Source organism: Candoia aspera, chromosome 2 (assembly GCF_035149785.1).
Source record: "Candoia aspera isolate rCanAsp1 chromosome 2, rCanAsp1.hap2, whole genome shotgun sequence".
NCBI lineage: Eukaryota > Metazoa > Chordata > Lepidosauria > Squamata > Boidae > Candoia > Candoia aspera.
The window spans coordinates 252739283-252861178 of NC_086154.1; the positions used below are offsets into that span (position 1 = coordinate 252739283).

The 121896-nt window shown below is 41.1% G+C and overlaps 2 protein-coding genes and 1 pseudogene across 3 annotated transcripts; all 3 read right to left on the reverse strand.

The window, feature by feature from the left end:
• Positions 1 to 20531: 20531 nt before the first annotated feature.
• On the reverse strand, positions 20532 to 20671 carry LOC134492623 (U1 spliceosomal RNA; annotated as a pseudogene).
• A 44546-nt stretch (positions 20672 to 65217) lies between these two features.
• LOC134490263 (uncharacterized) lies at positions 65218 to 84728 on the reverse strand. Its single transcript, XM_063293178.1, has 9 exons — positions 84670 to 84728; positions 79876 to 80179; positions 77954 to 78160; positions 76428 to 76661; positions 75917 to 76070; positions 73062 to 73171; positions 72577 to 72690; positions 70350 to 70499; positions 65218 to 65465 (listed from the first exon to the last, which is right to left on the reverse strand). Exons 1-9 carry the CDS (start codon positions 84726 to 84728, stop codon positions 65331 to 65333), a joined length of 1467 nt encoding a protein of 488 aa, XP_063149248.1. The 3' UTR covers positions 65218 to 65330.
• Positions 84729 to 89660: 4932 nt separating this feature from the next.
• On the reverse strand, positions 89661 to 118409 carry C2H18orf54 (chromosome 2 C18orf54 homolog). 2 transcript variants are annotated; one of them, XM_063295814.1, is made up of 8 exons: positions 118271 to 118409; positions 116080 to 116414; positions 108656 to 109372; positions 105034 to 105181; positions 100276 to 100381; positions 98945 to 99076; positions 93650 to 93720; positions 89661 to 91040 (listed from the first exon to the last, which is right to left on the reverse strand). In XM_063295814.1, exons 2-8 carry the CDS (start codon positions 116363 to 116365, stop codon positions 90977 to 90979), a joined length of 1524 nt encoding a protein of 507 aa, XP_063151884.1. In that variant the 5' UTR covers positions 116366 to 116414; positions 118271 to 118409; the 3' UTR covers positions 89661 to 90976. The 2 variants fall into 2 exon arrangements, with proteins under 2 accessions (XP_063151884.1, XP_063151885.1); XM_063295815.1 differs by lacking the exon at positions 108656 to 109372.
• Between the last annotated feature and the right edge of the window lie 3487 nt (positions 118410 to 121896).

Below are 121896 nucleotides of genomic sequence, written 5' to 3' on the forward strand. Positions count from 1 at the left end.
TTCAGTCTAATTGGAGTGCCTGTTGTGCAGAAAGGGCATCCAAGGAAAAAGCCTGCTCCTAACCATGAACAAAGAAGTTACGGCTTCTTTTGAATGTTGCCTGGATTTCAGTATAACTAAGAAGCAAGTCCACGAGCTCAAAGGCTGGCTAATAGGGAACAAGTTCTATCTATCATCAACTTTTACTTAACCTACATGAAATGCTAAACATAGAACATATAGAAATTCCCAGCCTAGGAGCAGAAACTGAGCTTAGTAATGCTTTGGTTATGCAAGTATCCCTCAGTCTAGACTTTCTAGGGAGACCTGTAATTTTTAAAATAATGTAATATGCAATTGATTGCAGTCCTTCACAAAAAGTGGGGGAAAAGAGCTTGCCCTCCCCACAAATTGAGAGATTGGCTATCTCAGCATTCTCAAATTTAAAAATACCAAGGAGGGGAGAAAAAGATCTATGGGAAAAATATGATGGATTGACACAGCAGAAAACTAAGAAGGTACTGGAGAGGGGGAAGGAGGAGAAGGAATCAGTTGTGAAATCAACCTGAAAATTCTGAGAAGGGAGAGATGATAGATGGATGGATGGATGGATGGACGGATGGATGGATAGATATGCACGCTACAATGTACTGTGCTTTAGCAAACACTTCTCTCTACCTTTCTGATGGAGTGTTTTGCAGTATCCTGGGGATACTTTCTTATAGTACTTTCTTATAGGAAGAGTATATTTTTAATGCCACAAGATTTTTAATCAGTTGACTCAACATATTAATTGGCTAACACTGTAGTTGATCACCGTGTTAGAAGCAAGCTTTAATGGATGGAGGCAAATAATAATTGATACTAAAGAGAAAAATAATCGTAGTGCTGCTGTGCAAAATAGAATCTATTATAAGGGCAGTGTTTCTTCCCTTATTAATAAGCAGCTTTGGTTGATTACAATGAAGTTTTCAAACACATTTTTCTGTCCTCTAATAACGAACACCTACAATGAGATTTTGGCACATACAAGTTCATTGAGTCAATTAACTGGCAACAACCTACAGGAAAGCTTAATTGTTGCAGAGTAATAGTGATTCAATTATATGCATTGTTTATACTATATTAAGATATTATCATCTATAATTAAATAATATATTAATTACTATACATTATATAAACATTGGAATGGCCCATACTCATTACTACCAAGAAAATGAAGGAAATTGTGGCAGCGTTCACACAAACACCGTTAATCGTGTTATTGAACTGTCCCGTTTTCCGGATCACCAACAAAGCAGAGAGTCATAAATGAAACAAGTTGCATTGATTCACACAACATGCCAAGCTGCAAAAATACAGAGGAGTTAACATAAACCAGATGCAGCTGCTAGTTCTTTAAGAGTATTGTGTGAACACACCTGCTTTGTTGACCTTTGTCCTGTGAGTTCCCATTACCCACCTACTCACGAGAAAACATAAAATTGAGAAACCAAGATCAGGCCTTCCAAGTGCTTATGGACACTCCTAAGGGACATCATGAATTTATCACACATTAGATCTGGTGATAGGAGGACTAACTGATTCAAGAGAGTTACTTAATCAGCCAGGAGACCACCACCTCTGACCTTACTAATAGTAAATTCAATTCTCTGAGTCTTTCCCCATTTCTATTTAACCATAGTGCAAATATACACTGGCAGCATCTTTTTCTGCCATGTCCCTGTGATGCTGCCTTCATCTCATCTCTCACCAGCGATTGAGATAGGCGTATGTAATCTTCAACCATATCGGTGTTAAAGTAATTTTTTAAAAAATGTCTAAGGCATTCAAAGATAATCTCAAGGTGGGTAAAACCTGTTGGGATGCTATCCTCCAATCCATGAGTGGCAGAAAAGTATCCCATGCTGCACCAGGATAAATCAGGAACCGCCTTGCCAAGCATTGTTCTGGCCATCTGGTCCAAACCTTAAGAAGGTCTGCTAAGAATCCCACCAGCATGTGAGCTAAAACGGGCACGGGCTAGAAGGCAGGGCTTTTCTTTAGCAGCCCCCACACTACAGAACATGCAGCCCTTGAAATGATGCTTCACTCCAGTCCTCTTTGTGTTCTGAAAGGCTCCCAAAACTTTTTTTACCGCAATAAGGCTTTAGCCTGCAGTGCGATTGTGGGTGATCATCATCTTATTTTTAAGATACTTATTTTTGCTTTGATGAAGTTGAGTTTAATTCCTGTCCTTCCTAGTTGTGCGCCCATTGTCTTATGATTGGGGCAGTTTACAAGTACTGTAAATAAAACAATAAATAAATTTAACCATATTCTATCTTGGTAATGAGGGTTGAAGAATGGTGTTGCCCCTTTAATTCAATACAAGTTAGGTTGGCACATTCCTTTGGTTTCATTTCCCCTCCCACCAAGTGTCACTTTCCAGGAAAAACACCCATCCCTCTCCTTAATATGTGGCGAGGCGGGGCTGCTTGAATATACTCATTTAAGACAGAGCCAGCCGCAACGCAACTGACCAAGCCTACCTTTCCTGATTTAAATTCACCTTCTGCGCAATACAGAATGTGTGGGCTCAAGAGAGAACTTGCCCTGTTTTTCAAAAACAAGTCTAGCATTCTCTCAAAATGAGAGAGAAATATAAACCTGCTTATATGAGTAGCCTCTATAAGACCTACCAAGCACTTTGGAAAGCTTCTGCTGAGGGAGTCAGATTTGTCTGAACGAAGACAACAGTGGAGTAAGGCAGACGGAAGCTTTCTGTGTATCCTTACGCACATTCCTTGGGAGCAAGAATTCAGTCTAGCAAAACCGGTCTTAGAACGGTGACAGAAAGGATACATTATAGGGACAGGCAAAGCCCAGCACCCATCTATCTACATCCTACTAAACCAGGGCTTCCAGAGCAGCCCCATGTAGACCGCACTGCAGTAATCCAAACGGGAAGTGAACAAGGCATGAGTGACCATGAGCACGGCCTCCCGGTCCAGGAAATTGGAACACCAGATGAATCTGTGCAAAGCCCCCCCCCCCCAGGCACAGCTGTCACCTGCTCCTCGAGCAGGAACTGTGAGTCTAGGAGGACCCCCAAATTGTGTACCAACTCAGTCCTGGGGAGTGCCACCCCGTCCAGAGTCAGAGATGAAGTATCATTTGGGCCTGGGGGGCCAAAAACCCAGAGCCACCCCATCTTGCCAGGGCTGGTTCCACCCCCCCCCCCCACACACACAAAGTAACAGTATAATGGAGATCTTAATATTAAGCCATTAGTTCAAGACTGAAACTGTTATTATATAACTGTTTCTCTGGTGTGAATTGCAGCAGTTCTTTTTTTATGTTATACTTAACTTTGGATGAAAAGTCAAATGATCCTAGGTCTGCAATATGGATACCCTAAACTGCAATTAATACTGATAGAATTCTTACTTTTCTTACCTTCCATACTTTAAGCTTTCTAAATAATAGAATGTTCATAATTTTTAACTGTGTTACATAAATATTACTGCATTCAAATCTGCATTGAAATAATACAATGTATCAAGATTTATAACATTACAATAAAGGGGACAAATGAAATGCGGGGGGGGGGACGACGACGACCATGAATAGAAAATGTCCAGTCCAGACTACAACACTTGGTTGTATTAGGATTTTAGTTATACTGCCTTGAGCAACTCATGGGAAAAGCAGGATGAAGATGCTTAATTTTTTTTTTCTGTGTCCGAAGCACCTACCAAGGTGCTTCTGTATTGAAAAGATTTGCTGGTGACATCACCGTTGCCTGGGGGACGCCCAAGGGGGCTCCTTTCATGCCCCTGTTATTTTCCCACCGAAGTGCACCTATTCATCTACTTGCATTTGCTTGCTTTCGAACTGCTAGGTTAGCAGGAGCTGGGACAAGTTGACGGGAGCTCACTTCGTCATGCGGCTTGCGCTCTCGGGTTCCGAAGTGCTGAGCTGCCAACCTTAATGGTCCTCTGACTCAGCGTCTTAACCACTGAGCCACCGCGGCCTCACCATGTTTAAAATACTTATCATAAATAAGCATACACCATACTCTTTGCTATTCAGTCTTGAAAAGCTAGTTCTAATTAAAGAGCTCTCCAAGGGAAGTACATCTACCCCTTTCATTCCACGCCATTTGGTTGTTTTTTTTTAAATAATAATACAGCACACCCAACATAATATTTCCAATTTCCTTCATCAAGCCTACTAATCAGTCTCAATAGTCATTTGAATGTATTGATAGTTGTTGAAATGTCTCCCTGGTTTTTCATTTTGCTTAGTAGCTTTTTGGGCACATCCAGCAGTCCTTTCTGATGAGATTCATGATCTAAAATATCTGTCCCTTCCTTTTCTTGCCTTTTACTTTCTTCAACACCTATCAGCCTATTTGCTATTGTGTGCTTTAAAATAATTTCAAGGAAATTTTAAAAAATAATGTGAGAGAAGTATTTGAATAGCTATCTAGGGGTCAAAATAGGTGATGGTTTGATTTGCATGTAAAATGCAAAATTACAGAAAACCAGCCAAAATGTGTATATTTGCTTAATTTGCACAGTGTTGAACCAGGTCACTGAAGGGCATAAACTAAATATCCATGGAGATTCAGATGTTCATTCAGATGATTGATACTACTTTCCCACCACCTACTCTCTGATCCTATTAACTGGAAAAGTCATGAGCTGAACTCGAGATCTTCTGTATGCAAAACATGTCTTCTGTTGCTGGGTTACTGATGGATTCTTCTGAAAAGTTATTTACAACTGTCAAAGAATATTACCACAAATATCAACACAGTCCAGATTTTTAACAATTCACTTTTGCCTGTTCTAGGACTGTGTGGAATTCCTCAAAGCAGGGAAGTAAAGGCAAATGAAATCCTTTTCCCCATCACAACTTATTATAAGACTTTGCAGGAACTGATTGGAAAAAAAGGGCATAATTAATGACATGAGGTTTGTCTCCTAAGAACAGCACATCTTACAGTGTATTGATGGACATTATATAGCCCTGTGCACATAATATGAATAAAGACATTGTTTAGCAAATCATCCATGTGGGAAAAACATGTGCCAAGCAATACTGACCAAGTTCGGCCAAGCCTGCCATGAGATGCTTAGTTCAAGTAGAGCACAAAAAATGGCTAACTCCTTACTTTCATTTACCTTGTTAGGCAATGTGTAAGAGAAAGGATAGGAAACACTCTTTGCTGAATCATAGGTCATTTCTGCAAAGCACACAAGTGACTCAGGTCTGCACCTGTTCTCTATCAGTAGGTATCTTAACACTTGTAACAGCTGCCTGAGTTTACTCCAGCAATTGCTCCATGGACAGCATGGAAGAAAAGAAGTAGGCATGCTTATGTGAATTGGAACACAAGATTCAAATCCCCATAAGAGCCATAGGCTGGGTTCATACATCAACTAAGCCCTCATAGATACTCAAGTCCATTTCAAGATTCTGGTTTTGACCTATAAAGCCCTATATGGCTTTTGCCCCAACAGCCCTCTCCTCCAAGTCGAATCTGCCTGGAGGGAAAGCATAGGGGCCTGCCCACCATCAGATCAGGTGGAGATGGGGCCAAAGACAGTCCTTCCCACTAACAGCCCCCATGTGTGCTTTGGAGCACCCTGTCTCTGGAGAGATGTTTTGCACTCTCCCTGCTGGTATTTCACAAGCAACAATCTCTTGTTACAAACTGCTTGATCGTAAAGGTGTTCAAAACTACATTCCGCTCAACAGTCCAAAGATAATCCTGACTGGAAACATTTTACCAATGAGAATAAACCATAATTTAACCACTGTATCAGCTTTATTATTATTTTACTTCAGGCAGAAATAGTTATTTATTAAATTTCGAAGGCCGTCCAACTCCATAGGTTTCTGATACAATATTAAAAATAGTAAGAACAATTAAACAAAAAAGAAGAATGTACATCCAGAGAAAGACATTCATACCAATAGATTAAAATCCTGTTAAGGCCATCCACCCCAATCCAAGGCCTGGGGAAACAGCCAGGTTTTCACAGACTTCTTAAACATTGTCAGGGTGGGAGCTATTTGGATGCCTGTATGTGCTGTCTTGAAAATAAACCTCAGTGAACTTGGGTCAATATAGTTAAATTCATGGGACTGCAGTTAAAGTTTAGAAGATCCCAAAAAAAGTAATGTGCAGGCTTTCAAGTCTCAGTTTGTTTAATTCCCAGACTAGAATCTGCACTCTAGGCCCTCATCCCTATGACAATGCTTTTTGTTCATATAACTGCTATTTTGAGGACATGTATTAATGAATACAGTCCAATATTTGCTTTTTTACCTCCATCAGATGCCACACATGAATTCAGAGTGTCAAACCTGCAGAAGAAGGAAGTCACACAAAACAATATAGGTTGCTTGGGTTGAGTAAACACATGACCATTTGCATAGCTTTTCAGGCAGGGCTGCAAGTTATAAATGAAAACATGTGCATATATTGATCGTTCACAGCTTCACAGCGATAGCTACAAATTTCAGCTTGCAATGTATTATTCCCTTGCCACATGTCAAAGACGAAAAATGGGGGAAATGTTGCAAAGCTGGTTTTGCAACTCCAAAGAAGCTGTCAACAGGAAAAGTTATAACACTTGGCTTAGCACAGCATAATCATACAAGTATTTAAAAGCCGAGACAATTATCATGGACAGCACTACCTTTTGACTCCGGATTTCAGGTTCCATAAACAGGTCCATGTATAAAATGTTCAGTGCACAGGGAATAAATGTTTTTGTCTTGATCCCCATTTGATTGTAATCCAAAAGGAAGTTTGGTGATTTTGTAATAACTGAAAATTAGTGCAGCCTTTCCTTTCTCCCTTTTAATTATGCCACATTTTAAGTAGCTGTGTGCAGACAATAGTTTGCAGAACTAGGAGCAAGTACTAACCCCTTACTGATTCATTACTCTGTTTTGTGAAAGGATTTTAAGTGAAAATTCAAATTCAGATATGACAGGTTGTCCAAGAATGAAGCACCAGAACTAGCTCATGAATTTAGGAAGACAAGACAAGATTCTTCAAACTCACAGTTCAAACTAACTGTGTACTTCACATTCTGTACAAGCTTAAAAACTGGGCATATTTTGTTGTCTTTCAGAAAGTGTTCAATTAAAGCATGAATTATGGTGAATTCTCTAAAGTGTCAGTTGAAGAGTATCTCCCTCTTTCTCTTATTTTACAAACTTTGGTTTATAAAAAAATGACAATTTTTACACTTTAGTGACCATTGTGTCCTATTCAAAGTAGAAATGTCCATATATTTAAGAGTTACAAGCTTTAAAAAACTTGACTAATAAATGAGTTAACCAAAGTTCTAACGGATCGGCCCATTTATATGGGTGCCTGTTTAAATCTTGTATTGGGGGAATGAAAGAAGCAGTCTCAAAGCACTCTCTGAGTATACAGGTAGTCTTTGCTTAACAACCATGTGTTCAGTGATTGCTCAAAGTTACAACAGTGCTGAACGAATGGTAGTTACGACCATTCCTTGAAGTTATGGCTTTGCAGTGCCCCTGCAATCACAGGATCAAAATTTGGGCGCTTGACAACCTGCCTGCATTTACGACTGCAGCATGCACTTCAACTCCCCCCACCCATCTATCTCCCCTGTATCTCTGCCCTTTTGGCCACCCTGTACCCTGCTGCTGCCTACCCCTTGCAGCCCCCAGCTGACCTTTGCCACCTTCTTCTTCCTCCTGCTGTTGACGAGGCGTGCCCTGCCAAGGCAGCTGCTGGCCCTTCGCAAGGCTGCACAAGGCCTCGCATGGCCTCCATGAGGCCTTGCACAGTGGCAGAGGGCATCAGGGGTAGGCGGGGGCAGAGGAAGGTGGCCAAAAGGGCAGAGATGAGGGGGACATAGGCAGGTGGGTGGAGTTGAAGCGAAGGCAATTGCGGCAGGGTAGGAGAAGCGTGAGGTCCTTGCCTAACAACTGCAACCAGGACTTTCAGAACTGCCGTCGCTAAGCAGTGGGGTCAAGTGATGTTTCGCTTAATGACCACTTCACTTAGCGATGGAAATTCTGGTCCCGATTAGATACCTGTAATACAAAACAAGCATTCATTTTACTTCACTGAAACTGCCTCAAGGCATTTTTATTCATGATAAGAAAATCTATCTTTTTATTCATGATAAGAAAATCTACCATTTGAAAGGCAAATGAGTCATCAGCTAAACATGATTTAATTGGTGGACAGCCGTAGTTCTTTTTTAACACAGAGATGCCATGTTGTATGCGTACAGCGTGTGGGAGTATGCTGGGAAGGAAATTGTTAGTCAAAGCTCTCATAAGGGAGAGTCTCCAGATTTCAGTCGTAGTGTAAGCCCTTCGCAGGCTGCAGATTTTATCTGACCTTGTTATTCCCAATTCTAAATAGCACAGCTTGTTCTAGACTTTTGATTTTACGGTACTTAGAAGCCTGCGACAATCTGCTTATGAACGTGTTCCCTTCTAATCATTTGCCCAGAAAGGGAGGAAAGGTCCCACATGATAATCTACGATCTTGTGATAGTTTGGCACACAAGATTCCTATGTGGATTCTCTGAAGAATCAAGCCCTGCGGCCTCTGGCAACACACATTCCTCTTATTGGGGGCAGAAAATATTATAGCATATGTACAAAATAACCCTATTCCGATTTCACTGTCCCCCCAGTATATTTAGCCATTCAAGCAGAATGATTATACTGAAAGCTTTATCAGAAAGATGTTTTCATCCTTCAAACACTATAGCCGGCTTTTCTTTCGCTGTGTCCTGTCCTGTGCGTTAGCTCAGTGAAAAGCCAACTGGCAACGCAAGAAATTTGGTTCAGGTTCTCACTTTTCCTGTTATTATACCCTCCAGTCACTCAGCCTTTGTAAGTAGCACTCTTACTTATTAGCCAACTTGATAACAGCAAACTGAGCAGACAGGGAAGGAAGAATGGCGCTCATCCATGTTTGCAGAGAAGTGTTTCTTTTCCCCGGAGACACAGCAAGGCCCCGTTTTCAATCAGGTACGCGCAGACCACCCTTTCTTCTTTTCTGGCAACATGGGGACGCCACAAGCGTTTCGGTTACTTCTGGGTATACGTTCGCTTTTGCATAAGAAACATGCAAAAAGTGTAGCCTGCCCTCTAAAATAGGCTTCATGTCCTTTTTAAAAGATCCCAGTCCCCTCCTCCCCACAAAAAAATCTGAGGAAAGAAAATCCATAAAATCTAGTTGTAGCTTATACACCGCCCAGAGTCCCTGTGGTGGGAGGAGATGGGCGGTGACAAATTAGATAGATAGATAGATAGATAGATAGATAGATAGATAGATAGATAGATAGATAGATAGATAGATAAATGTGGTGTGTTCTGGTACGTTCTTTTAATGACCCACCCACCGTAAGTTCTACATGCAGGTTTAAGCCACCAGAAGGTTGCCAATCCCACCCCCCACCCCCAAGGCAAGGGAACATCTCAGGCATCAAGGTGGGACATTTATTTATTTATTTATTTATTTAATTTATATGGCCACCCAACTCACACACACAGTGACTCTGGGTGGCTTACAAAATTAAAATCCACAGTATAAAAAACCCATTCAACCCCCCAACCCCCGTGGTGGCTACAAACACTACCAAATCAGCCACTTGATCGGCTCCATGTCAACCTGGGGTCCCCAGGCCTGCTGATAGAACCACATCTTCAGGGCCTTCTGGAGAAGGAGCAAGGAGGGGGCCAATCTTATGTCTGGGAGAATGATGTTCCAAAGGGAAGGAGCCACCCCAGAGAAGGCCCTTTTCCTTGGCCCCACTAGATGTACCTCCCTAGCTGTAGGGACCCGTAACATACCCAGCCTTCCTGCTCTGGTGGGCCGGGTGGATGTAACTGGGGAAAGGCGGTCCTGCAAATAACCAGGCCCCAAGCCATGTGCCAGCACCTTGAATTGGACCCGGAAGCAAATCAGCAACCAATGCAGCTCCTGCAAAAGAGGCAACACATGCGCAAGTCTAGACTCGCGCAAAACTGCGTGGGCCACTGCACTTTGAACCAACCAAAGCTTCCAGATACTCTTCAAGGGCAGCCCCATGCAGAGTGCATTTGCCTCCATAGCAGTGGATTTGGGCCAGACTGTGGAGCAGGCAAACCCTCCAGCCATTGTTGCCAGCTACAGTTCTCCTTTCCCACCTGCCTGACTGCTGGCTTTTTTCCTGCCCTGGCTGTCACTCAGCCAACAGTTTTCCATTGTGGTAAGGAGGTGGGAAAATTGCTCTAAAAATTGCTTTTCCAGCTGCAGTAAAGAATAGTGGCTGCTCCAGTGGTTGGATCATCTCTGATCTTGTCCCACAATGATTTGCTCTGAAGAAAATGGGAAGTGTTGTTTTGTTCTGTGCAGCAAAATATATCCAGCTGGACCTGTGGCAACCCCTGGACTAAGTTAACACTAGCACTTACTCACTAAGCCATAACACTTGCTTCTTTCTGGCTTCAAGCAATGTGCGTATTCAGCAACTATGGTTGGGTAATCATGGTTTATGGCTTAGCATATTGGACAAGCCCAACCAGTTGCGCTTTACTCAACAGACAAGGTTAAGCGAACTCTGGCTTAGCACAACACATGAATCCAGGGGCATACTTATCAGCAACACAGCCAGCAGGTAGAAACCACACTGGCATCATGACACATGCAATGTCACTTGCCCCCCTGTGCAGGTAACCATGATCTGCAGGATGTGGAAAGAGAGAAAGTTTTAGAATTATTGTTCTAAAGAATCTAAAACTTGCTTTTCAAGGGGTCTCACTCTTGGAAGATACTTTTATTGCTTTTAACTTTTGGACAATTCCTTTGAGCCTGTTCCAAAATCTCCAGATGATTATGTTTTATGACATGAATTAAAAGGGTTATTTATTAAGTATTTTCTTTTATTTAGTCAATTTTGATGAACGTAGTCTTCTGTACAGATGGCCCCTAATGGCATAGTAAGTTGTCTTATATCACACCAGATTCTTTACCCTAGAGTAGCAATTTAGCAGTGAAGGCAGGCGCACCATCCTACTAAATCAGTTCTTCCTGTTCACGATGAAAATGTGGTCCCCTACAATGCAACTGCGCAAAAACTAGCCTATATGCAAACTGAAGGATAAAAAGGAACATTGTAAATTTCATCTTTCTAAAACAGTAGATGATGGGATCTAATCTGAAACTTGTCCAGAGTTTTTAATTTCATACTCCTCATTTCGAATTCCTCATTGTATCTATGCACTTTATCGTGACTCAGACTATTTTCTGAAATTCAGAACATATTATCCAGGCACAAATCCCATTGAAACCCACAGAATTGCTCAAACCTGTTTTTGAGATGTGAGCCAAAGTGTTTGAGTTACTAGCCAAGAGAAAGACAGAGAAAAAACTATTTGGGGGCTCCATGTACTCATTAAATTGTTTTTACAGCAACCAAACGGGTACTACTAAAACAGGGAAGCCACTGTATAATTTCTTTCCTAAGATCTTTTTGATATAACTAACATAATGGTCCAGACAGAACTCTAAAATGAACCACTCTGAGATAAAATGAAACTCTGTTCACATGGGATAACTAAATACTGTAGTAGCAAAGAACATAAATTTAGAATCATTTCGTGGAACCCTGTGGGGCAAGATAAATCCAGACGGAACAGGAAGTTAGAGAAAAATGCATTTAAAGATATGGGAAGACGTGTTATGACTGGCATTTCACTTATCTTAACAGTATGATTGTTATGAGTCCTTTCAAATGTATTGTAGGTTTGTTTAATGACATGTCATAACATCTGATGAGTGCTGAGTTTTAGGATTTTTTTTTTGAAGAAGCTAGTTTTAAAAAATGGCAATTGGCTTTCAGAATTAGGTGTTACCAAGTTGTTAAACAAACTCTACTGTTTGCTTGTTTCTAAAAATTAATAGGTCTTATTCAAAGAAGGGTGTAGCTATCCCTCCCTAGCCTGCATTTCCTCTAGAACTATCTTAGTGGATGAAATTCAGATTAAGATCCTCGAGACATACAGCCAGCTTTAGGCTTATGTTAATTGTTCTTTATTCGTTCAGTCGCTTCCCACTCTTCGTGACTTCATGGACCAGCCCACGCCAGAGCTTCCTTTCGGTCGTCAACACCCCCAGCTCCCCCATGGACGAGTCCATCACTTCTAGAATATCATCCATCCACCTTGCCCTTGGTCGGCCCCTCTTCCTTTTGCCCTCCACTCTCCCCAGCATCATCATCGTTTCCAGGGTGCCCTGTCTTTGGCCATGATGTGGCCAAAGTACTTCAGTTTTGCCTTTAATATCACTCCCTCAAGTGAGCAGTCTGGCTTTATTTCCTGGAGGATGGACTGGTTGGATCTTCTTGCAGTCCAAGGCACTCTCAGAATTTTCCTCCATCATCACAGTTCCAAAGCATCGATCTTCCTTCTCTCAGCCTTCCTTATGGTCCAGCTCTCACAGCCATATGTTACTACAGGGAACACCATTTCTTTAACTATGCGGACCTTTGTTGTCAGTGTGATGTCTCTGCTCTTAACTACTTTGTCGAGATTTGTCATTGCTCTTCTCCCAAGGATTAAGCATCTTCTGATTTCCTGACTGCAGTCAGCATCTGCAGTAATCTTCCCAACTATAAATACAAAGTCTTTCACTGCTTCTACATTTTCTCCCTCTATTTGCCAGTTATCAATCAAGCTGGTTGCCATAATCTTGGTTTTTTTGAGGTTTAGCTGCAAGCCAGCTTTTGCACTTCCTTCTTTCACCTTCATCATAAGGCTCCTCAGTTCCTCTTCGCTTTCAGCCATCAAAGTGGTATCATCTGCTTATGTTAATGGTAATCCCAAATGTCTGATATACTTTATGTTGGCCAGCTCTGTAGGCAGCTAAATAAACAAAGCATTCAACTTAATGCTTTAATCACAGAACGTTGAAAAAGCAGGACTGAGCAGTACATAATGTTAAGGCGTAGTCAGTGTGTTTGCACATCACACCACAGCAAAAGCAAACCAACTGCATCATGTTTGAGAGTTATGTATGAATCAAGCCACTGTTCACAACATGTGAGATGTTCCATTGCTACTGCCTTAGAATCCGAGTTACCTTAGTGTTCACTCTCACAACTCTTGAATCCCTGCCCTCTTCACTGCCTGGGTTGTGAGCCTGCTATTTGTCCCTGTCTTTCTTCCCAACAGTAGTAATTCTGTTCCTAGGGCCTGACATTTTTACTCCAGCCTCCCAGATGCTATATGGCAACTATAACAGTCAATAGACTTATTCAGAAATAAAGAGTATTTGTGAACATATCCTGAAGGAAGGGGAATGGAGGTGTTGTTCCCAGTTGTTGCTCAGGCCTTGTGGAATAGCTTCCCCTTAGAATTAAGACTTGCTCCAGAAACTATTAAATATGGAACTCTTCCGAAGAGCATTTGGTGAACAGTTTGTGATCGCCTTTGTTATTTTGTCTTGAATTTACTTAAATTTGTTTATGTGACTTCATTTTGATACTTGGTTTGGTTATTTTATCTTGAATTTACTTAAATTTGTTTATCTGACTTCATTTTGATACTTGGTTTGGTTATTTTATCTTGAATTTACTTAAATTTGTTTATCTGACTTCATTTTGATACTTGGTTTGGTTATTTTATCTTGAATTTACTTAAATTTGTTTATCTGACTTCATTTTGATACTTGGTTTGGTTATTTTATCTTGAATTTACTTAAATTTGTTTATCTGACTTCATTTTGATACTTGGTTTGGTTATTTTATCTTGAATTTACTTAAATTTGTTTATCTGACTTCATTTTGATACTTGGTTTGGTTATTTTGTCTTGAATTTACTTAAATTTGTTTATCTGACTTCATTTTGATTCCTTGTTTGGTTATGGTTTCATTATTCACATATCATTATGATTATTCTTGAATTTTTGTAATTTGATTAGCAATTGGCTGTTTTTAATTTAATGTATACTTATCATGGAATTTTAACTGTTTATAGATGTTTTCTGTCAACTATTGTAAGCTGCTGGGAGTTTGTATTGATTCGGCAGTATTTAAGTTGAACAAATAACTGGATAAATAAATGTTCTGTACCAACGCTGCTGCTATGATAAAGTTTTTAACAGGATGGAGCTCAACCTGACCCTGCTCATCCCCTCCAAACACACTAAAGGATGAAGCCATGTTTTGAAAAAGCAACTGAATGAAACAGGATAAAAGTTCCAGTTGTCATTAATGAATTCAAGTATATGTTTCCAAAGATAGCTATACAAGGGTTAGAAAATATGCCCTTTGGTAATTAATAGCACAGAATATTCTATAAGCTTCTATTACTGAGACAATGATTCAAGTCATGATGACTTACTGTGACTGGGATGAATGGGTTTTTGTGACAGTATAGACAGTTTCCTCTACAGAGAGTTTCATACAATGAACAAAATCAATGGCCTGTTTAGAATCCCATTATGCCTTGAGGCTCTCTAAAACACAATAAAGAAAACATCTTCCAAATATTTATCTTTAGCTGAGCATTACTGGGGGCCTGGGACACAAAGTATTTTGCGACATCCCTTAAAGCAACAGCTCATAGCTCTGCACATCAATGGAATATTTTATGCATGTTGGGTCATGCAGAGAGCCTTGAAAAGGAAAGAACAAATGGACACAAGAAGACTGTATATAGAACCAAAGGCATTTGAGAATATTGCTTTTAATAATCCCAGCTAGCAGGAAGAGGGTCACCCATAGGTTGTAACACAAATTAAATCGAATGTTGATCTGGTGTGTTCATTCACCTAAAGGGTCTACAAACAGATGCTTTCAGTGGTAGACCTGCAGTGTAAAAGCATGATCATGTTTTATTCATAGATGCCATTTTATCTTCTGGACTGAGAAAAGGAGTGGCCAATTCTTCCTGTTGCAGAGAAAAGTCAAAACCACCTCTCATGTTTCAACAGTATAGGCCCATGATACTGGAAGTGTCCAAATTGCCAAAGAATTTGAAAAAAAAAATGACAATCATGAGTTTTTGAAAAAAGAAACCCGTGTATTATAAAACAGATTCCATTTACTTTATTCACACAATATATTCGTGAATATGAATGCAGAGAATGGGAAGTAGAAGTCCTGCTATTTGCCTTATATGAACACACACACACACACACACACACACATATACACACATACATGTGAAAGGTGAAAGGTCCCCTGTGCAAGCACTGAGTCATGTCTGACCCTTTGGGGGCACACTGTTTTCCCAATGTTTTCTTGGCAGACAGTAGTGGGGTGGTTTGCCATGGCCTTCCCCAGTTGTCACCTCCCCCAGCAAGCTGGGTACTCATTTTACCGACCTCAGAAGGATGGAAGGCTGAGTTGGCCTGAGCCGGCTACCCGAGAATCCAGCTTCCGCTGGGATCAAACCTGGGTCGTGGGGAGAGTTTCGGTTGTAATATTGCCGCCTACCACTCTGCACCACACGAGGCTCTATATACATACATACTATATATAAAAATCCCCTTCTCATCCCTATGGGTGGTATGTGTCTTCCTCAACCTCAGGTCCTCTGCCAGAGGCCTGGGAGTTTGAGGGTTCTGCGCAGGATCTCAGCTGTTCCTAGCACTGCACTCTTTTGGACAGAGAGCTCTGATGCTGCTCCTGGGATCTGTTGGAGCCCCTCTCCCAGCTTGGGAGTCACAGCCCCAAGTGCCCCTACCACCACTGGGACCCCTTTGGCCTTCCCTTTCCACATCCTCTCCAGTTCCTCCTTCAGGCCCTGGGGTTTGTGTGTGTGTGTGTGCGCGTGTAATTTGAATTACAAATAAAATAAAGCAGAACTTGAATGAACACAGTTGGGTGTGGAAGGTACTTCTTAGCTATTGCAACAAAGACAATAACTCTGCCAATCTTCAGAGTTGTTTGGTAGCATTTTTAGCATGGTTGTGAGCTTTTACTAGTATGATAAAGGATTAACACAGAAAAGCATATATATTATGCTGTCATTAGTCTCCTCGCATCTTGTCTATGTTTGGAATCTTAAGACTGCCTACTACAGGCTCAAGCATACCACTTCATTTATTCATTTGTGAGATACAGCTGTCATCCTTCCTCCAGGAAGTTCAGAGAGGCATATCTAACACATCCTTCTCCATTTTCCAATCAACAAAAACAGTCCAGTAGAAGGTTGGGGTAAGAGTGAATGATTGGCCCAAAATCACCCAGTGAGTCTCCATGGCAGAGAATGGATTTGACCATAAATTTCCTTGGACCCCATCCTATACCTTAATATATGAGGGGTCAGACTAAAAATAATCCAGCAGAGAGAGAAATGGAAACCTAATCCAGGAGCCTGCCAGGGAACCATGCCATCTACTGGGACTCAGGAAGTGTGCCTTCTCTTTTGTGGCTCCTGCCCTCTGGAATGATATTCCCCCAAAGATCCATTTGGCTCTCCCCATGATGATGCTCTGGAAATCTTTAAAAACGTAGCTGTTCTCCTAGACCTTGGAGTAGGATGCTAGTGGAGCCCTGTTGGCTATGTTTTCTGTTACAGGGAGAACGTCCGGATGCATGGGATTTTCTTCTTTATTGTTTGCTATTTTTAGTTGAAGCCATGTAGAGCCGTTCTGGAGCTAGGTAACCATTAAACAGATAAATGAATAAATAACCAGAAAGATATTCTCAAAGAGGACAATGTCGATATGATTCTGGAAGATGCTTGCCAGTTTGGAAGGTATCCTGAGCTACTGGGGAAGAGCAGAAAGCAAATATGAGGAGCTGCGGTGTGTAAGTTGTGACAGTATTAAAGCCAGAAGGATTATCTAGCTGCTGTTGTGCCAGAATCTTAAACAAATGTCAGTGTGGCTAAGCTAAGTATACCACTGATACCTGAAATCTCAGAACTTGTTGTCATAGCAGAAATGTGAAGACCAAACACTGACATTCTGAGAATCAGGAAGCTGAAATGGATTGGAATGGGGTCACTTCACATCAGATGAGCATGAGATAGTCTACTAAGCAAGAAAATTATAGAAAAAATAGAGTAGCAATCAAGAAAACAGTATCAAGATCAGTACTCAGATACAACTCAAAAATGATAGAATGATCTCAGTTTGAATCCAAGACCAGCCGATCAGTATTACAGTAATAACAGGTCTACATTACAACCAGAGATGTAGAGGAAGTAAATGAACAGTTCTATCACAACTTCCAGCACTTTGTCAACACAAATCCCAAAGCAAGACAAAATCAAACAAAACATCAACACTGCTTTTTCACATTTTTGAGACTTCATTATTTTGGGCGGGGAGCATTAAATAATACACATTGCATATTTGGTGTTTTATGTGAGAACTGCAAAGTTTTCCAGGCTGACGAAGATTTAAAACGTATGGCTTATGAGCAGAACCACAGGGCAAGTTTGTGCAATACTCACCGGCCTCTGGAATGCAGTTTTGAGTCTTGCACAATGCAAAATGTAGTGTGTCAAAAACACTGTTGTGAACACTGTAAAAAATATGAGATGAAAGCAACTGAGAAAATATAGGAAATGGATATCTCTGTGCAAAGGAAGGTCTGATGTATTAAAAGGCAGTAGAAGACATGACTGCCATCATTCCCTATACAAGTGTTTTGGTTACAAAAAGCAGAGGACCATAGCTCACACAAGCTGCATCTGGCTTGCTTGTCCCTAAGCCAGATATATTCCTTCCCAAGATATTCTCTTCCATTCCTTTAAACTTATCCTCACTCTTTATTGGCCAGTGGATTCAGGTGAGTCTAATAGCTCTTTCTCCTGGTTTTTTGCTTTAAAATATTTCTGAAAACAGAAGTTTGTACAGCCTCTTTGGAGTAGATACAGTCATTTTGATGTTTTTGCACTGCCATACACATGATCCTTTGTTCAACTGTTGGTGCTTCCAGTTGAAAAAAAAAGGATCAGATAATAAAATACAGTAAATTATTCTAAACTGAGATACCGACACTCATAACCTCATAAGCTCTTACAGGATTCCTTCAAGTCCTGATGAAGGTCCTGCTCACTTGTCCTTCCTGCCTAAGGTTTTACGGTTGTTTGATTCCAATCTCAAGATTTCAGTCATTACTAGAAACCAGATGAACTGTATCTGAAGGAGAACTCATACAGGGCAAATGAACAAATATTAGAGGTTTAACAGACAGAATCAGAAAGTGCCCACATATTACCAGCCAATGACTTAACAACAGAAACTGTTCTATATTTCTCCTCCCCCCCTCACCTCCCACCATAAATTCAACAATTTTACAAGCTGCAGTTCTCTAAATGGAGGAGATACGCTCTAATGAAGTACACTTGGTTAGCAGAACAGACTGAAGTCTTTTGTAATTAAGTTATTTGACCACCTGCCATTTCCATCTATAGCTAAGGCACTCTGTGATTCCTGAGTGAAACTCTGGTCATTTCCCCCCTTGTAACTACAGTCATCCAACCAATATTGCATCAAAATGAGGATAGTCTTTCTATCACTTCTGCAATTACAAAGTGACGCACTGAAGACATTTTAAGTCATGATTTATAGACCATGGTTTATGGCTGCACATCGCTGTGCAATCCCAGCCATGTGGTTTATTCAGTAAGGCATGGTTAGGCAAACCATGAGTGGTAGAATGTAAAAATGCACCTCCGTATGCCTAGTGTACTGAGTCAGAAATATTGAAAACCCAGGTTAAAATCTTTCTCAATCACAGGTTTGTTTCTTGAACAATATACTGAAGATTGCATGAAATCAGCTTCTAGACCTACAAATTCATTGGAAGGATAAAATGTTCTCAAAGCTTTAGATGTTGTACAGCTAATAATAAAAGCTACTTATATTTCCTTTAAATATAAGGGGAAAATCCCGATGGTAAGATCTGTAACAGTCTACCTACGGAGACTGTGGATTCTTTATCTCTGGAGGCTTTTCATAAGAGGCTGGATTGCAAAGGGTTGGACCAGATGGTCCATGTGGCCTCTTTCAGCTCTACAATTCTATGACTTTTTAAAGAGGAAGCTGTATCTAAATAAATATATTTTCCTCTTTGCTGATTCATGAATGACAAAATGTAGGGCATATCTGTGGTGGGTTTTAGTAACCCTGCTGGTTCTCAGGAAAGAGGGAACAAGGGAGAGGGCAAGATAAGAGGAGACACAGACCCGAAAGTGAATGTGGGAAAATGAAATGTTCAGGCTAGCCCCACCCTAGGGCCTCCCAAGGTATTTCCCCCTTAGATTAGGTAGGGTAGCTTTAGTCTGGCAAGGTTTTGTCTATATTGTGTAAGCAAATAAAGAACTGCAGTTTGACTGGATTGATTTTCTGAAGTTCTTGGGCTGGGCCTGACCATATCCTTCACCAACTAAGCAATGCATGATGGTCTACATTAAATTGCTTTTATCCAGTCGCATTGCTGGTTAAGTAACTCCATGTATTGGTATGGAAAAGTCAATTGTGCTGCTGCTCGTCACAGCATAGAATAGCTAGCTAGATGAACCAGTGATCCAGCTGAGTATAAAACCCTTCAGAGATTCTGCCGATTGGAGAAAGCAAAATCTTCGTCTGTGGTTGGTGAGAAAAGCACTATGTGGGAATACAAAGTGGCAGGGAAGAACAATGATGCTACCAAATGGAGGCTCGCCACAGCAAAGGAGGAACACCCCCTTTACGAAGCTCATACTGTAGATAATAGCAGTGGACCAGAGATCACTTTAGAGATTGCTGAACTTTATTCAGCCTATAATACATCACAAGAAGGAACGCCTGTAAAATAAATACTGTATCACAGTTCAGTATTAGTCAATATTTATATAGCAGCTATAGAACAATTAAACCTGATGCAATTGCAAATAATAATTAAAGATTGCTTGGTATCAAATGCTTTTCTTTCAGGCAAAATCATAGCTGTAAAGAGGCCCAAGACCTAAAGAGGAGATGCAGGTCCAAAATTGTTTCATTCAGTTAAAGATGGAACTACAACAGGCTTAAAATATGCTGACAAGTGTTTCCCCCTCCCACCTTGAATTCCTCTGAACTCCTTCATCAACCTTTCCATTTCTGCCAACCTTCAGAATGCCTCTCTCATGGACTATCAGATGTTCAGTTTCAATGGAGAAAAAGTCACAGGGGGAGCACGTTATTTAAAGTGCATGCACACACACACACATACACACAGCAGCAACTAGGGGGGCAAGCGGGGCATGTGCCCTGGGCGCCGTGCTGGGGGGGGGGCGCCAAAATGGGCGTAGAATCCATGTTTGCCCCGGGTGACACAGACCCTAGTTGTGGCCCTGAATGCACACGCACACACACACACACACAGTTCAAATGACAGGAGTCATCCTCACTTGTTTCAGCCAGATGGCTCCCCTTGTCTCACTGGTTGGTGATGGGTGGATATGTGGAAGCAATGCATAATGAGGAGGAAGAATGGTCTCTGTGTTGGTGAATACTGTAAGTGTTTATATGCTTGGGAGAGGCTGAGCCTGTGTCTCTTTGCCTGTGCATATATGTGTGTCTGCATGTATACATCACAAATTATGCCATTGAGTTTCTTGCATTTGGGGAAATCACAGGGGTCAGCGTACTCAAAGTGCAACAGATGAGCCTAATCCGGGCAAAATCACCTTCATGAACATGGTATCTCCCCTGTCAGGTAAGTATATATGTGTATGTGTGCCCACCGGTGGAGATCCCAAATCACTTCCCATCTTTGTACAAGAATTAAATTTCACCAGTGCTTACATCTGTAAGTAATTTTATGTGTCCAGAGGAGCATTTAATCATGGAAACCTTCCTCTCTGCCTACTGGGAAACTGAAGGATAATACCCAGGAATGTAATAATTGAAAACAAGTAAAGCATCCTTCAAGTTAAATGCAACTCCTGGTGACATCCCTGAGAATGATCAAGTTTTCTTTGAAGTGTTGCAAAAATGCTTTGGGTTTTTTGTTTTTGTTTATAAAACAGTTATAATAAAATACAATAAATAAATAAAATCCAAGGAAGGTATAAAATCCAGGCTGGTGGGAGGGACTCTAGGGTGCGAGCCACCCCCAAGAATGGTTAATCACTTTCCCGCCCCAGGCGAGACGGCAGAACCAGATCTTCAGGGCCTTCCAGAAGGTCAGGAGTGAAAGCGCCTGCCTCACCTCCGGGGGCAAGATATTCCAGAGAGCGGGGGCCACCACAGAGACGTTCCTGTGACGATGGGCAAATTTACACCACCAAGCATGTCCTCTTCTGCTCATTTTACAGAGACGTCCACACTTACCCTTGTTTTCCCACTTCCACCAGTTAACCTGGCTGCACAGACCAGTTTTACGTCTCTGTACTACTCTTTGACTCCAACCTCCCCATAACATGTAAGGTTGCTATGTTTGGTGCAGAAGTCTACCAGGTGTGGACTGCCATACCTCGGTCTACCAGCCCAACATAGCTCATTCCTCTTCTGTTGACCCTGTTTATTCTTGTAGCTTTTTAGACAGCCCGCTCCAAATGCTGTTTTCAGGTATGGCTTTTATTTCCCCATCTTTTAACTCTACAATCACTGTCCTTACAATGTTTAGAGCTCAGTTCTTATTAAGTTATAGCTGTTAATCTCATAACCTCTATATTCTTACTTGGTGCTGGTTAAAGACCATAATGAGGATATTACATTACAGTATATTAATATACAAATTAATTGATCAACTCAGAAAATGACACCTTCCGCCCTTTTCTGTAAGCTGCCTCTGAGCAACCGGTGGGAAACGCTGGCCACCTGCCTTAAACAGCGCCTGTGGGCAGGTGGAAGAGGATGGGTGCGAAGATGACATGGTGAGTGCTGACTGCCCCATTTTAGCTGTGAAAGTCAAGTTGGGCTCTCGCACTAGAACTACAGAGGTTTGGGCTCTCATTGACTCGGGGTGTTCTAGGTGTCTCATCCACCCTGACCTTGTTGCTGCGCTGGATTTGCCTTGCTTTCCACTCCAGCAGCCATTAGTTTTCGCCCAATTGGACAGGTCGACAGCGGGTGGGGGACCAGCAACTCATTTCACTGGAACGGTGGCAATGCAAATGGGCAGCCACAGGGAGCCTTTGAAATTTATTGTGGCCCCGGTTGGCAATCCGATGGTGATTTTAGGGATCCCATGGTTGACTTGGTGCAGCCCTTACATTAATTGGGCGCACCAGACTGTTACTTTCGAGGATGGCTTTTACCAAGCCCCAACACCGGTGAAGCCATTGACTGTGGGGGTAGGGAGGGCTGCAGTCATCACGCCTCGCCCTAGCTTGCCACACATGGAGGGTTTGCCCGACCTGTACCAGGACTTTGCAGATGTGTTTGGGGAAGTGGAAGCGGAAGCAGATCAGTTACCCCCCCCATCAAAAGACTGACTGTGACATAGAACTGCTTCCCAACACTCAGTTGCCCAAACCGAAAATCTATCCGATGACCCAGAAGGAGCTTGCCACATTACGAGACTTTATTGACAAGAATCTGGCAAGGGGCTTTATTGAACCGGCAAACTCGCCAGTGGGGGCCCCTGTGCTTTTTCGCGAGAAGAAGGATGGCATGCTTCGACTTTGTACGGACTATCGTGGGTTAAATTCCGTCTCAGTTTGCAACAAATATGCTCTGCCTCTCATGAAAGACATGTTAGCCCATTTGTCCACGGGGAAAATTTTCTCCAAGCTCGACCTTCGCGAAGCGTATTTTCGCATTTGCATAAGGGCTGGCGATGAGTGGAAAACGGCTTTCAATTGCCTGTTGGGGTCATTTCAGTACAAAGTCCTACCGTTTGGGTTAGCTGGGGCCCCAGGTGTTTCCATGCAATTGATTAATGAGGTGTTGCATGAACATTTGTTTAAAGGGGTTCTGGTGTATTTGGACTATGTTCTCATTTACACTAACATGGTGGAAGAACATGAGTGCCTTTTGAAACAAGTGTTGAGCAAGCTTCATAAGGCAAAACTCTATGCAAAACTTTCTAAGTGTGAATTCCACAAAACCCAGCTTGTTTATTTAGGCTACCGAGTTTCTGATAAGGGAATTGAAATGGACCCTGAAAAAATTCAGGCCATCCTGAGTTGGGAGTGGCCCTGCACCCGGCGACAGCTCCAAAGTTTTTTTGGGTTCAGTAACTTTTATCGCCATTTCATCCAGGTGTTCACTGAGATTGCGCTGCCCCTCACTGACTTGTTGTGCACCAAGGGTTTGGGGGAGACGCGCAAGGTGAAAAATCCTGGAGCAGTGGTTCACTGGTCTCCTGAATGTGAAGCAGCGTTCGGGAAGTTAAAAGCCCTTTTCACTGCTGAGCCTATTTTGTTGCATCCTGACCCTGAACCCCCTTTGTCGTCCAGGTGGATGCTTCTGATTTTTCAATTGGGGCAATTTTGCTTCAGAAAGATTCTAGCGGTCAGTTGAAACCTTGCACCTATCTGTCCAGGAAGTTCTCAGAGACTGAACGCCGCTGGCATGTATGGGAGAAGGAGGCTTTTGCTGTAAAAGCTGCTCTGGAAGCCTGGCATCACCTCTTGGAAGGAGCTAAATGCTCTTTCAAGGTTTGGACAGATCACAGAAATTTGGAAGCCCTGTGCACCCCCCGACGTCTCAGCCCTAAGCAGATTCGCTGGGCTCAGTTCTTCAGTTGTTTTGACTTCCAACTGAAGTTTATTCCAGGAAAGAAAATGTTTTTGGCTGATGCTTTGTCACGCCTGCCTCAGGACTCTGGGCAGGGGTCGGACATAATTGGCACTGTTCTTACTGAACCTCAACTGGGGTTGGTGGCTGTCACCCGTAGCAGGACCCATGCCCAGACATCTCCGCCCTCCACCCCTACTGGGAGGCGGCAAATTCAAATGCCTTGTCAGTTGCAAGCTGACTTCATCAAGGCGCTACAATCGGATCCTTGGGTCCTGGCTAATAAAGACAAAGTTTCCTTTGAAAATGATCTGGCGTGGGTGGGTCACCGGTTATATGTGCCTGAAGCTCGGAGGGCTGATGTTTTGCACCGTTCTCATGATGACAGGCTTGCTGGACACTTTGGTTTCGTGAAAACCTTGCATTTAGTTCGGCGCCAATTTTGGTGGCCAACTTTGTGGCAGGATGTCAAAGACTATGTTGCTTCCTGTCCTGTTTGTGCCATGTCTAAGCAAAAGCCTGGTAAGCCGCATGGGCTTCTGCAGCCAGTGGCCAATCCCTCCCGCCCTTGGGAGGAGATATCTATGGATTTTATTGTTGATCTGCCCCCCCAGTCAGAGGAAGACTGTCATTTGGGTGGTGAAGGATTTTTTTTCTAAGCAGGCACATTTTATTCCATGTGCTTCTATCCCATCAGCCCAGCAACTGGCCCGGTTGTTTCTTGTTCATGTCTACTGTCCCCACGGATGCCCCTCCTGGTTGGTGACCGACCGCGGGACACAGTTCACTTCCCAGTTCTGGAGATCATTTTTGAAGTTGATTGGCACTGAACAGGCATTGTCCACCTCTTCGCATCCCCAGACTGACGGATCTACTGAGGTTTTAAATTCCACCCTTGAGCAATTCCTTAAAGCATACGTAAACTACCATCAGGACAATTGGGTTGATTTACTGTCCTTTGCTGAAGTGGCAAACAATAATGCAGTTCATCAGAGTACTGGTCAGACCCCTTTTCGAGTTGTTTCTGGGCAAGACTTGGTTCCCATTCCTGAGCTGCCACAACCTCTCCCCCCTCTTCCTCTGTTTCAGACTGGGGGGTTCAGCTGGCTGATTCCTGGCCAGTGATTAAACAGGCATTGGCTGATGCCCAGGCGTCCTACAAATTTCAAGCGGATAAGCACCACTCCTTGCAGCACACTTTTAAGGTGGGGGACCTCGTTTACCTTTCCACGAAGTTCATTAAGTCCCCACAACCCTCCAAGAAACTTGCTCTCAACTTCATTGGTCCTTTCCCTGTAGCCGACCTTTTCAACCCTGTCACTGTTCAATTGGATTTGCCGCATAATTTGAAACGTTTGCACCCTGTTTTTCATTGCAGTTTGCTCAAGCTTGTCCACCAATCTTCCAGCTGGCATCCCCAGCCTCCTGCTCCTGCTCCTGCTCCTATCATGATTGACGGGCAGCAGCACTTCGAGGTCAAGGAGGTTCTGGATTCTCGCAAGCTTCGAGGCACCCTTCAATATCTCATTCGCTGGAAGCACTTCCCCCACCCTGAGTGGGTTCACGCTTGCCACGTTGCTGCTCCTGACTTAGTGCACCGTTTTCACTTAGCTTACCCTTCCAAGCCTTCTGCTTAGCTTTTTGGGGGGGCGGTATGTCATGTTCATCGTTTCGACGTGCATTGTACATCGTAACGTTTAGCATGCCAAGGCGCTGACACGCGTTTCTGGTTGGGAGGGAGCTGCTGAGGGACCTTGGGCCAAGCTCTCTATCTGTGCTCGTTAAGAAGGAATGTGTTTGGGTTATCTTCTTGGCTCAAGGTCTTTTTGCCCGTTGATCAGCAGAACTCGTTAGGAGCACCTGGGATTGTGAATGTGAGACGTTTGTAAGGGGGGTGGGACTTCATTTGTATTGGGGGTTATTTAGTTTGATTTTAGGCGTGCTTTTTCCCATTCTCAGCTTTCATTGTGTTTGCATTCTATTTCTAATAAACCAGATTTTTTAAAGCTTTGCTTTATGAGTCTGAGAATTTTATTGGAATAGGCATTCATTACACCTACAACACTAAGATTTTGTGGGGATTTCCCATGCAACAAGTAACTGGGTCTGATCCTGCTTAGCTTCCAAAGTCTGGACAAGTTTTCTGATTTCACGGCAATAAGCTAACATGGTTGCTCCTCTGGAAATTGTATTTCTATCACTAGCTTGATTCCTGGTGATCACTTCACATCCACATAGCTTTTTGGGTAACTATAAGGAAGTGGTATGTCACTGCCTGTTTTTTTAATTTTTATTTTAATTTTTATTATTATTATTATTATTATTATTTTATTATTATTATTATATTTTACTTCCCAATCTAAACCTTGGGATTTCCTAGTTGTCTCCCATTCAAGAATTCACCTCGTCCAACCCTGCTTAGCTTTTGAAGATCAGCCAGAGTCATCTAGCTGCTGTCATCTAGCTGCTGCCTCCTTAGATGTACAAACCCACTGCAAAAGAGGCAGTCAGGATTTGGGAACAGACCAGTGAACCTGTAGCATGGCTCAAATGAACAGCAGCAGGATGGATGTACCTCTCATTCATTCTGTTGGGGCTTGTGCAGGATCACACTGTGACAGGCTGTGTTCCACCAAGGCCAGCCCACTCCAGAAGTGAAAACTTTCCTTAGCTTTTGAAATAAAAAGTTCCTACAAAATAAAAACAAATACATCTTAGTAATGCCAAGGAAGCATTAATCAGTGCTGCTGAAGCCTGTTTGCTTGTGTTTCCTAATAGCCAGAGGCATGAATTGCAAAGGCAATGAAACACTATCAATTAGTTCAATGTGCTGCTAGAGCCCCAAACCAAATTTCTCCACCATCTATGGTCTATTTTTCAATCATGTGAAAACACAGGCAGAGAGAATGCTAAGCAGAAAAGGGCGGAAGGTGTCATTTTCTGAGTTGATCAATTAATTTGTATATTAATATACTGTAATGCAATATCCTCATTTTGGTCTTTGACCAGCACCAAGTAAGAATATAGAGGTTATGAGATTAACAGCTATAACTTAATAAGAACTGAGCTCTAAACATTGTAAGGACAGTGATTGTAGAGTTAAAAGATGGGGAAATAAAAGCCATACCTGAAAACAGCATTTGGAGCAGGCTGTCTAAAAAGCTACAAGAATAAACAGGGTCAACAGAAGAGGAATGAGCTATGTTGGGCTGGTAGACCGAGGTATGGCAGTCCACACCTGGTAGACTTCTGCACCAAACATAGCAACCTTACATGTTATGGGGAGGTTGGAGTCAAAGAGTAGTACAGAGACGTAAAACTGGTCTGTGCAGCCAGGTTAACTGGTGGAAGTGGGAAAACAAGAGTAAGTGTGGATGTCTCTGTAAAATGAGCAGAAGAGGACACGCCTGGTGGTGTAAATTTGCCCATCGTCACAGGAACGTCTCTGTGGTGGCCCCCGCTCTCTGGAATATCTTGCCCCCGGAGGTGAGGCAGGCGCCTTCACTCCTGACCTTCCGGAAGGCCCTGAAGATCTGGTTCTGCCATCTCACCTGGGGCGGGAAAGTGATTAACCATTCTTGGGGGTGGCTCGCACCCTAGAGTTCCTCCCACCAGCCTGGATTTTATACCTTCCTTGGATTTTATTTATTTACTGTATTTTATTATAACTGTTTTATGAGATTTTTATGTTTATATTTTGCGCTGGATTTTACTGTAAACCGCCCAGAGTCCCTCTTTTGGGGGAGATGGGTGGTGGCTAAATTTGAGCAATAAATAAATAAACAAACATAGATATTCCTGGAAGGGGATGATCTTAGGAGGAAGAATAAAACAGCCAAGGGACAGTGTTGGAATGAGCAAGGATAGAGGTCTTTCTTTGGTTAGGGGCTTCTGGCTCCTTAAGGTTCACAGCTGGTGTTACTTCAGTGATCATCCACAGTTGCCATGTCTTATTAGAAACACATGCCAACCATAGAATGGTTTTCCAAAAAGGAGATACAGTGAATGTTGCCTTTCCAGGATGAAGCTGGGCTTTTGATAATGATATACCATGCTGGAAAAACAAGTTTTATAGTTTCAGAAGACAGGCTCCCACTCTCCCACCCATATAAAGTTCATGGAGGAAAGGAATTTGCCTTTTCCTGTTCTACCGGGAGGTGTGCCAGGAGCCACAGAAAATATTCATCTGTTGAAAGGCATTTCCCTTGATTCCTCAAAGTCAGGCTGACTGGTTCAGGTTGACCTACATCAGCAGCAAATGTGAAAGCAAACTCTATTTTTAACCTAGATCAGCAAAACTGGTTTCTGTTCACTTCCATGAAAACCAAATTAGATGAACTATGGCTTTTTAAAAAAATATAAAAAGGCTCAGGATGGCAGTTCTGGAGAATATTGCCGCACACATCTATTCACTGTTGATTTGTTGAGTTTTTTCTTGCATCCAGTTCAATCCCTACTGATTTCAACGAAGAAAATGTCACAGCTGGGGAGGGTGGGAAACACAGATTAGGGACCCAGAGATCCAGTTATTTCCATCTGGATGTAGCTTCTTCTTCTTAAATAATAATAATAATAATAATTATTATTATTATTATTATTATTATGCCACCCAATTCCCAGTGACTCTGGGCAGTTCTTCTTGACTTAGTCCAAGACCGAAATCATGGTGCTTCAGACAGAGGCCATTGCTATGCAAGGTCTTTTGTACATGCTCTTTCCTCAATTCAAGCCCCAATTCCCACCCTGTACAGGTAGCCCTCATTTAGCAACTGCCTCGTTTAGTGACCGTTCACAATTACAACCATGATGAAAAAGTAACTTTACAACCAATCCTCATATGTATGACTTCCACAGTCTGTAAAGCAAAAGAAAGCTGAAGTAAGATCATAAGCACAGTTGTGGTTTAACTTAGTGACTGCTTTGCTTAACAACCAAGTTGCTGGTCCCAATTGTGGTTGCTAAATCTGTATTTAAACGCTGCTCCCTAATGTTGATTGTGGTAGAGTAATGCCAACAGGGGACATTTTCTCTATTTATTTACTTATTTATTTGATTTGATTTGTATAGCCCCACATCTAATGCAGCATAACCCTGGGCAGCTCATAAAGCAGTAATAGAACAGTAAAAACAGTAAAAAAAAACAACCACCTATAAAAGCCAAAAAAGGCTTCCTGGCGCCCCAAACATATCACATCCCCACATATCCAAACAAACTGTAGAGCTTCCCTGGGCTCCAGCCTCACCCTATCCCATGGCTTGTGGGAAAAGCCAGGTTTTTACAAGTTTTTGGAAGGCCAGGAGGGTGGGGGCCTGCTGGATCTCAGGGGGAGGGTGTTCCAAAGGACAGGCTACCAAGAAGACACACCATCTAGGTCCCACTAGGTGGTAACATTTAAGGGAAGGGTATGTGTATACAGTGTATGAATTTGGATCAATACATATTTAAATACTTTGTATCAAAGATGGCATCTGTGGATGTGTAAGAATGGGCAAGGAGGATTGCCCCCATCTGCCAATCCAGCAGATTAGCCACAAGGGAATGTACCCTTCAGTTATTCCCTATTAATAGCTAAAGATATACTCTTTCAACCTTAATAGTTGCTTAAATATTTGTTCAACTATTTACGTTTAGATGTGGTTCTGTTTTCATCTCTGGAAAATTTGTTTTTGGAACACCATGCTGAAGCAAAAGGGAACAGAAGATCTCCTTATTTTAATATGGGGAGAATTTAGAGTCTCGCAAGTCTCTTTTTCATACTTTCACACTCCATAAGCATATATTTGAGGCTCAATGCTAGCTGTAAACAACTAGAGACTGTATCGGACTTCAGCTCCAATCATTCCCAGACAATATGGTGAATTGCTATCTGGGGACTGTAGTTTCAAATATATGGGGGGTACCAAGTTCTTCCTTCTTCTCAAGGAAAAAAGGTCTCCCCCCCCCCCCGAAATATTGAATATGTTAAAAAAAGGCAGAATTGCTGTGGTGTGTATATTCCACTGACTTCTGCCCCTCATAGACATAATTTTCACAAAATTATTTCCTGCTCTATGGAAACTTCTGTCTCCTCCAATGTCTCTTTCATGTTTCAAGAATGTACCCAACTGGCTAACAAGTTCCTTCATCTTTTCAACCTCTACCAGGGCTGTGTGCTTTTCAAATTCCAAAGTTGCCTCAAAAATACAGGGATTCTGCAACCTGGGGAAGATAAACAGAGTATATATACTATCATTTAGTTTGCTTTTTTCCACAATGGAAAGGATTAAGGCAATACCTAGATACTGCTCATCCCTGGCCACTAGCAATTTGTCATAATTAAAGAAATGTCATAATTATAGTAAATAGGTGCAAAATATTTTCATGTTGTTGTCGGTATATTATCTCAATTATGATTGTTACAGCAGTTCTCAAATATCCAAACATTTGCTGGAAATAAATAAAGAATAAAAAACTTTTATCATTTGTGGGTGGCAATTGTAAAAAAAGCTCAATCATTTTAGAAACGATATATTTAAAAATACAACAAAGATTAGTCTTGCATTTTACTTATCATCCCAGTATTTTCCTGTTAGATGTGTCTATACCTACAAAGATCAGAAACGTGCAAGCCGTGGTATTCCATGTGACACACTTTGGAAGCAAAAGTTGGACTTTAAAGAAGCAGGATAGGAAGGGTATTGATGCGTTTGAACTTTGGTGTTGGAGAAGGCTCCTGAAAATACCACGGACAGCCAAGAAAACAAAACAAAAAAACAATGGATCATTGAACAAATCAACCCAGAGGCACAAATGAACAAATCACTCCAGGCACAAATGACCAGGCTCAGATTATCCTACTTTGGACACATTGTGCAAAGACCCAGCTCTCTGGAAAAGGCTCTAATTTTATTTTTTATTTTATTTATTTTCTATCCCGCCTTTATTATTTTTATAAATAACTCAAGGCGGTGAACATACCTAATACACCTTCTTCCTCCTATTTTCCCCACAACATCAACCCTGTGAGGTGGGCTGGGCTGAGAGAGAGGGACTGGCCCAAGGTCACCCAGCCGGCTTTCAGGCCTAAGGTGGGACTAGAACTCTCTTACTATGCCTGATTGGCTCTGGGCTGAGAGAGAGGGACTGGCCCAAGGTCACCCAGCCGGCTTTCAGGCCTAAGGTGGGACTAGAACTCTCTTACTATGCCTGATTGGCTCTGGGCTGAGAGAGAGGGACTGGCCCAAGGTCACCCAGCCGGCTTTCAGGCCTAAGGTGGGACTAGAACTCTCTTACTATGCCTGATTGGCTCTGGGCTGAGAGAGAGGGACTGGCCCAAGGTCACCCAGCCGGCCTTCGTGCCCAAGGCAGGACTAGAACTCTCGGTCTCCTGGTTTCTAGCCCGTTGCCTTAACCACCAGACCAAACTGGCTCTAATGTTGGGGAAAGGTGGTAGGAAATAGAAGAAGACGATGACCAGCAGCAAGGCGGATGGACTCAGTTACAGTGGCGATGGGGGCACCGTTGGGAGATTTATATATATATATATATATATATATATATATATATATATATAATTTATTATTATAAATAATAAATACATGAGGTTAGCGATAGATCGTCCTGGAGAAAATCTATATATGTGGTTGCTAGGAGACAAAAATGACTTGATGGTACATAATCAATGAATCAATCAATTTTCCTGTTAAGTATCATAAAACCTTATATGCTGGTAAAATTTGCTGAATTAAATTCTCGGTGGCAAGAACTGAACATGCCAAATATTGGAAACCTCCAGCAATGCTTTCCCCAAAAGATTGGTACAAGGCTGGTGGGATAAATTGTGGGCATATGCCTCTATGTCTAAAATCCTTTGGGGGGGGATGGGCAGCGATAAAAATCTGATAAATAAATAAATAATAAATACATCATGAGATCCAAAAGGTTTGATAGGTTCAGTAGAATTTGGCATTCTTTTATTAATTATTACACAGAAAAAATTTCTCCTGCTCTCAAACAGTGGCTTTATTTAGTTTTCTTATTACGTATACATTTTACTGAGCTTTGCTATTTCTTACTCATTTTTAATTATTTGATTGTACCTGTTGCTTCCTTTATGAAATTTTGTTGACAAGCTGATAAAATCATGGAAATGTTAAGATGGTGACAAGATTTAAATAAAGGAGGGAAAATTTCATCCCTGAGCTTTTCTCAAGCATCTTCCACATTTAAGCCTATCTTCTTTCTCTTTAGAGTTGGCATCTAAATAAGCAACCACAGATAGTCAATATGAAATCTTCATATATCTGTGTGTAACAGAAATAAGATCTCAGCATCCAGTTTCTGAAAAATTCCAGGTTCTTGTTGCTTCCATAGGGCTTTCAGTTCCAAACAATAATTCGTTACCTTACTATGAAATATTTAAAATTAACATCTTTTTCCTGCTCCATCTACAGGGCAACTAAGCTTGCTTTCAGTCACTGAAGAATTCTGAAGACACATTTCTAGATACTTATGTACGTATAATTAAATGAGCCATCTTCTACTCCATCCTGGGGTGTGCACTGTGACAAGACAAAACGGACTCTCACCCTTCCTACAGCAGGCTTGACACACAGCGATCAGGACCTATTGACCAGTGCAATGTGTGGTACAATGACCAATGAATTTCTCACCCAAAATAGAAGGCGGTGGATGATTTCTACACAGAAATCATCCCATTAGATAATTTTCAGTGGCTCATTTCTCTATTGTGTAGATATCGATATTTTATACGGTGTGTGACGGACCTTCCTGCCTTATTTGCAGCTATATTACTTAAAGATAGAGAAAAGAAGATCTCAGATTTACAGTATATGGTTTTCTTGAATTGATTTGGGTTGATTTCTTTTGGACACTGGTTTGCCACAGCTGGTCCCCCCCCCTCCACTTATTGGCAGATTTTATAATCATAGTGATGCAGATTGCTACTGGCTCTAGCCTTATTGCAAGGTAACATTAACAGAATCTTGCAAGTCTGTAAGTACATCTCTCCCCCCTTGCCTTTATAGCCCAAGAAACTAGGGAGGGTTCCTTCCAAAACACTTCCCATGCTCCCCCCCCCTTCTGTGGACTGAGATGCCTTTTGCATAAGGGTTGACTAGTCTGCAGCTCTTCCTCCTCTCTCCCAAGGTCACTCCCACATGCCATTACATCATCATTATCATCATTATCATCTGGCATTTAACCTTGAAAGAAAGCTAGTGTGGATGTGAGACATCAGGGGAAATATCTCAAAAGCTCTCACTTATTCTTGCAGGTTTCAGTTGTTGTTTATTCGTTTAGTCGCTTCCGACTCTTCGTGACTTCATGGACCAGCCCACGCCAGAGCTTCCTGTCGGTCGTCAACACCCCCAGCTCCCCCAGGGATGGGTCCGTCACCTCTAGAATATCATCCATCCACCTTGCCCTTGGTCGGCCCCTCTTCCTTTTGCCCTCTACTCTCCCCAGCATCAGCATCTTCTCCAGGGTGTCCTGTCTTCTCATTATGTGGCCAAAGTAGTTCAGTTTTGCCTTTAATATCATTCCCTCAAGTGAGCAGTCTGGCTTTATTTCCTGGAGGATGGACTGGTTTGATCTTCTTGCAGTCCAAGGCACTCTCAGAATTTTCCTCCAACACCACAGTTCAAAAGCATCGATCTTCCTTCTCTCAGCCTTCCTTATGGTCCAGCTCTCGCAGCCATATGTTACTACGGGGAACACCATTGCTTTAACTATGCGGGCCTTTGTTGTCAGTGTGATGTCTCTGCTCTTAACTATTTTATCGAGATTTATCATTGCTCTTCTCCCAAGAATTAAGCGTCTTCTGATTTCCTGACTGCAGTCAGCATCTGCAGTAATCTTCGCAACTAGAAATACAAACTCTTTCACTGCTTCTACATTTTCTCCCTCTATTTGCCAGTTATCAATCAAGCTGGTTGCCATAATCTTGGTTTTTTTGAGGTTTAGCTGCAAGCCAGCCTTTGCACTTTCTTCTTTCACCTTCATCATAAGGCTCCTCAGTTCCCCTTCGCTTTCAGCCATCAAAGTGGTATCATCTGCATATCTGAGATTGTTAATGTTTCTTCCAGAGATTTTAACTCCAGCCTTGGATTCCTCAAGCCCAGCATGTCACATGATGTGTTCTGCATACAAGTTGAATAGGTAGGGTGAGAGGATACAGCCCTGCCGTACTCCTTTCCCAATCTTAAACCAGTCCGTTGTTCCGTGGTCTGTTCTTACTGTTGCTACTTGGTCGTTATACAGATTCTTCAGGAGGCAGACAAGATGACTTGGTATCCCCATACCACTAAGAGCTTGCCACAATTTGTTATGGTCCACACAGTCAAAGGCTTTAGAATAGTCAATAAAACAGAAATAGATGTTTTTCTGAAACTCCCTGGCTTTTCCCATTATCCAGCGGATATTGGCAATTTGGTCCCGAGTTCCTCTGCCTTTTCTAAACCCAGCTTGTACATCTGGCAATTCTCGCTCCATGAATTGCTGAAGTCTACCTTGCAGGATCTTGAGCATTACCTTACTAGCATGTGAAATGAGTGCCACTGTTTGATAGTTTGAACATTCTTTAGTGTTCCCCTTTTTTGGTATGGGGATATAAGTTAAATTGCTGGCATATAGCATGCATTACCTTGACAGCATCATCTTGCAAGATTTTGAACAGTTCAGCTGGAATGCCGTCGTCTCCTGATGCCTTGTTATTAGCAATGCTTCTTAAGGTCCATTCAACCTCACTCTTCAGGATGTCTGGCTCTAGCTCACTGACCACACCATCAAAGCTATCCCCGATATTGTTATCCTTCCTATACAGGTCTTCTGTATATTCTTGCCACCTTTTCTTGATCTCTTCTTCTTCTGTTAGGTCCTTGCCATCTTTGTTTTTGATCATACCTATTTTGGCCTGGAATTTACCTCCGATGTTTCTAATTTTCTGGAAGAGGTCTCTTGTCCTTTCTATTCTATTGTCTTCTTCCACTTCCGCGCATTGCTTGTTTAAAAATAATTCCTTATCTCTTCTGGCTAACCTTTGGAATTTTGCATTTAATTGGGCATATCTCCCCCTATCACTGTTGCCTTTTGCTTTCCTTCTTTCTTGGGCTACTTCTAGTGTCTCAGCAAACAGCCGTTTTGCCTTCTTGGTTTTCTCTTTCTTTGGGATGTATTTTGTTGCCGCCTCCTGAACAATGTTGCAAACTTCTGTCCATAGTTCTTCTGGGACCCTATCTACCAAGTCCAGTCCCTTAAATCTATTCTTCACCTCCACTGCATATTCCTGAGGGATATTAGTGAGCTCATATCTAGCTGATCTGTGGGTCTTCCCTAATCTCTTGAGTCTGATCCTAAATTGTGCAATAAGAAGTTCGTGATCTGAACTACAGTCAGCTCCAGGTCTTGTTTTTACCGACTGTATAGATGTCCGCCACCTTTGGCTGCAGAGGAGTCAATCTGTAGTCAATCTGATTTCAGTGTTGTCCATCTGGTGAAGTCCATTCCAGGTTCCAATGGTGTGTTGATCCTTAGAACATCGGATTCGCCGTTCACCACCAGCACCATCGGCTGCTAGCCATCCTTTCGGCTTTGAGCTAGCTGCCTCATCACGTCTGGGGCTAGTTGGACTCATCCTCTGTTCCTCTCCAGTAGCATTTTGACCATCTTCCGACCTGGGGGTCTCATCTTCCGATGGTATACCGACATATCTCTGGTTGTACTGATCCATTTAGTTTTCACGGCAAGAATACTGAGGTGGGTTGCCATTACCTTCCCCAGGGATCGTATTTAGTCTGACCTCTCTGTCATGACCCTCCCGTCTTGGGTGGCCCTTCACGGTTTAGCTCATGGCATCATTGAGGTGCTCAAGCTCCAGCACCATGACAAGGCAACGATCCTTTGCTGAAGTAGGTTTCAGTAACCACTTGTAATAGCGAAAAGGAAACTGGACTGGGCTGTAGTTCAACTATTAAAAAAAAAGTTCAATTATGATCATATTTTCTGCTTTTGCTCCCTTTCCAGAAAGCACTCCCACTACCTGAGAATCCATCAACTTTCCATGCAGGGTGCCACAGTAATGGAAGAACTTTGCTCTTCGTGTACTCAGAGGCATTGCAATGCTAAAAGCAGATGGCGGGATTAAGAAACTCTGAAGAGTAATTTCCAGAACTCAAGGGACAAGTCTACACTGCTTGGGCTGGCAAGAACCAGCCATTTCCCATCTGCATCCACAGCCTAGCAATACGACAGGGTTGATGGAGATCAATCTTGCCAGAGTAAACCACTTGCTTTTTGCCAGAGTATAATGCTGCACCAAGGGAAACTAGCCGTAAAGCCTTACAGTGATAAAAGCAGGCACGAACATACTCAGACTCAAAACTTTAAACTATCCTGCCAAGTAACCAGGCTGCTCATTTTTCTATCTTGAGGACCATTACTGTAACTGATAAATTGACACAGCCATTTATATTCAAGCAAAATAATTCTTTCGAACAATAGGCCGAGGGAAAGGACACATCCTGTGATGTTAGTGGGTACCTCTTGGCATTTCTGGAATATTAGCATGTTCTTAATTATTCAAAGACTGCTGTTCCATTTATGTTCTACCACCATTTGAGTTAATTAAAAAAAATGCAGGAATGTTGAACGGAATATTTTAAGCCACTGGGGTGGGCTAAACAATTGGAGAAAATCCTTTCTGATCTTTCTGTAGCTCATCACTGCACGTAATGGATAATATTTCACACTGGATGTAAGGTAGTTTATCTGTACAACAAAATACATCCAGTTAAGTAGTAATACTTCAGATGGCATCAAATGCTATTCATACGTAATTGTCATGTTATGTGGGAATGACCTTGGGAGACAGGAGGAAGAGCCATAGACTAGACAAACATCCTGCAAAAAGTATCAGCCCACAGAATGAAAAGAAGCATGGGAAACATCTCAGAAGGGACCCTCCCTACAGTAGTTTTCTGGAAAGTACAGGTAGTCCTCAATTAATGACGACAATTAGGAGTGGAATTTCCATCACTAAGTGACACAGTCATAAAACGTGACATCATGTGACTGTGCCGCTTAGCTATGGCAGTTCCAGCGCTTCTGGTTGTGGTCGTTAAGCGAATCCCATGACATCATTAAGTGTGACATCACGTGATCACCATTTGCGACCTCCTGACAGCTTCCCCATTAACTTTGCTTATCAGAAGCTAGCAGTAAAACTGGCAAACGGCGATCACATGACCGTGGGACACTGCGATGTCATAATTGCAAGCCAGTTGCCAAGCACCCGGATCACAATCATGTGACCAAGATGCTACTGTGATGGCCGGAACTTTGAGGACCATTTGTAAATACCACACATTCAGCACTGTTTTAAATTCGAACATTTGCTGAATGAGTGGTCATTAAGCAAGGACCACCTGTAAAAGTAGAGGGGGGAAATGCTTTCAGACTTGCAAGATTTTGTTACTGTAACCTTACAATAAAGGTAGTGTTAGTACTCATGGTTTGTGCTTCATTTCTGGACTATCTCGATAATCCCATTTTCCAGTTTTGTGCATTATATGTTTTCCATAAAAGCATAATGTTGTGACATCATGTACAAATGTTCTGGTAAGATGGCTGAATAAAATTTGGTTCCTCTACCTTGTTACTTGAACTCTTCTAAACAAATATTTTAACTCAAGAATATACAATATACATTCTCATCCCAAAGCATGAAAACTACTTTTTACTGTGGCAGAAAATATTAATAGGGAAAATATTAAATAGAATTAATATAATTACATGCACTATATTTCATTAATTAAATTAAATATTTATTAATGTTAAATTGAATCAAGTGTCACTGTTATCCTAACCACACCATTTGGGGGACAGGGAGCTATTCAAAGGCCAACTATAATCTTTGGAGTTCAAACAATGCAAACTTCTACTTTAATGTGTCTTTAAAGCTTGCCAATGAAAATATTACCAATTCTTAGCCATCTTACTCTAGAAGTCCAAATCAATAAAATAATTTTTACTAGTTTGTTCAGAATTTCCTAAACCCTTTTATTTTATTTATTTATTTATTTATTATTTTTTTTTTTTTTAATTTTCTATCCCACCTTTATTATTTTTTATAAATACCTCAAGGTGGCAAAGATACCAAATACTCCTTCCTCCTACTATTTTCCCCACAACAACAACCCTGTGAGGGGAGTTGGGCTGAGAGCGACTGGCCCAAGGTCACCCAGACGGCTTTCATGCCTAAGGCGGGACTAGAACTCTTGTACTATGCCTGATTGGCTCTTGGGCTGAGAGAGATGGATTGGCCTGAGGTCACCCAGCCGGTTTTCATGCCTAAGGCTGGACTAGAACTCACAGTCTCCTGGTTTCTAGCCTGATGCCTTAACTACTAGACCAAACTGGCTCAACTGATTGCAATTTAATTTACTATATCTTGGCAGAAAAGATCACCCAACCACAATTCTTTACAAGAATGTAAGTATGTGTGTGTTGTTACTAAGTTTCTTTATTTTCTGTAGGATATTTGAGCTATTGGGAGCTGAAAATGAAACTCTTCTGTGTCAGGTGATTGAAAATTGTGAAGCTATGCACTGCTGGACTTACTTTTAAAAAGCCCAAGGAAAAGTAGGAAGCTCATGGAAAGGAAAATAGTAATAATAATAAAAAATTCTTACAAGGCCAGTGTTACAGCACTCCAGATAAGGGTAGCTCTAAAAAGAATTACAGATCATTGGAAGCATTTTCTCTGTTGAACAGGCATTCCCATCTCTGTAAAGTAGGCAATATACTGCTTAGGTTAGCCTGTAATAAAGTGAATAAAGTGAAAGTGGAAGCTGAACAGAAAAACAAGGCCTGAGGTTGCCTTGACTGTGTGCAGGGGATTAACAGGAGGGACAACATCTGTTTCTGCCCTCCATAAATCACTGCTGTCTCATTTTGGTGATGGGGCAGTCAAACGTGTGTGGAGAAGCCCTTAATATCATGTTCAGTCTCTGAAGTCTGTCATTTGGTTTAGGTCAGATGGTTCAGGGAAAGGAGCTGGAGCAGAGATAGCAATGTTGACCGTAGAATCGCTGTCCTTGTGTAGGTACCAGTCAAATTCTTGTACGACTGGAACACAGACAGCAAGAACAGTTTATGCAAGTTTTCCTAATCTATATTCAGTTTTCACACTGTGATGGCAGCCTGAAGGAGTCACTAGACCACTTTGGATTCATCGTGAAGGCCTGGAATAGGGGGAGATGGCTCCAAGAACGGGAGACCATATTACTACTATCATCAACAACTGATAATCACAAACAAAGCTGTTCTTGCAGGTTCTTCAGTACTTATAAATCATCATTACACCATCGCTGTCCGGCTGCAAGGATAATGATAACGTTATCGTGATAAGAGAAAGCAACATATAATCATATGAAATTAGATTCAGTATTACAGATCACAGGGAGAAAAGTCTCCCTCAGGTAGTAAGCATTTAACTTCCGTTACTCTCTCCTAAATCAAGGGCACAGACTTTTCTTTTAAACTGACTGCGTTTTAGGAACTGGCAGTGATGAAGTGAAATTACCAGAGGCTGTGGGATTGACATTTTTGATAGAATTGAATTAAATAAATTGTTATTTGGGCAGACTGAGAGAGGAGGTTGATACTTCCAGTATTTTATTAATTAGTTTTAAGTAACTGAATATTATAACATTTTGTAAACCTCAGACTAATATCAACAGCAGTGATCAACACAGTATAAATCCTAAAATAAGATTAAGAGTGTAATGGTATGTGGGAATGACTAGGCAATGGTGAGATAAGAGGCAGCTGAGCCCACAGAAGCAATGGGAGTGTGGCAAATGTCTCAGAAGGGACCCTCCCTAGCTACTTGGGCTGTAAAGGCAAGGGGGGAGAGATGTACTTACAGACTTGCAATATTCTGTTAATGTAACCTTACAATAAGGCTAGAGCTAGTACTCGTGGGTGTGCTTCTTGTTTGGACTACTTCAAAGAGCTAACATCAATCTTGCAAGTCTTCGGTAGGCAAAGCTCCCTCTTATCCCACCATTGCCTAGTCTGCAGCTCTTCCTCCTGTCTCCCAAAGTCATTCCCACAATCCATTACAAAACGTTATAGTGAATTATATCTGAGCAGCTAAAGATCTCATCTCATTTAACAGATGACTGAGAGCTAGAATATTAAGACTCCGTGTTAAAAGAAACCTGAATTTCAGATGTGGTACAAGCCCATATATATAGAATTATAATCCCCAAATGGTTTCCAGGTTGAGTTAAATTCTGTCTCAGATTTATTTTTGAATTATGAAATGATTTTGGACATCAAGGCATAGTCCCAGAACTTAAATTAGCCATTATTCTGCAGAGAGAACTGTATGTACTTTCTAGTAGGAACCGTAAAACATCTTTGCAGCAGTTACCACATACAATGCTAATTTGGTGTATTTTGTAGGGATGTAAGGTTTTGTTACACTGGAATTGAAAATAGAAGGTTGGAAAGGAAATTCAGTTTTTAGAGTTTGTCGCACTCTGTTATAAATCATCTCCCCAAACTGTCGTGCCACCAAATATGACAAAAGTATCTGACCTCCTCTGAAGTATCTGTTATATTTCCAACCATTTTTAGAGAGTGGACTGTCCATTTTAGCAATCAATGTACCATTGGTAAAATGTCTCATGCCAGTTTTCTCTAATATTATTATATTAAACAAAATTGAATTTAATGTTCTTCTTCCACTGCAATTCTCACTGTTGGAAATCAATTATTGTATCCTGGTTCTGCATCCGTGTAATCACACAGTCTTTGCCTAGCTCAGTTTCCAAATCATATTGTGACTACAACTTATAAGTGAGGCCTAGCAAATGCTCCACATTTTGTGTTACAGCATTTTCAAATTCAGTCAAGTCTGGGCTTCCCCTTGTTTCTGCAGTTCTTTTAATATTATTCTGCTTATTTAAAGATATTGAAACCAGTCAGGTGACCCTGGTCATTCTAGAGATAAAATCTCAAAATCTCAAAATCCCTGCCTCTGCAATTTCAAGAAGTCATTGAAAAAAATCTTTATACAACTTTAGTTTGTGGTCACTTGGGCCATAAATGGAAACAATTGTTATTTTCCCAAATGCAGCCTGAAAACATAGTGTTATAAATCTCCTTTATAAATTTTTTTTTAATTCCATAGTAAATTTTTCATACATAATGCTACTCCATTTTCTTCCCCTCTGTCCAAGGCTGCAAATTTTTGTCTGAGATATTTGCATTCCAACAGGTTTACATTTTGTTTTTTAATATGTGTCTCTTGAAGGCATAACATTTGAATTTTATTTTTCAACTTTAAAAAATCCTTTTAAATGGGCTAGGCAGCCCATTAATTAATTGAAAATATTTTAGTTTGATCCATGATGTCAGGTCTCAAGTTAATTTATGAAGAAATAGCAGCTGCTTAATCTAACTTTTGATCTTCCATCCATTCAATCCCATTACATTCCTGTCAGCCTATTTCTCTAACCTATCGAGATCATGTTCAACCAGGATATGAGCTATGCTAGCTAATTAAAGCTAGCCTAAATCAATGTATTTTCATTTGAAGCTAACCAGTTCAACCTCCTGTGTTTCTCAGCCCTTTCTCTGGTCACACAGGAACTTGGATCTGGAAGTTTCTAGATGCTTTTGTTTCCCAGAAAGCACAATCAAGTCCTTTGTGTGTATTCAAGCTGCTTTACAGAATGTTCAAGCTGCTTTTGGAAAGCTTTTTATTGCTGCATGCCAAAATGTAGTTTTGTTTGTGAATTCAACAACTGCACCTGATTCTGAACAAAAGTTCAGTATCTCTTGACCAAAGAGATAATGATCTCTTGATCTCTTGTCTCACTTCAGCTGTAGGATAGTGGAGGTCAAATGAGAAAAAGAAAAGTGGGTTCCTCACTGTCAGACCAACCATTAAGGCAATATATCCATATTTATCTTCCTTCCTTCCTTCCCCTTTTATTTATTGGTGCATTTCTTCCCCATCTTTTCTCTAATAGCTCAAGACAATGGGAGATAGGATGGACCAAGGAAAATTGACTAGTCCACCCAGTGACTGGTTTCCTCAATCCAATATCTTCCCCACAACTGGCTTTTTATATAGGACAGCTATATATTAGCACTGTTAAAAGTTATATTGGGACTGTCGAAGACCTTTTACCTATGCTGCAAAGCTATCTGTATTTATTTAGGCTGAGAACAGGCTTTTTAAGAGCAATGTCTATCTTTTCTTCATGTAAGCAGAAAGCAACAACTGAAGTGGAAAACAGCTTGAAAGAAGAAAACAGGTGGACAGAGAATGAAATGGGCTGGATATATTCTGAAATGGACTTAAGCATCTTATAAAGCCAGATAAGCAACACATGTGTATTCAGCCTCAAAGGGCAAGACAGAATATACCCGTGATCAGAGCAATTTATATCCCAGCTGTTCTTCCTTGGTTTTCCAGAGTATCTGCTCAGTTTCTAGTGATTATTCTGAATGGAAAGCTATGAACATCATCCCAAAGGAAAAATCCTGCATTTTTCTTAGCAAACTTCCTATCTTCCCCTTTGCTAGCTTGGTTTCCTACCTTGTGAGGCCTATTAGTCATGCTTCTAGTAACAGCACCCCTTTCATTTTAAGCCCCTCGTGACCTAAATACCTTTAATGAATGTGTGGGTTACATCTCCCAGGTTAATGGGATCTTTCAAATCAAAATGCTCATTCATGCAGGAATCCAGAATGAAGAGAGAGAGTGCATTATACAAAAACCTCACAGAAAAGGGATGAAGAATATCAAAATGTTCCTGCTTGAATACTAACATGCTTCCTCCTATGTGTGGAAGGCTTCAACATGTGTAGCACATCATAACAGTCACTGCTAAATGCTTGGGGACAAATTCTGGTTACAATAAAAATGGGCTAATCTCATGCAGCCATTGTCCTGCATTTGTTCATTCATTTACATTTGTCTAAGATTTTACATTCTTCTTAGCTTCTGTTCAATACACGAAGAAAGAGACTGAAAAGTCCTATTGCTCAAAACGGTATAATTTTTTTAAAAAAATTAGAGTAACCAGAAAGGGATCCAATAACTAGACCACAAATTTAGGACAAAACGATCTAGTTAGAATTAAATACAAGTTCATGTAACTGATGTGGTTGTTTTATGTTGATATAGTTGTTTCACTCATTAAAATATATACTGTACAAACCAATTAACAATTATTAATGGAAATTGCTTACATAATAAGTATGATCTGTTTTATTTGTTAAGTTTTTGGAGATTGGTAGAACTTGATGTGGGAACACCCCCCTCCTAAAACCCAGTAGATGTGGAGACAGATTTTTTTTTTAGTAGCAGCAATTGTTTAAATTCAACTGAATTTTGAGCACAAAATCATCATTTTTTGCAAAAGAATTCAAGATGCTGATTTGAATACAGGCTTCATTTCACACTGGAGCAAATATACTTTTCCATGAATGTCTAGAAACCCATTGGTTAAATTAATTTTACACTGCAGGAGTATCTGAGGAATTCTGTGTCTCCAATTGTGCCAACCCACCTAGTACAGTCAAGCAGGAAGGGTGTGCTCCAGATCCCATCAATGAAGAAATGTCATCTTGTAGGACTCTGGAAGAGCACCCACTGTGTTATAGCACCTGTCCTCTGGAAAGGTGTTCCTAACCTCCCCCTGCCAAGATTTGTGTGGTTCCCACCCTTACATTGTTTGGAAATTGTTGAAAACCTGGTTGTTTTTAGGGTAGAGTAATTGTGGAGGCCCCTTCTCTTATAGGTGGCTTATAATTGGTGTTCTGCTCTTCCAGTTGGTTGTGTTTTTCTTATATGCATTGTTTTTTATTTATAGACCAACCCAGAGACATCAAGAGATGGGCAGACTTGAAATGTGATTAAACAAATAAATAAATCCAACAGGACACAACAGAGAAGATGGAGAATTTCCAGTACAATGAAGTAGATGAATTGTCTTATCTCAGCTGTCTTATCTCAGATTTAAAGGGTAGGTACCAGGAATCCAACAGCATTAAAACTTTGCATGCAAGAATAAACTTCTCCGTATTTAAAATCATCACCATCATCATCATCATCATCATCATCATCATCATCTGGTAATTAAACAAGAGAAATGGACTCTTGTCTTTTGAGAAAGCTGATTGACTTAGTAAAAGCCTAATTTGCTATTATAGTGGCAGACACATCAAGTATCCAAATATTGTCAAACTAGTTACATAACTGTTGCATACTATCAAATATCAGATATTATCAAATACTTGGAGAAGGCTGCTGAAATAATAGAGTAACATACACACACACACATGCGCACACACACACACACCAGGGCCTGAAAGAGGAACTGTAGAGGATGTAGAAAGGGAAGGCCAAAGGGTCCCAGTGGTGGTAGGGGCACTCGGGGCTGTGGCTCCCAAGCTGGGAGAGTGGCTCCAACAGATCCCAGGAGCAACATCAGAGCTCTCTGTCCAGACGAGTGCAGTGTTAGGAACAGCTGAGATCCTGCGCAGAACCCTCAAACTCCCAGGCCTCTGGTAGAGGACCCCAGGTTGAGGAAGACACATACCACCCATAGCAGTGAGAAGGGAAGGACTCGATAGGTGGACAAAAATGCCAAATCCAGTCTAAACACCTGGCTGACTGTGTGACCAACCATACAGTAGATTTTAGTTGTTGAGGGTATTTAAACAGGAAAAATAAGTGCCTTAAGGCATACACAGGTTCAAGATTCCCATTGCATTACTTGACACCACCTCCCAACCACCAATGATCAGGATGAGTCTTTCCTTCCTTCCTTCCTTCCTTCCTTCCTTCCTTCCTCCCTCTCCCCCTTCTTCCATCCATTCATTTTGGAGCAAAATGGATGCCAAGTTTTGGTATAGCTGAAAGCACATATTTTGTCCCTTAAAATAACCCCACAGCCTCATAAACTTAGAAACTATTCTGGACAGCAAAAAAGTACTAAAACAACAACAACAACAACAACAAAAAGAGTCCCCATATCAAATTTCCTTCTACTGATGAAGAAAAAGGATGCAGCTGAAAAGAAGGTGAGAATTTTCCGCTAAGCCCCCTCCCAAATCAAAAAGTAAAAAAGGAATAAAACATAAAAAACAATGTACAGAAAAATGCCCCCACCACTTTGGGAGTATGCCCCTTGATTCGCTACATGAAACCAAGCATGGCACAAAAAAGAATGAAGATGGCAAAGATAACAAACCCAGATGGGAACAAAGGAAAAAAAGAAAAGGGGGCTTCAATCACACTCGCCAAAAGCCTGGGTGAAGAGCTTCTTCTGGCCCATTTACCTGCCCTTTCAAAACAGAGATCCAAAATCACATTCAAACACTTCCCAGAGAACACTGAGAGAGTCGTATGTGACTATCGCTGACTGGTACCTTATCTATAACATTTGGCAAATGAAAATATAGTATGACATCAACGTACTTAGTGTTACTATATGGTGGTTTCATGCCACATGCTTTTCCCCCTAAATTTTGCCATGAAGGTATAGAATGGGGAGAATAGAATAATTGGCCCACAACCAATGTTTTGCTGTGCTTTGGGGGCCGCATATCTCTATCAGGAATCCTGCCAAAGATGTAAAGTGTTTCTCTGTGAGGATCCTACAATCCTTGAAATAGATCTGTCCTGGATCCACCCCATGTTTCTCAATGGAAAATATGTTTTAAATACATGAAACAATGATTAATGATTCCATAAAAATGGAAGACATACAGAAATGTCCCAGCAATATACCTACAACACTGGATATCTGGAGAATTTCCTATTTCTATTTTCCTAAATCGCTGTTATAGAAATTAACATATAAGCACATTTTATTTAGTATATTTCCAGCACTGTAACAGTGCTATCAGTATAAGAAAGAGAAAAGCAGAATCCTGCTTTATGGAACTTGCTACTTTAAATCTTCTAATGGGAAAGACACAGCAACTTCTTTTAAATGCTTAGAAGAAAAAAATAAACTTTCTGAAGATATTTTATATATTCAGTCCAGACCACACTGCTTGGAGTTCTGATTGACAAGACAATTAATGCCACACATAGCTACTATCCCACAGTACCTTGGGACCTATGAATATCCCTTTCAGCTGAAAGTGACATTATTAAATTTAATGGGGAAGCATTAGTAATCCCAGTGAAACAAACTCTCAAAGGGAATTCAGCTCTATTACCTGTGCTATCTACCTAGTGGATTACAGCTTTCAAATATTCCTAATGCTAATGACTCCCAGCTGCTAAGAGAACTTCCATCTCTCAGCAGTTCAAAATTCCCTATGTATTCATTCAGGAATTTAAATAAAGGGATTATTCAAAGGTATATTAACACTGAAAATCTTCGGAAGTATATCTGCCACTGCCATTACATATTGTAATTACACTGTTCTCTCCTTCCAAGGTCTTTCTGATATCAAATATTAGGGCTCTGTTAGCTAGAGATTCCCAGAACAAGTATGTGGAGAATGTAAATAGGCAACTGCCATTTACAAACCAAGTGGGAAAAATAAAGATATCTGAGTGTTACAGAGAGCTAAACATGGGAAGAAATAAAGCAGGTTTTGTACTCATGGAAGGGCACAGGTTTTGAACCCATATAAGTTTAGGAATCATTCTTAACGGACAGACATTGGACACTGTAAGGATTACCATTCTTGAGTTACAATAAAGGTTTAGTCCTAGCCATGTTGTGTTGAATTTCTGGAAAGCTTCAGCCAAGTTGTATCTGCCTGAATCTTATGCTGGATACAAATAAGCTAACTCAGTTAGCTAGTTCATTGTTTACTAGTTTCTAGTAACTATGGTTATTAACAGCTCTATAGAAAAAGCCAGCATACTGGATGAAATACACTTATGTCCTAGATACAGGCCATTAGAAACATATGTTTTCAGGATTTGGATTTTAAAAAGTGGGCTAGCATGACAGTTTTTATGCTCCCAAATCATTACATGGATGCTAAGTGAAAACATATACAGTAGGGGAACCATTGCAAATTTCATTATTTGACATAATAAAGTCATTTCAGTGAAAACAGTTGACGACATTTGAAATAGCTCTTTGGGATAAGAGATTCTCATACATTCAGGATTAAAATGTGCACGCAAGTTGTGTATGTTAAGGATTTGTATGTTTACTTTTAAAACTTCCTATAACCACATCCACAAATTTAATACAGCTTTCTAAAGTCAAAACATTGTAGCCTTTATTTTCTATGATTTCTACCAACTGAATGACAATTCATAGAAATCTTTCCTTCTATCACTTCCATCAAAGAACATATGGGTAAGGACCTAGATCCTGACATCCAAATGTACAGAAGCCATTTTACTATGATTACACATTTTTTAGCTTTCTGTGAAAGGTGTGGAATATAGATATGGATAATGGAATTGGTGTGGAATATAGACATGGATAATGGAATAGGCATACGCTGCCTTTTGAACCATAGAGATCATGGTAGTGGTGGCCAGCCTAGACCAATGAGGAAGCTGTGCCCATGGCTATTGTGTCTGCCACTCCCGTACCAAATAACTCAGTTGACTGGGTAAATAAATTTGCTGAAAAGATCATTACTTGCAGTACTCCTATCTGGTGACACAGTATGGAAGTGAAAGTTGGACTTTGAAGAGGCAGGATAGAAAGTATTGTCCATAATGCTGGGAAAGGTGAAAGGAAAGAGAAGGGGGCAATCAGTGGCAAGCTGGTGGACTCAGCTACAGAGGCAATGGGTGCACCATTAGAAGACCTGAAGGGCCAGGCTGGGGACTAATCATACTGGAGGTGGTCCATCTATGTAATCACTAAGAATTAGCAGTGACTTGATACCACCTAATCAATCAACTAACCCCTGTCTGGAAATATTTGCAACAAATCTGCCTCTTCTGCTAACAGATTCTTGATGCTCAACTACTCACAATTAATTTCTTATTTACAGGCTGAGAACTGTACTGCAAAAGGCAGAATAAGCACACTGTGGAGTTCCATTGCCTCTGCTCAAATTAGGTATATTAGGAGAATTATTTACTTCAGGGTAGTTCGCAAAATTTTAAAAATTGAAAATAAAAATATATAAAATGCAAAATGTGTTAAACACAGAACACTTAAAATAACTGACTAAAAAGTGAATATTTTTCAATCTAAACTCACATGCATGTTGGTGGTAAAATAGTTCATAAGGGTGGGGCAATGAAAGAAAAGTCTGGAGGCACTGAAAGTGCTTGACAGTGTGTCTTTTGGGGGGGGGTGGCCGCAGATCCTTCCTCGTGGTGGCAATATTTGGCACTGGCAAATCTACTGAGTTTTTTAAAAACACTATTGGGATGCACAACACTGCTAAGCGGGCCACATGTGGTCCATGAGCTGTATGTTGTGCAGGTCTGGTCTAGATCAGACTTCATGAACCTTCTAAAACACAGATTTCAGTGGTCTGCTACTGACCAAGTACATGGATAGATCATAGTGCAGGGGAACATCTATATCAGCCTTTGCAGTGTAGTGTCCTAGTCTGGATGTCTTGAATCACAACTGTCCTTACTACTATTCAGAATGGGCAAAGGTCAAGGAGTTGAAATCCACATCAGGAAGATGTCACACTGAAGAGGTCTTGCCAAGATACTGTATACGTAAAATGAAGGCATCTCCATAGGTGCCATATGTTCACTTTATGGCTTATAGGAGGAAGTTGTCATGTCGGGATTAGAGGGTGGCAGCAAAATTTGCAGGGATGTTGTCGACATGTGCAACAGTGTTAGTAGTAACTTCTCTTTCTCTACACATACCTTTGTGCTGTTGACTCTGCTGCTACTCAAGCATACATTTATTTATTTATTTATCATATTTTTATCAGTGCCCATCTCCCCCACACGGGGGACCCGATACATAGCTAGGTATGTTCACTGCCTTGAGTTATTTATAAAAATAATAAAGGCGGGATAGAAAATAAAAAAAATAAAATAAAATAAAATAAAATAAAATAAAATAAAATAAAATAAAATAAAATAAAATAAAATAAAACAATAAAATAAAATATACATTCATGACTGCTTTCTTTTTTTCTTAAAGGAAGACCAGACAGACCAGTTTTTCCATCTGATCTTCCTTTGGGAGGGAGTATCACTGTAAATTCAGTCTTCTTTTGGGGGGGGGGGGTGCATAAAGTCTCACCTATCATGGCAGGAGTCATGCCCATTAAACAAACCAAGCAAAACCGAAATATCCCTTGGGCCATCCAACTCCTATTCATGGTCTTTACCAAACTGCAAATCCAAGTTATGACGACACCATCATCAAACTAGAGAGAACAGTAACAGGTAATTAACTGTGAAGTGACAACATTAGAATAACAACACTGACAACGAATAAAGTAAACAAGAAATTAGACATTTCTCTTGAAAGAATTGCAGGATGCCGTGTTCCTGATTTAAAATCTTTCCACTTAATACAATACCTAAAATCTGTAAGTCTTTTAGCAATAAAAGGTCCTTTGGGTGCAATATTTAATACTAAAATAGCAGTGCTTAGTGGTGACCCCAAACCTACAAAGCCAACTCTACTGCTGAAGATCTATTTCAGTCTTCTACCAGGCTGAGAAAGTATTTATTTGTATGGGATGCATAGCACACGAACACAGAAATCCTAACTTCTTTATTCATCTATTTTGGACAGAACACGCTTTGCCTTACGGTATGCCCCTTTTTAGAAAACCAAAACGTTTTGAGTGGCATCCCGTATCAAAATTCTGTAGACCCAGGCATCTAACACCGCCCCTACATGGGGATATGGTGCCCTGTAGTTACCGTTCCAATACACTGGCCCTGGCTACTTTTCTGTACAGCATTCCAGAATTGTTTTAGAGGTCTGAAATGAGATGGATGGTTTTGGTGGCACTTGGAAACTTGGAGCTTGAATTTCCCCTGTAACACGGATATATAAAGCAATCAGACTGAAATATATTACATTTCACCGAAGTCAGCAGGACTAAATCGGATTAGACTCAAGTGATTTGGTTTCCCACAGTCAGGTAGCTCCTTCCTGATTTTAACCCAAGTCATCTTGGCCCAATTTAGGGGTTTGCCCTCCTGCTCTGTCTCCACCGCCGGCCCTGCAGAGCATCTCCTCCAAACACACCCAGCCGAAAATCATTTCCCATCATATATAAGCAAGCAAAGAAGACCCTGTGTTTTCCAAAGGCTGTTTTGTAGGTTCCCCGTCATCTAAACCTTCCATTTGATCATTTGTCCCCCAAGAGGACTGACGCAGAAACAGAGAAATGTTTTGCAAAGGACGGAAGATGTAGGATGCCAGACAAGGGAAAAACAGAATCGACTTACACCTTTTGATGTGAAATTATTCTTCTGGAGTCTGTCAGCAGGAAAATAACTAGCCCATTTCTCTCTGGCACTGTTGCTCCTGTCTGTTCTATGGACATAAGAAAATAAAGGTATGAGAGGCAGGCAAAATGCAGCTGCTGAGGGTCTGGCACTGCAGCTGACTTGGTTAGGCTCGGATAAAGCCCTTGGAAGGATAAAGACCCTGAAGGTATCAAGCAGGTGCAGAAATACCTTTCAGGAAGCAAAAGATGCTCCTCTAGTAGAGGCTTTTACCCCTTTCCTTGTGCAATAGCAAGAAGCGCTCCGTAGCTGTACCTCTGACATACTACCAGCCAGAATTTCAAAACGATGTCCGTGGGGTCCTAGCGCTAGCCTCTATGGGTACTTCGTGTCGCAATCACATAACTACCCAGTTGCTTCCGAAGACAGAGAAAGGGCGAGGGGCTTAAATCAGAAGGAAAACGTGACTTGGTTCAAAACCAGCCTTCGTTCAACCCCCCCCCCCAAAAAAAAGCCTTTTATAAAATAAACAGAATTGGGGAGATATTGGCATTAGAGTAAAAAAGAACTAATGTCTTAGAAAATCACTAGGACTGTCACATTGTAGATGTTGTGTAGGAGGTGAGAGAGAGAGGGAGGGAGAGGGAGAGAGAGAGCCAGTCTGGTGTAGTGGGGAAGGTGCTTGTTCTCAGCCTCCCTCCCTTAGGCATGAAAGCCGGCCGGGTCTTTGCCAGTCCCTCTCTCTCAGCCAAGCCACCTCACAGGGTTGTTGTTTTGGGAAAGTAGGAGGAGGAAGGAGTATTAAGTATTTTTGCTGCCTTGAGTTATATATAAAAGAGATGGGATAAATATATACAGTAATAATAAGAAGGAAGGATGCTAGCTTGACAATAAACGTGTGGGGGTTTCAAGGAGGGAGGATAGAGTCTTTCCGAAGGTGTCTGCGGCATACAATAAAGAAAGTCAAGATGGTGGCTGCAGTGATGAGATCTGCCTGTTTTTTATGGCATCGTTCACATTGTTATAGGTCATCTTGACTTTTTGACCATCCCCTACAGCCCCCCCTGAATTTTGCATTGGATTTTCATTATTTTCTTAACACAGGGAGGGTTACCTAGAGGCACTATCCCGTTTATCAAAACAGTGCTGGGAAAATATGGCACATAAGTTGGAAAATTAGCATTCTCTGATCTCTCTCTCTCTCTCAACTGTTCTTAACATGGTTGGTCATGACTGAAACTGTGCTCTACTTTTGTTAAGGGATGTCCTAAGCAGCTTTAAAGAATAAAAAATAAAAATAGCCCAAGCCCATTGCTCATTACATTCAAATATATGCATGCCTATGTCAACCTTATAAATAAGTCTGCAAGGTAACATTAATAGCTTGTCCTGCTAGTCAGAAGGAACGTCGTTTCCTTGCTCTGCTGCTAATACAAGTAGTCCTTGGTTAATGATGGCAACTGGAACTGGAATTGCCATTGCTAAATGATGCATCACGTGACTGCACCACTTAGCAACAGTATTTCTGGCAGTCCAGGTTACTGTCATTAAGTGAGGACCACACAGGTCATTAAGTGAGGACATCACATGATTGCCATTTGTGACCTCCTGCCGGCTTCCCCGTTGACTTTGCTTGTCAGAAGAGGGCAAAGAAGTTCGCAGATGGCAACCACGTGACCGTGGGACATTGCAACGGTTGAAAATCCATACTGGTTGCTGACTGCCCAGATTGCAATCACATGACCGCGGGGATGCTCAGGTGGCTGGAACTCCGAGGACCAATCATAAGTACCACTCGTTCAGCACCATCGCAAGTTTGGAAGATCGCTGAATGAGTGGTCTTTAACCAAGGACCACCTGTACAGAGGCCTGTTTTTCTGGAAAGGGATGAAAGTCAACTCCCTCTTTTTGACTAGGTGGAGTATTAGCCTACTTTGAATACCCTGCAACCATGTTTGGGCTCAGATGCTAAACACATTGGGCCTGGACTGGAGATTACCAGGGCTGGGGACTAGGGTGGAAAGTCCAGAAGCATCCTAGAGAAAGACAGAGAACTACATGGCCCAGAAAAATGCATCATCACCAGGAATGGATTTTCACCTTTTTTGTGTCCGGACCAATTGCTGAGATAAAGTCTAATTAAATAAATAGCAGACTTTTTGGTGGGGGTAACTTTTTCCCCCAACTCATAGTAAGATGCAGCAAGCACTGGGTTCAGAAGTTGACCAAATCTGACAGATTGCTTTTCATCTATACATCTCACCACTGCTTGCCCACTGCTTCTATGCCTAAATTACCTGTTCCATGACATCAGTTTCCTCAGAATCATGTTTATCTTAAACAAAAATGCAGCCAGCTACAAAGAGTCACCTTTGACTCAAAGAGATATTTATCTTTATCTTACAACCTAAGTGTTGGATGCATCAACCACATCTACCAAATTGTTTCCTTCTTGGTACAGAATAGGGAAGGGATTACCTGGTGTCCTCCTTTCTATTATGTTTCCTGTTCTTTCTATTTCTATTCTGCTGCCATTATATTCATAAAAGGGTTGAAGCTGGAATAACCAAAGCCACCATCCCTTTGGGATTGTCCATGCTAATTACACACAATATTATTTTTATTGGCTCTGGAAAGTTCTGTGCCTTTTAGGATGGATGGATGGATGATTTAAATTCTTGCCTGTTGGTCATGTCTTTCTCTCTCTCTCTGCTTTTGCCTGCCTTTTGTCCCATTTTTGCCAGTTAAATGTTTTTGATGTTTGCTGATGTTTAATAAAAAAAGCATCAATCTATATTTTTGCAAGCTGAACTGAATGGTGTATGTGCTTGCTCTGATCTGGATCTAGGGGTTGACTGGGAGTGTGCTGGGTGCCAACTAAACGTAATAATTTTCCAAAATAAAGTACTGCATTAGGCCCAGGAGAGAACATCAGTTAGGTGATCCTGGCCTTTGAAAGGTTTGATTGAGGCATATTTTAAAATAAATCTACTGAGCTAGCTGTTCATTGTTCCAGAGCATTGTATGTTATTGGGTTTTTTAAAATATTGCTTTTGATGAAGACCAGAAGAATCTCACACAATTTTTAAAAAAATTAAACATGATGTCCAGATACAGAAAATATTATTTCTCTGCATCTGTACGTGTTTATTTTTTTAAAGACTATATGAGATTGTTCTTGCCTAAATAATATTCTACAATTTAACTCCCTGTTTACCTTCAGGCTTGCAGCTCTGTTCTGGATCCAGAGTAAATTGAACTATTTCTTCAGATTATGCTTTCTTTCGTATGGTAAGAAAGCAAAATGCTATGAAAGAGGCAACACTAAAAGGGAGAAACATTAATTAATAAAAATTGGCCACCCTTTACTTTTGACCCTGATGAATAGGAAACATTTCTTCTAGAACAGGTTTTCAGGTATTCTTCAAAAGTTTTGAATTACAACTCTTAGGGTCATCCAGAGAGGGGCCACAAGCACAAAAGGGCCATTGCACCCAGATGATCAAAGCCCCGTCCCTTTTTAGTGTGTGTTGTGTGCATTACACACATGTAAAAGGAGGCCAGGCTTCAATCCCCCAGTTGCATCCACCATTTTGACTCTGTTGGCCACACCTGCAAATACCTCCCTCCCATCAATATCAGCAAACATAGCTAAGGATGCTGACAGGTGTAGCCCAAACTGTCTGAAAGCACCCACTTGGTTACTGTTGTTGAAGAGCAAGGCAGTCCTTTACAGTACAGAAAATTAAGAATTGTCCCCAAATTAATTTGTAGTAGCTTAGCCTAATAAGATCAAGCAGTCACCTCTCCAGGGCAAGACAGGTTCAACCAGCCGTTGAACAACCAGTAAATGGGCTGTTCAGTGGCTCTCCCGGAACCGACAAAGACATTCAAAAGGTCAACTGCCTCAGAATGGAATTTATTCAAATAAATAAACTGCCCTTATCACAGTTGCTGAAATAAAGAAAAAAAAAATGAAAGGCATCCTCGAAAAATCCCCCACCCCCTTTTCCCCCTTCTTTTCAAGAAGAGAGGCAGGCAATTGCCACCCCCCCACCCCCAAATCTGGAAGGGTCAATTTATGTATGTATGTATGTATTTCTGTTAGGCCACTGAGGATGTCATCAGCAATAAATAGGGTGTTGCCAACAGACCATTTGCTTTCTGTTTGCTATTATTGTGGTTTGTTGATGTTGTTGCAGAGAGGTAATGCACCATAAATAAGTGCATTAAATCAGGCAGAGGTTCCATTCACCTCTTTTCCTTTCCTTTTCTTCCTTAGTTAAGAAAAATATCAAAATTGCATTACTAGATCTTTGTATTTATATATTTTTATTTCTTAAAGTTATTCTGATGCTCAGTCAAGGAAACAAACCAATGAATCATTGAATAAATCAAGCCAGAGTTCTCCCTCAAGGCACAAATGAACAGGCTCAAATTATCCTGCTTTGGACACATTATGTGAAGATTCAGCTCTCTGGAGGAGAAGAAGGCGGCTCTAATGCTGGGAAAGATGGAAGGAAAGTAAAGAAGAGGATGACCAGCAGCAAGGTCAATAGACTCAGCTGGTGATGTTGGCAGACCTGAAGGATCAGCTTAGGGTCACATCATCATGGAGAAAAATTATCTAAGTCTTCACTAAGAGTTGACAATGACTTGATGGCACCTAATCAATTCTGATGCTGCTCTACTCCAAAATGGCTCTGAAAAACAGCAATTTGGTCACTGATATTCAGGAGTGCAATCTAGGTGGCTTTGAGGACCACAAAAAATGTGGCTGGAGGCTGTATGTACCACAAAGGCTCTGCACATCTCACGTTCCCCTCCAGTTCCAGATAAATAGTCTAGACTAGTGTTTCTCAAGTGTAATGGTATGTGGGAAAGACCCTGAGAGATGGGGCAAAGAGAAGCTGCCTAGGGAATGGTCAGATAAGGGACACCATAGCCTGCAGCTGCATAGTGGGCAGAGCAAGCAACTCAGAAGAGACCCATCCTAGCTTTTCAGCCTGTAAAGCAGATGGCGGGAGATTTTTATTTTCAGACTTGCAAGATTCTGTTAATGTAGCTTTATAATAAAGTAGAATTAGTTTATCTGGTTGTGTTTCCTATCTGGTCTGCCTGGTAAGGCTGACATCAACCTTGGCAACTTTAAGATGCATGGACTGGGGAATTCTGGGAGTTGAATCCCATGCATCTTAAAGTTGCCAAGGTTGAGAAACACTGGTCTAGGATTATAGTTGCAACTCAGTTTCAAGAACTCTGCACAGATCAACCTGATCTTTGAGGCATGCCTGATATTAATGATGGCTTTCAGCAAAGCCTCAATGGTGCTTTGCCTGATAGAATCAACCCTTTACAAAAATATTCTTACATGATTCAGATAATAGGTCTCCATTTTACATTACTCCAGCTTAGCTTATCCTGAGATGATAGGTTTTCTAGTAGATTTTTCTATCCAGTAGTAGATGGGTCTCATATGTTTTTCCACTTTAAAAAAACATACTTAAAAGAAACTGGCATCTCAGAGGAAAGGTTATGCAACCTTTCCTTTTGTATCCACATCACTCAACATTCATTTGGAGTCAGAGAGCATCACATTGAAAGAATAAGTAAATATTGAGTGGAATTATGGGTTATGCTTCATTAGTATTTGGAAGCAATGGGGAATTCCAAGATCTATAGATTTAAAAAAAAACCACAAACATGTAGAAAACACATAAAACCTGATCATTGCCCACAGAAGAGCAAGATAGATTGGGAATATTATTGGTATAGAGCGGTGTTTCTCAAACTTGGCAAATTTAGGATGTGTAGACTTCAACTCTCAGAATTCATGGCTGGCTGGGAAATTCTGGGAGTTTAAGTCCACACATCTTAAAGTTGCCATGTTTGAGAAACACTGGTGTAGAGCTCATTCTGTTGCCCAATATCTTCCTTGACCAAGATGGCTAAGCTGGTCTTCAGTATGGTGTTGGAGAATTCAAGCCTACTGTTGCTAAGAATTTCAACATTCATGCTAGGGCCAGTTCAGGATTTGTCTCCATGGCAGCTATGGGTCTTTCCAACTGTTACTGGGATATCACATGGAGTGAGTCACATCCTTGATTTTTTAGTTTCCTTAGTTTAGTTCCTTAGTTTCCCATCCTTTAGTTTTTGCTGAGGCCTAGGTATTGAGAGAGTTAAATATTACTTTATTATCATGGTCAGACCACAATTGAGTTTGATCTCATGGCATCATGCACAGGTGAAGGACACATTAAGAGAGTCCCTTCTGTAGATTTATAGAACCTACTTAATTCTAAAATGGTTTGGGGAATTTTCCAGAGGTCAGAACTGGAAATGAAGAAACAGAATGAAGAAATGAAGAAACATAATGTAGAAATATAGGCCACTGACAACATCATTCTAAGTTCTCAAACAGGCATTGTGGGGCATGGATTTCTCTCTGATTTTCTGGGAAGATTCAGGTGATTAAGGAGACCAAAGGAAGGTTACAGCACAGATGAAATAAGATTTGTTTTCAAGCTGACTGGACTACTGTCCAGTGTCATGCCTACTGTGTAGCAGTGAAGGCCCTAAGAAGGCTTATATTGTGATCTCCACTACCTTCTCAAGTAGGAATACAGCAAAACTCTTTAGGGCAGTCAAAGGCTTAGAATTAGCTGCTCCAGAAAATCCAGAGATTTGCCCTCAAATCTCTGCAGTGGCAAATCTGCAAGGCATGTGGTGGATAAAATCAATTGTCTTCATGAATGCTGTTTCTGATGCAGATCATGCTCAGGTAATCTGTTGCACTGTCTAGCCTAATTGGATGAGTTTATTTTAATGGACTCTTTTTTTGGTTATGGTGCTTAAGAAGATGGTGCCTCTGAAACTGCAAATTTTCTTGGAGGAAGCCTATTATCACAGAACATTAGGGCTGGTCCTACTGCATGAGTCCAGGACCACCAAGAGTCATCTTGCATGCACTTGCTGGTTGGCTTTTTTCTGGAATGCTCTCAGTGCTGAAACCTACAGGACATCCTTGCTCTCACTGCTACAATTTCTGGGGTTTTATATCAGTCCGTAAGCTACTTGCTTGCAAGCCGGATCAACCTTTAAAGTGCACACACTGTGTCCTGCCTCAGCTATCTGTACCAGCCTGCATGACCCCAGCTGCACCCGACGAGGACTGCTGATCTGAAAGTGTCTCCCTTTAACACTTCCCTGCACATGGCTGCCTTCACAAAATGTACTTAACTAGGTCTGTGAAAATCCTTGAGAATGCATTCCCACAATAGATGAAACTTGTTTAGCGTTAACTTTGGTTTGCACTTTTCCAACTTGGTGTGCTATGTGGACACAGTTCAGTTGGTTCATTTGTGGTGCCAAGAGCTGCTACCAAGCCAGAAACTGGGTTGATTCAGCAACTGGGTGAAGTTTGATGTGTGGATGCAGCTATGGGAAGCCAAAATACTGGCCTTGAGAGAACCATACCATGCATTCTTATGAAGGTTTAGATGGCCTCACAGATGCCACCATCACAGTTGCTTATCTGTTGCCATGGCAATGTTCCCCCTACTCTTGTTGCCATGGTACCATTTCTAAGCATCTCTTAGATGTATGTTCAATCTGTCTGTTTTTATTTTGTTTCTTCTATCCCATGTGTATGTAGTTATGCTTCACATTTAGGATCTTTCTAATGGACTTTCAAAAACAGAAAACCCAGTTTCCTTACCGAAATATGTCTTAGTCAGAGGTCAAAACGGGGCTGTTGGCATCATTGTTTTCAACAATCTTGCCTTCTTGTTAAGTTTTTTATGCCATATTACTTCCATAACCACTGGCTCAGGATGCCATCAAGCAACCTCAGCAAGTTATACAGATCGAAAGTCCATTTTTGTTTGTTTTATTATGGAAAAACGGAACATGAGACAAATCCAAGTTCCAGTACTAAAGCAAAAGTTGTAACTTTGTGGCCTTGTCAAAAGGTAGCTTTTGCTTTGCCATGAAGGCCAGAAATATTTGGTAGCCTTTCTGAAAGCAGAAGTAAATGAATGCAAAATAATGCCAAGAAATAATGGGACGGTATCCTACCAGCTTAGCAGTATAGTAGCTGTTTCAGAGACTAAGGTAGCGTCCCAGATTTGGTGCCCCTCAGATATAGATTTCACCTTCCAAAAATCTCAGCAATGATCATGTTGAAATCCTCACAGTTGGACAGTGCCCAGGTTGAAGAAGGCTGCCCCATGCTACAGCCTGGTTAGCCCCAGTATGAGGTCTGAGCCTGGACCACAGGTTCAGTTGTGGTTAAGATGGAGCACCTAAACCACAATTTGTACTGTATGCATGTAAACTACATAGTGAATATTAATCAACGTGTGGTCAATACGTAGTGTATATTAATACTATGGACTAAATAATATTGTCTGGTTTCGTACATCATAGTAAATTGAATGTGGTACATTTGCCATAACACATGCTAGGCTCACGCCACACAGTAAACCACAAATACTGTAATATACTACCTTACAGCCTACTGTGTTTTGCAACTCCAGACCATGTAGCCTAGATGAACCATGCAATTAGTTCCCCCATACTCAGAGCACTGTTTTCTTCATGGCGCAGAATAGAGGCAGGATCACTTAGTGTCCTACTTCCATCTTTACTCTGCCGCCATTATGTACATAAAAGGGTTCAGGCAGGAATAACCAAAGGCACCGCTCTTTGGGATGGTCCATTCTAATTGCCCGCTGTCCTGTTTTCACTGGCTCTGGAAAGTTCTTGGCCTTTTGATATACAGATCAGTGTTTCTCAACCTTGGCCACTTGAAGATGTGTGACTGAGGAATTCTGGGAGTTGAAGTCCACACATCTTCAAGTGGCCAAGGTTGAGAACACTGATAATGTAAATTCTTGCCTGTTTTTCATTTCTTTCTCCCTACTTTTGCCTACCTTTTCATCTAACTTTTACCAGGTAACTGGTATTTTTTTACTCCATCCTCATGAGTAATAAATAAACATCAAACTCTATTTTTGCCAACTGAACTGAGTGGCATGGGTGATTGCTCTGATCTGGATACATGGATTGGTTGGGAATGTGCTGTGTGTGAAGCAATTAACATCCTCAGCAATCGCTTAGTTTGCCCCCTATATGGATGAAAGTCATTATCCATCCATCCATCTGTCCCTCCATCCATCCACAGAAATTTTCTACTTTCCCTGTCCCATGACTCTGGACATTCTGCCATGCTGCAATCATCAAACAACAGATGCACATCCATGAATTAATCCATGTTGGTTAAGACTGCCTCAAAATGCTGTTGCATTTTTCTTTTGGTTTAGCTTTTTAAAAAGAGATTCTTAGTAATAGGGCTGCACCTAGCTGTTGAGCAGATAGACAGGCGTGAAGACATCATGCAGTCAATTAGATCAGCCAGTATTCTGGCTGTAGAGTGACCTTGGATGGAAGCACACGGTTCTCTTTAAAGACAATCTGTGACCACAAGCATGAAGCCAATCATGATTATTCCACCTTCTTCTTCCCTCTCTGCAAATGGAGTTGAGCCATGGATTTCACAAATACAATACTTTTTCTTTTACTCTCTCTGTCTGAAGCACAATATAATTTCAATTATTAAAGACCTATTTCAGTTTTTCTACCTGCTGCAGCCCTCCCAAACTATATTTAAAAGCATGCAATATGCCAGCTATAAGCTTTCTCTGAGAATTTGGTGGATAATCAATTTCACTTTAATGTAATTATTTCTGGGCATCAGTCAGCTTTTATATACCCTAGAAAAAGATATCCCAGAAACCAATTCATCACTTTCATTCTCTGTTGTTTTTAATGTAATACGGGCTCAAACCTTGCTTGGAGGCGTCATCGATGTTACATGACTCCTGTTGTTGACTGGAAGATTTCGAAGTTCTAATCAGACTGCAGAAAGGTATTTTTTAATATTACAGTGGTCTGAAAGGAACTATGAGGGATACAAAGGCAGAAATATTTGCAGGTTTTTCCAAGTTCTGTGGCTTGTTTTCTCAGTTCTGCCTCCCAGAGATTTGTGGAAAACAGAGTGGCGTTGGCTTCCATCGAAAGTGGTTCAAAAGTTCTTTTGTCAGAATTACATCAGAGGTATTACTACCGTACACTTCATTTTTCCCAGCCTTAAATTTAATCCAAAGTTTAATAAATATCTAAAAACACCTGAGGCTCTGCTTCCTTCAGAAACACACACACACACACACACACACAGACAAGAAAGTGGTCAAGATCCTCAAGATCCAGCTACTGTAATATCATATGAAATTGTTCTGCAGGTGAGAGAACATCCTTTATCAATTAGCCATGAAGCCTTTGACTACCTCTCTAGACTTCACTGTAATCTGACAGAACTACTTCATCTCAAAATAAATTTTAAAAAATCCTAAATAGCAGATGGTCGTTGCAGGACATTCAAACTGAGAAGCGAGGGCAACAATCCAGTTACCTTCCATTTGACTGGAATGGCTCTTCTGTCTGTTGAATAAAGGCCAGCGGCAGGTTCTACCTGGTCAGAACCAATTTTTATTGCAGAAAAATGCAGGCCTGCCATCAAGAAAATAAACTATCCATTGTTATTTCAGATTTTCATTTTGGAAGGCTAGATTGCTTAGGGACGAAGCCTTGATGTAATGGTCTGTGAGAATGTCCTTGAGAGACAGGAGGAGGAGGACGAGGAACAGCAGACTAGGCAACAGCCAGATAGGAGACATCTTAGCCCGCAAAAGCGATGGGAGTACAGCAAGCGTCTCAGAAGGGACCCTCCGTAGTTTCTTGGGCGACAGGGGAGAAGTGGACTTTCAGACTTGCAAGATTTTGTTACTGTAACCTTACAATAAAGGTAGTACTAGTACTGATAATTTTGGTTTCATGTCTGGTTTACCTCGAAGGGCTGACACTTTATTACACACTTGTGGAATTTTATGAGGGATTGTTTAATTACATTATAATTAGTATCCTTGTTTTCCTAGTGATGCTTCCATCTTTCTTCCTAGAGAAAATTCATGAAAACAGGAATTTCATAAAAATTCATGAAAAGGGGGAAGAGTCTATAACCATCCATCCATCCATCCATCATCCATTTATATACTTCCATTCAACATCTTCTTTTACTGCTTTCATCAAACATCTTCAACCTGTTTCTCAATAAATCAGGATGGGGTAAATAAATAAATAGGATCATGAAACAGGATGAGGTAGCCCAAAACCCACAGAATAAACTGAATCGGAGGTGGAAGGGAATGAAAAAGCCAGGATGGTAGCAACTGAAGCCTCATCCCTGCACATGCACATACAAAGGGTGAGGCTTCAGTTGGGGGTCACAACCACCACCTTGAATTTTTTGATGCCCCCTGTGGATGCCACTGAACCTAACTAAGATTAACACTAACCAAATTTAGCAAGCTGGATACGTGAAGCTTCTAGGTCTCAACTGAGCTGGCTATACAAGTTTTGTGAACATAGCCAGACAGTTGTTCATGCTATATGCTTGTGTTACATATAATTAACATATTTATTCTGTGTGAATTGGAAGATACAGATATAGAACTACCCTCTTCTCCAGAGTGTCTTATTTCTGGACACCTCAAATACGTTTTCCCCCAAGTCTTTATATTTGCTTAGGAAAGTCAGCTGAACTCCTTGCAGTTTGATGCAACTTAAAGTATCAGACTGTGAAACAGCATCTTACAGCTCAGTGACTTTTACTGTTGCTGGGTTGGGCAATATATACCCCCAGTCTGCTTTCTGCAGTCCCCAAAGTCCTTCAAAAGCGCACTACTGATATTTGGTGACAAGTCAAAATAAAAAAATAAGTTCCAGTAGTCTTAAGATACCAGCTTTACTTTTTTTAATCCCCCAAAATGTCCCTACTGACCCCAAAATTGCCCCTCCATTGATATCATCACATCATCATACATGCCATAACCTTATCTGCTGGGTGGGAAGCAATACTCAAAAAAAAAAAAAAAAGAAAAGGTGTGGTCTTTGTGCTAAGCCACAAACCAGTGTTTACAAACCAGAATTCACTCATCACGCTAAGCCAAAAGCAAACAAACCACAATATGACTTATAATTGGACAAATAATTTGCTTTCTGAGGTTCCTCTCTGCTGCTCCTTGTTTTTATTATTGCCTCTCTTTGACGATTAGGTGTTGGTTATTTGCTTACATTTTAAAAAATTATCTGTATACATTTCCTGCTAGCTACTAGCTTGCTTGAGCACTCTCAAGTGGATTAAAATGTTTAAAGTAAACCAACAAGCAAGTGAGTAAGTGCCTGTTTCATCCTTGTGCCCCCATGATGGGGAAAGCTACACCATCTGTGCCTTTAGCAGCTATGTGGAAAACACCACTTCTCTTCCCTGAATGTCAAGGACTAATTCCTAATTTTATGTTGTTCTTGAAAAGGGAACCTGAAAGCTTTCTTTTTTCTTTTCTATGAAAAACAGTCCTTCAAGCCACTTCATGGCTATCAGCTTGTGTCAGCAGGAGCAAGAGGTAGTATCCCCAGAGAGAGAGAGAGAGAGAGAGAGACAGACAGACAGACAGACAGACAGAATAGTCATACACAGTACTTAACTTGCTCAATTTCCATTTTCTTCACCTTTTGATGAAATATGCAATACTTGTTTTTTGTTGGGTAAACTATGAAAGCACTGGCTATTTTCACACAAACAATGCCTGGTTGGTTGGGACTAGGCTGAAATGAAATCTGCACAAATCTGTGTATGTCTATATGTTTATTTATTTATACATATAAAACTGAATTATATACAGTATTATATCTATATCTATATCTATATCTATCTATCTATCTATCTACACACAGAATATATGCATAAATGTATGTATATGTATTTTATATTTTCTTTCATTCAGATTCAAAACATATAACAATGCTTCTTGTTCCTTTTTTTGGCCTGCCACTAGTGTTAAAAATGTCATGTCCAGAAAGTTTTTACCCACCACAGGTATAATCGGTTGGTGTAATTTCCTTGTGATTATGGTATGGGTAGATAAATTTGCAGATATAAAGGTCAACTGTTGATCGATAACCCAAACCCTAACCCATTTTGCAGGAAAAAAGGTGGATTTAAGTAGCAGCTTTCTAGATTTCATTTAAATATAAGGAAAAACTTCCTGACAGGAAGATCTGTACAACTGCAGAATGGGCTAGCTATGGAGTTTTAGTGTTTATCTCTGGAGGCTTTTAAAAAAGAATCCAGCCAACCACTTCTGGAAGATGTTTTGCAAAGGGTTGGATTAAATGATCCTTGTGGTTCCTTCCAACAATATAACAATTATATTCAGTTATTCTATGATATGCAAAACTATGTTTTGGCTTTGATTCCTACACGTACTACACAAGCTATTGTGTTTGTGGTTGCCTGAATACTAAACGTAATCTGACACTATTTATATCTATTACAAATACTGCATTGAGTCTACAGTCTACATTCTGAAATTGTCTTGGTCCTGCAGACATCAAGGCTAAAACACAGTATTTGGCCTTCTATTTTTTGGAGACTTGCTTCATCTACCATCCTCTGAATAACAGAGAACTCAAAAGTTTACATGCTTTTTTGTGCCATGGTGTTAGCCTCAGTGATTTGGAGGCCTTATAAATCTAAATTATTATTACCCCAACAGTTGGTTTTGGATTTTTTTTCCCATGGGCCAGCACAGCTTTGGTTTCTTTTTAGAGTATCCTGAATGTCCATTTTCTAAATCTGCACAGCTGTCCATTTTGAGCTACTTGAGAAAAGGGACAATATTTGGTTTTGCTTTCTGGGTGGCGGGTGAGTATATCCAAATGGTTTAGCCTGTACTTTAGCCAGAGTTTCTTTTATAAAAACTATAGCAAAGCTTTAAACTAGACAAAATAAAAAAGAAGCTAGAGAGAGACATCTGCTGGAAAGCCTTGTTCTGTACTTGCCACAGATTAATCAATAGCACTGTCAGTGTGGTTCCAGCTGATGAGCATGTTACCACACATGAACTCAAGCAACTCAAATGGAAGCCAATTCCCTGTCGATTCTCGGAAGACAGAGCTAAGCAGCTCTGCAAGGCCAGTGTCTTGAATTCAGTGCATAGGAGCAACAACGTGGTAGTGCACGCTTCCTTATACACAAAGCAGCACACATAGATCTGTGTGTGTGTGTGGTGTGTATAACCACTTATACAGACACATAGCTATGCTTTTCAGTGCTTTGGATGGAGGATCAAAAGCTGCTTCGAAGTGCACAGGGATAGTTTAGAAAATGAATCTATCATCGCACTGGGAGAGTGACTATTAGCAAACCACAGATAATGTGTGCATATTTTCTTATAAGAGGAGAAAAGTCCTCAGTCAAGCTTGACTGTGGGTGATTTTATGGATATGCTTGTGCAGTCTTCTCAGCAGCAATAAGAAAGTGATTTGCTAATGCTGTATTCCAGAATATTTTATTGCCTTCCAAGTCTAGCCTACTGCCCTAGAATTTCCTGGTGGTGTTCCACAGAAATACAGGTAGTCCTCGCTTAATGGCCACAATTGGGACCGGAATTTTGGTTGCTAAATGAATCTGACCCGATTTTATGACCTTTTCTGCAGCCATTATTAAGCTAACCATTGTCAGCGTTAAGCGAACCACATGGTCATTAAGTGAATCAGATGGTTCCCCATTGATTTTGCTTGCCAGAAGCCAGCCAGGAAGGTTGAAAATGGTGATTGTGACCATAGGACAACGCAACGGTCATAAATGCAAACTGTTTGCCAAGTGCCCAAATTGTGATCACACGACCACAGGAGAATGCTGCGATGGTCCTAAGTGTGAGGACCAGTCATAAGTCGGTTTTTTCCGCACCTTTGTAAGTCCAAACCGTTGCTAAATGAATGGTTAAGCAAGGACTACCTGTACTAAGCAGGCTTGATTCTGCTTAGCTTTTCATCAAGGTGCTAAGATGTGCTGGGACTCTATGAGCTTGGCAAGTATAGATACTGTAGCCCTGTTCTTATGCCTTCAGTTATAGCCTAAACATAGATGTTCAGTTAGTGCAACTGAAGATGTGATGCCCATATTCATTGTTTAATTATTTTATTTGAAGAATATTATAAAACTCCACCAAGAGACTAGAGCATGGCACTGCCATTCTTTAAAAAATAGAGATTTCCTTTTATTATTGCTGAAATTCTTTTAAGCAACTTACGTAGCACCTCAATCTCAAAGGCAAGTCTAAATTGCTTACATATCAGGATTAAAATCCAAAACATAGAATAAGAATAAGCTGCTATGGTAGATTAATTGCCTGATCCTCCTTAAACCTTGGAATCTTCTTAAATTCAGCTTGCTTTTTGAAGAACGTCTGGGCTAATATATGGTCTGCTGTTGCATGGAAATAGTCATCCATATCTAGAGTTTGTAGCTGTCAAAACAAATAACATATGGATTGGAGGTATAAGGGTGATGTGTTAGTCTTGATATCCAGTTGGTGTAATATTATGTGAACATATATTATGTGAACATGTGAATAATAATATGCAATATTATGTAACATGATGAGAAGGCACACCTGCCTTCTGGGATGAGGTCCCCCCCCAAGATCTGGATGCCCCCCCCCTTTGTTTAGAAGAGCTGTGAAAACCTGGCTCTTCACCCAGACCTTTGGCAAGGGAGATCGTGACCTGCATTTCATCCCACTTGCCATCTTTTATCTTTATCTTTATCTTTTATTTTTTAGGTTTTATTGATTTTATTGTAATTTCTTTATTTGATTTTTGTGAGCTGCCCAGAGTTGTTGAGAGTCAGGCAGCATACAAGTTTAATAAATTATTATCATTATTATTAGACAGTGAGAATTTTCTGGGGAGAGAGTATGTTAATAACCATTATCAATTCTGTATACTTACTGTACTCTTTGTCATTCTGGGCATTGCTAGACACTGTACAACGCTTTTTATACCATTAAAAAGTATACACGTGAAACCATTTTTAAAAATTTAAATTAAAAAAAATTAAACATAAAAATACCTAGACCAGTGACCATAAATAGGAGAGATGTCATGTTCCAAAATGAATAAAAATGTTTTCATGTACTCAGATTAATATTGGCTTATGCTTTATTTTCGTTTGTTTATTCGTTTAGTCGCTTCGGACTCTTCATGACTTCATGGGCCAGCCCATGCCAGAGCTTCCTGTCAGTCAACACCCCCAACAAACCCAGGGACGAGTCCGTCACCTCTAGAATATCATCTATCCATCTTGCCCTTGGTCAGCCCTTCTCCCTTTTGCCCTCCACTCTCCCTAGCATCAGCATCTTCTCCAGGGTGTCCTGTCTTCTCATGATGTGGCCAAAGTATTTCAGTTTTGCCTTTAATATCATTCCCTCAAGTGAGCAGTCTGGCTTGATTTCCTGGAGGATGGACTGGTTTGATCTTCTTGCAGTCCAAGGCACTCCCAGAATTTTCCTCCAACACCACAGTTCAAAAGCATCGATCTTCCTTCTCTCAGCCTTCCTTATGGTCCAGCTCTCGCAGCCATATGTTACTACGGGGAACACCATTGCTTTAACTATGCGGGCCTTTGTTGTCAGTGTGATGTCTCTGCTCTTAACTATTTTATCGAGATTTGTCATTGCTCTTCTCCCAAGGATTAAGCGCCTTCTGATTTCCTGACTGCAGTCAGCATCTGCAGTAATCTTCGCAACTAGAAATACAAACTCTTTCACTGCTTCTACATTTTCTCCCTCTATTTGCCAGTTATCAATCAAGCTGGTTGCCATAATCTTGATTTTTTTGAGGTTTAGCTGCAAGCCAGCTTTTGCACTTTCTTCTTTCACCTTCATCATAAGGCTCCTCAGTTCCTCTTCTTTCAGCCATCAAAGTGGTATCATCTGCATATCTGAGATTGTTAATGTTTCCTCCAGTGATTTTAACTCCAGCCTTGGATTCCTCAAGCCCAGCTTGTCACATGTGTTCTGCGTACAAGTTGAATAGGTAGGGTGAGAGGATACAGCCCTGCTGTACTCCTTTCCCAATCTTAAACCAGTCTGTTGTTACGTGGTCTGTTCTTACTGTTGCTACTTGGTTGTTATACAGATTCTTCAGGAGGCAGACAAAATGACTTGGTATCCTCATACCACTAAGAGCTTGCCACAATTTGTTATGGTCCACACAGTCAAAGGCTTTAGAATAGTCAATCAAACAGAAATAGATGTTTTTCTGAAACTCCCTGGCTTTTTCCATTATCCATCGGATATTGGCAATTTGGTTCCGAGTTCCTCTGCCTTTTCTAAACCCAGCTTGTACATCTGGCAATTCTCGCTCCATGAATTGCTGAAGTCTACCTTGCAGGATCTTGAGCATTACCTTACTGGCATGTGAAATGAGTGCCACTGTTCGATAGTTGGAACATTCTTTAGTGTTTCCCTTTTTTGGTATGGGGACATAAGTTGATTTTTCTAGTCAGATGGCCATTCTTGTGTTTTCCAAATTTGCTGGCATATAGCATGCATTACCTTGACAGCATCATCTTGCAAGATTTTGAACAGTTCAGCTGGGATGCCATCGTCTCCTGCTGCCTTGTTATTAGCAATGCTTCTTAAGGCCCATTCAACCTCACTCTTCAGGATGTCTGGCTCTAGCTCACTGACCACACCGTCAAAGCTATCCCCGATATTGTTACTCTTCCTATACAGGTCTTCTGTATATTCTTGCCACCTTTTCTTGATCTCTTCTTCTGCTGCTAGGTCCTTGCCATCTTTGTTTTTGATCATACCCATTTTTGCCTGGAATTTACCTCCGATGTTTCTAATTTTCTGGAAGAGGTCTCTTGTCCTTCCTATTCAATTGTCTTCTTCCACTTCCACGTATTGCTTGTTTAAAAATAATTCCTTATCTCTTCTGGCTAACCTCTGGAATTTTGCATTTAATTGGGCATATCTCCCCCTATCACTGTTGCCTTTTGCTTTCCTTCTTTCTTGGGCTACTTCTAGTGTCTCAGCAGACAGCCATTTTGCCTTCTTGGTTTTCTCTTTCTTTGGGATGTATTTTGTTGCCGCCTACTGAACAATGTTGCAAACTTCGGTCCATAGTTCTTCTGGGACCCTATCTACTAAGTCCAGTCCCTTAAATCTATTCTTCACCTCCACTGCATATGCCTTAGGAATATTTGTGAGCTCATAACTAGCTGATCTGTGGGTCTTCCCTAATCTCTTTAGTCTGATCCTAAATTGTGCAAGAAGAAGTTCGTGATCGGAACTACAGTCAGCTCCAGGTCTTGTTTTTACTGACTGTATAGATGTCCACCACCTTTGGCTGCAAAGGATGTAATCAATCTGATTTCGGTGTTGTCCATCTGGTGAAGTCCATGTATAAAGCTGTCTCTTAGGTTGTTGGAAGAGAGTGTTTGTTATGCAGAGTGAGTTGTCTTGGCAAAATTCTATCAGCCTATGTCCTGCTTTGTTTTGTTCTCCCAGGCCATGCTTACCTGTAATTCCAGGTGTCATTTGACTGCCCACCTTAGCATTCCAGTCTCCCGTGATGAAAATAACATCTCTTTTAGGCCTGTTATCCAGTAGGTGCTGCAGATCCTCATAGAACTGCTCTACTTCAGCTTCTTCAGCATCTGTAGTTGGGGCGTATATTTGGATCACTGTGATGTTAGATGGCTTGCCCTGAATTCGAATTGAGATCATTCTACCGTTTTTTGGATTGTATCCAAGCACTGCTTTACCCACTTTACTATTAATTATGAAGGCTACTCCATTTCTTCTGTGGTCCTCTTGTCCACAGTAGTAGATCTGGTGGTCATTTGATGTGAAGTGGCCCATTCCAGTCCATTTCAGTTCACTGACGCCCAAAATGTCTATCGTGAATCTTGACATCTCACCAATAACCACATCCAATTTGCCCTGGCTCATAGATCTTACATTCCACGTTCCAATGGTGTGTTGATCCTTAGAACATCATATTCGCCGTTCACCACCAGCACCGTCGGCTGCTAGCCGTCCTTTCGGCTTTGAGCTAGCTGCGTCATCACGTCTGGGGCTAGTTGAACTCATCCTCTGTTCCTCCCCAGTAGCATTTTGACCATCTTCTGACCTGGGGGTCTCATCTTCCGATGGTATACCGACATATCTCTGGTTGTACTGATCCATTTAGTTTTCACGGCAAGAATACTGGGGTGGGTTGCCATTACCTTCCCCAGGGATCGCATTTAGTCTGACCTCTCTGTCATGACCTTCCCGTCTTGGGTGGCCCTTCACGGTTTAGCTCATGGCATCATTGAGGTGCTCAAGCTCCAGCACCACGACAAGGTAACGATCCTTTGCTGAAGGCTTTATTTTCAGATTGTGGTATTTCATCAGGTAAGCATTAAGGCTTCAGTGAGGGCACAACACCTGTCTATGAATCTTTAGAACAATCACTAGAGGCAGCCCCACAGCCTGGGAAAATTGTTGCTTTAAAGAGTTTCAGACAGGTGCTATGTCTCCCAAGAATATTTTCTGTAAAAGTTGGTGAGGTGGAAATCAGTGGTTCCCAGGCTACAGGTGGCCATTATGTAACCATATCGCAGCTGCTCAAGGCTACTAAGTGACTCACTACTTTGTGTTAATTCAGGACAGCAGGAAGAAAAAGCCTGGAGTTTAATCCCTTGAGAAGATATAGAAATCCCTGACATTTCTAAACTGTAGTGGGCAATCAACTTTTGTATGTGAGTCTTCATTCTTGTCTTCAATAAAGATCTAATCTAGCTGAACTCTGTCTGTGGGTCTTCTGCCAAGTCACCTTGAGAAGATGAACTAAGAGTTAAGTGTTTGGAGACCAATGATTTACTGCTGTGCCCAAGGGCGAAGTTTGACAGTTTTGGAATTGAGTCTAAAGCACCCTCCTAGATCCAAGTGAATAGGAAGCACAGAGAGTGGTTCAGTCAGAAATTATTCAATCATTGATCATAGCTGACTGGCAGATCTATATAGGGAGAAGGTGTTTCCTCAGACATTCTGATCAATAGTTGTTGAGGACCTTATGGGATAATAGCAAAGCTCAAAACTTGCCATAGGAAGGAAGTGTAAGTTCAGCATCATGGATAAGGGCACAGAACACACTAATTTACAATAAATTATAAAATTAGCATCATATATACAAAGTACTATGATGTACACTTAGTTGTTTTACTTTAATCTCCAAAACATTTAACACTTGCATTTGCTTCATAATAACTTCAGAGTCCTAATTAAATTGTGGGTCTCTCCTGGGAATGTAGGCAAGTGCAACAGAATTTCTAGGAACTCAAATGGATGTCTCACCTGGTTTCTGGTGCTGAATGCCAAAATGAAAAGCAAGTCTTCATCACATATGCTCTTGATGTAGTGTTGGGTTCCAACTGGGAAGAACACAACATCTCCAACACCAATAGTAAAGTCAGTAGAAAGTGTAGGGGAAACAATAACACCCACCTGCAGATAAGATGCACCAGCAGGAATTAATACTTGCATATCCGGACCACTAATCCTGGTTTCAATTTACTCTACTACAAAACTGACTCCTTGCAATGTTTGCAAGTAAAATATTGATGACATTGTATTCTACAGGTCATTGTACTCTACAGTATTGATGAAAAGGCAGGAATCTATATGCAACTCACTTAAGATCCATTTATTTCAATGGAAGAGTTAGGTACATTCTTAACTACAATCCCATTTATTTTCCCCCTACTCCTACCCTACTTCTTTAGAGACATAGAAACACAGAGATGGTTGAAGCCTTCTAAATTATTTTATATATGAGATAAACAGAACATAGCACCTAAATTACAATAGGAATCTCAATTATTTTGATACCTAATAACAACAACAATTTCAGGTGTTTTTTTAAAAAACTAATCATACTTTCAGAGGATTTATTTACTTAATATATTTTGATCCCCTTACCAACTGAAATTCCAGAGACTAACGAGTTATAAAGAGTTATAAAACAATAAACTAGAATAAATATAAATAGCAGAAGAGTTTACCAGCACAATCCTCTCACATGCACCCCATCACCATCACTTTAACATAATATGTGTCCTAAATTTAATTATTTATTTATTTATTTAATTTATATCACCGCCCATCTTCCCCAACAGGGGACTCTGGGCAGTTTACAATAAAATAACACTAAAAACATAACCACCTAAAATTACCATTAAAATATACATAAAAACAAATGTAAAATCCAAGTGGAGATGGAACACAATCACTAAGAGGTGCTATGGCGCCAGCCATCCCCAGGAGGAGCTATCACTCTCCCCCTCCCAAGCAAGGCAACAGAACCAGGTCTTCAGTTTCTTCTGGAAGTGCAAGAGTGAGGAAACCCGTCTCAACTCCGGGGGCAAGATGTTCCAAAGTGTGGGCGCCACTGCAGAGAAGGCTCGCCTCCTGGACCCCGCTAGATGAAATTCCTTTACTGATGGGGTCCATAGCATGCCCTCCCTGCCTGACAGGGTGGGACAGGTCGATGTTATGGGGATGAGATGGTCCCTCAGGTATTAAATTATATTTAACGGTCCCTCAGGTATGAATTTATTATATAAATTGTTACATTTATAAATCAATTAAAAATGACAAGTACTGGCACACCTTTAAGGAGATGGAGATTTGATTCCATGAAATGTCCTGTTTAATATTCTTGATGGTTGCATCTCACTAACAGATGAGGATGACGTCATCAGCCAATCTCACAATATATATGGGAATTAATTCAGATGGGATTGCATGGCGTAAAGGCATAAGTCAATCCATGTTCCTTTCTTATACTTCATTTTTTTCTTCCCCTAGGATTTTGCTCTTCCTGCATGCCTCACAATGCATACTGGTCTGGCTCATACATACAGTAACTATAAATTAGATTTCTTTCAAAATTGAAAATTGAAATTGCCAAATTGCCCATGGTTCCCCCTTGTCTTCTCCTGCCAGCAGGAATAACTAAGCAAATCAGGAAACCCTGTTTGCTTGGTGCTTTCTGCCTGGCTTATGACTGTTGTTTGATGTGAGAAGCACTATCCATGGATCTCACTCTACATTTAGTGCAAAACAGACCAAATCGGCTGGGATTTATTCAGTATTTCCCATTGACAAGCCAATCTATGTGAGAGCAGTTGAGTAGCATGTACCTGCAGATCTCCATAGTAAACCACAATTGTGGCCTATCCTTATGTGCAAATTGCCTGGTTAATATTAAACTGTATGAATGCACCAGGAGAAGCTGCCAGAGGATCGGGGAAGGATAATTTCATTCTTTAAAATATGTTGATGGATACAGTATCACCTGTTGTGCGGCTATGGATTACTTTATTCACTTCTCAACTCTACTTCACCAGAAATTGAAATAAAGCTTAACCAGGAACTGTCGGATTCCGCACAAGTCTTCTGAAGGAAGATACTGCAGCTTACATCTACCTATCCCAACCTGACACCATCCAACTGTAATTCACAGAATTCTTACATTGGGAAAAGTTGGTTTGCATCACAGCGGTTAAAGTTAAGCTACTACCTTTCCACACCCACTGATGACATATCCCATCTCGTTGGCATTGAAATGGAAATGGGGCTGACGTAAACCATTGCTGTAGATCCGGAGTGTTCCCAAGGTAAGAGTGTCTTCCTTCTGAAAGGAAGGAACAAGCCACAAATATATACAACAGTAGCATTGGGGAAATTATATCATCCTTCCTATTATTCACTTTTAAATTTCAATTTATTGTGAATAATTGTATTTACCATGGATGTTTTAATGCTATGTATACCTTGTTAACCACTGAGAGACTTGAGTGAATTATTTATTTATTCCACAAATTGTGAAGAGTGGAATAATTTCCAATATTGCAAATATATACATTTTGCAAAGTATTAACATACAAAAACTCACATTTTATAGGAGTTTTTAATGACTCCCCCAAATAAAATTTGAATAAGATAATGACTGCCCCAACTAGCTTGGCCTCCAGAGCAAAGAGCATTTTTTACTTGCGTACTTACCGAATGGAGAAATTCACTGTAAATTTTTTCATTGGGTTCTAAGCCTTCTCCATCTTTTACATACCGAGCCCACTGGATTATTCCCCCTGGAAGCCGGAATTCAGTTGATCCTGAATTGAGAACGTAGCGATCACAGAAAAATTGTTAGGCTCTTGGGTGATACTCAAGGGTTTCTTTTTAGCTTAATTATTTTATTAAGTATTATTTTTGATTAATGGAAAGCTAAGTGATAGAGCACATGTCTTGCATGCTGTGTAGAAGCCTTGCTAAACTTTTTATATATGCATGGAAAAAATCAACTTAAGAGTATATCCCCATACCAAAAAAGGGGAACACTAAAGAATGTTCAAACTATCAAACAGTGGCACTCATTTCACTTGCCAGTAAGGTAATGCTCAAGATCCTGCAAGGTAGACTTCAGCAATTCATGGAGCGAGAATTGCCAGATGTACAAGCTGGGTTTAGAAAAGGCAGGGGAACTAGGGACCAAATTGCCAATATCCGCTGGATAATGGAAAAAGCCAGGGAGTTTCAGAAAAACATTTATTTCTGTTTTATTGACTATTCTAAAGCCTTTGACTGTGTGGACCAGAACAAATTGTGGCAAGTTCTTAGTGGTATGGGGATACCAAGTCATCTTGTCTGCCTCCTGAAGAATCTGTATAACGACCAAGTAGCAACAGTAAGAACAGACCACGGAACAACGGACTGGTTTAAGATTGGGAAAGGAGTACAGCAGGGCTGTATCCTCTCACCCTACCTATTCAACTCATACGCAGAACACATCATGTGACATGCTGGGCTTGAGGAATCCAAGGCTGGAGTTAAAATCTCTGGAAGAAACATTAACAATCTCAGATATGCAGATGATACCACTTTGATGGCTGAAAGCGAAGAAGAACTGAGGAGCCTTATGATGAAGGTGAAAGAAGGAAGTGCAAAAGCTGGCTTGCAGCTAAACCTCAAAAAAACCAAGATTATGGCAACCAGCTTGATTGATAACTGGCAAATAGAGGGAGAAAATGTAGCAGCAGTGAAAGACTTTGTATTTCTAGTTGGGAAGATTACTGCAGATGCTGACTGCAGTCAGGAAATCAGAAGACGCTTAATCCTTGGGAGAAGAGCAATGACAAATCTCGATGAAATAGTTAAGAGCAGAGACATCACACTGACAACAAAGGCCCGCATAGTTAAAGCAATGGTGTTCCCTGTAGTAACATATGGCTCCGAGAGCTGGACCATAAGGAAGGCTGAGAGAAGGAAGATCGATGCTTTTGAACTGTGGTGTTGGAGGAAAATTCTGAGGGTGCCTTGGACTGCAAGAAGATCAAACCAGTCCATCCTCCAGGAAATAAAGCCAGACTGCTCACTTGAGGGAACGATATTACAGGCAAAACTGAAATACTTTGGCCACATCATGAGAAGACAGGACACCCTGGAGAAGATGCTGATGCTAGGGAGAGTGGAGGGCAAAAGGAAGAGGGGCCGACCAAGGGCAAGGTGGACGGATGATATTCTAGAGGTGACGGACTCGTCCCTGGGGGAGCTGGGGGTGTTGACGACCGACAGGAAGCTCTGGCGTGGGCTGGTCCATGAAGTCACGAAGAGTCGGAAGCAACTAAACGAATAAACAACAAATGGCGTTCCCAAAGGCTTTCTTGCATGCAGGTCGTCTTCGGTTCAATTGTTTGTGTGCCCTCAATTAGGTGTTGATGATTAACAGCCATGGAGATAGATTCTCTCCAGGATGATTTATCCTCAATTTGACCTCAACACTCCTTCCATCCTGTAGACTCCTTTATGAACTCCTTTGTGAACTCTGAGGAGGTACTATCAGCCAGTGTTAACTATATTGAGCTCCATTGGTCAATAGCAACGGGAAGAGGCAGCTTGCTATGAATGGAAGAATATTTTCTAAAAATAATGTCATGAGATTGTTGAGAACGAACTGTATAACTGATGCTGATCTGACAGTAAAAATCATATCTTACTTTATTTAACGCTGATGTACTCAATATATTATTTTAGCATGAATTATGCTGTTCTTTTTGGTAACTGGTTCAAAGATTGTAGAAGAAACTATATACAGCTAACAAGGATCTGGCTTTACATTTATATTTTAGAAGTATTTGATTTACTTAAGTTAAAAATAAGGAAGGCATTTGGATCTCTCATGTCTACAATAGCAGTGTCAAGCATAAATATATTCACAAAACATGTTTACAATTTTTTCTTTTTTTTGCAAACAGCTCAGGACCTAAATATTGCAAAAATGTCAAACACCACAACAAACAGAAATACAGTAGACTCTCAGTTAACCGGCTCCCATGGGGATTGGTAGATGCTGGATAAATGTAGTTTCTGGTTGCTTGAGAGTTACTATTAAACCCTAATACCCACTAGATGGCAGCAGAGAGAGACAGATTTTTTTGTCAGGTGCTTGAGAGTGCCGTTGCTTGAGTTCCGGTTAACTGAGAGTCTACTGTAGCTTCAGCATGGCCCTGATCTGTAGCAGACCAGTTCATGCTTTATTTCAGCCAGAAAGAAAAGGCCTACTTAGTTAATGCCAAAATACTATCTGCAGGATGTTATACAACCAGGAGGGCTTCTGATGATGATTGCAACTGTTGTATAGCTGATGTGGGAGAAGATATTCCCTCAGGGTGTTGAACCCATATAGTTAGAGACTCCTGTATGGGCAATTATTTCCTGGCTAAGCATTTCTGCGCCTGATTGGAAATGTAACACATGAGAAGGTGGTGATGTCACCACCCTTTGTTGCATTAAAAACCCAAGAGTCTTATAAGGCAAAAGTGGTTCTCTTCTGCATGTCCACCTAGCTTGCTCTATAGTACCTTTGAGGTCAAAGAAGTACCGCCATACAAGCATATCTGCAGACTGGTTATAGGTGGCATTCTGAACAAGCTCTGCTAAGTTGGGTGGAAGGTTGATCGCTTGGTCTTCTGCTTGCTTCTGGAATGACCGGATGAAATCCACACCACCTTGAGGCTAGGAAACACACAGTACATTTTGTATTCAGCAGATCCAGGTAGGAATGACAATGGCTTCATCCAATAAAGTTAATTTTAGCTTAAAGAGAGGTAGGTGGTGATAAGAGCCAAATGCACAAGATTAAGTTAAAGGATCTTAAAGGTTTCTCTGTTTGAAGGGAAGACATGAAGAAAAATGTTCAAGGTCAATTTCAGCCAAAGGCTACTTGGAATTATTTTATATCTCATACAGAAAGACATTTGAATTTGGCAATGGATGTGTACCCAGGAAGGGTATTGTGACACACCGCCAATGACAGTCAAAGTAGTTGTGGGTCTGTTAAGAAATAGGATTTGGAATTCCTGTTGGACAAACCTTTAGAGACCTCGCTGCAATGTCTTCGGGTGTCAAGAAAAATGTATCGTCAAGGTCCAGAGTCTGAAGCTCCTCATGGGTTGTAAAAAACAGCAAGAACAAACACTCTTCTGCACCGACATTCTTGATCCAATGCAGGGTATTTCGAGGGAAAAAAATAATCTGTCCTGCCGTGACATTGTATGTAGTTACTGTACTTCCACCAGCATCAACTACCCCGATCCACGCAGTTCCCTGAAACACAGCAGCAACAAAACAATATGTTATGATTGGCCAGGAAGTAATGTGCGGAGAGAATAGTCCACCATATGATGAAATAAAAGAGTCCAAAATTGACTTGCCTGAAACTCCTAACCAGTTTACGATCTGGGTTTACTTTACTTTACTTTAGTTTTCACTTTAGTTTTCACTTTACTTTACGAGTCTCATGTGGCGCAGAGTGGTAGGCGGCAGCATTGCAACCAAAAACCCTCCCCACGACCCGACTTCGATCCCAGCAGAAGCTGGATTCTCTCTGGGTAGCCGGCTCAGGTCGACTCAGCCCTCCATCCTTCCGAGGTCAGTAAAATGAGCACCCAGCTTGCTGGGGAAGGTGACGACTGGGGAAGGCAATGGCAAATCACCCCACTCTATAGTCTGCCAAGAAAACATCGCAAAAGCGGCATCCCTCCAAAGGGTCAGACATGACTCGGTGCTCACACAGGGGACCTTTCACAAACATATTTATATGGCTGAAAAAAAGCCACAATGTGTATTGGGAAGTAGGAATAACCTTGAGAATGAGATGGAAGAGCCGCACCCAAGGCCATGGTCAGATAAACAAAATCTGAGTCCGGGGCAGAAATGTAATCTGAGAAAGCATCTCAGGCTGGACCCTCCCTAGTTCTCAATAAGGTAAAGGGAGGGAGGGGAGAAGTGCAATCAGATTTGCAAGACTGATGTCGGCCCTTCAAGGCAGACAGACTAGGAAACCAGAGTTAGGAACACTAATACTACATTTCTTGTAAGGTTACAGTAACAGAATCTTGCAAGTCTGACTGTGCATGCTTTCTTCACACATCCTTCACATCTGGACTGGGTACTCCCTTCTCAGTTAAACCAAACTCCTCATCCCATGCTTTCTTCCCACATTCTCTCACAGGTTCTCAACTTATCTTGACTGTAAGTACTCCCGTTACCTATCCTTGATCTCTACAGCTTGGCAGATTATTTAAGAAGGTGCTGCTGCATTCTTGTTAGACACATCTTGATTAAAGGGTCAGAGATGCAGATTTCCTTCCCAATAATTATTTCATAGGGTTCTTGAGAGAAAATGCTGCCTGCCTAGCTAACTGCTACTATGGATTTCGCCCTCCCGTTTGTTTTTGGGGGGGGGAAGGGGGGTTAAGTGTTTTATGTGCATGCCCTGGTATTTCAGTACGCTCTTTTCTTCAACTCTTTCACTGCTGGTTGCTGTTGTGTTCTTTGCCCCCTCCCCAGTTATTTAAAGATAATTAGGTAAATAAAAACATGAACTTCAATATTACCTTTAAGAGGTAACCATGTTCATTGGCGTTGAAATGCCAGTGTGGAAGACGTAACGCTTTGCTCTTGATCAGAAGAGTTCCAAACATCACCTTGGAACGCTGAGCATTGATACTTGTTCCAAACACCATTTCTTCCTTGTTCTGGTATTCGTTGGCATTTTTCCGAAATCTTGACCATTGAATAGCACCTCCTGGAAACTGGTGCGTCTGGAAAGTTGCACATGCATGATAATGTTAGTTCAAATGGCTTAACAAATCTAGTGAAGATTGGATCGCTGTAGATATCAAAGGATATTCACCTGGTGGATACATCAGAAAATACCAGTTAATCCGATGATACCTGTTTAATTTTTCAGCTATTAAAACTACAAGCTTTTTAATCACTGGCATCTTCTCTTCCATGATTCTGATCAACTGATCAACAGTCTGAATCTCTTTTGATCTTTGTAGTTTTAGACAGCCTAAAGCAGCAGTTGTTCAGACAGGACTGGGTCTATGTCTGTAATCCAAGATAAAGCAATGGAAGGAGAGAGGGTTGCGTCCAGTTCCAGATAAAGTTCACTAAGGTTTGAAATTTGTGAAATGATCAGTGAAGATAACACTAGAGCAGTGTTTCTCAACCTTGGCAACCTGAAGATGTGTGGACTTCAACTCCCAGAATTCCCTAGCCAGCATGCTGGCAAGGGAATTTTGGGAGCTGTAGTCCACAGATCCTCAAGCTGCCAAGGTTGAGAAACACTGCACTAGAGAGTTCCCCAATAAAGCACAGATCCAGGACGGATCTTTCAGCCAGGGCTGCCACAAGTAGATGTGCAAGTTGTGTACTGCACAAAAGTGCATGACACAGGGGGTGCCAAACTATGGAAATGGTAGTAGCCTAGTGTCGCATTTCAGAGCGATAGGTTGGGGGAAGAAGCCTGTCCAGTTACTACTCCACATGTCTGTGCAAGCACTGTAGAAGAAAAGGGGAGAACGAAGCACCAGGAAGCCAGAGCTGCCACATGACATCACTTGATGCACAAAGGGGCCTCAGAGATCAGCAGTGGCCCTGGCTTCGACCCATGAGTTTGTGTGTCCAGTTTCTCTAGGCCTAGCTTACAGAACCTACCCCTTGAGCTCCACTTCTACAAAGAACAGCAGTTCAGTCAGCGGTGAGAAACTTAAAAATTAAGCTACCCAAATATTTGCAGCTGTGTGAGCAATTTTGGGTACCCCAAGGACAGCACATGTAACACCTTTGCTGTGGGAGCTGCGCTGGGTGCCAGTTTGCTTCCGGGTCCAATTCAAGGTGCTGGTTATCACCCTTAAAGCCCTACATGGCATGGGGCCAGGCTACCCATGGGGCCAGGCTACCCATGGGGCCAGGCTACCCATGGGGCCAGGCTACCTGAGGGACCGTCTCATCCCCATCACATCAACCTATCCCACCCAGTCATACAGAGAGGGCATGTTATGGACTCCGTCCATGAGAGATTTTCAATTGGCAGGGCTCAGGAAGCGGGCCTTCTCTGCCATGACCCCTGCGCTGTGGAACACTCTTCCCCCAGAGGTGAGGAAAGCCCTGTCTCTCCTGGCCTTCTGGAAAGGGGTGAAGACCTGGCTCTGCCATCTCACATGGGGCGGGAGGCGGGGTAACCAACCCGGGGAGCGGTTAGCACCCTGAAGACACTCCCTGGAAGTTAAGAACTTTTTACCATCTATTCCCTTGGAATATATTATTTATTTAAAGTGATTGTTTTTATTGTATTGTTTTATTGCATTTTAACTGGTATTTTATTCTTGTTTTATTGTAAACTGCCCAGAGTTGCTCGCTGAGTGTGATGGGCCATGACTACATTTGAAGTATGTATTTATGTATGTATGTACGTATGTATAAATCTGTCCTATGCAAAACAAATATGGAAGAAACAGTCTAGTTATACCTTGGATTTAGTGAGGTGGTGGAGAAACTGGTACTTGGGGTCTACCTGGCCTTTGTGAGCAAGTGTTATTGGAATTTTCTGGGAAACTGATCCCTGGTTTTCTGGATTCGTTTCATGCTTTGCTTCTGTTTTAAAGTCAGGGTTGCTGACATAGACCAGGGACACAATCAGCACCCCCACCACTGTGGTTATTACACAGGCCAGCAGACAAACCAGGAAGACATGGAGAAGAGTCCAGTGGTTCTTTTTCACCTTTAGGAAAGAAAGGAAGAAAAAGGAAGAATTACAAGGCAGCTCTGTAAAACTGGAGTCACAGCAATACTGCTACATTCCCACTGTGTTTGCATAAATGTACCTTCCATATCTTCTCAGAGCAAGTTATGGGATAAAATAGACTCCGACTGCATAAAGTCATCTTTTGTTTAACAGTGAATTCAGGTGGTTGAATGCCAATTGGTTTGAAAGTGAAATGTAGCCACCTAAAATTAAGTAAGAGCCAGTTTGGTGTAGTTAAGACACCAGGCTAGAAACCAGGAGACCGTGAGTTCTAGTCTCACCTTGAGCACAAAACCAGCTGGATGACCTTGGGCCAGTCACTCTCTCTCAGCCCTAGGAAGGAGGCAATAGCAAACCACTTCCGAAATCTTGCCAAGAAGACTGCAGGAACTTGTCTAGGCAGTCAATACTGCCTCAAAGTTGCACACACATTCTCAGGAGACTTTACTTCCTGCAAAAGTGGCAGGATTTGTTCTCTGCTTCTTTTGCAGGAAGTAAGCAATTTTTGGAAGAATTCAATGTAGAAGAAAAGGAAGGATTTAGATAATTCACTATCCCTGGGGTCAGCATCATAGGGAAAGCTAGAACTATGGACGGGCCTGACAGTGGCTGACCTTAGCCATAGTAAAGGTAAAGGTTTCCCTTGACTTTAAGTCCAGTCGTGTCCGACTCTAGGGGGCGGTGCTCATCTCCGTTTCAAAGCCGAAGACCTGGCATTTGTCCGTAGACACTTCCGTGGTCATGTGGCCGGCATGACTAAACGGAATGCTGTTACCTGTCCGCCGAAGCGGTACCTATTAATCTACTCACATTTGCATGTTTTCGAACTGCTAGGTTGGCAGGAGCTGGGACTACCAACGGGAGCTCACCCCGTCACGCGGATTAGAACCGCCGACCTTCCGATCAGCAAGCTCAGCAGTTTAACCAGCAGTGCCACCGAGTCCCTGACCTTAGCCATATTCACATGCTTTTATGTCCTGTATGCATACAAGTGGGTGTAAAAGGATGATCTGCATCTTCATCCTCATTTTTCCCTTCTTAAAAGATTCAAAGTTCAATCAGATTCCACAAACATCAAGCAATATTCCCTAACCCTAAATGTCTACATATGGCTTTAAAAAAAAGTGGTACCTACACTCTTAAAAATGGTTGGGTTTCTACTGTAAATCTGAAAAGAGTGAGTTTGTGCATGGGAACAATATTCAGCAATGTCTCATTTATGGACTTTTGCTGTTTTTACTTTGGAAACAAATGATTATCTTGCTGATATTAAATGCAATTCTCACCCTAATTCTGGCCAGCTTCCTATATCTTTCTTGGACACACACAGGGAGAGGTTAAAATATAATTGTACCTATAACTGCTGCGAAGAAGATCAAAAGCCACTTCTTTATATCTTTTTTTCCTTTTCTCTTTTCTTCCACTTTTCTTTTTGCAGTTTTAGTTTCTTTTATTTCTCCCTTTCTCTTTTGTTCTACTTTAGTTTGTATTAGTGCTTACTATTGTTAAAACTTTCAATAAAAATTATATTAAAAAATGGAAGATGAACAAGTTAAACAGAATATGATAAAATGGGCTAAGAATTTTGGTTACAACATATAGATGAGAAGAGTGAGGTTAAAAGGATTGAAGTTTACATTGTCTTATAATTTAAGAGAGTATTTTTATAAAACGATATACCGTTTGTATATATCACCAGAAAGATTATCTAAGATGTATAAAGGCACCTCTAATTGTTGTTGGAAATATCAAGAGGATGAAGGAACATTTTACCATGTATGGTGGACTTGTGAAAAAGCATAAAAAGACTGGTTACAAATACATATAATGTAGCGAGCTTTAAAAATTAATATGCAGATGAAACCAGAAGTTTTCTTACTAGGACTCATGGATAATCAATTAGAAAAGGCTCATGGGTGGTTGGTTTTATATATAGTAACCGCAGCCAGGTTATGATATGTGCAAAGATGGAAGAATACAGAAACACCAATAATGGAGGAATGGATCATGAAGATGGCAGAAATGGCTAAATTGACTTGTTTGATTAGGGAAGGAGCAATAATTACTTTTGTAAAAGACTGGAAATCCTTTGTGGACTTTTTGCTGAAAATGGATAAAAATGAACTGGTGATCTCTGGATTTACTGATTAAAAAGGGCTGTATATGGGAAGAAGGGAACTACGTTATATAATTGGGAGGGCAGAAGCAGTCTTACATTTGTAACTGCTGCAAAGAAGATCAGAAGTCACTTTTTAAAATATTTTTTTTCTTCTTTTCTTGATCTATACTGTTCACTTTTTCTATCTATATCTTTTTCTGTAGCTTTTAACTTTGTAAAAAAAAATCTTCAATGAAAATTATATATATGAAAATGGACATAGCTTTGGCAGCACCATCATGGTCACCATCTTGACTTTTTTGACCATACTCTGTAGATACTCCTGACTAAAAGAAAAAAATAATTGGCAGTTCCAGAAGACAGTGAAGCAGTAGCTTGGTTTGTTGTTGTGCAATGATCAAAGATAACGCTGATTGCTGAGTTTGGAAGACAAAGCCCGTTTTACTCAAGAGGGGAAGGTTCCTGTTTTCATCCTGCCTTTTAGTTTTGACATTTAACTCCATACTTGAATTACATTGTCCTAATTCAACTGGTTCAATTGCCTAAGTAAAGTGTGGAATTGCTTGAGCAAGTAGAGAAACAAATATTGGTTAATTTTTCTTCTTTCTTTTCTTCCACTCTGGTTGCAATATCCAAAGTGTTCTATCCCCATCTTAGCTTAACCAGTTTTATGATCTGCCTGGGCTGTGAATGATTTGTTTTAGTTATAGTTACTGAGACCAAGCCAGCTGCAGAATTTATGCAAAATGCTTAAATGGCATGCTAAGATAAAGGTTGGTAACAGATACATTTACTCAATGCCTTGCTTGCACGCTCTAGATGTTCCTGCTGCTCACTAAGAGGAGCCAACTGGCATCATCTTGTGGTTTGGCTTGTCATGTGAACATGGCTATGGCGTGAAATCATTACTGTTTTCATTAACCATACTTTCATTAAGCATACTTAGTGTTTTCATTAACCATAGTTATAGTATATGAATTTTATTTAAATGGATCTAACAGTGTGTTCTTTGTCATAAGATCACCCTTCTGAGCCTATGCAATGAGTCCCATTGTACTATCTAGGACAACTTCACCACACACCAATCCAGAACGAAGTTGAGAAAAAGCATAGGGGACACCCCATCCCCTCTCCGATCCCTGCCGAGATCCTGGAGTAACTAGAAACATGCTAAACCCACAGGGAGTAAATAGCAGAGCAATTTCTATTGAGAAAAGTTCCATTGATGTGTTACTTCATTATCTGCTTGTCATAATGATGGACATTTCATCATTAAAAAAAAGGAATAGTATGTATATTTATTTTGTCAAAGTGACATGGCCCCCCGTCTCAGTTGCAGTGACTCTGGGCGGCATACAATAAAACCAGGAATTAAAATGTGATAAATATATTGCATCAAAGAATGCTAAGACTCTCATCTCCTTGATTACCTGATTTGTCTTTGCAATACGTGATGCAATTATGCTTGATAAAAATCTCATTAAAGATAAACTCTCCTTTGAGTTGAACTTTACTACACCGACCCATACTTCGTTGTTTTTGTAAATACTATGGAAATGATTTTGCCATCGTTTCTTCCCTGAGTAACTTTTAACACTAGTGATCTCCCCAACAAATATTAGCAAATCCCATTATTTTAAAAATAAACAGGTCAATATAATGATTCAGAAATATCTTTCTGCTGTATCTCCTTTTACAGTATATATGATAATAGATTCTATTTTTCAAATGTACTTATGCAGCTAACTGTTCATGTCTCACTGATTAACCTCCATAACATTGTGGCTATGAAGTTGAGCCATGAAAGGTATAGATGTGGCACCACTCAGTTTCTAGAACATGAATTGTGAGAATAAAATGGGGGTATCTGCTCATTGCTTTGAGCTCCACGGGGAAAGAGGAAGGGAATTGACACAAATCAATGAGTATCTGAAATATGTACATTCACCCCTTCTTCACAAAAGGTTATCAGATCTCCTCCAGAAGGTTGGCATTGTAAATTCAGGCTATGTAAATTTAGTATAAATTCATTACACTAAAGATGGGACAGAATCTGTCCATTTAGAATGCATAGCACTATTGCATATTATACCCTGTGCAGGAGAAACATGCGTTCAGACTATGGAAATTACTCATCATGTTCTTCCAAAGATCTGAAAGCAACATCAGTAGGCCTGTCTGTTCTCATTGGTGGACTAGTGATCTGGAACAATGATTTAGCTCTGCAATTACCTCTAATCCTTTGAAAACAGTTTCTCTCTGTCAACTAGAAATGGGGAAAAGATAATGTCTAATTGTACTTTCTTTAGATTTTTATACTTCATTCATGTTCTAATGCAGATTTCTTGCATTAAGAAGAACCAACATAGCTTTCTAAATATTTTAGAAATGCAACTTACGTGACATTTTTGCTTAATCCTCTCTGGCGTAGTGGAGTTGCTTGGAGGTACTTCTCCATGTGGCTCAAATCCTGAATTATCCATTTTACATTAGAAAAAGTAGAATTTTGCATACATCAAAAGGAAAATACTTCAGTAGTTGAAGGAGGCAACTGATTTTTGTTTTATGATAGCTATTTGGTAATAGAAATTTCAGTGTGAACGTTAGGAGAGAATGCAAATGATATCCTCTTTTTTAAACAGAACTATTTCTGTCAGGAAGGATTTCATAATGAGTAATCTATTTCTAAATTCAGCTATGAATTCTTCAGTTAACCAGCATAATAAAAGCAAGATGATAGCTAGATAGGTGATTGATAGCTAGCAACAGACAGACACCAGATGGGAAAATACAGACCACCTTCTAGTAAAGTTGTTCAGGAAAATAGATCATTCTTGGACCCTTCTAATGAAGCTCTATTGATCCAAGATACATGTTAAATTACTTCACTTCAGTACATATATATATATAATAGTCAAGACAGAGGCCCTAGTCTAGCTCAGATCCTTTTAAAAAATTGGGCAAACATCAAAACAAAATTATAAACACAAGATACATTCTCTTAGGCAATGGTTTCATTCAAGTTACATATTTTTAAAGCCCTTTCATCCTATTCTTTCCTCTGTTCAAGCTAATACCTCTCAAACAGTCAATTCTTATAATTCCCGACAGGCATCAATTATCTGAAGAGACTATGAAGGGGTTCTTTTGGTAAACAGTACAGACCAGCAGCACAGACTGTTTCTATCTTCTCTGCGTTTCCCCACAGAGGTTTTCGTTACAAAATATTCACCAACTATTTTCTACCTTATATACTTAACAAACTTACTTATTACCAAGTCTATGTATCTTAAACTATACCAACATCTATGTTTATGTCTTAGTCCTACAGTCTATTCTTTGTTGCTTGAGCATGCACCAAAGTCTTTAGCCACCATCTAGCCAACTTCAAATTAGCTTCTGTTGCTGCCAGCTGCTGTTCTAAACTGGAAGTGGTGGCTTGGCAGTTTCTCAGTCTGCTGGGGTGAGAAAAAGAAGGTGCTTTACCAGCAGCTGGCTGCCACTTCTCAGCGTTGCTGCTGGAGTGGTGAAGCTGCAAGGCCCTGCTTCTCCTTTCAGCTTGTCTGCTGCCAGTTTGGTGAAGTCCAAGCTTGCTCCTTCTTTACCACCCGTTGAGCTGATGGGTACTACTCTCCTTCAGCTGCAGTCTTCCTTCCCACTCTCCCACACAACTCAAACCTAACTCCACACCCTGGTGCTCTTGGCATCTTCTTTTATAATTGGAAACCGGGTGTGGTGCAATGCTCTGCAGGCTGCCTTAAAGTCCCAGGGGAGAAAAGAAAGGGAAAGAAGACTCATGCTGGCCAGTGCAAGGCTTTCCTGCCACAGGGATATATAACAATTACCACGGTGTGGGGTTGGGCTTTTCATACTACACATACTGTTGGAAAGGGCCATGGAGGCCGTCAAGTCCAACTACCTGCTCAATGCAAGAATCCAAGTTAAAGCATCCCAACAAATGGCTGTCTAGTTTCTGCTTGAAGACATCCAATGAAGGGTATCACACTATTTCCTAGGTGACTGATCCCACCATTAAATTGCTCATATTCATAGGAAGTGTTGTTCAACGTTCAATTGGAATCTGCCTTCCTTAACTTAGGACCATTACAGGAGGTCCTTGGTTAACAACAATTGGGACCAGAATTTCTGCCTCTTACGTGGTTGTAAAGTGCAACATCATGTGACCATGCCACTTAGTGACGGCAGCTCCAGCACTTCTGGTTGCCATTGTTAAGCAAAACCCGTGAGGTCTTTAAGCGCGATGTCCCATGGTTGCCATTTGCAACCTTCTGCCGACTTCCCCAGTGACTTTGCATGTTGGAAGATGGCAGTGAAAGTTGCAAATGGCGATCATGTGACTGCAGAATGCTGTGATATCATCATTGCAAGTGCCTGGATTGTGATCACATGACCATAGGGACACTGCAATGGCTGGAACTCTGAGGACTGGTCGTTAAGCACCACTCATTCAGTGCCATCGTAAGTTTGAATGGTTGCTGAACGAGTGCTCGTTAAGCAAGGACTCCCTGTATTCACGTCTGCCATTTGGGGGTGATAGAAGACTTGATTTTATTCTATGTATCGTCTCTTTGGGCACTTGGAGCAGGCTATCCTAATCCTTGTTGTCCTTTCTCAAAGCTAAACATGCTCAGTTCCTTCAGTCTTTCCATGAAAGACTTTGTTTCCTTGTAAGGTTTTGCCCCTTTTGGATTTTTTGAATTTTTAAATATTTTTGCCATTGAATGTTATCAAAGCAAGTTCCCAACCCTTAACAATCTTCATTGCATTTCTCTGCACTTGTCTGTTTCTCTGAATTTCAACAGAGTACTCAAGATGGAGCCTGGCTAAAATATAGAGGAACTCTTGCTTCCCATGATTTGGAAATTATCCTTCTACTGATGCTGCTTTCCTTTTCAACAGCCACCCCACACTGCTGACTCACATTCAGCTTGCAAATGAGTACTCTTGCCAAGCCAGGTATTCTCCATTCTATATTTTTGCATTTGATATTTTTCCCAAGTGAAAACTTTGCATTTGTCTGTTAAATTCCTTTCTGTTGTTTTCAATCCATTTCTCTTATCTAGCAAAACCATTTTTGCTTTCCATCTTCTTGAAGCCCTCCTGGACTTACAGCGCATGCTAGTGCAGCAGCTGAAGGCCATAGCAAGGACAACCTTTGCCGGCGCCAGCTGCTGTACCGATTGCAATCTTTCCTGGATCAGCAAGCAATGGCAACAGTGATGTGTCTCATATGATCTACTTGGGGATGCCCTTGAAGAGGTCTCAGAAGCTCTAGCTGGTGCAGAATGTGGCAGCTTGCCTGCTGACAGGCGGTAGCTAGAACAGAATTGACACAGATATATTGGAGCTGCATCAGCTGTCGGTTGGTCCAGTTCAAGGCACTTATCACCCCCTATAAAGCTCATTAGAGTCCCAGTCCTTGTTCTCTTCAGGACCATCTGCTCCAGGTAGAATCTGCCCATCTAATATACATTGGCTGAGAGAGCTGGCTGTGGTTGCCATCCCATAAAGGTTAAGGGTCCTTAGGCTCAGAGGCAGACCTTCTTGGTCACAGCCCTTTGCTCTAGACTACCTTTCCCCCTGAGGTTATAAGGAGTCCCTCCTGGCTGGGGACTGCTGTCTGTCTTTATTTATTTGATGTAGGGAAGCTACCTAAGGTCCCTGATGATTCTAGGGACCTTCTATACAAATGCAGGTAATAAATCAATAAATGAACATTACCCACCTTACCCTACTTTGTGTTATCAATAAATCTGACAAGCATTCCCTTTGCTTCTTCATCCAAGTCCTGAATGACAATTTTGGGCTCAGGACTGAATTCTATGGTAGTCCATTTGGTATCTCCCTCCAGTGTCATGAGGTATCATTGCTGAACATGTACTGACCATGGTTTTAACCTAAGATATGGCACCAAGTCCATGCTTAACCAGTATGACACATAGCACTTTTCAGGTATGGAGGGAGCTTGGTTAATAAATATATGAAGCGAGCAGCTTATGCAGACAGTAGTAGGAACTAGATAGCCTTGAAGAAAACTTCTGAAATAACTTTATGAGTTGGCAAACCACCTTCGTCATAAGCTGACCAGAACTAGTCCTTATTTACAGGTAAATTACTGTATGTCTATACAGAATGCAGCTGCTATGAATCTTCTAGAAGAACAATCTGCAGATGGCACGATGTAGCCTTCGTTGGCTATTCATAATTAATTATATGAATATTGGTTAAACGCGCATACTGGAAATTTTTAAAAAATTGTATGTATGTATATATTCTGCTCTTGTATCTATCCTAGTGGCTATTCCCCACTAGGCAGAAGTTCCCCATGCTCATTGTTCTTTTTTAAATAAAGATACACCTTAACTCTTTCCAGTCTTTGGTTGTTTCATTTGAGAAACTCCCCAACATAGGGACATCTCATAGCAAACCAGATTTTGAGTTTGCTCAAGATTTTGAATTCAAGACATTTATTCGCTACAAAAATTGTGTGTCAAGGTGACCCAAATCTTTTGCCTGTGCTCATTAGCAACATTTATGCAGTACAATTGTAAGCTAAACTTAAGCAGCGTTACTCCTACATAATCAGATCAAGTCAGTGCATTTCTAACTTTGGGCTAGAGTGCACTACTGAAAAATAGCATTGAAAATGCAATGGTTTCTTTTAATTGTATTGTATTTTGCTATAAACACATTGAAAATTTAAAGTATTTGTCAAAACATCGTATTCAGTTCTGATAAATGATCTGGTACATTTATAGCAGAATTCTTGAGTTATCTGGCATACTGACAATTCCAGTTATACTCGTAAGATTGCTACCAGCGGTATGAGTAAATCCTCGTATACATCTATCTTCAAAGCAGACATCTTTTTTCATAAAGGAAATGTACACTGGCCTTATACATGCCTTTATAACTTTCTGAGGAACAGAAGTAAAGGAAGCTGTTTACTTTCAGCCCCCCACTTAGTCTTCTCCGGCTTCATGGCTATGTAAGGAACTAAACCTGAGTTTCCTATTTTCAGCCATGTGCAACAACTTTCACAACCATTCTAGAACTTATGGCTCACGGATTGGCCAAGAGCATCAGGAATACCCATAACTCAGATTCTGTTGCAGCGACAGATCAAAGGTTCCATTGGAATTAGTATGTTAAAAAGGAAGCCCATAGGGAACTACTTGAAGTTCTCTCCAGTTTCTAATTTCTAGGAAAGATGGCGGGGACCAATTATCTTCTGAGCTGGAAGTCCAATCACTGTGGACCTTCTTCTATCACTTACTCAACTATAAGATAAATCACGATGAACATATTTCAAGGTGTTTTAGACTATTTGCATATATAGCTTAGATTCACAAATCATACTTATGCATAGTTTGTTCAAACATGGTTTATTGAATAAATTACAGCAGACAGAAGCACTTAGCCAATCTTGGTTGATATTGAACCTTAAGAATTTACAGCTCATTTCAGGTGGATTATGGCTGCACAAAGGGTTGCTTTGAAGTTGCAGTTTGAAGGAAATTCAATCAAACCTCTGAACTAAATTGACTTTCAAATTGGATCGACTCCTACTGAATCATTAACCTGAATCAATGTCCCCCAAATTGATCCAATTATCTGATGGTCTTCTGCACATGTATAAAAAGGGCTTTCCCCCCCTCCAACTGAATCAGTTTTCCAATGAGATTGACTCAGTGATGATCTAATTCAGAGGTCAAATTGTTTTGAAAATCTGAATCAGACAATTTGAATTGGATTGACTAGAACCAAATATACATTTGTTTAGAGTAAAAAACAAATGTATATGCCTTCTGTGTTTTTTAATTGTCTTCCTTCTCAAACACAAGTGTCTGGATAAATAATAGTGGATCCCAATGTAGAGATCCAAAACTAGTATAGAGTTCAGCAGTAACCACTATACAACATAGCTTGACTTTGATGGTTTTCCAGAGAATTGTGATGTCATTCTGCATATATCCAATATATTTGTTATGCTGAAATCCAGTTTTACAATGCTGGCGATTAGGGCAAAAGGAGTAAGAAATATGAGGAACAGAGTCCTCATATCTTTGGAGACATAACTATTTCTAATTTCGACAGACCAGTCATGTATTTAACAGTAAGTTATATCTATGTGGTCGTGTTACAGTGACTCACAAGAACTCATTTCTGCAATAATGTTGCCTTAACACTTCATTTTGTGATCTGGATTATCTGTATCACTTCATACAGGATTATTTTCAACAATATTGCTTCTGAAGTAATAATCATCATCTGTATTCTGGCCTCTATGGTCAGGAATATTAAAAAAAAATGTAAAATTAATTTTTGGAGCTTAAAGACTTGCTCTTTTCTTTAGCAGCTGCCTATGATGCTCCCACTATTTCTATCCAGCTGGGAAGAACAGAGCTGTTAAGGAAGGAAAGCCTCAAAGCAGGGCAACCCCTTTCTATAGTCTTCATGTTTCTTTGGGCCCTGGCAAATTTTCATAAAAGATAACATGCCTCTGGAGACTCAAATGAGATGCATGTAGCTTTACAGAAATACAGGACTTGTAAAAAAAGCTGTAGCTCTGTCCAGAGTTCATGACTGTCTTAGTACTTGCCCCTGCATTTAATTGCTGTTTTACATTGTATTTATTCTGTAGACAGATTTATAAGCAATGCTTCATGTCCTCAGCAATTCTTTTCAGTCTTCTTTGCCACTTGTATCTTCAACCAATCCTTTAAGTCGAGATAAATGATGCAAAGCTCTAAAAAAAAAAAAAAGAGGGCTATTTTGCTTACAATGTAAGTATACAGAAATATAAAGTTGATTGACAGACTAACCCCACAATGGTTGTATTCATAGTTTGCCAAGCTAGGACTTTTAGTTCATGGTTTATTGAGCAATCTATAATATCATGGTTCACACAATAAGGGGGAAGGTATTACACATTATGCTGATCCCAAAACAAAACATTGTTACTATTATGTGTGAACCAGAATACTGAATTCCAAAGACTCAGCTGCTAACCTGCAAAGACAATGCTACTCTATATTCCTCTTAATGCAGATTGTTGTTGTTTATTTGTCCAGTTGCTTCCGACTCTTCGTGACTTCATGGACCAGCCCACGCCAGAGCTTCCTGTCAGTCGTCAACACCCCCAGCTCCCCCAGGGACGAATCCATTACCTCTATAATATCATCTATCCATCTTGCCCTTGGTCGGCCCCTCTTCCTTTTGCCCTCCACTCTCCCTAGCATCAGCATCTTCTCCAGGGTGTCCTGTCTTCTCATTATGTGGCCAAAGTATTTCAGTTTTGCCTTTAATATCATTCCCGCAAGTGAGCAGTCTGGCTTTATTTCCTGGAGGATGGACTGGTTTGATCTTCTTGCAGTCCAAGGCACTCCCAGAATTTTCCTCCAACACCACAGTTCAAAAGCATCGATCTTCCTTCTCTCAGCCTTCCTTATGGTCCAGCTCTCGCAGCCATATGTTACTACGGGGAACACCATTGCTTTAACTATGCAGATCTTTGTTGTCAGTGTGATGTCTCTGCTCTTCACTATTTTATCAAGATTTGTCATTGCTCTTCTCCCAAGGATTAAACGTCTTCTGATTTCCTGACTGCAGTCAGCATCTGCAGTAATCTTCACACCTAGAAATACAAAATCTTTCACTGCCTCTATGTTTTCTCCCTCTATTTGCCAGTTATCAATCAAGCTGGTTGCCATAATCTTGGTTTTTTTGAGGTTTAGCTGCAAACCAGCTTTTGCACTTCCTTCTTTCAGCTTCCTCATAAGCTCCTCAGTTCCACCTTGCTTTCAGCCATCAAAGTGGTATCATCTGCATATCTGAGATTGTTAATGTTTCTTCCAGCGATTTTAATCCCAGCCTTGGATTCATCAAGTCCAGCATGTTGCATGATGTCTTCTGCGTACAAGCCAAATGCATAATTTAATGTGGCTTTGGGGCATTTCTGTTTAGGCTGAAGGGTGGTTGCTCTTATTTAGATGCATCATGGAAGAAAAGGGCATAGTTGCATTTTTCATCTCTCTCTCCACATGCATATTTTTAGAATATGCTAGATGACCACAGAGTAGCATATCCATAGGTAAAGGTAAAGGTTGCCCTTGACATTAGGTCCAGTCGTGTCCGACTCTAGGGGGTGGTGCTCATCTCCGTTTCAAAGCCGAAGAGCCGGCGTTTGCCCGTAGACACTTCCGTGGTCATGTGGCCGGCATGACTACATGGAACACCGGTACCTGCCCGCCGAAGCGGTACCTATTAATCTACTCACATTTGCATGTTTTCGAACTGCTAGGTTGGCAGGAGCTGGGACTACCAACGGGAGCTCACCCTGTCACGCGGATTCGAACCGCCGACCTTCCGATCAGCAAGCTCAGCAGCTCAGCGGTTTAACCCGCAGCGCCACCACGTCCCATAGGTCACCGCATATCCAGCGCCACCACCTCCCATAGGTCACCGCATATCCATAGGTCACAAAAAAAAGTGACCCAGTGATTATTTTTTATAAGGCATCAAAGAATTGGCACCAACATATGTTTTAGTTCAGCAACATGCTTCGGATCACAGCCAGCTGGGTAACTACAGGAAAATTTTAAATGCCTCAGTGAAGGTCTAAGAAATCTCAATGGAACGATTTTAAGATTTACGAACAGAATAAATTCACAACCTCCTGTCCATGTAATCCAGGTTTAAAAATAACATAATAATTACATATCAATTTGTAATATAATTTAGGAAAGCCCAGTGATTTTTTTAATTATTTTTTAAAAACACCATTTGAAAAGGACCAGTTACAAAGCAACTGTAAGCACGTGCTGGGGTCCAACCTTTTTTGGACATGAGACTTCATGACATAATTCCTCTTACCACAGGGTGTTGAACAAGAACACTGAATTCTCATGTGACTTGGCAATCTTATGAGATTTCTCTCATTTTTAATTGATCTTATGAGACTTCTATCATTTTAAATTTTTAAAAAATTAATTCATATTCAGGTTTGAGGACTTGTGGGTGCCATTCTGGGGAGGGGGTATGTATGTCATGGTAGTCATAGATTTTGCCTTGTGGGTCCCTGAGCCAGGGCATCGTCAGTGAAAATGTCATCTTGAAGGGGCAGCATTCCCATGATTTCTCTTGCATGTGAAAAGAGCTGAAGAAGAAAGAAAATCAAATCATGCAAATGAGGTCACCTTAGGATAGGCTACTGGCATGCATCCTCAAGCTCCTAGTCGGGGCAAAGGGGTTTCTCTGAGAGGGGTGCTTCAAAGCATCAACCACAACCCAGCCACACTCAATTACTTCAGTGTAGCTGGACTGGGAATCTCGGCCTCTGAACGTCAGCATGCTTACCTCTGGAGAGATCTGGCAACAGGGATCATATCACAATCGTTCAACTTGAAATCCTCATCTTCACTTGAAACCTAAAGAAGAAGGAAACTTTGCTCAACAAAGTTAGCTTTGCTATGTTTAACTTATTATTTCTCCTCTGGGAAAAATCCAAGGTAAAATTTAAAAGGCCATTTCATTTTCCAATGGATTAACAAATAAGAATGACTTCATTGTACAGTATTAGCATATTACAGCTTGCTCCAATTTAAATTTCTGGAACTTGGTGCAATTCCATGAAAAAGTTATTTGCCGCCTTTCAGATTTCTGAAATTTGTATTATCTGTGGCACTAAATATTATCAAAGGTTCGTTTGAATCCTGCTGCTGCATGAAGACACAAGGAAGTCTGAGTGAACAAATAACAGTGAAATAGGTGCTTGTTTCAATTATTTCATAACAAAGCTATCCAACATGCAATATGCCTGTGTGAAAACGTAATCATCACCTTAGATTTTAGTTACTGGTTACACAACCTTTTACTGTAGCTGTAATAACTGCAGGCAAATACTTCCTGTAATTGGTGATCAGACTTTCACATCACTCTGCCTGGCAAACTGCTTCAGCTCAGGAACATCTGAGGGTTTTCTAGCATGAACTGCTCATGTCAAATCCTGCCCAACATTTCTCTGAGGTTTATGTCTTGGACTCCTGACTTAGCAAAACGGCAAAACACTGGCCCGGTCTTCTCTTGGGGACTTGCCTCTGTGTTTGGGAACACTGTCTGCATGAGCCAGGTGTGCTTCCATGTCAGCGGTGAGCTAGATGGCTTGACAGTCTCCTTTACAATTGCCTGTTATGCTGAAGTCCTGCTTCCTTCAGTGATGGAAAGATGTCCAGTTCCTACGGAGGAAAACACCCCCAAAGCATGCCGCTGCTTCTGCCCTGCTTGGCAGCTGATATGAGGCTCTTATTGGGGAATGTAGGGTTTGGTTTCCTCCTGGCATAACACCCCAAAAGCCCTAAAAGTTCTACTTCTCCAACTTTTTCCAGAATAACAGGCCTCAGTGTTTTTTTTGTTTTTTTGTTAAATGGAGGTGTTCAGAAATTTCTTTGAGCCAGGCATGACCTGCCCCTTTAATTGATATGGTGAGGACTTTACTGTGATGTGGGAAAAAAGTCAAAAGTTTGTGAAATTGATATAGGGGAGGGCTGACCCAAATCGTATCTAATTGTTCAGTGAAGTGGCCCTAATTATCTCTTTAACTAAATCGACCAAACGAGTGTGTTATTTTTGTTTCGATTATTCAATATATGCCCTGCATTACCATTTATTCCAATTTTCAAGGTGGCTTACAATAATAAAATGTGAAACAAAAGACAATTAATACATATGAAATGAAAATTTGGTCAGCCATTAATATGCTAACAATTAAAAGCTTGGCAAAGGAAATGTGTTTAACCGTCTTCCTAAATAGCGGGAGAGTCAGAACCCTGGAGGCTGAGAAACAGGGCAAGATGCCCTCTTGGAGCATCTTTTCTTGTCTCCTAAAGTTCCTCCCCCTAAACTTCTCAAACCTGTTACTTCTCCATTTTCATTCCCTGGTTCCCCCCAGAGTGTGAGGAAGAATCCATGAATATCCTGAAGATGATGCAGGGGAGGGAGAGGACAAAGAGAGCCAGCTGGGTCTAGTGGTTAAGGTGCTGGGATAGAAACCAGGAGACTGTGAGTTCTAGTCCCACCGTGGGCACAAAAGCCGGCTGGGTGACCTTGGGCCAATCATTCTCTCTCTCTCTCAGCCCAACTCACCTCACAGGGCTGCTGTTGTGAGGAAAATAGGAGGAGGAAGGAGTATTAGGTATGTTCACCGCCTTGAGTTATTTATAATAATAATAAATGCGGGATAGAAAATAAGTAAAATAAATAAATAAATAAAAATAAATTTGCCACGATCTGCCTTCATTTTGATGGGTTGTCTCTCACAGGCGCTGCCCCATCTGACGGGGAGACTCTTACATCTCCTAGAGCTTAGAGGAGGATGAGGGGTATGTTACTGTTGCCCGCCCCCTCTTTTAATTCCCAAGGGCTGCTGGCCTATCCAACTTTCTGTGTTAGAAGTGGGAGGGAGGGAGGAGGTCACCACTGTTGGTGCTGCCCTGGCCTCACCACTGTCCTTAAGGCTGAAAGCATCTCAAGGCAGGTTGGCTGTTAGGGGGAAAGAAGGTGGCTGGTAGCTCACCACCCACATGGTCATGCCCATCTGCATGCCACTCACTCTGACTTCTGCTTTTCTCCCTGCCACTTGTCAACCTGCAGACCTCCTCTCTTTCCGCCATCAAGAGGAAAAGGGTAGGGAAAATGGATAAGGAATCTCCTGGCACAGCATCACTTGGTGCTCTGATCTCATGTCCTCCAGTGGAATCTGTCTTCCAGCTGGTTTCAGACGCTTCCACCGCTCAAAAAAAAAAGACCCCGTGGATCCATATTTTGATGACCGTGTTGGGTCCTGCCGATTTTTTTACCTCCACGTTGCCTATGGTGTCTTGTCCTTGCATGCTTGCATGCTCTTTGTTTGATCTTGTTTGATCTTCTTTCTCTCTCATTCTTTTTGTATGTGGGGGATGCAATATAATGCTGTTGTTGTTATCGTCCCAGAATGGAGCTTAGAGGAAATGCACTTATTCTCTAAAAGGCAGAGCTGTAGGGCTACATCAGCTGACTGAGAACGGATTAAAAAAAAAAGCACCAAACTATAATGTAACTAGGTCACTCAGATTCCAATAATTTATCAGCAGGACCCATAGGAAACTGAAAATATTCAGTGGCAAAGATACACAAAAATTCAGAGAAGCCAAAAGAAGGTGAATTCTTTTCTTCTTCACAGAACTGCATTGGGGTGAAGCTAAAAAGCACATGCGTTTGTATGAGTTGTTTCCTGCAGGCCTCCTTGGACACATCCATCCATCCATCCATCCATCCACCGAGATACCCCCTTTGGGAGAGAAGGTCAAAGGTTCGCCTCTTCACCACGCAAGAATAAATCTAGGAACTCAGACCTGCAGTCCCGAGCTAATACAGTAGCACCCAGCCACAGACAAGGCATGGGCAGTGAAGTTTTTATTGCAAAGCTCGAAGAACCAAGCTGATCAGCCACAGCAGAGCCAAGCAATCTAGCCCGTGATTCCTAACAGCCCCAAGACTTCTTTCTCCCATTCTTACATGGGAATAGATTCCTTGCTGCTTGTGTCTCAGCCCTGTATATATACAAGGTGCCTGCACTGAGTTTTGGTGATGATCTTGCCTCATCTCAGGCTCTTTGCTCCTGCCCTTCCCAGCTGCAGCCCTCACACAAAATATAAAAGCTGGGCAGATTTTTTTTAAATAGGGGGATCACCTTCACACCTGATATAACAACAGAGTGTTTACTGGTCTCATGAAGCACGTGTTCAGCAATGATTCCTCATGACACTGGAGGGAGATACCAAATGGACTACCATAGAACTCAGTCCTGAGCCCAAAATTGTCATTCAGGACTTGGATGAAGAGATGGAGGGGATGCTTATCAGATTTATAGATAACATAAAGTAGGGTAAGGGGGGTAATCATTTATTGATTTATTACCTGCATTTATATGGAAGCTCCCTAGAATCATCAAGAACTCTAGGTGGCTTCCCGACATCAAATAAATAAATAAAAGCATATTGGAAAAACTGCAACACCCATTATTATGAGCCATGAAATCTCTGGTTCACTTGGAAGGAGAGTTATTGTAATAATAAAATAGGATGCATGGAGACCAGTAACAAAATAGCCATTATCTAAAATGCTGTAGACCAGCCTTTCTCGACCTTTTGACCCTGGAGGAACCCTTGACATATTTTTCAGGCCTCGGAGAGCCCCTGCACATTCAGGTTCAAATATAGGCCAGAAGTTACAAAATTATTATATTCCTTTCACGTGTAGGCCTGTATATATGCATTAACAGTGTTCTTAAACTAAAAATAAAGAACGAAACTTATCTCTTTAATGCGAAGTTCCCTGAATTTGAAATAATTTTTTAAATAAATCATGATCTCCCAGGGACTCCCTAGTGACCTCTCATGAAACCCGAGGGTGCCACGGAACCCTGGTTGAGAAACCGTGCTGTAGACGTTGAAGGAGAATTGTGGGGGTCAAGCTAAAAGCCCCTAACCCCAATACATCATTCCAGGGAAACTAACCCTGTCAGCACAGCCATAAACACTTAGAAGAGCAAGGAATTTATTTATTTTCTATCCCGCCTTCATTATTTTTATAAGTAACTCAAGGTGGCGAACATATCTAACACTCCTTCCTCCTCCTATTTTCCCCACAACAACAACCCTGTGAGGTGGGTTGGGCAGAGCGCGAGTGACTGGCCCAAGGTCACCCAACCGGCTTTCATGCCTCAGGCGGGACTAGAACTCTCAGTCTCCTGGATTGCAGCCCGTTGCCTTAACCACTAGACCAAACTGGCGCTGATGATGATAATCTTGGGAAAAATATTGAGAGGCAAGCAGAGTTCTGGGAAAACAGAAGGAAGTCACTTCCTAGCAGGAAACTATGTTCTTGGGATAACTGCCTCATTATTCTTTCAAAACTCCATTGTCTTTGTAGTTCTGCCCCATTGCCTCATAGTTTCACCCTAACTGCCTCACTATTTTCACTTGCTGTTGTTTATATCCAGCGTAACTGGATACACCTTGCTACTGTATATACTCTAATTTGCATATATTTATAAAGAGGGACTGTAACTCCTCCGTTCTTTAGGCCTGGCTCTGCACTGTCAATAAACCAATTTGTGCTTCAATGTAGTATGTCTTAGTCTTGGTTCGTACATACCACTGGGAAAATTCTCCTATAGCATATTGCTATTCTGGTTATTTTATGAACAAAAGCTAAGCATAATAATGAAAACAAAACATTCCATCTGTTCTCCTGTACTGAGTTTTAATTGGTTAGCTCCCTGAATCAGACAGCCATATTTATGGATACGCTTTGCGGGATCTTCAAAAAAACATACTTTAAAGATTGCTTTACTGGTATTTTTATCAGATTGAGCGTATTATGAACTTAAATGCTTTAGGAATCTTTTCTTACAGCTTCCCCCCTGACCAAAACAGAGTCAGTTGTTTTAATGAACTCTCAATAGGTACGGTTTTATTATTTCCAAGCCCTTCAAACTGGGCAACTATGCACACATTCTTAAAGCTTATTCTTTCAGTAGGAGACAGGGATGGTGGGAAGAATACACAATCATTAAACACCAAGCAGAATCTCATTTTACACAGAACTTCTTACTTTTTTGGACTCTTCATTTGGTCTATCAGATCTGTTTTTGTTAAAGCTGTGCTGAACTGCTTGAAGGTTAAATAGCATGAGTTTCAAAGCTTCCACAGGACCATGATGATTTCCACCAGAAAACGTACTCTCCTGGAATCAAAGAAAGACACTGCCTGTCAAAGAACATTGAAAAAATTATCTTCCCCAAATGAAAGACTGTGATGTAAAAGTGATTTCCCCCCCCCCTTACATTTACAGGTATAAATATAAAGAACATTCTGCAGTCTCTGTAGGACACCTCTTCTTTAGCCTTTGCTATGTGCTAATATAGAAATGTTACACTCAATCAGAGATTTGAAACCTAGAAGTTAAGAAGCCTAGAAGTTAAGAAAACATACTCTTTAAGCCCTGGACATTGTGACAACATTGGCGCTTGAAATAGAAATGATGACTCCCTCCAGAATATGGGCTTTTCTGGAACCAAAGGTAGAGCAAGGTAGTTTTGTTTGTAGAGGGAAGCAGCACAAATGATTGCAAGTTATACACCAATGGCAAACAATTGGAGCAGAGAGATTAATTTGTGTACCTTCACAGAATATTCAGTAAAGATGGAAAAAATGGAGAGACATTTTAAGACATGCAAATGCTGGCAGAAAGATAATGGACAGTATGCGGTCTGTTGTGAGGTCTTAATGTTTGCTGAAATAATGAAAAATGGCTGTGTGTAAGAGCACCCTTCTGCTCTTTTATTGAATAGAAAGGATGTGTGAAGAATGAATGTGGACTGAATGCCAGTGAGTGACCAGTATGAAAGAAGTACTTTGAATTGATTTGGTCATACAGAAAGAATGAATGAAGCACTAAGCTGTATGAAGGAAGAAAGGGAAGACTGGGAAAGTTATGGTCGGATGAGGTTGAAGACAGTTCCAAAAGAGATGAGGTGATTATAGAACAAAAGGCAAAACAAGAAGAATAGTGTTTGGACGTAGTAAGGAAAAGTGAAGACAGATGAGGGAAAGAAAGCTATGGAGAAGTTCAGTGAATGGAAATCTAGACTTGAATTTCCTTTCCTTTTCTCTTAGCTTCTGCCTTTCACTTATTCTGCTTACCACTTACTTTCGTTCTGCACTTTGCACAGCGCTGCTTAGCTAGGAAGAGAACAGTGTGATAGATATGTACGCATGCACACATAATAAACCGTCAGGTCAGCGCTGCTGCTTTACTGTCGCCTCCGCTGAGTTGAGAGCATTCACCCACAGATGCGGCTGGCACTGAGAATTCTGCAAAATCTTTGGAAAGCCCTGCTTTAAGAAAGGCGGGCTTGAACCAGAGCTTCACTTTTAATTTACCTGTTGTCCATTCTGCAAACAGTCGTCTAAAAAGCTATTGACCATGATGGCTTTGGGGTTTGATGGAGAATTCTCCTCCCCACAGGATACAGGTATGGGTGGTTTTCTGTAGATAGAAATGTAGGGGTTAAGAGCTTGAAGCACTGAAATGGTTTCTTACTTTCTGCGTTACGTTTACAGATTGTAATTGGAAAGGTCCTGATAACCACAGAACAGCCAGTCAAATGCAGGCATATATTCCCTCTGATCTTTAGCTGCTTATCCTTTTTTCCTTCATGGAATTGTTATTGTTATTGGTTCTGAGAGCTCTAACCACTGCTCCCTTCAACCCCATCAGATAGACCCTCATTAAAAGCCTCACCTGGAAGACAGCCTTTTTGGTAGCCTTAATCTCAGACAGGGCACCGGGAGAACTAGGGGTTTCCTCTGTACGAAGGGGCCCAGGCAAGTTCCATCAAGGCGAGGTGCTGCTAAACCGGGATCTGTTTCGTGACCAAGGTCAGTGCCAGACTTCACTGAGCCCAAGGGATGGAGCTTCCCAATTTCTTCCCTACCCCTCAGACAGAATGAACCTGGCACCAGCTAGATGCATCCAGGTTATTAAGAATATACCTCAAATGTAACCTAGAGGGGCAGAGGGCTGAAAGCCTATTTGTCTCCGCCAGAGCAAGAAATCTGGGAAGATGGGCTACTTGGCCCATCATCAGTTAGCGGGCCAGGGAATGCGTTGCTTTGATATAATCCACCAGCAAGATTCAGCTATCTTATGGCATCACAACTCACTCCGCCAGGCTACATTAACAGTTCTACTACCAGAGGTCCTACTAATAGGAATTTGAAATATGGGGACTTGAGCCAAGCCATCTATGTTCATTATAAAATAGACATATTTGCCTCCCTGCTATACAGTAACCATTTCCTGTCAGCTCCATCCTTGATCACTGAGAATGGTATATTAGACTCACTATGAAGTACCATTCTAGTCACTGACCAGATGGTTCCACCCTACAAGAAGGGACCAGAGTCAGAGATAGTTCTAGTAGCTAAAGATTTAATCATTAACTATGTCTCTGTGTCTGCTACTGTAATTACTTTTGTTTTCTGGTGCTTCTTGCTAGACAAGGTTTTTTTTCTTGATACAGTGAATTATTTAATAAAGAAGAAGCTGAACTACACTCAGCTGAAGTTGATGCATGCTACTGACAAGGATGGGTTTCTTCGTGGGACAGGAAGAAAGTTAAGCCTTGCCTTCTTGCTTGAAAGGGTGAAGTTAATCCTTTCTTGTTTGTTCCATTTATCAGTAACAAGAAGGGTACTTCCCAGTAGAGAGAGAGTTTGGTGTTAATGGTTAAAGCATCAGGCTATAAACCGGGAGACTGTAAGTTCTAGTCCTGCCTTAGGCATGAAGCTGGGTGACCTCGGGCCAGTCTCTCTCTTTCTCAGCCCTAGGATGGAGGCAATGGCAAGCCACTTCCAAAAGACCTTGCCAACAAAACTGCAGGGACTAGTCCAGGCAGTCGTCAGGAGACAAAAGCTGACTCAAAGGCACACACACACAAAAAAACCCACATCTTCCCAGTAAGTTGAACTATTAGTCACCAAGCAACAAATACACAAGGCAAGGGTGGCTAGAAAATAATAAAGCTGCACAGGCAGATTCTCAGCTGCAATTTTTCCAACTCCCCAATCCTCCCTAAAGAGGCTGTCCCGGCTTTATTGTGCTCTCTGAAAAACTGTACTTTGAAAATGCAATACAGTTCTTAGCAGAATTCCCCAGGACAGGGGGCAAAATAAACAAATGCCAAAGTGAACCAAGAATTACTGACCTGGATTTTGTTCCCCATCTTTGTTGCTGGGAAAATGACTTGTCAAGACACTTGTCACCTTGTTGACTAAACACGAGTGCTTATTAGTTGTGTGGGTGTTAGGGAAAAACAGAAAGGTTTTGGAGTGGAATTCAGGGAAATGATGAACTGACAGAAATGGTCTCCAGAGGCATAAAAAAGATCTTTCTCCCCCACCTTTTGTTGAGTGAAGGACAGCATGAACTTCACACAAGCAAATTGCTGGGGTGGACTGCTGAAATGTAACAAAGTCTGGCCCTGGTTGGCTCACTAAGCTCAAAACCTGCCAAGAAAAGGCCTTCGTTGCAAGTTGTAGCTTGCAACTGTGGAGTGCTCGGGGCTCTGTGGTTGTCTGCTTGCAGGCACTGATGATGTTACGTAGATGTTACAATGAAACACCTGCCAGCAAACAACCAAGCTCAGAGAGTGCCAAGGACTTCACAGGCCTTAGTTGACTAAGTTCCTCCCAGCATCCCTTTGCAAATGCCAAGAACGTCTCACAAATCCTCCCTTACCCAAGTAAACCTCAGCTATATTTGCTCAGAGCCATCCTCTACTGCCATGTTTTTCACTGACCAGAGGAAGAACCCTTGCTGAAAAGCTAAAACTGGGGGAAATACTGTGGTTCTTGGATGTTCCTGGATGAACTTTCCCACTGTCTCTCCCAGGCTGATTCAGTAAAGAGCTATGCAGAAAATGCAGTTGAGCCTTGAGCAAATCTGTGCTCCTCCTCATTTTGTTTCTTAAAAAAAACCTGCTTATAGTAGAGCTGTTGGTGCTTTCAAATGCTCTCTTATGGTCCAGTTTGCTTGGAAACATTTACTGGGCTCACCTGAACTGCACTAAAAGGGACCGGAAGGATCTGCAGAGGCATACGTAGAGAAGGTACCACTTGTGTTGCTCCCTCTGACTAGGCAGTTACGCCTCTCATAATGCTGGAAACATTCCCACTCTGGAATCAGAGACTAGGCAACCGTGGCATGGTACCCAATCATTTACTACTTTCATGGGAGGCCACGAGGGAAATAACAGGGTTGTAGGCTGGACAGAGAAGTGGGAAAACCTTCCCTGGAACAAGGCAGCATCAAATCCCTTCTGCAATGTTGAAAGAGAAAACTACATGGACAGATCCGTGAAGCCACCAGAAGTTGAACTTGGCTCAAAAGAGAATTTACCTCACCTCTCCAGTCACAAAGAGATTGGGAAGTAAATGAAGAAGCACTTTCTATTTTTTTAAAAAAAAAATTTCTATCCCGCCTTTATTATTTTTATAAGTAACTCAAGGTGGCGAACATACCTAACACTCCTTCCTCCTCCTATTTTCCCCACAACAACCACCCTGTGAGGTGAGTTGGGCTGAGAGAGAGGGACTGGCCCAAGGTCACCCAGCCGGCTTTCAGGTCTAAGGCGGGACTAGAACTCTCATACCATGCCTGATTGGCTCTTGGGCTGAGAGGGAGGGGCTGGCCCAAAGTCACCCAGCTGGCTTTCAGGTCTAAGGCGGGACTAGAACTCTCATACCAAGCCTGACTGGCTCTTGGGCTGAGAGGGAGGGGCTAGCCCAAAGTCACCCAGCTGGCTTTCAGGCCTAAGGTGGGACTAGAACTCTCCTACCACGCCTGATTGGCTCTTGGGCTGAGAGAGGGGGACTGGCCCAAGGTCACCCAGCTGGCTTTCATGCCCAAGGTGGGACTAGAACTCTCCTACCAAGCCTGACTGGCTCTTGGGCTGAGAGGGAGGGGCTGGCCCAAAGTCATCCAGCCGGCTTCCATGCCCAAGGCGAGACCAGAATTCTCAGTCTCCTGGTTTCCAGCCAGGTGCCTTCACCTGGCTCTCTATTTCCATTATACCCATGTTTGATATCTTATCTGATATCTTTGCTTCTCTAGACTGGGTGGTATAAATGGTTGTAATAAATAATATGTATATTGAAAGTCTCTGGAGCATTATTGGATAAACAGTATTTACAGGAACAATAAAGCCACTGATCACTAATTAGGGAAAGTATAGAGTCATTTTGTTTCTCAATATTCAGTGTCAATGGCTAACAAACTGGGGGGTGGGAGGGGCAACCTGCACTTCCCAACTCTCCTTTTTGTTGCCCTCTGACCTTGACTATTGACAGCCATTTCCCACCATATTAAAGGTGGAAGCACATGGGGACTAGAGTAAATGTTCCTAAAATAAGCATATCACATTTTCAAAGAAAACACCCAGAACTCTTCCTAAAACCCAGCCCTGCCCATGTTTGACCCAGTTCCTGGCCATTACTCAAATAACCCTGGATCTTCAAAAAGGGCTGTACGCTTCTGTGACAGAAAATCCTGTGGGAATGTAGTGAGCACAAAAGGGGTAACCAGTTTATGAACACAACTTCCACTGGGGATGCAGGCTTGGCTCTTGACATCGAGAAAATGGCCAAAGATCTTTAAAGAAAATTATTTGCCCCTTTGGGGATTTTGAGCCAAAGTTAAGTGAGTAAGTAACAGGGGCTGGCTGATCATAATAGCAGTCAAGAGTTCTGTGGGTGCCACTTGCAATTAGCTTCTCAGGCTACTAATGAGAAGTAGATCTGGAATTCTTTGCTCCCTCTTTCTTAATATTATGATCTGGAGACTTCTGACGAAGCTACGTGGTTAAGGAATCAGGAGAGATACAGCATACAGTTAAGCTACAAAGGCAGCTGTGCAAGAGAAACGGATGACCTTCAAAGGGGAGTAGACAAACTCATGAAGAATCTGGCTTCACCACTGTGACAACAGGATCCAGCAGGGGTCTTCTTAGATTTCTTGTACAAACTCCATCATTTTACCACATTCAGATAGGTTGAAGAAGGTGGTATTATCAGGATGTTACTGAAGAATCCCACTCTGTGTTTCCATAAAAAAACTAAATGGGATTCTAGTATACTCACAAGCCAACTGGGACATTATCCCACGACCTTTCCGCTTCTAGGACATCCACTGTACAAGGGCTGCCATCGTTTTTCAGGAGACGAGTTGATTCCTCAGCAGAAGATTCCAATGCTCTCCTTGCTTTCTGAATTAGAAACTCTGTCTCATCTAAAATCATTATAGATGTCACAATTAAAAATGTCACATTCATATCACACACCTGATACATATGATTTCAAATAAGTACGGGTGTCTAAAGTCTTATCCTAAATTGGAAATTCAGGATTTTTTAAAAACATTTGTCATAAAAGAAGTTACACTATATAATTTAAATGATCGGTGGTTTTAATTTTAATTTACTTTGGGGGGGGGTCATCACATGCACGGTCCTGGTAGAAGGTAAACAAGTGGTATGAGAAAAAAGCTAGAGCAGTGGGGTCAGCAGGCCACAAGGAAGGAAGGGTCTGATAAATCTAGATACAGATCTGATTTCTATGCATGGGACAAATGTATATGAAGTAAGAAACAGTGGCTGGTTACTGTTTCTTATTTCCTACATATTAGCCAGCTACTTTGAAGAGAAAATTGAGCAGAAAGGCAGGATATAAATCAAATAAAGAAACAAACAGATTTTGACTACATGGGAGTGTCACAGACGTACCCAAATTATTTGGGTGGATTTATATTTCAGTATTAGAAGTGCATGAATCTAATTACTGCATATGAGAAAACAATCAAGATGAAAAAAAATTAATTTACTTCTCCTACTTCAGAATGTTATCCAGTATCCATTTCATTCCTTTATGTGGATATTTACTGTATATTCTGCCCTCAGCTCAAACTCAAGATACCAAAAGACAAAAAATAAGAGCTCACATGGAATTGAATATAAATTACATAAACTATACAACATCGTAGAAGATTATTCACATCAGACAATAAAACTGCCTTATTATAGAAAGTCTTTGTATGAATATTCAAACAAGTCCATGTGGAAATGGACTTTATTCAACATTCTAAAACAATACATTTCAGGACTGCATTGACTACTGCAATTTGTTAATGTACTTGTGAATCATTAATTAATTTTTAAGGTTAACCATTTCCTTCTGTTTACAGATGCCTCTTTCAACTAAGGACAAAGACCCTATAGATTTGATGAAATGGGCCCAGATCTGAACACCTAATAATCAATCTAAAGCAATGCAGTGCAGTCCAATGGCCTTCTGAAGACCTAACCTTGATTGTATTAATTATTTCTCACAACACCTTCCTACTTGTGTATTTATGACTCCCTGATTTCAAAAGAGCTAAAGCCCAGATAAGGATGTTCAGGGAGAAGCCCAAACTGCTTTATTTCATAAGAAAGACAGGACCATAATTAAAAGTCAAGAAAGAACCTGGCCTGTAGACTAACAATCCATCGGCAGATCCCTCGGCCCAAGGCTTCACCTGGGGGCTTCCCTCCCTAGAAGCAGGCAGGTGAGGGAAGATAAAACAAACTACCATGCTGCAAATGAAGGACTTGGGGTAGCTACCATGTTAATTGCAACTTATTTATTGCAATACTTATATACTACCCTCTGAGCAGTTTAAATTCAATAAAAATAAATAAAACAACTTCTAACTGCAGAAAACTATAGAATTCATGCCAAGGCCCTTGTGAAAAATTAAAAGAAAAAATTAACAAATAAATACAAAGTCATAAGGTGTTTATTCCTGAAATGCCCAGCAAAAAATAAACCGTTTTTGCTGCCTTCCTAAAGACTGTTAAACAATCTTGGCTTCTGGGGGCAAACTATCCCATAATGATGGGAACCCTCCAAGAATGCTTTGCTTTGCTTCTCCACCTCTGCAACTATATGTTAATCAAAAGAATCCCAATGACTCTGATTTATGCTGCCCTGCCCTAACTAAGCCACCACTGGACTCCCCATGCACACTCACAAGTCGCAAGGGAACAACCTTGTACGGCGTTAGCCGATTCAACTACATTTATTCAAATTTTTATAGCTGCCCAAATCCGATGGACTCTGTATCGTTATATACATTCAACTGCATCATTAGGATCAATTATGTAGATCAGTATTTCTCAATCTTAACAATTTTAAGATGTGTGGACTTCAACTCTCAGAATTCCTCAGCCAGTATGCTGGCTGAGGAATTCTGGGAGTTGAAGGCCACACATCTTAAAGTTGTCACGGTTGAAAAACATTGTTGTAGATCATCATCTTCATCAGCACTTTCCCTTTAAGCAGAGTACATGCTGGTAAGGAGACATACACAACAATGTACTTTGTGCACATACTGGCTATGTACACTTAGCTATAAACCTGTATTGGTGAGCCCAGCACCATTTTTAATTCCCTGCTTATGGCTTTTTAACTGAATGCTTTAAAAATATGTCAACAGAACCCTAAAAACCCGTGGAGGATAAAAAGGCTGACTTTTCTGGATGCCTTTAAACTTGGATGTTTTAATTTACAAGCTATTCAAGGTACATCTGGGACAAAATGGTGACCTTTTGTGCTTCAAATGACAGGGTAAGTGAACAAACTCTTGCGTGCACTGAAGTCTACAGATGGGTGTCCTTGCAAATACAGGCACTGCAGCTGATTAAAGCAACTCTGTAAGGAAGCTTCGGACACATTACGTCAAGACCCAGCTCTCTGGAGAAGTCTCTGATGCTGGGAAAGGAGGAAGGAAAGGGAAGAGGATGATGACCAGCAGCAAGGGTGGATGGTCTTAATTACAATGGCAATGGGCGCACTGTTGGAAGACCTGAAGGACCATGTTAGGGACAGATAGTTGTAGAGACAATCTATCTATGTGGTTGCTAAGAGGTGACACCAACTTGATGGCACATAATCAATCCATCCATTTAGGGAAAGTGGAAAGGAGGCTACAAAGGTTTGGGCTTTAGCAGCACAACAGAGAAACAGAAAGTTTAGTAGAACATCTTTGCAACTTTGAACCTGCTGTTGGCCAAGTCGTTATTTGATTTTGGCTGAGCATACTGTATGAACTGAGTAATTATATTTTATAAAATATAATTAATAGCATAGCGTTGTATGCGACCTAAGACACGACGACTTATTCAACAAATCATGGTCAGAACAAACTAATTTAATATGGACTCGGCCATAAAATGTTACACATGTATTAACATGGTAAACTCAAATTATTTGAAAATCCATTTTAGAAAATGGCTTCAAACCATATTTTGGTTGTAATTAATGCATGCATTCCAGTCTTTACTATATATTCTTAATTTTAAGACTATAGCAGGAGGGAGGGAGAAGCATATGAGCTTGCTGGGTGCACCTAATACCCAATTATGATGAAGGATTAGATCGTATTATTTCTGCATCAGTTTAATGGGCATAAAGGTAGCAGAACACTTTTTTTCTAAGAAATATCTAGGATTCATTGGCAAAGTTCACACACTGGCCTTTCAGTGATTGTGGTTGGCAAAGCAGTTTGTTGCTGAAAGAGTTATGTGAACCCAGACAATTGCAACTTATTCATTAAACTATTGCTAAATAAACCATGGTTCATCAGTGTCTGAACCTAGTCACTATCATGCCACATTCCAAAAAGCTGACAAATTCTGACATCAAAATAAGTACTATTATGTATTACCTCTAAGTGGATCCTTGTGCTCTCTTAGGCCTTGAAGTAGAAAATAGGTACCTGGAGAATCATTTTGGCAATTTGTTTGAATATCACACTTGTGCTTTGGGCTCACCGCATTGTTATGTCTTGAGCACTCAGAGATGCTTAATCTGTTAAGATTTTGAAACTTCATCAGCTCCTTATTATCTTGCAAAGACAGAAGTTCACTTTCCACATGTGAGGTCTGTGTGGAATTTTCATTACTTGAATCCAACAAGAGATTATGGTTCTTCAGCCAGACAGGATATTTGGATTCAGGGATACTATTTATCTCTGAGATGCTCAAGTCCGTTTTATGACTTGTCAACCATCTTGGATAGTTCTTATGAAAAATGGTCTCTTTGTGGGCGACCTGGTCATTCCCAGGCAACACAGGATCATGTTTGTGAAATTTATGCTGTGCACATTTTTTTCTGCTAGCTTCTTGGTATGAAGAAGGAAACAAGAAATTTTCCAGAGAATCTTTTTTTTCTTTATTGCTGAAGGACGAAGTCCAGTGATGAGAACGAGAAGCAGGTGCTGTCCATGACCTCCTGTTCACATGGCCTCTCTGAGTTAGTGGCCTAGAAATCTTGAAAGATACAGATCCATCTGCAGGGAATGCTAAAAGGTCATCTGTAGTCAGGCTGACTATATCTGGCTCATAAGCAATTCTTCCAAGATGTGTACGCCACTTAACGTTCTCTAAGGCAAGAAGAGACATGGTTTTATTTAATCTACAATATGCAAGAAAGAAAAAACATTTCAAATGATGTAAAAATATATGTATTTGCATTATATTCATTTCAGTTCATTGGAAATTATTCCCAGGAAACAACGTACAGGACTGCAGTCCTATTGAAAACTTCAGTGGATGCCTGTTGATTAACAATCTTTTCATGTTGGAGACAAAATACATTTGGAAGTATAGTAAGACTCATGATTTGGTCACACCCTATGGTTGTCCCATATTGGTTGAATATTATTAATATTGATAATAAGGCTTTAGTAAGGGATGTAAGATTCAGGGATGCTGAAGTGCTATTCAATTATATTCCTAAAATTGGGATTCATCAATTTATGAAGAGTGTTGGATTTACTGCATTTGGACTGCTGTAAAACAGATGTACATGTTCTTCGAAAGTCACCTGTACACCAGATACGAAAGTCTGGCTTGACAAAATGTGTGCACTCTCAGCCTTTGAACTTAACAATGCAAGAGAAGTATTATTTGATCTGGCTTGTGCTCAAACTTGTACTGTTTCCCAGTTAAAATTATGACTTAGGTTGTCTGTGTGTATGGAGATTAGTACTGTAGTACTGTATTTTTTACTATTAATTGGTGCTTGTAGATGTAAATGCAAGAGAATTCTTAGACTGAACCACAGTCAACAGACATTGAGATTAAAAAAACCTTATTAACATAGGATAAAATGCAAAGCTGGTCTCCAAGTTAGCCCTGTCAACTGTTCCACCGAAACAGCCTAGAATTGAAAACTTCTAAGTGAACTATAAAACTAAATTTTGGTACATTTTTTTTTTTAAAAAAAAACCATAACTTTCTTTCTTCAGCAAAGGATCGTTACCTTGTCGTGGTGCTGGAGCTTGAGCACCTCAATGATGCCATGAGCTAAACCATGAAGGGCCACCCAAGACGGGAAGGTCATGACAGAGAGGTCAGACTAAATGTGATCCCTGGGGAAGGTAATGGCAACCCACCTCAGTATTCTTGCCGTGAAAACTAAATGGATCAGTACAACCAGAGATATGTCGGTATACCATCGGAAGATGAGACCCCCAGGTCGGAAGATGGTCAAAATGCTACTGGGGAGGAACAGAGGATGAGCTCAACTAGCCCCAGACGTGACGACGCAGCTAGCTCAAAGCCGAAAGGACGGCTAGCGGCCGACGGTGCTGGTGGTGAACGGCGAATCCGATGTTCTAAGGATCAACACACCATCGGAACCTGGAATGTAAGATCTATGAGCCAGGGCAAATTGGATGTGGTTATTGGTGAGATGTCAAGATTAAAGATAGACATTCTGGGCGTCAGTGAACTGAAATGGACTGGAATGGGCCACTTCACATCAAATGACCACCAGATCTACTACTGCGGACAAGAGGACCACAGAAGAAATGGAGTAGCCTTCATAATTAATAGTAAAGTGGCTAAAGCAGTGCTTGGATACAACCCAAAAAACGACAGAATGATCTCAATTCGAATTCAGGGCAAGCCATCTAACATCACAGTGATCCAAATATACGCCCCAACCACAAATGCTGAAGAAGCTGAAGTAGAGCAGTTCTATGAGGATCTGCAGCACCTACTGGACAACACGCCTAAAAGAGATGTTATTTTCATCACAGGAGACTGGAATGCTAAGGTGGGCAGTCAAATGACACCTCGAATTACAGGTAAGTATGGCCTGGGAGAACAAAACGAAGCAGGACACAGGCTGATAGAATTTTGCCAAGACAATTCACTCTGCATAACAAACACTCTCTTCCAACAACCTAAGAGATGGCTTTATACATGGACTTCACCAGATGGACAACACTGAAATCAGATTGATTACATCCTTTGCAGCCAAAGGTGGCGGACATCTGTACAGTCGGTAAAAACAAGGCCTGGAGCTGACTGTAGTTCAGATCACGAACTTCTTCTTGCACAATTTAGGATCAGACTAAAGAGATTAGGGAAGACCCACAGATCAGCTAGACATGAGCTTACTAATATTCCTAAGGAATATGCAGTGGAGGTGAAGAATCGATTTAAGGGACTGGACTTAGTAGATAGGGTCCCGGAAGAACTCTGGACAGAAGTTCGCAACGTTGTTCAGGAGGCGGCAACAAAATACATCCCAAAGAAAGAGAAAACCAAGAAGGCAAAATGGCTGTCTGCTGAGACACTAGAAGTAGCCCAAGAAAGAAGGAAAGCAAAAGGCAACAGTGATAGGGGGAGATATGCCCAATTAAATGCAAAATTCCAGAGGTTAGCCAGAAGAGATAAGGAATTATTTTTAAACAAGCAATACGCGGAAGTGGAAGAAGATAATAGAATAGGAAGGACAAGAGACCTCTTCCAGAAAATTAGAAACATTGGAGGTAAATTCCAGGCAAAAATGGGTATGATCAAAAACAAAGATGGCAAGGACCTAACAGAAGAAGAAGAGATCAAGAAAAGGTGGCAAGAATATACAGAAAACCTGTATAGGAAGGATAACAATATCGGGGATAGCTTTGCCAGTGTGGTCGGTGAGCTAGAGCCAGACATCCTGAAGAGTGAGGTTGAGTGGGCCTTAAGAAGCATTGCTAATAACAAGGCAGCAGGAGATGACGGCATCCCAGCTGAACTGTTCAAAATCTTGCAAGATGATGCTGTCAAGGTAATGCATGCTATATGCCAGCAAATTTGGAAAACACAAGAATGGCCATCAGACTGGAAAAAATCAACTTATATCCCCATACCAAAAAAGGGAAACACTAAAGAATGTTCAAACTATCGAACAGTGGCACTCATTTCACATGCCAGTAAGGTAATGCTCAAGATCCTGCAAGGTAGACTTCAGCAGTTCATGGAGCGAGAATTGCCAGATGTACAAGCTGGGTTTAGAAAAGGCAGAGGAACTACAGACCAAATTGCCAATATCCACTGGATAATGGAAAAAGCCAGGGAGTTTCAGAAAAACATCTATTTCTGTTTTATTGACTATTCTAAAGCCTTTGACTGTGTGGACCATAACAAATTGTGGCAAGTTCTTAGTGGTATGGGGATACCAAGTCATCTTGTATGCCTCCTGAGGAATCTGTATAACGACCAAGTAGCAACAGTAAGAACAGACCACGGAACAACAGACTGTTTTCAGATTGGGAAAGGAGTATGGCAGGGCTGTATACTCTCACCCTACCTATTCAACTTGTATGCAGAACACATCATGCGACAAGCTGGCCTTGAGGAATCCAAGGCTGGAGTTAAAATCTCTGGAAGAAACATTAACAATCTCAGATATGCAGATGATACCACTTTGATGGCTGAAAGTGAAGAGGAACTGAGGAGCCTTATGATGAAGGTGAAAGAAGAAAGTGCAAAAGCTGGCTTGCAGCTAAACCTCAAAAAAACCAAGATTATGGCAACCAGCTTGATTGATAACTGGCAAATAGAGGGAGAAAATGTAGAAGCAGTGAAAGACTTTGTATTCCTAGGTGCAAAGATTACTGCAGATGCTGACTGCAGTCAGGAAATCAGAAGACACTTAATCCTTGGAAGAAGAGCAATGACAAATCTCGATAAAATAGTTAAGAGCAGAGACATCACACTGACAACAAAGGCCCGCATAGTTAAAGCAATGGTGTTCCCTGTAGTAACATATGGCTGCGAGAGCTGGACCATAAGGAAGGCTGAGAGAAGGAAGATCGATGCTTTTGAACTGTGGTGTTGGAGGAAAATTCTGAGAGTGCCTTGGACTGCAAGAAGATCCAACCAGTCCATCCTCCAGGAAATAAAGCCAGACTGCTCACTTGCGGGAATGACATTAAAGGCAAAACTGAAATACTTTGGCCACATAATGAGAAGACAGGACACCCTGGAGAAGATGCTGATGCTAGGGAGAGTGGAGGGCAAAAGGAAGGGGGGCCAACCAAGGGCAAGGTGGATGGATGATATTCTAGAGGTGACGGACTCGTCCCTGGGGGAGCTGGGGGTGTTGACGACTGACAGGAAGCTCTGGCGTGGGCTGGTCCATGAAGTCACGAAGAGTCGGAAGCGACTAAACGAATAAACAACAACAACATAACTTTCTTTGAGAAGCTTTGTCCTTTTCTAGAGGACAACCTGAGCGGAAGAAATTGTTTTTTTAGCAATGATTTATTCTCTTAATTAATAAAACAATACCAAAAGCAATATATGAAATATCTTGTACTGTTTCATGATGTCTAAAAGATTCTTAAAAGAAAGTAATATTTATTTGTTATGACTTATAGTTTGATTACTTATATTCTGGTGCAATTCTGAATGCTATGCTCCTGGTTATGATTTTATGTCTATATTTTAATAGTTTTCAGCAAGGTGTATTACTGGTATGCAAAAAGTTTCAAGTTTGAAACGCCTCATCACCTCACCCAGGCTGTTCCAATGGGCTGGTCAGAGCTCAGAACATTTCCAGTATGTTCAGAATAGCACCAGACCACTACAGGTAAGCGTGTATAGATAAAAATCTACACAAATCTCTTTTGGGAGTTCACAGATAACCATTCTGCAACTTTAAGGTTAAGGATAACGATGAAACTCTTTTAATACTAACTTTTTGGCTTCTTGGAGTTCATCACAATATTGGTTTATTCAGAAGCAAATCCCACTTGTTTAATGGGACTAAGTCAGTCACTTTGGATATGGAACACATATGGGCCATTTGAGTCACTTACAATGTTAACTGAAAAATACAAGTATAATGTTATATAATCAACCTTACAGGGGCCATTTTAAAAGTTAGAAAATTGCTGTTTATTTTATATAATTAAGAGAGATCTAACTGATAGGGACGTGGTGGCACTGTGGGTTAAACAGCTGAGCTGCTGGGCTTGCCGATCGGAAGGTCGGCGGTTCGAATCCGCGTGATGGGGTGAGCTCCCGTTGCTAGTCCCAGCTCCTGCCAACCTAGCAGTTTGAAAACATGCCAATGTGAGTAGGTAACGGCGTTCCGTGTAGTCATGCCGGCCACATGACCACGGAAGTGTCTACGGACAAACGCCGGCTCTTCGGCTTTGAAACGGAGATGAGCACCGCCCCCTAGAGTCGGACACGACTGGACTTAATGTCAAGGGAAACCTTTACCTTTGCTTAACTGATCTTCAGTGGATTAGATTTCCAAACCATACAATGAAGTATAAATACCAGGATGTATGGGTGTCCCAGATGACACACCAAGCAATACATATCTCAGAACTACATTAGATGATCTTGCACAAGTACAAATTACTTGTGATCATTCGTGTCAGCCAGCCACAGAACATTCCATCTCACCTCTTCCTTCTAATATTGAGATTCATTTCTACAGATTAAAAGACACGTTTTCATCAAGGAACGAGCCATTTTTTTCAGGCCCTGGGTGCTATCAAATGATGGCCTGGGTGCCACATTCTTTAAAGCCTGAAAGTTTGAAGATTCCAATTATCGCAAACTAAAAAATTCATACGACAGTGCTGAAATGTTGGGAGATTTCCTGATATTGCGAGGCTTGGGGCATCTACTAAAATTGATTTGAGGAACTACAGGCCTCATTTTAGGATATAACTAGACAACCCGTGACCCGTCGGGTCATCGTTTCAGAGATATTTCCTCACCAGATCCCTGAATGCCTTCAACAATGGCAGAGCTTCTAATGTGCTGCCTTCCCTGGAAAAGTTCTTAAAAATTCAAGGAGATATTCAGAGATGTATCTGCCTTGAACATAGCCATGTCCTTCATATTGAGCTGTACAGCACAGTCAAACATCAGGTGTTAACCATTTTGTATTATGTCATAAAATGTTTTATGGTCATCTTGATGTTTATGTATGTAATGTATAATGTCTTATGTATATAAAATGTTTTACAAAATTTGTCAAATTTCAGTTCCATGGGAGTCATGGGTCCTGGATTTTGGATGCATTCTGTAGGTTAGCCCATTTGAGGTACCTTGGTTCAAAAATTGTTGCCCTGTGATGCACCATTTAGCTCACGTAAAGGTTACAGACAGACACGGAAGTTTTAGTGGGATATAGATGGTGATGCATCAGCCACTGGCTGTTGCTAACTGCAGCCCTACATTTTCTTGCTAGACATACTGTATGCTTTTTGTCGACTACTTCTACTGGTACTACTTAAATCCAAATATATTATTTTCACTGTTAAATCATGCAAGTAGCATTTAACATAAATGTGCAAAGATAAAATAATATACCATAAATTAGTGACCAACATTTTAAGTTATATTGCTGGCAGGGTGACTTTGGGCCAGTGAGTCATTCTTAGCCCAACCCACCTCACAGGGTTGTTGCTGTGGGGAAAAAAGGAGGCAGGACTATACGCACGCCACCTCGACTTCTATGCAAGAGATGAAAATAATAATAATAATGCAAGATATGGATGTAATAATAATAATAATATGAGTTGATGATGATCATGTCAACTAAATGGGTTAGCTTTCACTTATATCCTCCATAAACCATATCACCAACTCATATTAAAAAACACAAACGAACCACCACACAGGGAATCCAAATAACACCAACATTGTATAAGGAGCATAACAAGAAATATGCATTAGCTGTGACATTTTGATGCCATTTTCAGAGTGACCTCTAATCTTACAGGTCAAGATTATAAAAGTATTTCTCCCCACACACATTACTGAAAAAGGAAGCATACAAACGTACCGCACTTGGGCTTAAAACTGTCCCTTGAGGACTTGGAGTTCTTAGGAGCCTTCTGAGGAATGCCAATTTTTCCAGGTCTGATGTCTGGTGATGAAAGACTGAGATTGAAATCTTCAATATAGGCCTCTAAAGCTTGAGTGGCCGAACTATACAACTTGTCCTTGTATTGGACTGGACTGTGGATATTCAAGGAGTCATGGCCACTCTGAAGGCTACCACTTGCTAGAAGAGATGACACAGTTGCTTCTGGAGAGCAGACGTTATTTTTTTTAACCAAGCAGGACATTACTTTTCACTCAGGGGCCTTCTGGAGCTGATCCCGAACCTTGTGAAAACTGTCAGTAAGCAAGGAAGTATGGATCTTGAGCAAGCCACAATAATGCGTTTAAAATTTTCACATTTAGCCCACCCCCCAAAAGACAGGGTATTTTGTTTTAGTAATTTCTTTATCATTTCTATTGACTGCGGTACTTTTATAATCCTGTAGGTATACGGTACAGTTTATGACAGAAAACCACCAAAATAGTATTTTTGCTAAATCGGACAGCAAGAAGTGTTTCCTTGTGTCAAGATTAAATCACAGTCCTGAAAAAGAGTTAGAAACTAAACTGCGCAGTCAGATACACCCGTTTGGTCCAATCATGCTGCTCATTGGCTTGTGAGATCTATGGCAAAGATTACAGAGTTTAAAAAAAAAACAGGAAGAAGGATGCTATGCAAACTGATTTTATACTCAACATTTTACGGGAAGAGGAATATATTGTGAATGAAGCAATGCTGGCTGTTCTGTACATGGAGTGTTTTGCTAGTTCAGTTTTGTGTTTACCCAGACATTATGGCCTGCACATGTGGTAAGTGGCTTACTGGATTGTGTAACCCAGTCAATTATGATTTATCTAATAAAGGAGCTATAACATGCCATATGAACCCAGTCATTTATTTATTTGTCATATTTCTTTACCACCCCTCTCGTATTACAACAACTCTGTCATGCCTTATTATTATGCAAGTGGATCTCACAACAGTCCAATATTATGCATGACTGTACATACTTAGATTCCATCAAGTTCAGTTGCTCCTGAATTAAATCATAGACTTAAATTACCATTTGTAGTTAATTACTTGTTTCTGCCGTGCATCTAAGATTAACTTCATGCCTAAACCATCAATTTACTTCCATTTACCAAAAAATAACCTAAAACTGTAATCGTATAGTTACCTGGGATACAAAATCCTGAAGCCAAATGGCCTTACATCTCAGAACATATACAGAATTTTTTAGTCTCACAGGCTTCACTGTTTTTAGGACTGAGAGGCAATTAAAAGGATTTATTTCAATGCAAAATAGCTGAGCCGGCATGTATTGGAAGGTCCCATACCAATTCTCAAGGACTGGACATAGAGACCAAGTTCTAAATTGCTTCTATTCCCTAAATTTCCAAAACATACAGCTTTTGGATAAGATAGCAGGAAATTCTGGGAGCTTGAACCTCACTATATCTGGAGGTTGTCAGATATAGTGGGTTACTTTAGCTGCAACACTTGAGCATATTACTGTAGGTGATTTATCTCTGTCCACTCCTCCTAAATTCAGCCTCCTTCTTTTTCATGGAAGGGGCAACTATTTGGTTTTTGCTGCACTTCCGATCCTTGGACGGGACACAGCTGCTTTAAAGAGCCGCAGACCAGGGCAGATCAGGAATCGAACAGAAACGCTGTGCAGACGGGGCAGGTATGCTCTGCTCTCAGGAAAAGACTTCAGGCATCCTTTTACAGTGAACTGTAATCCATGGCACCTAAGGCCATGGTAAGTTTTAATCTGTGAAGTAGAGTTGCCTTTGACCCAAGTTGATTCCAACTTCCATTCTGTTTTCTTATGAATTGTATGGAAAAGATTTGCCTTTGCCTGCCTGCTTCCAGGATGGATTTTTTAAACGCTTTCCAGCCCAATCTACAGTTTGGGATTTCCTGGTGGTCTCCCATCCCACTACACCACCAGGGATGGACCGCTCAGTGGTCTCCATCCCAGGTCTCACCCTCCTTAGCTGTCTAGGTCAGGCAAGGTCAATTATTTTGCTCAGGTATATTGGCTGAATGCCACAAAACTCAATGTTACTTTAGCTGCAACACTTGAGCATAGGCCCCTCCCTGGAAACCATGCTTTACAGCCCTTTCCCTTCCCAGAAAGTACCTTCGGTTGTGATCAGTGTAAGTCGCCCCTTCGCACGTTCAGTTAACTCGACGCGTGTAACGCCCTATGGACGCGTGTGAATGCGTCACCGGGCAACACGGGTTTCGGTAGCTCAGACGCGAATCTAATTACTCTGGGCTCTCCCGTTCGCGTAAAACTACAATCGCCTATCCTTTCGCCTCACCTACATCCCCGGCGGCGGACTCTCCTCCTCCCGCCCGCCGGTTTGAAAGCGAATCCTCCCTCTTCGCCAATGGCGCCGGCTGGACTCGAAGGCGCATGCTCCGTCTCTGCCGCGCGCTCATTGGCCCCCGGCAGGACAGGAGAGAGCCTGGGACCACAACTCCCAGCAGGCGTCGGGGCCGAAGGCATCACAATGCTGGCCCGCCACACCGCCCTCTCCTGCCGAAACCCCACAGTGACAGCTGGCAGCCTGGGAGGCGGAGGCGGCTAAGGATGCTCGGAGGTGAGGGGAGGGTGCCGCGGGCTTGGGCGGGCGTGCAGTTCTCTTGGCGGCGAGTGATCGACGTTAACGCCAGGAGCGGGTTCTTTCGATCCCTTTCGCCCAAGCCAAGCGGGGATCTCGAGAGGGGGGAGGACCACAGCTGCCCGGCGCATCTGGAAGGCAGCAGCGTCAAGAAGGTCGCACAAGATGTGTTGCACTCCCTCCCCCCCCAAAATAAAATTGCTAGCACGGATTCCAAAAACCATTTCATGGCAATGGGTCCTGGAAAACCCTTTCCCTGATCTCGGGTATCCTAAGAGCTTGGTGGCACAGCCTTGGAGCTTCCTGGTGGTCTCCCATCCACCTGACCCTGCTCAAGTTTTTTAGATGCTGATTTTAAAAAACGAGTGGGGGCCAGAGTTTCAGGAAATCCCAGGAGCTTCATGATTAGACAGATGAGTATTATGTTGCAACTTTAGAGGTTAACATACAATTTTCCTTATAGCTGCTGTGAAGAATATTGGAAGCCAGTTCTTTGTATCTTTTCTCTTTCTTTTCTATTTTTCTTCAACTTTTTTCTTTTCTAGCACTTTTTGCTTGCTCTTTGCTTCCTTTCTTTCTTTTTCTTTCTTCCTTACTTTATACTAGTTTGTATTAGTTTTTATCTTTTTTTAAAGTTTCAATAAAAATCGTGTGTGTGTGTGTGTGTTTGTGTGTGTGTGTGTGTGTATGTATATATATGAAAGCAAATCCTAGAAGCGAGGACCGGAAGATGAAATGAAATTTCTGGAAGAAATCAATAGCAAACCACTTCTTTACTGCAATCAAGATGTAGTAAAATGATGTAGGCATTTCCATGACAGGGACTCCAGAGAGAACTGACCTTTTAAAGGAGCTGTTGCAGCCTGATTTATAGAGATATTCGCTGACTACAAAATCAATGGAGATTTGTAGAAGGCCAGCTTACAAGCATCCACATTCACATATGCAGTCTTATGTACAGCTGTCTCCATCATCATGTGCTGTGTACTCAGCATACTCTTTCAAACTTAAAAACTTTCCACAAGGCTCTTAGGTATTTCTTCCTGACAAGTTAAGAACTCAGGGGTGATGTTTGTAATTTAAAAGAGGAGAGCCAGTTTGGTGTAGGGGTTAAGGCTCCAGGCTAGAAACCAGGAGACTGTGAGTTCTAGTCCCACCTTAGGCATGAAAGCCGGCTGGGTGACCTTGGGCCAGTCCCTCTCTCTCAGCCCAACTCACCTCACAGGGTTGTTGTTTCGGGGAAAATAGAAGGAAGGAGTATTAGGTATGTTTGCCACCTTGAGTTTATAAAAATAATAAAGATGGATAAAAAATCTTTAAAAAAAGGACCCCTGCATGCACTTCCTTTCTTTCCCAACATTACTCAGACCTAGTACTATATGTTTTCAAGGGTGATGCCTGAAGGATCAAATCAGTAAACCAGCTTGATGACTGAGAAGTTATATGTGAGAGAAAGGGATGAGAGAAGTCAGATTTTATTCACACTTAAGCCAGCAATATCTATTATTAATTTATTAGATTTCTACCTGGCTTTTATTTGGTACAACTCAAGGTGGCACACATAATTTCCCCCACAATAACAACCCTGTGAGGTGGGTTCGACAGAGAGAGAGTGAGTGACTGGCCCAAAGTCACCCAGCCGGCTTTCATGCCAAATGGAAGACTAGAACTCACCGTGTCCTGGTTTCTAGGCCAGCACCTTCACCACTGCCCCAGTCTGGCTCTTAATATTTCCAAAGGCAACTTTCAAACAGTTGTCCTAAAATGATCCTTTGGGATCAAACGCTGCACACACAGAGTTTATGGAGGCTAGATCCCTAAGGGAACAACTCAGTGGAGCAGAAAGCTTTGGGGTGCTACTGACTTTCCTGTACAAATCCTTGTAAATAAAACACAATTAGAAAGTGAACATCGTGGCCTGACATTTAGGAAGAAACAAGCTTTATGTTTCTTATTGATTGACACACCACTCTGATATACCATTGCAATATGCTTCTATACGGACTAGATTTAATAAGACTGAGCTAGTTTTACATTAGTAGATTTAGTGCATGCTAAAGGATTCATAGATTTAAAGATACGTTAAAAGATTGAACTAGTTTTATATTAATATAGAGAGCCAATTTGGTGTGGTGGTTAAGGCACCAGGCTAGAAACCAGGAGACTGTGAGTTCTAGTCCTGCCTTGGGCACGAAGCAAGCTGGGTGACCTTGGGCCAGTCACATCCTCTCAGCCCTAGGAAGAAGGCAATGGCAAACCACTCCTGAAAGATCTTTCCAAGGAAACTGCAGGGACATGTCCAGGCAGTCTCCAAGAATCTCCAAGATTGAACATGTGTGAATATAAATCCCTTTTTTCTTTCAGGTTTAGTTCACTTTAAACCTTCCTTTCAGCAGTATAACCACTGTATTATAATTCTTAACTACATTTTTTATTGTTTTGTTTCATATATAAAACAAGACTTATTGCTTGCCTGATAGCATCAGCCTTTGAAGATTAAGTTATTAATAAGGTTTGTTTTATTCTCTTTTGCTTTTTGATTTCCTGAAAGTAGGATACATTCCTGTGGAAATGAGATTGAATATTAGAAAGTAATTTTTGGATGAGTTCACAATAGTCCCCAAACTCCAGATGTGTTGAGACTGCAATTCCCAGAATTCCCAGGTCAGCCATCCCCAGTTCCCTCCAGAGAGCATCAAGTTGGAGAAGCCTGCCCTGGTTCAACTTTTTTTTGTGTGTGTGCTGTTGCACACCTTGTGCTTAAATACTTTGAACAGAAGTACTTTGAAGGACGGGGTGGGGAGGTGGGGCAGAATTTATTTTTTTCTCCTGCTGTTGTGATATTCCATGCCATTGACATACACACTGCTTTGATGTCTTCCCAGATAGATGGATTATAGGAAAGATGCTGAGGACGTCTCCGCAAAAGTTTTTTTCTATCTCCATGATACAGAAGGATGGAACGTGGTAAAATCTACAGTAAGAAAATGACATATGTTTGTCTTGTTTGATCTTGTTCCCTCTTGCAAATAAAACAAAAAAGAATTAGTTGCAGCACAGTGATACCCTCCCAGGCAGGCGATAGTTAATTATAAGAATATCCAGAAAGCTTTGTTCAGTCTGTAGCTTGGGGCAAACA

Coding starts and splice junctions, on each gene's coding strand:
- LOC134490263 (XM_063293178.1), bottom strand. CDS start 84,728: ATGGAGAAGTACCTCCAAGCAACTCCACTACGCCAGAGAGGATTAAGC. Junction 78,161..79,875: donor ACCACCTCACTAAATCCAAG/GTATAACTAGAC, acceptor GCAACTTTCCAG/ACGCACCAGTTTCCAGGAGG. Junction 72,691..73,061: donor ACAGTGAATTTCTCCATTCG/GTAAGTACGCAA, acceptor CCTTCCTTTCAG/AAGGAAGACACTCTTACCTT.
- C2H18orf54 (XM_063295814.1), bottom strand. CDS start 116,365: ATGTCCTGCTTGGTTAAAAAAAATAACGTCTGCTCTCCAGAAGCAACT. Junction 99,077..100,275: donor GTTTGCAGAATGGACAACAG/GTAAATTAAAAG, acceptor CTTTGATTCCAG/GAGAGTACGTTTTCTGGTGG. Junction 91,041..93,649: donor GTTGCCAGATCTCTCCAGAG/GTAAGCATGCTG, acceptor TTTTTTTTTTAG/AGCTTTGCATCATTTATCTC.